Source organism: Salmo salar, chromosome ssa15, assembly GCF_905237065.1.
Source record: "Salmo salar chromosome ssa15, Ssal_v3.1, whole genome shotgun sequence".
NCBI lineage: Eukaryota > Metazoa > Chordata > Actinopteri > Salmoniformes > Salmonidae > Salmo > Salmo salar.
The window spans coordinates 91,482,448-91,626,626 of NC_059456.1; the positions used below are offsets into that span (position 1 = coordinate 91,482,448).

At 41.5% G+C, this 144,179-nt stretch overlaps 1 protein-coding gene across 1 annotated transcript; it reads right to left on the bottom strand.

Annotated features, from left to right (window-relative positions):
- Nucleotides 1-4,960: 4,960 nt before the first annotated feature.
- Nucleotides 4,961-83,629, bottom strand: LOC106572632 (teashirt homolog 2). Its single transcript, XM_014146989.2, has 2 exons — nucleotides 83,127-83,629; nucleotides 4,961-8,691 (listed from the first exon to the last, which is right to left on the bottom strand). The coding sequence occupies exons 1-2, from the start codon at nucleotides 83,164-83,166 to the stop codon at nucleotides 5,648-5,650; spliced, it is 3,084 nt and encodes a 1,027-aa protein (XP_014002464.1). The 5' UTR covers nucleotides 83,167-83,629; the 3' UTR covers nucleotides 4,961-5,647.
- Nucleotides 83,630-144,179: the final 60,550 nt, after the last annotated feature.

Sequence of the window (144,179 nt, forward strand, 5' to 3'; positions counted from 1 at the left end):
ACATCAAGAAGAGTAGCCTTTTCTGGGTGTTTGGAGTCATACCTTGTGGGATTGGTAATAATCTGAGAAATATTTAGGGAGTCTCTTTAGGACTTGGTCAGGTGGTTTAAGCATGTATCAGTTTAGGTCACCTAGCAGGACAAATTCAGACTTGAAACGCTAATACCATCCTCCTCTCTTTCACGTTGCCGAAACGGTCTATCACTCTGTCATACAATACACATTTTCATTTTTTGTTGTCCTAGGCTACCTGGCTAAAATGCTTGCTCGCTAGCCTAACTTCCATTCATGGGCAACGTTAGCTAGTTAACATTAGCCTTCTACATCTAGCTACATATTGAAATTCCATCCTCTCAGGCCAGGGGCACAACAATGTATGAATTAACGGTTGGATCAAAATCGCCGTTTTAATCATTGGCTAGTACGGAGAATTAACTAAAACCACAAGTCCAAATCCCGATCTCCATCCATGGCTAATTTAGGAAAGTGCCAATTTTAACTAGCTAGCCACCGGAGGACAACAACACAACGAGATGCAACAATTCAAGTTCTTCTGTCAATCACGGATGCCCTCAATGGGATGTACAGTTGAGTTTGCTCAGTTTAGCTCAATGCTGATTGGCCAATTTTTTATACATTTTTTTTATCAAGGGAGGCCAAATGCTCGCTGGCTTCCCTTGCCTTCAATGCTACGGGTGGCAACAATGTCATACTCGTTTCGGCAAGACAGGATCAGATAGATGGCCTACATTTAGAGAGACAGAGGGGCGCAGTTTCACTTGCTCAGATGCTTTCTCCTGTGAGATACATTCAGCCCCTTGCAAATTGAAGGAAAATTATGAAATATAGAGATATGAAAGATCTTATTTTTTGGGGGGGGACATTGGTACATTTTTGGGGGGAAACCTGGCCTCGCTTGGCATCCATCGAATACACATCACTGACACCCCACTGCGTTGGACTCTGTGTTGATAGTGCAACATACAGCACTTCAAGAGGGAGGGAGACTCTTTAAATCTCCCTGACATCAGATGACTGACTGACACAATGGTGAAGCCTTTCAAATGTTCTTCTCCTCTCACAGAGAAGTAATGACATGACTCAGTCATTGACTGGCCTATGTATTTCACATTGAACAAGAAATGAAACAAAATTAATAATTAAGGACGACCATTACAAGTTAAACCATAAGAGACAGATAGAGAAAGCACAAGGAAGAGAGGATGATTAGAAGAAAAGAGAGGGCAGAAATCATGAGTAGGCCTAAATTATGAAAACAATGTTTGAACTATTGTGATAGAACATTTTGAAGACTTCTAATGGAATACAGCACTGTTCCTGAGTTTTCACCTGTTCTCAACTACTTTATCAACCCTTATCTTTTCTTTTTAGAATCAGGTATCAGGTTACATGATTGATAAGACATGCATGTGCCATAATTGCTAAATGACAAGGAGTTTATAATTGATGATTCAAGATGAATATGCAGTATCATGCCACTTAATTGATTGATTAAATGTATTGAAGTATATTAATCAAGTGTTTGATATGATTAGCACATTTGTAACAACACAACAATCTAACATAAATAACATGACAGATAGGCCTACTGAAGGAGGTGTAATGGAGATTGCTACTAATTTTGACCACATCTATAGGTAAAATCTGTGCAATGAGCGCTTTTATGTGAAAATTGCAATCCAGTCTTAGCTCATGCAATAAGTCATGCATACAGTATGAGGACTGAAAATGGAGGCCTAGAAGTAATGAGGTGTAATGGTGTAAAAACGGACATTACAAATCATAAAGATTTCAGGGAAGAAGAAATGATACTCAAGGGCTCGGTCTCTGTCCCTTATCTCTAACAGGTAATTATTTTCATGGTAATTCATTAAACAAATGAAATTCACTTATTTTGATGATGTTGTGTGACACGCTTTTCAACCCTCTTTTCCTCTGTGATTCACAGAAAATGCAGAAAACACATCCCTGTCTAACCCATAGAAAGAAACAAAGTCAGGCATATAGTTAATGTTTTGTGTGTATCCAAGCAGGCAAATTCCAATGCACATTTGTCCCATTACAGCACATCAACATCAGAGCGAACCAAGCGCTGATTGGTTCGTACACTTATCATTATTTGATAACATGTTTAATGGCAGATTGACAAAGGATTTGCAAATGCGAGCTGGCATCAATTTTGCTAAGTTCGGTTTTCACGGCTGCTTCTGCAATGCAAGCATACTTATGTGCATAATTCGATTTTTCTACTAAGCCATTAGTACAGTTTTTAAAAAGAATCTCCAAGCCCTAGCCTGTGTGGAGAGAGTAAGCTGTTCTGATGTTTCGGGTCCATCAGACTATGAATAATCAGAATCATGACATTTATAGACCTTAAGACAGTTTAAATGTTTCAAAAACAATTTTTCAGCTAGACAAACCGCATCATGGTATAGGCAGGCTGTTACTTTTCATTGTCTGCAAAACATTAGGCAAGAATAATTTCTTAAACACGATATGACTAAGACAGAGAATTTCACATACCGGTACTAATATTTTACCAAAGTTTATTACAGTTACTTTTCCTTCATTCAATTTCCATGGATGAGAGGAAATGTGATGACACATAACACAATCTAGCTTTAACAGTTCACCACAACTGCTGGATTTACAGTATTGTGTATACCACTTTCTCTGCTAACCAGGGGTGTAACTCCCCCCCACCCCCCACATTCTGAAATTGCATTTTTGTCCCCCCCAGTTTTATTATTTTCTATAACCTTTATTGAACTAGGCAAGTAAGTCAGTTAAGAACAAATTCTTATTTGCAATGAAGGCCTATACCGGCCAAACCCGGACTACGCTGGGCCAATTGTGTGCTGCTCTATGGGACTCCCAGGGTCTGGTTCAATTCCAGACCCTGGAATCAAACCAGGGTCTGTAGTGACGCCTCTAGTACAGAGATGCAGTGCAGCACCATGTGATACAAAACAAGGCAACGGTGTGCTTTAGGACCATACTGACATCTCCGAGCGGTCGGGTAGGGTGTTTGGAGTGTTCATCGGACTGAATAAAAATGTTACATTTTTTTAAAATAAATTATGTCCCCCCCCAAAGTTGCGCCCCTGCTGCTAACCATATATTTAGGTCCATGAAGTGCAGTAGGGATACAATACTATTACCTTCAGCCATTGCTGAGGTGCCCAGTTATTTTGCAAACGAAGATCAAAAATCTTAATAATCATGCCCAGTGCACAAAGATCAACTGCATTGAAATGGACACATTCCCTATGAAAAATCATGAAGCCACAAATGGATTGTTTAGCAACTCACTTACCGGAGTCTGTTTTTTGTTTGATAAAATGGAATTTGAACCTTGTGGAATGCTTGTTTTAGCTCATGGTTACGTATACAGTACATATCTTTCACTTAAAGATTATACACTGAGTGTACAAAACATTAGGAACACCTTCCTAATATGGAGTTGCATCCCCTTATGCCCTCAGAACAGCCTCAATTCGTTGGGACATGGACTCTACAAGATGTCAAATGTGTTCCACAGGGATGCTGGCCCACGTTGCCTCCAATGCTTTCCACAGTTGTCTTAAGTTGGCTGGATGTCCTTTGGGTGGTGGACCATTCTTGATACACACGGGAAACTGTTGAGGGTGAAAAATCCAGCAGCGTTGCAGTTCTTGACACACTCAAACCAGTGCACATGGCACCTACTGCCATACCCCGTTCAAAGGCACTTAAATCTTTTGACTTGCCTATTCATTCACCCTCTGAATGGCACACATACACAATCCATGTCTCAATTGTCTCAAGGCTTAAAAATCCTTCTTTAACCTATCTCCTCCCCTTCATCTACAATGATTGGATTTAACAAGTGACATCAATAAGGGATCATAGCCTTGGATTTATCTGGTCAGTCTATGTGATGGAAAGAGCACGTGTTCCTAAGTGTATCACTTCCCTGTACAGTAACAATAAATCACCAATGTGACTTTGACTTATTAGACCAAATTAAGGTAAGAAACAATCCAGTTGATTGCATTGATGACAGCGTTTTATCAATGGTAATCCTTAACCTAATGTTGATCACTTGCATGCTATGCTGATAGAGCCAGACTACTGTATACGCTTGCTGTCCCACATCCAATACTGCAGTGAATTTCTAGATTCATTTCACACAGGATAAAGGAACTTAAGCAAAATTGTGACATTCTGAATGCTTACAACTGCAGCAGTACTGAGGCATATCTCCTCTTTAATAAGACAATTCAATCTCACATTTAAATTTCCATGAATAAACACAAATGATCTGAATATTGCAATCAATTTTTCCACTATAATCTTCTCATATCTTAGATCATTTGTGCTGGTCTCAATTTAAAATAAGTTGCTACTCTACAACATAATGGCTCTACAGACGAATCAGGGGATCCATTGGTGAGGCGAGGCATTACATAATTTATAGCTTTAATCTGCTCACTGAGGTGTGAGGTCTATGACAGTAATTATAAATGCAAGAAGAAATTATAGCTGAATACTTTAACTGCATTAGGAGTCATCTGATGAACAATTGTGATTGCCTGCTCATTTCCAACAGAGGGCAAGTTGGTGTCACAGTATTCAAATCACCATAGCGCCCATGTGCTTTTCTCCATTTGCCATCAAATGTCAGCCGCCTGTTATAAAACAGAGATTTGATGGTGGTGGTAATTGAGGGACTTGATTGCTGGAAAGAAAAGAGATAAATTGTGTAAAATGTTTATGAATTTAGCAGGCAATTATATTTTATAGCTGTGAAATAAGAGAGCTGAAGAAAATGTCTACTTGTTATGAAGAACACAGTCATTCCCAACCACACATTGATCTACGCATATATTGTTAATTTACAATATTTCAGGAGACGTACAGGAGACTCATGAAAACTTAAAATGAACACAGTCTGGTATCAAATGTTAATTCTTTATTTCAATTGGTAAAAAAAGGTGCAGGTATCATTTGTCTCACTGTCATCCTTTTAAAATGAAACACATTTATATTTAATTTTTTCTTGTTTCCAACCTGTCTAAATGTGTTGGGTTCATGTACAGAATCTGAGTCTGAACTGGTGATTTAACATTTATTAAAGTGCTTTTCTGTTCTATCATTGAAACACAAAACATTTTTACATAGCAATTCACTGTACAGTTCAATGTACAGTGCAATAAATGTGTTAACATGTGTCTGGCTACCTGTTTAAAACAGCTGCATATTATACAAAGGTGTAGCATTGGAGATGAACATTACAATTTATCCATTACATTGTCTTTGAAATAATACAATTGAAACTTGACATATTATACAAATAAATAGTAGTCATAGCCAGAGCTATTGCATGCGAACGTTAGCAATTATATTTCAAGCAGTAATAAATGTCATTACTGGTGATGCATTTGAGAAGGGTGCAAAGGTATAAGTTGGTGTATTCTTTAACATTTTAGGGTTTAGTCTAGCCAGTGTGTCCATGTCATATTCAATATAATGTTTTCAATGTCTTTATGCATACTACACAATGCTACTGGAAACATGGCTGAAATATCTAACCAGTGTTTCAAAAATCAATAACAACAAAAAAGGTAGCAAAAATTAACAACTCCTACTCTTTATCCATTTCCACATATTGTGAATGGTTATCAGGTGATTTGCTGTGAGTTTTACTCAAGTGGAGTTTAACTGCATGGTTACTAGCAAATGTCCTACAACACAGCTTACATTTGAACTTAGTGTCAACATCCTCCTCTGTGACTAGCGTCTCTGTCGCACGGACACTGAGAGCCTTTGACAGTTCTGGTTCCTCTACCTTCGTCTGATGCTCAATAGGCAATTTGCGCATATCTTTGATTTGAAACCCTAGGTGTGATTCCAGGTGGGAGATGAAGGCTGGTGGTGTCCTGAACTGGGAAGCACAGTCATTGCAGTAGAAGATCGGATGGCCAGTGTCCATGCTCTTCAGAAACTTGGTCCCCCCTGTTTTCCTAAGTTGGTATTTCACATTGGCCAACCAGTGGCTGATGGTTGTCATGGACAGTCCAGTAAACTTAGAGATGTGCATTCGTTCCTGAGGACCAAGATCTGAGAGTAAGTACTTGCCCTCAGAAGTCAGAAAAAGGCTGGAGGCGAACTGGGCTTGGAGGATGATAAGATGTCGGGGGTTCCAGTTCGAATGCCTTCCCTTGCGCTTGTGAACCGAGTATACCTCAGACGACACGCCCTCAGAGCGCCTCACGTCTGTTTCCAGTTTCATGGTGGGTATCCTTGATGGCATAGAGGCTTTTGGTGTGGTGGCTTTAGGAAGAACCTTGACCATGTCAGCAATGTCAGACAGAGCGTGTTTCTGTGGCATTGGGGCAAAGGGTTGTAGATGGGAGGAACTTGGCTTGTTAGGTTTATATTTTGTCAGGTCTATTGGCTGATCATTGCTAGCAAACAGGAAGGCAATGTTAGCACTGTTCCTAGCAGGGGTAGCATCCACCACTGCTGGTTTCTCCATACTCTGGTTGAGTTCAGCTAATATAGATTGAGAGCGAGCAGATAGTTTACTATTTTCAGATCTTGAATTGGTGGGCTTATTTGCTTTACCCAAATGGCTGTTCAGAACTAACTGCAGTGCACTTAGAGGGTTTATGCCGAGTATTTCCGGGGTGTCATTGACAAGCTCTGAAGTAGTGCTTTGTCCACCGGTGGCAGGAGGGCTTGGTGTCTTGCCTCTGTCTGAGAAATCTGGGCTCCACTTCCCTTTGATCACATCACTCCCTTCATTCAGACAGTCTGCATCGAGCTTTGAAGAGGTAGAGGAATCGTCCTGACAATCGCTGTCATTATTCTCCACCATATCAAACTTAATATTCAGACGTTCTTTACCATCGCTAATGCCAACCTTTTCTTTCTTGGTGTCCGCTTTTCGATACTGTTGCTGTGGAGTGTCAACTCCCCCAGCACCCTGAAGAAACTTCCCCTTTGGGGCGATCGGTCTCAGCTTGTGGTTGAATGTGTGCTTTATCTGAATGGGGGGAGATGCTGAGAGATGAGTGCTGCTCTTGATGATCCCAGAGAGTTGATAGGAAGCATGGATACTGGGGTAGGCACTCCAGCTGGGGGTCCCAGTCTGAGCCTTGTTGATTGCAGAGGCGACCGTGTTGGCTAAAGACTTGAGGATATCCCCTCCACCACCTGACAATCCCTGCTGCTCCAGATCCTCCTCACGAAGATATCGATATTTAATCACCCTGTTCCCTGCCTTTTGATCCTCACTGTCTGCCTTGTCATCTTTCACTTCACTTTCTTCCATTTTGTCCAATGTGCCTTCCCTCTGGCTATCTTTCTCACTGCCCCCTGGGGAATATGTTTTTGGAGACACTTTATCGCTATCAGTTTCGTTAGCAAGCGGCTCAGCTAATACCTGCATCTTTTCTATAACCAAGGGATCCAGGGCTAACTGTTTCCCTTTCTTAGAGGCTGAGTTTGTAACTTTCATGAAATGTCCAGTGACCATCATATGAGTGGTGAGTTGTTGCAGGGTATCGTGTGAGCTTCCACACTCCATGCATTTTAGAATCTGAGATTTGCATGTCTCAAACTGCCAAGTGTAGCTAGCTCCATTCTGATAACCATAGCGATTACTGTTAGCATTTGAAATAGCAGCGGACCGTTGGGCCTCGCTGTAGCCAGCTAACCCTGTGGTAGAATCAGGAGAACAAGGTCTGTTGGCCTCATAGGTCCGTTTCTTTGCTGGTGGCAGTAATTTAGGTGAGAGTACTGGGATAGGTTCTTTCAAAGGTACTTTTTGGTAATGCTTAGTTTTTATCATATGGACACTCAAGTCCTGGAGGGACTCAAAAGAATGGCCACAGAACATACACTTCAGAACTTTCTGTGCATCCTCTTTCCCTTCCATGTCTTGCAAATTTCGTTTCCTTGATTTGGAAGAGGATGTGGAGGCATTGCTTGGTTTGCCGTGATTGTTGTCCTGGTAATGTCCACTCTTGTTCATGTGCACTGTCAAATCCACAATACTGTCATAGGCTGCACTGCAGTCCTTACACTTGAATCGGCTGGCCCCTGTAAACACTGTCCCACCTGCTTTGCTGCTTTGTCTGTAGAGGTGGACCGAGCTGAAGAGGTTGGGTTTGGACACAGGCTTTGGGGAGTGTGTTTGCTGGAAGGTTTTGGATAGTGCATCCTGATGCCAGTCAAATTCACTCTTGGTGCTAACATTGGTGCTGTCACAGTTAGCTTTGCTGGGAGATTTGCCAATTTTCAAGTCCATTCCGATCCCTGTGCAGTAGGAATCTGAGAGAAAGTTAGCATAGGCGGCCCTCATTTTCTCCAGGCTGCTGTGCATGTCATCCTTGTGTTTCGAACCGCTGCTCCCCTTGTCCTTCTGGCTTTCAGGTGGTGAGGAACTTTTGAAGTCTGAGATAGAGAGTCTATCGCTGGTGTCGCTAAAGCGCGACTCCAACTCGGCTTCTTGATGGGAAAGGACACTGACGGGGGAGTCCTGGTAGCTGTAGCTGCTTTTGTTGTCCACCTCTTTGTCCTCTGAGGCCTTGGGACTCGTCTTCTCTTCAGTTGGAGTGTCATTCTCTCTGTCATCCTCAGGGATGGTCTCTCGCATGACGCCATGTTCATCAGGCTCATATACTGAAAAAGAAGGAAAAAGAGAGATACAATTTAGAAATCTTTGTAATTACGCTTCACATAATCTCGTTCCCAGACACTTCCGACCAATGAAAGTCTGGTGGACCAACGTGTCAAACTGTGCCTTCGTTAGCCAATAAAGAAAGACCGGAAGAAACTCCCGGTGCATAGGCATTGTCTTAATCTACAACATCTTCCTTGTAACCCTCCCCACGCCTCACAGTCATGTGATAAATGATGACAAATACTTTACTCAGTAGGCAACTCCCATAGTGGGAGTGACCATAGAATTCTAAGGCCAAGTTTGAATCGTTGATATCCCAGGCTTATTTGCCCAATAGCCTGGGGACGAGGTTATTCATTACAAGACCCCTCTCTCTGTTTAGACAACATAATAGTAAGAAATCACCATAGGAGAGGGAAATTAGTTGAGTTGCAATCACTACTGAGCTTTTGAAATATTTCCAAGAATGGAAAAATATGCAAAGTACATCAAAACAAGAGGATTTGTGTGCTTTTTTGTTCTGTTTTCAAAGAATCTGTGTAATCCACACAAGGCTACATGCACACTGCAGGACTGAGCTACATGAGAGGATCAACAGTATGGATGTCACATGACTTTTCTAACAAACTACTAGAGGTCAAGCGGCTCCTTGTGATTCACGGCGGGCCACTGACTTAGTGCTGTGTCAAAGGTTTCCCTGCCTCATGTTGAGATGTTTACAACAATCGTTGGCCAATGACAGGCAAAATGCAATGGATTTTTGCTAGGGTTTTACTAAGTGTTATTGCAAGTGGCCTATTCCAAACTGATTATGAGTATCTCCAAACTGCAATGAACTTGCAATGAAAAAACTTAAGCTTTCTCTGTTGAATAATATCTTTCCATGCTTGCATCCACCAGATTGTGTTGCAGTAAATTACAAAGACTGAGCGATATTTACTTACATTTCAGATTTCAAAATGAGCTGAAATGTATCCTGTCTCCATTTAAGTGGTTACAGAGTGAGATAGTCTTTCTTGACAGAGAAATTTGAATTCTTTATGCAAATGTAAACCTAAATCTGGATAATTATTAACACATGAATCACAGCACAACAAAGAACCAGTAAATTGTTGAAAATATATGTATTTATTATAACAAGATCATTATCTAACATTTCTAGAAGTTGCTGGCAATCTGTCACATTGTTATATTGTCCTTGACAGGCTCATAAACAGCAATTATCCATTTCATTATTCACCTGTTTGTTCACACTCATAGGGCTAAATGTTATTGCATCAATGAACTGATAATTAAAACACAGTTTTTCTAATTGACATATTTCACATCATATAATTTGCATTACTTGTGATACAGCATATTAAGCAGTTTTGAACAAGGCTGGAGGATCATATATTCATACAGTAGATGAATCAGTAAAACTATTATCAATACAAAACAATCAAACTCTTCTCTGTTGAATTAAGGTCCCTCTCAAATTTAGCCAGTCCACAATATGAAAACAAAATACTTAAAAAATACTTTCGAAGAGACATCTTGCAGTATATGTCCTCTTATTCATGTTGGAAAATGTGCATTTTGGGAGAAGTTATGGCAGATGTGCTTTTAGTTAAATATGAAAAGGACACAACGGCCTTGTCTAGGCACCTATGCATTTAATGTGGGTAATATTTCACCTTTGATTTAGGGGCACTCTATGGAATGCTGAATGTAAGGAGCATTCCAAGTACTACAGAACACTGGGTCAGCCCATAGAATGAATAATGTCATCCTCCTTCGCATTCTGAAAATAATACTTTTTTAAAAATCAATATTTCACAAGTGCCTCAGGACAAGCTCTAGAGGTGAACTGGTTGCCAGCTAATGGATGAAGATGGTCATGGGATTCAAAACTTCAAAACAAACATGGAGAACAAGGAGCCACGCAGCACACCAGATATTCCCGAATGTGCTATGACCCTCAACCACAAGAGAGACTTCTGGATTGGCCAACTGAGATCATTGATGGCCTCCAAAACACCCTCTTCCCCCCCATGCTGGAGAGGGAGTGTTGTCAGAGTACAGAGACATGTTTTATTGATTGTTTTATATATACACTTGAAGTCGGAAGTTTACATACACTTAGGATGGAGTCATTAAAACTAATTTTTCAACAACAACTTTCTTGTTAACAAACTATAGTTTTGGTAAGTCGGTTAGGACATCTACTTTGTGCATGACAAGTAATTTTTCCAACAATTGTTTACAGACAGATTATTTCACTTATAATTCACTGTATCACAATTCCAGTGGGTCAGAAATTTACATACACTAAGTTGACTGTGTCTTTAAACAGCTTGGTAAATTCCAGAAAATTATGTAATGGCTTCAGAAGCTTCTGGTAGGCTAATTGACATCATTTCAGTCAATTGGAGGTGTACCTGTGGATGTATTTCAAGGCCTACCTTCAAACTCAGTGTCTCTTTGCTTGAAAATCCTGGGAAAATCAAAAGAAATCAGCCAAGACCTCAGAATGTTTTTGTAGACATCCACAAGTCTGGTTCATCCTTGGGAACAATTTCCAAACACCTGTGTCCTCTATACAAACAAGAGTACGCAAGTATAAACACCATGAGACCACGCAGCCGTCATACTGCTCAGGAATGAGACGCGTTCTGTCTCCTAGAGATGAACGTACTTTGGTGCAAAAAGTGCAAATCAATCCCAGAACAACAGCAAAGGACCTTGTGAAGATGCTGGAGGAAACAGGTACAAAAGTATCTATATCCACAGTAAAACGAGTCCTATATCGACATAACCTGAAAGGCTGCTCAGCAAGGAAGAAGCCACTGCTCCAAAACCGCCATAAAAAAGCCAGACTACGGTTTGCAACTGCACATGGGGACAAAGATCGTACTTTTTGGAGAAATGTCCTCTGGTCTGATGAAACAAAAATAGAACTGTTTGGCCATAATTACCATCGTTATGTTTGGAGGAAAAAGGGGGAGGCTTGCAAGCCGAAGAATACCATCCCAACCATGAAGCACGGGGATGGCAGCATCATGTTGTGGGGGTGCTTTGCTGCAGGAGGGACTGGTGCACTTCACAAAATAAATAGCCTCACGAGGAAGGAAAATGACGTGGATATATTGAAGTAACATCTCAAGACATCAGTCAGGAAGTTAACCTGTTAGGGCTAGGGGGCAGTATTTGCACGGCTGGATAAAAAATTTTACCCGATTTAATCTGGTTACTAATCCTACCCAGTAACTAGAATATGCATATACTTATTATATATGGATAGAAAACACCCTAAAGTTTCTAAAACTGTTTGAATGGTGTCTGTGAGTATAACAGAACTCATTTGGCAGGCAAAACCCTGAGACATTTTCTGACAGGAAGTGGATACCTGATGTGTTGTATTACCTTTAAACCTATGCCATTGAAAAACACAGGGGCTGAGGAATATTTTGGCACTTCCTATTGCTTCCACTAGATGTCACCAGCCTTTACAAAGTGTTTTGAGTCTTCTGGAGGGAGATCTGACCGAACAAGAGCCATGGAACGATGATGGCCCATTAGACACCTGGCGCGCGAGTTCATGTTGGGTACCCTCGTTCCAATACGTTATAAAAGAGAATGCATTCGTCCACCTTGAATATTATTCATGTTCTGGTTAAAAAAGGCCCTAATGATTTATGCTATACAACGTTTGACATGTTTGAACGAACGTAAATATATTTTTTTCCCCTCGTTCATGAAGTGAAGTCCGGCGGGCTTAGATCATGTGCTAACAAGACGGAGATTTTTGGACATAAATGATGAGCTTTTTTGAACAAAACTACATTCGTTATGGACCTGTGATACCTGGAAGTGACATCTGATGAAGAGAATCAAAGGTAATGGATTATTTACATAGTATTTTCGATTTTAGATCTCCCCAACATGACGGCTAGTCTGTATCGCAACGCGTATTTTTCTGGGCGCAGTGCTCAGATTATTGCAAAGTGTGATTTCCCAGTAAGGTTATTTTTAAATCTGGCAAGTTGATTGCGTTCAAGAGATGTAAATCTATAATTCTTTAAATGACAATATAATATTTTACCAATGTTTTCTAATTTTAATTATTTAATTTGTGGTGCTGACTTGACTGCCGGTTATTGGAGGGAAACGATTTCCTCAACATCAATGCCATAGTAAAACTCTGTTTTTGGATATAAATATGAACTTGATAGAACTAAAAATGCATGCATTGTCTAACATAATGTCCTAGGAGTGTCATCTGATGGAGATTGTAAAAGGTTAGTGCATCATTTTAGCTGGTTTTATGGTTTTGGTGACCCTGTCTTTGAATTGACAAAACATTACACACGATTCTTGTAAATGTACTGTCCTAACATACTCTAAATTTATGCTTTCGCCGTAAAACCTTTTTGAAATCGTAAAACGTGGTTAGATTAAGGAGATGTTTATCTTTCAAAGGGTGTAAAATAGTTGTATGTTTGAAAAATTTGAATTTTGACATTTATTTGGATTCAAATTTGCCGCTCTTGAAATGCACCTGCTGTTGATGGAGTGCACCACGGGTGGGACGCTTGCGTCCCACCTAGCCCATAGAGGTTAAAGCTTGGTCGCAAATGGGTCTTCCAAATGGACAATGACCCCAAGCATACTTCCAAAGTTGTGGCAAAATGGCTTAAGGACAACAAAGTCAAGGTATTGGAGTGGCCACCACAAAGCCCTGACCTCAATCCTATAGAAAATGTGTGGGCAGAACTGAAAAAGTGTGTGCGAGCAAGGAGGCCTACAAACCTGACTCAGGTACACCAGCTCTGTCAGGAGGAATGGGCCAAAATTACTGTGGGAAGCTTGTGGAAGGCTACCCGAAACGTTTGACCCAAGTTAAACAATTTAAATGCAATGCTACCAAATACTCATTGAGTGTATGTAAACTTCTGACCCACGGGGAATGTGATGAAAGTTATAAAAGCTGAAATTAAATAATTCTCTCTACAATTATTCTGACATTTCACATTTCTAAAATAAAGTGGTGATCCTAACTGACCTAAAACAGGGAATTTTTAAAAGGATTAAATGTCAGGAATTGTGAAAAACTGAGTTTAAATGTATTTGGCTAAGGTGTATGTAAACTTCTGACTTCAACTGTAGTTATCACAGATAAACGAGAACACTATCGTATATGACAAGCTTCTAGTTGACGTCTTCTATTTTGAAAGTCTAGATAGAGACTATGGACAGAAGTCAATTATAGCACATTGTTTTTTGTCAAATTCAAATTACCGTAGAACCTTTCATTTATGTCAACCATTACCAAATATTGATTGATAAAAGAGCATTTTCAAGTAGAAGTTTCAAGGATTGTCTGGTGACATATTGCAGATATAGCAAAACAGCTTTACTTAGCCTACTTCATGCAGATAGTGAACCTTCTAACTAATTCATGGATTAAGAATTAGCATTAATAAATATTTCACTAAGAGACACTTAGCAATTATACAGCAATGGAGCACAATGACATGCATCTGATAAATAGTTATTTCATGGCAATTAGATTATACAATTTACTATGTTCAAGTAACTTTATCTACACTGCCATAGAGCACTATCAAACTCAGCATGGCTATTTAATGAAACAAAAACTTAAGATAATAACTTAATTATCAGGAATTAAAATCCGAAAGTAACAGAATGTGAGAATAGTCTACATTTAGTATACTTTGTATTTCCAGATGAAATTGACAGAAATTATCAGCAGCATTTCCTGCCAATTTGATCAGAAGTAATATCAGTGAAAAAGAGGTGACGCGAGAAGGTCCACTCCCGTCCATGCGGGAATACAGACCACCTGCCTTCCCACATTTGGGACAACAACTCCCATAATTAGGGCGGAGAAAATACCATCTTGTCATTATATACAGTATCCCTGGTTATCTACATCCAAAGGCACCAGGCATGGGTGTCTCCAAGATACCCACTTGTCTACTTCCACTTCTCACACTCTTTGTAACTCCATTTTGCCAACCCTTGGTTGATGCCAATTAGCAATATCAAATGCAAGGGCAGAGCCTTCTCTGATGTTACTTAGGAACATTGTAGTCTACATCTCTGATACAAATGTATGATCTTAATTTGATCACCTGTTGCAGAATAACTTTCCAGGGATGCAGGAAATGTAAAACTTGTAGTCTATTTGAGGCTTGAAAAGGCATCTGAAGATTGTAATTTCCACTAATTTCCACATTTCAGACTTGAATTTCTCTTACAAAAAATGTATAAACTCCTACACCGATGTCCATTAATCATAATCCACATAATTCACATTTCCTGGATTATTTTCCTGCTGTAGCAAACCGTGTCAAATTAAGATCCTAAAACTTTATGATGACAAAATGTGTCAATGCAATACTGGAACACTCCACCCTAGTAGTAAATCGTCAACTGAATACCTGTAGTTTACAATTGCTACAACTGTCAAAATACAGCACAAGAATAAACAAGATGCAATAATACAGATGATGTCATCATTTCAGTGATCATCAACTTTTATGAATGTTTCCTAAACTACAAAATAGACCTTCTGAGGAAATGTTGTGCCTTTTAGTCTGGTATAGGCAGCATTCAGTCTAACTAGGCTTGTATAATGAGAGGGTTCGCATGCCAGGGCTGAGATTTATCATGACATAAACCCCTGCAAAGCCTCCAATCTGTGTCACTACAAATATATCTTCAGACAGGGATATGCAAAGGTCAAAAAACCTACGGTGTCCATCATAAAACAGCTACTTGAGGTGTTTATAACATTAATCCGTTAGAACAGACCCCTGGCACAACAAGGCCTGAATATCCAGGAGAAGCAGCCATTTTCTGAGCCAAGGCAATTTTAGAACACAGCAATCATGTTCTCACACTTACAGGAATGATTTATTTTTTTCAGTTAAAACAATACTGAATGGGTATTAAACATGTCAGAATACAGTAATACAAACATTTAAAAATGTACGACACAATCTTGGCATTTTCCAAGTTAGCATGCTGAAATTAGTCTGCGTTTCCCCAGTAACAGTATTTAACTTCCACTATTAGCCTGTTAGTATTAACTTTGTAATGGTAAAGATATCAAAATTTATCCCATGGAAGGTCAACATTTCCCTCATTAAAGTGACAAGGCAGTCAGTGAGCAGCCTGACAGGGTTAGCTAATGGACAGCTGCCTGCAATACCCTGAATATCCCAGGTAATACTATCTTCACAGAAAATTGGGTAATTCATAGGTGCCAGTGACAGGTCTGCATGTCTGTGCCACTTTCCTGAACTGCTCTCCGGTTGTCTCAAGCTACAGTTTTCGCTGCTCACAAATCAATATCCCTTTTTACTTCACATTGATTGCCTGGCGGTGGGACCGACCTAAGCAGGACTGTTATGACATTTCTAGATTTCCCCCTGTCCTTGGAACAATCAATTACACGCTCATAGCAATCAAAACCTCTTTGGAAAATGAACCTGCTCTGTGACATTTTCATCTCCCGGATTTATGGCACGCTAAATAGAAAAAACTAAAAAACACAGCAGGCCCGTCCGTCCGTCTATGCTATCCGTCTGTCTATGCTAGCCGTCCGTCTATGCTATCCGTCCGTCTATGGTGTCCCACATAAGAATGCAGCTTCTAGAGTCTACACGTTAATAAAACAGGTCAGGCAAATAAAGCAATCTACAGACTGTGTCTTCTGGAGTCAAATCTTCTCCCCAACCTCTGCAAGACTTTTGTTGATATATTGTTGTAAATGAGCGGTTTCATTTGTTGTCACTATAGATTTCAGTTCTACAATAAAGGTAAGTGAGATAGATATGTTGCAGGTTCCTCTCCAGAGCCCTCTATGGAGTTGGAGTCCTTGTAGTGTGAAGGGAGACATCTCAAAGAGAGGCTGTGGGGGGCTGACGCACTGTACTGTAATTTTGATCAAATATCTACTAAAACTATACTTTTGTTGTTGACTTCATAGTGTCTGCAAGATGGCTACGTTTTCTAGTGGTTAGTAATCATTATGTACAGTATTAACTTACGCTTACGCTTAATGCACAAGCCTGTCATAAGACCGAGAGACATACCAGCTGTGTAATATTTGACAGAGATGTACTATTTGACAGATATCAGTCAGTTGAAGTCAGGTTACAGTATGCTGTTTATCTAGATCAATCTGATGCTGGATACACTCCTGACATTGCATGAGTTCATTTTTAATCCGGGCCAATAGCTTACTGTAAACTCAATAATCATTGCTTGTTTTACAGACAGTATATTTGACTTGTTTGTCTTTTATACTGTCTCGATAAAATGAAGGGACATGTTTACAAGGTTCGCAGACTGCCTAGCCTATGTGATCCAGTTAACTATTACTGGAAGGTAATAGACAAAACACAAAATACAAAATATCTGTATTTCTTTTTTTTAAATTTTAAATTAAGTAGGCCTAAATTACTTTTACGACCCTTCTCACACTCCACCTATAGCCTAGATGATTTATTTTGCTTGATACAGTACATCACCCCCACAGTCATAAATACACCCAGAACACTGTTATGTTACCAGCAACCATAAGATGAAGTCAGAATGCAGTCATACAGCGGTTGCAGAAATCAATTTTTTTTGAATAGTTAGCCTAATTTCAGTTTATGTGACAAAACAAGCAAGTATAGTGTAGAGAATCATTGTACCATCTAAACCGCTGTGAAATATATTTTTCATAACCAAACATATTGTATTTTCAGCTGTTTGAAACTGGTGTACTAAACTGAAAAAGATGCAAAAACAAAACTTAAGCGCGGGAATCTCAGAAATAATGCACACAGAACAGATCTACCACTTCTTAGACTTGCTTTTAACGAGAATGACATATCTATAACTCACACTTCTATGTTGCCCAAAAAGTTACATATTGCAGCTTTAAGATCTCTCTGAGGGCTCTGCTGCAGTGTGAAACCATGCGACAGAGTTTAGTGTACATTTTTGCATGCATGAATGGGATGATACTTAACCTGTTGGGTCTAGGGGGCAGCATTTGCACGTCTGGATAAAAAAAATGTACCCGATTTAATCTGGTTACTAATCCTACCCAGTAACTAGAATATGCATATACTTATTATATATGGATAGAAAACACTCTAAAGTTTCCAAAACTGTTTGAATGGTGTCTGTGAGTATAACAGAACTCATTTGGCAGGCAAAACCCTGAGACATTTTCTGACAGGAAGTGGATACCTGATGTGTTGTATTGACTTTAAAGCTATCCCATTGAAAGACACAGGGGTTTAGGAATATTTTGGCACTTCCTATTGCTTCCACTAGATGTCACCAGCCTTTACAAAGTGTTTTGAGTCTTCTGGAGGGAGATCTGACCGAACAAGAGCCATGGAACGGTGATGTCCCATTAGACACCTGGCGCTACTTCATGTTGGGTACCCTCGTTCCAATACGTTATAAAAGGCTATGCATTCGTCCACCTTGAATATTATTCATGTTCTGGTTAAAAAAGGCCCTAATGATTTATGCTATACAACGTTTGACATGTTTGAACGAACGGAAATATATTTTTTCCCCTCGTTCATGACGAGAAGTCCGGCTGGCTTACATCATGTGCTAACGAGACGGAGATTTTTGGACATAAATGATGAGCTTTTTTGAACAAAACTACATTCGTTATGGACCTGTGATACCTGGAAGTGACATCTGATGAAGAGAATCAAAGGTAATGGATTATTTACATAGTATTTTCGATTTTAGATCTCCCCAACATGACGTCTAGTCTGTATCGCAACGCGTATTTTTCTGGGCACAGTGCTCAGATTATTGCAAAGTGTGATTTCCCAGTAAGGTTATTTTTAAATCTGGCAAGTTGATTGCGTTCAAAAGATGTAAATCTATAATTCTTTAAATGACAATATAATATTTTAACAATGTTTTCTAATTTTAATTATTTAATTTCTGACGCTGACTTGACTGCCGGTTATTGGAGGGAAACGATTTCCTCAACATCAATGCCATAGTAAAACGCTGTTTTTGTATATAAATATGAACTTGATAGAACTAAAAATGCATGCATTGTCTAACATAATGTCCTAGGAGTGTCATCTGATGGAGATTGTAAAAGGTTAGTGTATCATTTTAGCTGGTTTTATGGTTTTGGTGACCCTGTCTTTGACTTGACAAAACATTACACACAACTCTTGTAAATGTACTGTCCTAACATACTCTAAATTTATGCTTTCGCCGTAAAACCTTTTTGAAATCGTAAAACGTGGTTAGATTAAGGAGATGTTTATCTTTCAAATGGTGTAACATAGTTGTATTTTTGAAAAATTTGAATTTTGACATTTATTTGGATTCAAATTTGCCGCTCTTGAAATGCACCTGCTGTTGATGGAGTGCACCACAGGTGGCACGCTAGCGTCCCACCTAGCCCCAAGAGGTTAAAGCGCATTACCTACTTCACTAAACAGGGGCTATTCATGCAGATAAATGCCTTGCTTTCATACACCGGCCCATTCAATATTTCATAGTCTAATATGATCAAATAAAGAACCTCAACATTTCAAAGCAGACAATGTGGACAATGTGAAGAAAGGCAGATTGTGAATTGTGCTAAAGGCAGCATGATGTAGCTACTGGGATGGACCCAGATTTATATGATAGGATCACAAATGTGACACCAGACCATACCCTACCATCTGGCGGTTGATTTGGGCAAAAATCATCACAATAATTATGGCAATCAAAACAATATTTCCACATTCACAACCAACATGTTGTTAGTGAATGAAGGTAAAATATTGAAAACCTTACTAACCTACACCATTGACACTTGATCTTGAAACAGCTACAATATGTTTCAAGACTGTAAGACTAAAAAGGAGCTGAATCTGCATGTTTATTTGGAGATTTTTATCTTTCTGATTTGGGGATTTTCATGTCCAAAATAAAATTCTGTCATTCCTCAGTGTCCCTGTTTCTTCATCGATACTAATCACAATTCTCACTTAGTCACATCAAGCTGTGGCTGCCATCCTATTGTAGCTCCAGGAGTCCCTTCCCCTCCATCCCTCAATGATGTCACTGAGCGACACTGCTCTTTTTGATGCCTGGCTGCTAGAAGCTCCTGCTCCGAGACGCATCACTCGGCCCGCTGCCTAATTGGAAGTGAATAGCAGGAGAGCAATGCAATTTGCACTCCAGCACCTAAGTCATCACGTAAGCGTGCCACCGTGCTATCGCCAGCCGCCATGCCGCCTGCCTGCCACCGCCTCACATGCAGTACTGTTGCCTCGAGTTGCATCTCACCAGAAGAGGAGGGCCCCCCTTTCAGGGCTGGCAGGGGACATTTTACACACCCTTCTGGATGGATGGATGGAACCACGAGAATATTGCCTCACTGGTAGTGGCGCTACAGTCCATTTGTTAAGTTCAACGATTTTGTTTCTGGCAAATGCAACAAATACTTTCTTAGGAAAAGGAAAACAGTACATTTAATCATGAACAGCAAATACTACTGTCAATATAATAAAAAAAACATTTTATCTGAGAGAGACAGACACTCAGAGAGAACGAGAGAGCGAGAGAGAGACAGAGCTGCTACTCAGCCCAGCGTGCTGCTGCTTGCTCCTTTCTCTGTCACTTGGTTTTTGAAGAGCTTGTGACATGGCTCTCCAGGAGCGACAGGATGAGGTCTGATGGTTCCTTTCTGCAGAATAGCAGTTTAGCCCTCATTCACCCTTATCAGAGAGAACCCATCATCTTACTGTACACCACCCATCCAAACCGTGCATATTGGCGCTGACCAGTCAAGCAAACAGAGAGGTATTAATAAAAGACCATCTTGCTTCGGTTCAAATTTCTCTGATTGAATGTCAGTCAGGAATGTTTGCGTGGTTTGGCAGGCAGGGTAGGGGAAAGTGGGCCATCGTTTAAAGGACCACTGCCTCGCACAGATTAGGTCTTTGTTCAAAGCTTTTATGAGCCACAGGCTGGGAGGAGGAGGATGGGACAATTATTCTACACTTGTCTGACCGGACTGGGATTTTATGATGCCCAGTAGTTCTGCCACATACAGACTATTAAAACAAATGCATTATACATTTACCAGGTAATTTGATTGCAAACAGAGATTTGTATTTAATTAGATTTTGCTATATTGTTATTTTACAAAGTGAAAGGGGTTGAATTGAATCAGTTTAGAGAAAATTCCTAAATTAAATAAATAACCAATACATTATAATTTGGTCCTTTGCTATATAACACATTGTGTTGTGACAATAAGCTATTACATATCATAGTGTATTTAATGTAATATACACTGAACATAAATATAAATGCAACACACTACAATTTCAAATATTTTACTGAGTTACAGTTCATATAAGGAAATCAGTCAATTGAAATAAATTCATTAGGCCCTAATTTCACATGACTGGGAATACAGATATGCATCGGTTGGTCACAGATAAAGATTTTTTTTAAAGTAGGGGCGTGGATCAGAAAACCAGCCAGTATCTGGTATGACAACCATTTACCTCATGCAGTGTATAGAGTTGATAAGGCTGTTGATTGTGGCCTGTAAAATGTTGTCCCACTCCTCTTCAATGGATGTGCAAAGGTGCTGGATATTGGCAGGAACTGGAACACGCTGTTGTATACGTCAATCCAGAGCATCCCAAACATGCTCAATGGGTGACGTCTGGTGAGTATGCAGGCCATGGAAGAACTGGGATATTTTCAGATCTGGGGTCGTGCGTTATCATGCTGAAATTTTTTTTATTTAACCTTTATTTAACCAGGTAGGCAAGTTGAGAACAAGTTCTCATTTACAATTGCGACCTGGCCAAGATAAAGCAAAGCAGTTCGACATATACAACAACACAGAGTTACACATGGAGTAAAACAAACATACAGTCAATAATACAGTAGAAAAATAAGTCTATATACAATGTGAGAAAATGAGGTGAGATAAGGGAGGTAAAGGCAAAAAAAGGCCATGGTGGCGAAGTAAATACAATATAACAAGTAAAACACTGGAATGGTAGATTTGCAGTGGAAGAAAGTGCAAGTAGAAATAGAAATAATGGGTTGCAAAGGAGGAAAATAAATAAATGAATACAGTAGGGGAAGATGTAATTGTTTGGGCTAAATTATAGATGGGCTATGTACAGGTGCAGTAATCTGTGAGCTGATCTGACAGCTGGTGCTTAAAGCTAGTGAGGGAGATAAGTGTTTCCAGTTTCAGAGATTTTTGTAGTTCGTTCCAGTCATTGGCAGCAGAGAACTGAAAGGAGAGGCGGCCGAATGAGGAATTGGCTTTGGTGGTGACCAGAGAGATATACCTGCTGGAGCGCGTGCTGCAGGTGGGTGCTGCTATGGTGACCAGCGAGGTGAGATAAGGGGCGACTTTACCTAGCAGGGTCTTGTAGATGACCTGGAGCCAGTGGGTTTGGCGATGGGTATGAAGCGAGGGCCAGCCAACGAGAGCGTACAGGTAGCAGTAGTGGGTAGTATATGGGCCTTTGGTGACAAAACGGATGGCATTGTGATAGACTGCATCCAATTTATTGAGTAGGGTATTGGAGGCTATTTTGTAAATGACATCGCCGAAGTCGAGGATCGGTAGGATGGTCAGTTTTATGAGGGTATGTTTGGCAGCATGAGTGAAGGATGCTTTGTTGCGAAATAGGAAGCCAATTCTAGATGTAATTTTGGATTGGAGATGTTTGATGTGAGTCTGGAAGGAGAGCTTACAGTCTAACCAGACACCTAGGTATTTGTAGTTGTCTACATATTCTAAGTCAGAACCATCCAGAGTAGTGATGCTGGACGGGCGGGCAGGTGCAGGCAGCGATCGATTGAAGAGCATGCATTTAGTTTTACTTGCATTTAAGAGCAGTTGGAGGCCACGGAAGGAGAGTTGTATGGCATTGAAGCTCGTCTGGAGGGTTGTTAACACTGTGTCCAAAGAAGGGCAGAAGTATACAAAATGGTGTCGTCTGCGTAGAGGTGGATCAGAGACTCACCAGCAGCAAGAGCGACATCCTTGATGTATACAGAGAAGAGAGTCGGCCCAAGAATTGAACCCTGTGGCACCCCCATAGAGACTGCCAAAGGTCCGGACAACAGGCCCTCCGATTTGACACACTAAACTCTATCAGAGAAGTAGTTGGTGAACTAGGCGAGGCAATCATTTGAGAAACCAAGGCTATTGAGTCTGCCGATGAGGATGTGGTGATTGACAGAGTCAAAAGCCTTGGCTAGGTCAATGAATACGGCTGCACAGTATTGTTTCTTATCGATGGCGGTTAAGATATCGTTTAGGACGTTGAGCGTGGCTGAGGTGCACCCATAACCAGCTCTGAAACCAGATTGCATAGCGGAGAAGGTGCGGTGGGATTCTAAATGGTCGGTAATCTGTTTGTTGACTTGGCTTTCGAAGACCTTAGAAAGACAGGGTAGGATAGATATAGGTTTGTAGCAGTTTGGGTCAAGAGTGTTCCCCCCCTTCGAAGAGGGGGATGACCGCAGCTGCTTTCTAATCTTTGGGAATCTCAGACGACACGAAAGAGAGGTTGAACAGGCTAGTAATAGGGGTTGCAACAATTTCTGCAGATCATTTTTGAAAAAAAGGGTCCAGATTGTCTAGCCCGGTTGATTTGTAGGGGTACAGATTTTGCGGCTCTTTCAGAACATCAGCTGACTGGATTTGGGAGAAGGAGAAATGGGGAAGGCTTGGGAGAGTTGCTGTGGGGGGTGCAGTGCTGTTGACCGGGGTAGGGGTAGCCAGGTGGAAAGCATGGCCAGCCGTAGAAAAATGCTTATTGAAATTCTCAATTATAGTGGATTTATCGGTGGTGACAGAGTTTCCTTTTCCTCAGTGCAGTGGGGAGCTGGGAGGAGGTGCTCTTATTTTCCTTGGACTTTACAGTGTCCCAGAACTTTTTTGAGTTTGTGTTGCAGGAAGCAAATTTCTGCTTGAAAAAGCTAGCCTTGGCTTTTCTAACTGCCTGTGTATATTGGTTTCTAACTTCCCTGAAAAGTTGCATATCACGGGGGCTGTTTGATGCTAATGCAGAACGCCACACAATGTTTTTGTGGTGGTTAAGGGCAGTCAGGTCTGGAGAGAACCAAGGGCTATATCTGTTCCTGGTTCTAAATTTCTTGAATGGGGCATGCTTATTTAAAAACATGAGGTGATGGTAGTGGATGAATGGCATGACAATGGCCTCAGGATCTCTTCACGGTATTTCTGTACATTAAAATAAAAATAAAATGCAATTGTGTTCATTGTCTGTAGCTTATGCCTGCCCATACCATAACCCCACTGCCCCCATGGGGCACTCCGTTCACAACATTGACATCAGCAAACCGCTCGCCCACAGGACGCCATACACGCTGTCTGCCATCTGCCCGGTACAGTTGAAACCGGGATTCATCCGTGAAGAGCACACTTCTCCAGCGTGCCAGTGGCCATTGAAGGTGAGCATTTGCCCACTGAAGTCAGTTACGACACTGAACTGCAGTCAGGGCACGACCCTGGTGAGCACAACGAGCACGCAGATGAGCTTCCCTGAGACAGTTTCTGATGGTTTGTTCAGACAGTAGAAGGCTCAAAACACTTTGTAAAGACTGGCGACATCTTGTGGAAGCAATAGGAAGTGCTCAATGAACGATATCGCACGGTGTGAATAATAGGGAACGACGTGAAGTTGAGTCCACAATTCAGAATTCCACTTCCTGGTTCAATCGGTCTCGGGGTTTTGACTGCCATATGAGTTCTGTTATACTCACAGACACCATTCAAACAGTTTTAGAACCTTTAGGGTGTTTTCTATCCACAGGTATTAATTATATGCATATCCTAGCTTCTGAGTCTGATTAGTAGGCCGTTGAAAATGGGCACGAATTTTTTCCAAAATGCGCTGTGGCGCCCCCTATCGTATGGTAACGTCAAGAGGTTAATCAACTTCTTGATATGCCACGCCTGTCAGGTGGATGGATTATCTTGGCAAAGGAGAAATGCTCACTAACAGATTCAGAAAACTTTAATGTCTTCAGAGAGGCAATTCATAAAACATAGCTCATATAAAAAAATATTTAAAAAATAGCAAAGGATGTTTACAAGCATGTAGGCAGGGTAATTGCAATTTCAGTGCAAGTGCTAATGTGCAATTAGTCCAACATTTTGTTAAGTTGAGAATTTCATTCGGAATAAAAGAGTACTTGTCCCTATTTTTTTAATTTTTCTATTTTACCTGCGGCCAGAGGGAAGGAGCTGGAATTTGGAGGGGAGTGGGTTGGAAGAGTCAACCTCTATTTTATTTGCCTTCTGTAGGGCTCTGCCCAGGGATGTAAACAAATGTGTGCACAACATGAGAACATTTGTGGTCTTCTATTTCAACTCATGAAACATGTTTACATGTTGCATTTATATTTTTTGTTCAGTGTACAACATGAAATATGAAGGCTGCTGGTGGTTCACCTCTGTCACTGCATGGTTCGCTCTCTGTTACATTTCCTCTCCTCCTGAGATAAGTGAATGTATATAGTCACAGCATCATGAACTTCACAAAAACGCTGGCCATCATGAATCTGATACTGCAGCTGCCTGGTGAAGTGTGTATTCTATTAAAACAATCTGCATTTCACTAACTCTCCCTCCCTCTTCTGGCTATGGATCTTTCATTAGAATCTGGACAGGAATCCAGAAGAGGCTTTCCCTATATAAGCAGTTTTGTGCCGTTTTCAGCAAAGGGAGGCATTTTTTTATATTCCAAATTCATTAATAGTAGATTGCTGCTTTTTCCCTTCATTAAATACAACAGAAGCGTGGTACTGTCAGATGGTTTATTGTGGGACTAAAGGCTGTTTCTTGTGGGACCAAAGGCTGTTTCATGACAAGTGTAAATGGGAGAAGCAGACCCGCCAAACCTGCAGCAGCTTTGGGGGACGAGATGAGCTAAAAAGTAAGAAAGGCAGAAATGCTTCAAAACAACCCAGCCTCCCTCCCATTCATTCATTTTAATGGCAAATTTGTTGTCAAATGTCGCCTGCAAAAATGATTAGGGCTCGCAGTTTTTCTGAAAAGCGCAAACTCCTGGATTTGCCTGCCGCTGCATTGTCACTTTGACAGCCCGTTCTGAGAACAATGGTTGCCCAAATAGTGAAATGTGTTGGCACCCAATCTCTGAAAGTTTCCCCTCAATACTGTGGCTCATGGCTTATTTCCGCTGTTTGTGGATATTCTGTAGCATTGATATCTAGATGTTGATTAGAATGATAAAAGAAAGAAGCTAGTGAATTGAAGCTTCCTGCGGCGGCGCATGATCTATTGTTGAGAGATTGACATTCACTCTACTGAGTCAATGTTTAGTTCATAAAAACCTTTTTCTATAAGATCTGGTTAAAGAGTACAGTCATTGTGTCAGTGTAAGCCTCAGTTTGTAAAGCATTAATGTTTCCAGTAAAGCAATATAATTTAGTGGAAGGGCCTACCACAAATACTGGTTTGAAACTACAGAGTAACTTTATAACCCCGGATACAAATAACAAAATCCTTGTGATGATATTCCTTTAGTTTGTTAGGATGTTAAATCGATAGATTTAAATAGTATATTTAAGTACTGTATGTAACTGAGTAAAACAATTATGTGCACATATAGGTGTTCAAATATTTCCATTGCAAAACCACAACAAATGTTTTCTATGTGCTACATCCTCAATTACCCTGTGCTTCTCAGCAGTGACATTTCTGTGGTGTTATGCTGCATTCGTAACCAAGTATGAGGTGGGAATTTACCCGTTGTAAATACCAGTTGGATGCATTCATGTGCTTTGAACTTGTTGAGAAACGCAAATAAATTATAGCATTTAAAAACCATATTAATAGAATGCTTTTTATAAATAAAGTTTTGATGTTGCATTTAACTGCTGAAAATACTGTTATCAAGGTAATTTCCTTAGTAGGCAATGTCAGGGGTCACCATGTAGGAGAAGTGGGGGCTCATGATGATATGCTGTGTTCATATACTAGTCGGAACTAGGAAACTTAAATTTCTGACTTGTTAACTGGTTGTAGTTATTCAGGTGCTGCGTTCAACCAATTAGCAAGTTGGACATTTCTGAGTTACCTAGTTCCCGACTAGCGCGTGAACGTGGCAATAGACCAGTTTCCAACTAGTAATTATCAGGTGGAGGGCTGCTCATGTGGATTTGTCCCAGTCATATGTGGTAAATTCCCACTTCCCACTAGGTTATGAAAGCAGCATTAAAGTAATGGAGGAGGAGTAGGGGCTGCCTGCCTGACGAGTACAGGGCCTTTTTATTCATTGGTTAATTTATTGAAAAGAAGGTAGGCGGACGGACGGGGCAGTGAAACGGAACTGATACCCTGTGTGGCTGTAGGTTGTGCATTGAGGGGGAGGAAAAGGAGGGAGGGAAGAAGAGAAAAAAAGAGGTTGAGGAAGCCGCAGACCAGAGCGACAGAGGAGGGGTTAATGGTAATGAGTGACAGGCTTTCAGAATGATTTACAACGGGTGGCGCGGCGGCAGAGCCGGAACTTGATGGATGATCCTGAAAGACGGAGACAAACCATAAATCATGTCTTTGAATCATTGACAGAGATAAAGGAGGGGGAGAAGAAGCAATGGCATTGACGTTCATTCTTCCAATAATGTACATTGACGAGTTACACTACGGAGCCTTAATTAAAAAGTGAACATGGCGGGTCCTCGCTTCCTATCCCCTCCCTCCTTCTGCTCCTCTATCCTCTCCTCTTGCCTCTCTCTCTCCTTTTCTCTTTGTGGCAATATCAACGATAATTAAAGATGCAGTAGCATCCATAGCCCGTTCCTGTCCCCTCTCCCTGCTCCTGTCCCGTAGCCGCTTCCTCTGGCTTCCCAAAGCACAGCAGACTGATTAGATAAGTGCACTGCTTAAAGATAGTCACTCCTCAACAATATCAATGAGGGCCTAGTCTGCAAACAGACCCGACAGCACAAACTGATAAAAGCATACAGCGGGACTACACACAAGTGATAACATAGCCATGCAAATAGTAAACCATGTTTGAATGAGGCCTATTCAATAGAGTAATACACATCAGTTCAGTTTTTGATAACAGAAGTTGGTTGTATTTAAGATAACACAGTCTATTTAACCTTTGGATAAAAATCCCACTTGCGGAGATTATGGCCTGAGACGTGGGTTAGAGCTACTCTCTGTCCAGTACAGATGGCTCTATGGAAGAAAGGCTAGAAAAGCCCTGAGGTAGCAAGGAGGTTGAATGAGTGGTATTCCACATCAGCTAAGCTCTGTTAAAGTGCAAACAAGGTGAAAGTAATCCTAAACATCTGTCTTATGTGTCCTACACACATGCTGTTTGTACAAGTTCTAGGAAAGACATTAACAAGCAGAGGAAGAAGAGGGAGAGAGAAAGAGGGATATGTAATTTCATATCCTAGTTTTCCAAAAAGATTCAGCATGCAAAAGGTTATTTTGTTGTGTGTTGCGTCACTGCTCAGTCAAACAAAATGGAGATGACTGCTCTAATGGTAACACTTTGCTCTACATCTCTGTTTGCATATGGTTGCTTTGACATACTGTGTCATCAAGTAGCCTACAGAATGGACTGCGCCCAGGGGCATTAGTAGGTGGGTTGTTTAAGCAATAAGGCATGAGAACCCGGGAATTATCATGTGATAACTCTCGACTAGGGGCAGTTATTAGGCCCGAGGCAAAGCCAAGGGCTGGTGAAACAGCCCTTAGGATGGAGTTATCACACAATAATTCCTGGGTTTGAGGACCTTATTGCTTTCATGAACCGGTTGCCAACATATAAAAAAAAGATGAACAACATGTTTTCAGTAGCCTTTAGCACTCGTACCCATATACGGGTTGAAAATAGCAGATTTGGCCACTAATAAGCACCTAAATTGGAACATAGTGGCTCTACAGTAACATGCTATACATGATGTGAGAGCTCTGGCTCTGCACTTCACAGCACTCTATGGGTTTTGACTGAACTTAAGCATGTGACAAGTTGCCCCCATTCTTCCCAGTAATTGGTCAACTTGCAACAAAAAATAAAAATGTCTGAGTGAGGGAAACACTATAAATTAAGATGACTCGATGTATTTTCAAAGGTGAGACGTTGAGGATTATAATAAATACTGCTTTGATTTCAAACAAGCAAACCAAACGTGCACTTTCCAAATCATATACAGTGTCTCTATGTTTGATGTACAGTTACAAGATGACATCGCATCATACCCTGGGTTGTTCTGAACAGAATGAGCCTGTGTGTGTCTGTTAATTGTGAAGAAAATTTGCCGGGGCACAAGCACCTGAACGCACTCATGAGTCCTTTCTATACTCACCAAAAGTACAAAAACGGTTTCACTGAATTGCATTGTGAAAGCATAAGAGTAAGATTATATTTTATAATTTATGTTGCCAATAGAACAAGCTTTCAAATTATGCCCACCTAACCCAGATTACGATTTATAATGGACCGTTTATTTTATTGTATAAACAGTAATTGTGTGATGGTGGGGATGCAAGGTTATGTTTCAAATGAAACTACAAGTGTGCTCGCTCTAGACCCTCAATGGCACAGCTAGAAGAGCTACAAAAATACCTTATAAGACTCTGAGTCATAAAAGTGCATTGAAATTGCTTAGGAATTGTGCACACTTTGGAGAGGTGTGTGACCACTTGGAGACACCAGTTAGTCCTCCCCTGAAACCCTTGTCATGTTTTTGTCTTATGTTGCAGCTACCCCACATTTTCCAGGATTAGTCTTACGTTACTGAATGTATCCAGATTATTTTCAGGTTTCAATGTAAAATGCACATAATGTAAACATTTTTGGATACAGTACTGTGTCAGGTGAACTGTTGTGTACTCACATTTGGTCTAATAATCTTCCCATTATCTCCGAACTGTTCCCTTTAAATTCCTACCGTTGTTATGCATACTGTATGCTTTTCAATTTAGCCTTATCCATATAGGCCAATTCCCACGACTGTAAAGGGTTAAAAACAATTATATTGAGTAAATTCCACCATACAAATTAATCTGGGCAATAGCCAATCGTTAGTTCGGAGATTCTGACGTTGATATCCAAATGGGCTGGTTGTTCGTTCTATTCTCATGTTTTGACCCAGTTGTTCATTCTATTTATTCCACGTTGCTATGCTAAACAAATCACTGGCATGTAGCTAGTTAGCTAGCTATATAGTTAGCTAGCTAGCAGAGATTCGATGATGATGAGAGACAAGAACTTCAATAATTAATGATTTAAAGACATGTTCCCGGAACTTTGGCGACTAGCAAGTATTTTAAAACCTCCGACTTTGGGCTGGATTTATCAATGTGTAGTTCATACATGCTTAATGAGCAGAATTACTGTCTTACCTCAATTAGCCACGAAATCCCTAGTTTGAAAGCAACAGTTTTCCAGAAGCTGTGAGCTTCAGCGTTTGATTGACAGCTAGTAAGACGCACACATACAGCAGAGAGAGAGAGAGAGAGAGAGAGAGAGAGAGAGAGAGAGAGAGAGAGAGAGAGAGAGAGAGAGAGAGAGAGAGAGAGAGAGAGAGAGAGAGAGAGAGAGAGAGAGAGAGAGAGAGAGAGAGAGAGAGAGAGAGAGAGAGAGAGAGAGAGAGCAATGACGTGGCGCACATATGTGATATAGTACTCAACACATTTTTGGGGACCACTTTTGTCTTGTGAGCACTACTTTCAGAACTACTGACTAAAAAGTATACAATAGTAACAGAGAATCACTTTAATAAATATTCAAATACATACTGGTAGGCAACAACTAGTAAATGGTTGGCCAGTCCATATTATAGCAAGCTAGTAGTTGGTGATGTTGATATGAACAGCAACTTGCTGGCTAGCTAGCCAACTTGTGCTAATTTGGTCACATCAAACATGCCACTGGAATGACAGTACACTAGCTGCATTTTCATTTTTTTTTGCTTTTTCTATTGGTATTTAATTGGATATATCCATGATAATGATGATGATGTGTGACTTTGCTTGGCTCAGAAAAATGTGTCTTGTCTCGTCTGGGCACCGTTCACTCGTACAGGGCAGATTGCAACTTAAAAGTGAAACGTTGTTACCAAGGTCAGATAGTCAGACAGTGAGGCTTACATTAACCCCCGCTGTACCAAACGCTAGGTAAGAAGCATGGGTAAATCATTTCGAGATGCCCCCGCCCGAGGGCATTTGAAGTTTAATTGCCTGGCTGGGGTGGGGGACAGTGGATACATATTGATAATTGAAAAGGAGTTATGCCATTACAGCATCATGGTATTTTTCAGGAATTATTGTGTGTTATCTCCCTGCTATCAACCAATCAGCATCCAAGCAACCAGGTTTTATAATGTGTATGGGAGGAAAGGGCTACGTGATGAGTATGTAGCAGAATTACCAAGGCCTGGTGGACTGTCCTAACTGTCCTATATTCAATGGCTGTAGAGGGAGACTGGGGACAGCCGAGACACAAACAGCATTTTGTGGGATAATCCCCGTTGTTGCTGAACGACAGCAAAAGCGCACTCATTCCAGCTGGGAAAATACATTTTGTCAGTCTAAAATGCAACTGAAGACACAATGGCCATTTAGAATTGAAACTCTGTGGCAGTGGAATACCGTGGATATTGAATGCAGAAGCTCACATGCACACTGACACAAACAGCTTTTCAAATACAGTAGTAATCATTTTCAGGTGAGATTTGATACTGTATATCAATCATGTTTGATTCAACAATGGATCAAAACAGTTTGATGGACAACTGAAGTAATTGCTTGTCATTCATCTGTTTCAGTTTTTCTTTCTCTGTTTTCTTATTGTTGTCCCAACTCGTATAATTATTTTTCAAATTCAAACCACTGAGGGAGATCTCAGAAGTAACAGAAATAGCATATCTGCTTTAAATAAAAATAAGAATTTGTCATAACACCGTTGGTATGTTTATTCTGTACAGAGATAAACAAAAAAAGACAAGCATGTCAAAGAAGAAGTGCTCCTCAAGTTGAATGAATGAAAGAGCTTAATGAACATCTGAGTCTGTTGAAGTAGTCATTACTTGACTGTGACTCTGGGCACTGTGATCTTAAATGGTCTTAAAAGATGATCCATACAGTAACAAAGCGAGTGCTCACAGTTGGCTCCAAGCCCAAAGTGGAACATAATCAAAGTAGAGTCACAGGGATACTACTGTAGCTTTGACTACTAAACAGTGTTTCTTCCTAGTAGTGTTGCTCTTCCAAATGATGAAAATGGTCAAAACAACATGCATATTTATATTCAACATATCCTGAATATTTGTATTTAAACAGGCAAATTCATTCCAGGTCCATAGACCAGCAGACTGCAGTCAAGTGTACTGCGCCTACGCATATGCAGCATGTAACTTTTGCTCAGCTCGGACCACCCTGTTCGCTGTGTGGCTGCAGCTGCACATGACAGGACGATGCTACTCAGTCCTTGGACCCATCACATCCTTTTTCTTGGACAGTGGTGAAAGCAAATAGCAGCTAAAAGAGGCCCAATATCAGCAACCATTACTCCTGTGTTCCAATGGCACGTTGTGTTAGCTAATCCAAGTTTATCATTTTAAAAGGCTAATTGATCATTAGAAAACCCTTTTGCAATTATGTTAGCAAAGTTGAAAACTGTTGTTCTGACTAAAGAAGCAATAAAACTGGCCTTCTTTAGACTAGTTGAGTATCTGGAGCATCAGCATTTGGGGGTTCGATTACAGGCTCAAAAGGGCTAGAAACAAAGACCTTTCTTCTGAAACTCGTCAGTCTATTCTTGTTCTGAGAAATGAAGGCTATTCCATGTGAGAAATTGCCAAGAAACTGAAGATCTCGTACAACGCTGTGTACTACTCCCTTCACAGAACAGCGCAAACTGGCTCTAACCAGAATAGAAAGAGTGGGAGGCCCCGGTGCACAACTGAGCAAGAGGACAAGTACATTAGTGTCCAGTTTGAGACACAGACGCCTCACAAGTCCTCATCTGGCAGCTTCATTAAAAACTACCCGCAAAACACCAGTCTCAACGTCAACAGTGAAGAGGCAACTCCGGGATGCTGGCCTTCTAGGCAGAGTTCCTCTGTCCAGCGTCTGTGTTCTTTTGCCCATCTTAACCTTTTTATTGGCCAGTCTGAGATATGGCTTTTTCTTTGCAACTCTGCCTAGAAGGTCATCACAGAAGTGATGGTTGCTGATAATGGGCCTCTGTACGCCTATGTAGATATTCCATTAAAAATCATCAGTTTCCAGTTACAATACTCATTTACAACATTAACAATGTTTACACTGTATTTCTGATCAATTTGATGTTATTTTAATGGACAAAAAAAATGGGTTTTTTTCAAAAACAAGGACATTTCTAAGTGACCCCCCAAACTTTTGAACGGTAGTATATATCTTCCCAGTGCCGAATAAACAAGCATGCAGAACAACTATCCATCTTGAGAGGTATTGACAGTAGCGGCTCAGTGGAGAAGCTCTTGGTGGATTTATTCAAAAGTAGGATGTAGAGGGAGCGAGACAGTACACACAGTACATACCCTTATAAATTACAAATATTGAATTGTTGTTTACAACCAGCCGTTGATGCCAACAGAAAAACAATGTATTATTAAAAAATAATGGCAGCAGCGTCTATCTAGAAGAGCCAGGATGTAAAACATCCCAATGCAACGTGTCCTCCTTCATACCACTAAACAAGGATGACCGACTATCCATCCATTTGTGGAAATATGTGTGACCTGCTGAACTGGGACAGGGGTTATTTTGACAGGAGCACTTGTACGTGTTTACATGGCATTCTGTAGCTGGGATATGAGCTGATGGCTGCTGATAGGGCCCCTCTCCTCTCCGGGCCTGTATCAGAGAAGCAGCTGACAGATAACACTTCAGCCCAGCTTTAGCTGCAGCTCCCCTTGAGGGCCTTTGATTGATGATCACACTGCCACCTAGATCCACTTTTCTACACAATCTGGCTCCTCTACCTCAGGTAGCCTAGCTAGTGGATACAAATAGTCCGTTTTTTCCTCTTTTCCCTTCTGTCAACGTTCTTACTTGTTAGATATTGCTGCACTGTTGGAGCTAGAAACACAAGCATTTTGCTACACCCACAATAACATCTGCTAAACACGTGTATGTGACCAATAAAATTTGATCTTACTGTTTTAGTTTTACAAATACCGTCACTGGAAAAGATCTAGGTTGAACACATTAAGTAGGTGGAGTTTAGGAGGACTTATTTCAACTCAATGCTTGCTAGTGAATCATGATCTCAAACAGCATTTCAAACGGCAGGATGTTAAGAACAACAACAATACCATTAGTACTTAAAATGTTTGGACCTCAGACCCCTGCAGGTCTAAAGGCATTTAAGAACACTTAGCTTAGCCATCTGGTAGACAATTACACAGGAACAAACACTCCGCCTCAGCAAATAAGGCTTGGGTCATCAATCACGGTGGATAGGCAGAAGTTCAGCTGCTATTGCTCTACTGATTTTAATAACCCCATGAACTGCAGTGCTCTCCTCGTCTCTCCTTATCTATCTACAACAAAATTCCACTCAGCTGAAGAGCAACACAAAAATAAACATGAACCATTGCATGGGGGTTTGATTTTAAAAGAAAGCTGTAAATTACAGTATCTTAATTTTTATATTATGATACCATAGTATCAGCTATCCTTAACATAATTATGTTTAATAGCAATAATTTCAAAACAAAGCAATTTGTTTTAGACACAGGGACTATAATGAGTATGCCAGTGAAATAAAGCATTATCATTATCTTAATGGGCAACAGGCAACAAAGATAAAACGGAAGTTCAATTGTAGCACAGAGTTATAAGTCAAGGAATTTCAAGCATTCATTGTTTCCCGTTTCAAGTAGTTTACTTAATTTACATTTAGCCCATGCTTTTTAATTGCAATCATGGTTCCCTTAGGGACTCATACGGGGGCTGTTCAGTAATTGTGAATGTTGATATGAGTTTGTGACAGTGTCAACCCTCCATGGTGAATTTTCAGAGTAGAATACAGATAGGCCAGCAGGTTGATTAGTCATGCCTGTCTACGGAACATCACTACACTAGATGACAGGAAGAATATTCTCTGTGTTTCCATTCTCTCCACTGCAATAATGCTAAGTTAATATGCACAAGAACAATAGAACATATTGTTATAGAAACATTTTACTCAGGATACTACATATAGGTTACTGTAGTACGATGCCTTTTATCATCATACTGTACACTCTTAGAAAAAGGGTTCTTTGGGTGTCCCCATAGGAGACAGTGAGTTCCAGGTAGAACCCTTTTGTGTTCAATGTAGAACCCTTTCCATAGATGGTTCTACCTGAAACCAAAAAGGGTTCTCCTATGGGGACAGCCAAAGAACCCTTTTGGAACCCTTTTTACTAAGAGTGTAAGTTAGATAATGGTTTAATGCTGTAAAGACCGTGGCAAAATGTTGCATAAACCTTTTAAAACCCCTTAGAGTTGATGTCCACGCCCTGCAGAAATCAAATTAGCATATTCATAAAAATCCCCATAGAAATCTGTCAGTTTAAGCTAGCGACATTGTTTTTTTTGCATTGGATGTGTCTCAATCCACCGTATCCGCCAATGTTGTACTTCCGCGTCTGTGGTAAAAGGTGACAGAGCTAGAGCGGTATTTGTCAGACCATGAGACACCCCCCCCCAAAAAAAATTGGTCTTCTCACAAAATCGTCTGTAGTGTCCGAGCGGTTTGGCCTACAAACTATTATGACCCCTCTATGGAAAGATGAGACTTGAACACGATGGTGTTCTCAGTTTTGCCCCTCCCAGTTTAGACAGGGCTTAGTCTGTAGAAGGTTAACCCACCTCAATGCCTGCAGGTCATGCTTTATACAGGTGTGTTTCTGAAACAAGACAAATGGATTCATTGGGTTGTGGCACTGGCCTGCATGGAGACAGTAGAAGAAGTAGGCCACCACCACGGTACAGTCTCTAGTGTAGATCTCCTCTCCTCTGGTACACGTGCCACCTGCCTGCTTGCTCGCCTGCCTGCCCATGTGGCCCAGTTGAGACGTGACTTGAGCAGGTCTGGCAAGAACCAAATGTTTTCATTTACCTCAGGGGCAGCTACACTCTTCTTCAGCAGGCAGTGGCAGCCTTACATGTCACGATACTGGCTCCAGACTATATTGCTACTGGAAAAGGTCATGCACTCCGAGTTGGGTTTAGAAAACACCCCGACACACCTCTGCTCTACCCTGCACTCAGTGAGAGTGAAGGCTGTGTAGGGATATGGACCATGTCTGTCTACAGTGGCTAGGAAGTAAACCCTGAAAGACAATGGGACAATTGGACACAAAATACAGGCCAAATATGCATTTTCATAGAACCTAGATTGTATTTATTATAAAAACAATGTCACCTTTATTTAATCAGGTAGGCCAGTTGAGAACAAGTTCTCATTTACAACTGCGACCTGGTCAAGATAAAGCAAAGCAGTGTGACAGAAACAACAACACAGAGTTACACATGGAATAAACACACGTACAGTCAATAACACAATAGGAAAAAATCTATATACAGTGTGTGCAAATGAGGTAAGATTAGGGAGGTATGGCAATAAATAGGCCGTAGTGGCGAAGAAATTACAATTTAGTAATTAAACACTGGAGTGATAGATGTGCAGAAGATGAATGTGCAAGCAGAGATACTGGGGTGAAAAGGAGCAAATAAAAAATTACAATATGGGGATGAGGTAGTTACAGATGGGCTATGTACAGGTGCAGTGATCTGTGAGCTGTTCTGACAGCTGATGCTTAAAGTTAGTGAGGGAGATATGAGTCTCCAGCTTCAGTGATTTTGTCACGGCTGTTGTAGAGAGGGGACTAAAGCGCAGCGTGTTGATAGTTCCACATTTTATTTACTCTGTGAAACTCATGCAGTACCTAAAAATAACTGAATAGATGAAAAACAACAAACCGTGACGCAGAGGAGAACAAACACTACTCACAAACATAATCACCCACAAAACCCAGGAAAAAGAAAACCCTACTTAAATATGATCTCCAATCAGAGGTAACGAGGACCAGCTGCCTCCAATTGGAGATCAACCACCCCCCAAAAAACATAGAAATAGAAAAACTAGAACTTAAACATAGAAATAGAAAACATAGAAAAACATAAAACACCCCCTGTCACACCTTGACCAACTCTACCATAGAAAATCACATCTACCTATGGTCAGGATGTGACAGAATTTTGGAGTTTGTTCCAGTCATTTGCAGCAGGGAACTGGAAGGAAAGGCAGCCAAACGAGGAATTGGTTTTGGGGGTGACCAGTGAAATATACCTGCTGGAGCGCGTGCTACGGGTGAGTGCTGCTATGGTGACCAATGAGCTGAGATAAGGCGGTGATTTACCTAGCAAAGACTTGTAGATGGCCTGTAGCCAGTGGGTTTGGCGGAGTATGAAGCGAGGGCCTGCCAACGAGAGCGTACAGGTCGCGGTGGTGGGTAGTATATGGGGCTTTGGTGACAAAACAGATGGCACTGTGATAGACTGCATCCAATTTGTTGAGTAAAGTGTTGGAGGCTATTTTGTAAATGACATCGCCGAAGTCGAGGATCGGTAGGATGGTCAGTTTTACGAGGGTATGTTTGTCAGCATGAGTGAAGGATGCTTTGTTGTGAAATAGGAAGCTGATTCTAGATTTAATTTTGGATTGGAGATGCTTATTGTGAGTATGGAAGGACAGTTTACAGTCTAACCAGACACCTAGGTATTTGTAGTTGTCCACATATTCTAAGTCAGAACCATCCAGAGTAGTGATGCTGGACGGGCGGGCAGGTGCGGGCAGCGATCGGTTGAAGAGCATGCATTTAGTTTTACTTGCATTTAAGAGCAGTTGGAGGCCACGGAAGGAGAGTTGTATGGCATTGAAGCTTGTCTTAACAGTGCCCAAAGAAGGGCCAGAAGTATACAGAATGGTGTCGTCTGCGTAGAGGTGGATCAGAGAATCCCCAGCAGCAAGAGCGACATCATTGATGTATACAGAGAAGAGAGACAGCCCGAGAATTGAACCCTATGGCACCCCCATAGAGACTGCCAGAGGTCTGGACAAAAGGCCCTCCGATTTGACACACTGAACTTTGTCTGAGAAGTAGTTGGTGAACCAGGCGAGGCAGTCATTTGAGAAACCAAGGCTGTTGAGTCTGCCGATAAGAATGTGGTGATTGACAGAGTCGAAAACCTTGGCCAGGTCGATGCATACGGCTGCACAGTATTGTCTCTTATCGATGGCGGTTAAGATATCGTTTAGGACCTTGAGCGTGGCTGAGGTGCACCCATGACCAGCTCTGAAACCAGATTGCATAGCGGAGAAGGAACGGTGGGATTTGAAATGGTCGGTGATCTGTTTGTTAACTTGGCTTTCGAAGACCTTAGAAAGGCAGGGTAGGATAGATATAGGTCTGTAGCAGTTTGGGTCTAGAGTGTCTCCCCCTTTTAAGAGGGGGATAACCGCGGCAGCTTTCCAATCTTTAGGAATCTCAGACGACACGAAAGAGAGGTTGAACAGGCTAGTAATAGGGGTTGCAACAATTTCGGCAGATCATTTTAGAAAGAGAGGGTCCAGATTGTCTAGCCCGGCCAGATTGTCTAGCCAGGAAGTCCAGGATATATATATATATATATATATATATCACGCACGCACACACATACACACATACACACATACATACACTTTTGCAGACCTATATGTGACACATATTAATACCAAAATAACATGCAAAACAGGCAACAACAAAAATAAATACATTATAATTTTTTAGGCTAAACAGGTGGGGGCCTGAATGACGGGTTGCCATTGATCATAATGCTGTAGATTGCCAACCAAATAAATACTGCAATGTCTATTAATGAACCTACTAGTAGGTTTAAAAATAATACTGCTAACGACATGTCACAATTTTTCTGTCTTCATCGCCATACGAAACCATCTAAATCTCATTTTCTGATACAATGAGTGATTGAGCCAAGCAATACAACAGGGCACAAAGTAACATCTAGACAAGGTGCTACTTATATCCCCGCTTGAAAAACTCCAGCATTTAATCATCCTCCACTAAGGAGAATCCACACACCTCAGAAAAAATTCAAATCCATTTTCCCACAGCCTCTTTCAACCTGTATGATAAATGACACCCTTCATTATGCTGTTGCCAAACAGCACAGAGGGGATTTGTACTGATATATGATTCGCAAGAACAGGAAATAAACTCTCCCTTTCTCTATTGCAGCGTCTCTTACCAAGTGGGACGGACCTGGACAGTGTCAATGCTCAGGCTGAAAGCTCAGCATAAGGACTGAGGCACTGACTGACTAAACCTAAAAAGGAATAGACAGTGGTTTCAATACCTGAACTCTAACCTTTCTCAAATGCCTGAGCTGCTACTGACTGATGATGAAATGCAAGGGTCATTATGTAAAAAACAAACATAAAAGAATCAAATCAAATTGTATTTGTCACATGCATCGTGAACAACAGGTGTAGACTAACAGTGACCATTGCCGTGTCGTCAGCAAACTTAATCATGCGCAGTCACGCAGTTATGGGTGAACAGTGAGTACTGGAGGGGTCAGCGTGGCGGATGTGTTGTTGCCTACCCTCACCACCTGGGGACGGCCAATCAGGAAGTCCAGGATCCAGTTGCAGAGGGAGTTGTTCAGTCCCTGTGTCCCCACAGTGACCATATGTACATATCCCAACCAGAAGCATGGAGCTTAGTGATGAGCATGGAAGGCACTATGGTGTTGACATGGAGTTGTAGTCAATGAACAGAATTCTGCCATAGGTGTTCCAATTATCCAGGTGGGAGAGGGCAGTGTGGAGTGCAATAGAGATTGCATAATCTGTGGATCTGTTGAGGCGGTATGCAAATTGGAGTGGGTCCAGAGTTTCTTGGCTGATGGTGTTGTGAGCCATGACCAGCCTTTCAAAGCATTTCATGGCTACAGAAGTGAGTGCTACAGGGCGATAATCATTTAGACAGGTTACTTTAGTGTTCTTGGGCAGGCTGGTCTGCTTGAAACATGTAGTTATTACAGACTGGGTCAGGGAGAGGTTGAACATGTCAGTGAAGACACTTGCCAGCTGGTCAGCGCATGTTCTGAGTGCACGTCCTGGTAATCTGTCTGGCCCCACGACATTGAGAACGTTAACCTATTTAAAGGTCTTACATCGGCTACGGAGAGCAAAATCACACAGTCAACTGGAACAGCTGGTGCTCTCATGCAGGGTTCAGTGTAGCTTGCATCGAAGCAAGCATAGAAGGCATTTAGCTAGTCTGGTAGGCTTGTGTCACTGGGAAGCTCACGGCTGGGTTCCCCTTTGTAATACGTGATAGTTTGCAAGTCTTGCCACATCCAACGAGCATTAGAGCCAGTTAATAGGATTCAATCTTAGTCCTGTACTGACGCTTTGCCTGTTTGATGGTTCATTGGAGGTCGTAGCGGGATATCTTATAAGCGTTTGGATTAGTGTCCCGCTCTTTGAAAGCAGCAGCTCTAGCCTTTAGCTCAGTGCAGATGTTGCCTGTAATCCATGGCTTCCGGTTGGGATATGTACGTACGGTTACTGTGGGGAAGACGTTGCCGATACACTTATTACTGAAACCGGTGACTGATGTGGTAAACTCCTCAATGTTATCGGATAAATCCAGGAAGATATTCCACTCTGTGTTAGAGAAACAGTCCTTTAGTTTAGCATCCGCTTCATCTGACCACTTCCGTATTGAGTGCATCACTGGTACTTCCTGATTGAGTTTTTGCTTGTAAGCAGGAATCAGCAGGATAGAGTTATGTTCAGATTTGCCTTTTGTGTTTCTGTGTGTGGAGTAAAGGTGATCTGGAGTTTTGTTGCCTCTAGTTGCATAGGTGACATGCTGGTAAAAATGTGTTAAAACGGATTTCAGTTTCCCTGCATTAAAATCACCGGCCACAAGAATCGCCACCTCTGGATGTGCATTTTTTTGTTTGCTTATGGCCCTATACAGCTTGTAAAATGCGGTCTTAGTGTCAGCCTCAGTTTGTGGTGGTAGATGAAATCTCTCTTGGTAAATAGTATGGTCTGCAGCTTATCATGAGGTTTTCTAACTCAGGTGATCAGAAACTTGAGACTTCCTTAACATTAATTAGAGACCGCACACCAGCTGTTGTTTGTCTTACCCGAGGCTGCCGACCAGTCTTGACGTTGCATTGAAAAAGAAACATAGAATATTACAGTTCTTCAGGTCCCATTGATAGGATAGTCTCGAACCAAGCTTGTCCAGTTTGTTCTCTAGTGACTGTAAGTTCGCAAATAGAACGGAGGGTAGAAGTGATTTATTTGTTCGCCAACGAAGTCTCGTCAGGATGCCGGCTCGCCTGCCTCTCTTGCGCCGTCGCTTCCTCTTTCGAGTCCAAGGGATTAGGGCCTGGTCCAAAGTAAGCATAACGTCCAGAGCTGCGAACTCGTTGAAATAGAAATTGTCATTCAAATTGAGGTTTGTGATAGCTGTTCTGATGTCCAGAAGCTCTTTTCGGTCATAGGAAATCATGGCGGAGACATTATGTACAAAACGGTTAAGATCAGTGTAGAAAAACACACCAAACAGCAGAATTGGTCATGAGCCCATAAAACGGCTGCTATCCACTTCAGCGGGACGAGTTGAGGAGAAGACTGAAGGAAAAAAGCTGTCTTGAGCAACCTAAAGTACATAATTATCAGAAACAAAAGAAAAACATTAGAGAAAGATCAACATCCTCCTGCCCCCAATTACCATGAAGCAAGTAAGGCTAATTACCGCTCCTTGATTATCTCAGATTCCTGTGAGAGTGAGTGATAGACAGACAGGAGGGAGAGAGAGGGTTTGAGAGAGAGAGATGGAGAGAAAGAGGGGAGAGAAAGAGAGAGAGAGCAAGAGGGGAGAGAGAGAGCGAGAGAGGGGGGAGATTCCTATCTGAAAGTTAATGGCAGGGCACACAATACTGTATTGATAATGTTACAGTACTTAAGGAGCATGCATGCTTCCCAGCCGAAACCGCTTAGAAGAGTTTGTGCATATACTATGATGACATTTTGTGGCGTTTTTGTTTGGACTTCAGTGAGTTTGTTTAGGGCAGTTCCGACACACAAACATTTTTCTATGCCCTTCCGTCGGTGATTGGTCAACATTAGGGATTCTTCTTTGTTGTCATTCAACGAGGGACATTTTTTTATTGAAATACTGCACCAAACATCTTAGTTAAATGTAAAATTGTGCGACTAAGATCTACTCCGCAAAAAATGAATGACAGATTTCTTGAGATATCTTAGATTAATTCTGATTATTTTGAGGAAGTGAATGCTGGCCATGGCGTCTCAAAATGGACAAACAGTACTATTGAATCTTTTAAGGGAGTATTGCGAGCATACTCGTTCGGTTCGCCTAGCCGCCAGCCGAACTGAAGTCTGCTGACGCCTTTAAGGAGGTTACGTGAAGACACATTTATCACATGATCTACCCCAAAAAAATGGTATCATGTTTTTCCACTAAAAGAAAACAATTCAGCACACCAAGTTTCACATTTCATAAATTAATGTATGTTTCTCCCCACAGATGTAGGCTTCTATGAGACAATACCCCATTCACACTGTGCTCACGGTGTAGCTGGCTGCACTGCAAGTGTTCCTTTGTCTGAGGTCTGAAAGGGAGAAAGGGTTTCTGCAGCTTTTATGCTGTGTGTGTAGCTGTATGTCTGCGACTGATCGGCCTGCGTTAGTAGAAGAGCCCCCTCAGGCCAGCCAGCCAGCCCAGTGCTCTGCTCAGCTCAGCGGTAGGCCTCCCATTTGGGTGCTGAGTACAGGGATGTGCCCAGGGCCAGGATCAGGAGCACTCAATCACTCAGCAACATCCTTTCGCCATCACCATCAGAGGGGCCCCTATGGGGGAGGGGATATTTATGAGCAGCATGTTCACACACACACACACACACACGCCCATGCGGCTGCGATTCCGCTGATATACTACCGTCTGGATTATGGGATGGAGCCATATAGTTCATCTCACCCCATCCCAGAGTCAGACCCCTGGGAGACCTGCAGGTTGGACCTGATACTGGGAGCAAACGTATGACTCACACACACACCACATGTAAATCCGATCAGGATATGTAGTTAGAATGTCTGACGAAAATTTGTTTGGTGGTTATAATGAATTTGTTTGATCGTTATCATTTATAATGCTTTAGAAAAGTTGTAACTATGTACCCTATATCTCTGTTTACAAAGGATTTTCCATTTTTTGTTACAGTTCATTATCAGCAAGAGCCATTTTCAGTTGATGGTATCAATCTAAACACAGACAACTAATACGATAGATTTACCTCAGAGTTATCTTTCTTTACCTTATTTCAGTTAGTAGAGTAATTGCATCGGAAGCCCTGTTAAGCCTGCTGACAGATAAGGGAATGAATTGGAAATGGCTTCAAATTATCTCTTAAAAGTAAAGAGGCTACTTTGCACCACAAGGGTTTTCTTTCCTCTGGGCGAGCGGGTTGAGGGACAAAAAGAAGGCAATAAAAGGTCTCTGTAATGGCATCAGTAATGTTTCCCCACCATTAAAATAAAGAGAAAAATATCTGCTTTGCATTTTTCACTCTCTTGCTACTCATTTGTCTTCCTAACTATATTTGTATGCCTTGATTTAAATGCTCTCTTTGTTGAAAAAAAATGACAAGAAAAAGTTACTTTTATAAACTTCAACAGATGAATGTTTTTTTTTTAAACTGTTTATTCAGTTTTACACACAGGACAACACAAAACAATATAAATAATATACTCAACTAGAAAAAATATAAAAAATAATAGCTTTAAAGATACCGTACTTTGGACAAGTTAAACACACCGGGCAGAAGGCTACCAAGGTTAAAGGGCAATCTGTAGTACAGGAGCAGAGCAGACACCTCACCTTTGTTCCTGTAAACAGACAAGGGATAGGGGTGGAGAAATGCAATCACTCACAGACAGTCATGGCCACAGACCGACCATCCACTGGACAAAAAAACTAAGTTTACAATGCTTTAAAAAAAAAATAATTATGATCATTTTATGTAAGAGTGAACAAAACCAAAAATAAAAAACAAGGTAAAACAAGCTCACATTTTAGTCTCTGACAGGGCAAGGTGAAAAATGCACCCGCAGGTCACATTCAATAGGCACATCATCAACCTTAATGCCCCCCCCCCAAAAAAAACCACAAAGAAATGCTCATCAGCCCTTAAGTCACAGGGGAGTCAAATACAGACTTATTTTTGTTTTAATATGAATGCCATCAGAGGATGGACTGTTTAAAGTAAGACCGGAATGGAGCCCAAGCCTCATAAAACAGTTTGGGGTTCCCACGTGTATTGAATTTAATTTTTTCTAGTTTCAGAGAGCACAACACATCTGTGCAGCACAGATTCCCAAGTGTCTTCCCCAAGTTCCTCCCCCAAATCCTTTTCCCATCGAGTCTTTCAAGGCACCAAAGAAGGGTTCTGTAAGTCATTAATGATTGCATATACATCTGAAATTGCACCCCTAGGAAGCTTGTTCAGCTCAAAGATGCTCTCTAAAGCTGTATTCGCAGGCCTATGGGGAAATTCAGGTGTGTTAGCTGTTATAATATCCACCCTGCACAGCCAGAAGAGGACTGGCCACCCCTCATAGCCTGGTTCCGCTCTAGGTTTCTTCCTAGGTTTTTGGCCTTTCTAGAGAGTTTTTCCTAGGGAGTTTTTCCTAGCCACCGTGCTTCTTTCACATGCTTTGCTTGCTGTTTGGGGTTTTAGGCTGGGTTTCTGTACAGCACTTTGAGAATATCAGCTGATGTACGAAGGGCTATATAAAAAAAAATAATAATAATTTGATTAGCTCTGACAAAGTTCCTATTCTGGAGATAGCGAAAAAAGTGGGATTAGGGGAGGTTTAACTTTTCCTGTAGCTGAGAAAGTGAGGCAAATGTATCATCAAAGAATAATTGGGCTAGTGAGGAGAGGCCTAGCGAGTGCCAGATGCCAAAAGCCCCATCATTTAAAGACAGATGAAATAAAATGTTCTGATTGATTGGGCCCGATAGAGAAAAGCCTCGGAGGGTAAAGGCTAAACGGAACTGATTCCACATTTTAAGAGACTGCTTTACAATTGGGTTGACACACCTTCTGCCTAGGGACACTGGGAGAGACGAGCACAACACAGAAGAAAGTGCATCAGGTTTACACGATTCAGACTCCATCTGGACCCAGAATGGTCTAGGGCCAGTAGGCTCAGTCTGCAGCCAGTACAAAAGGGCTCTGAAATTTGCAGCCCAATAGTATGTTTGATAATTTTGTAGAGCTAAACCACCCAATGCTTTCAGCTTCTGTAAATGTTTTATACCAATCCGTTGCCATCCCAAATAAAATACATGAATGTTTGATCCAGTGAATTAAAAAAAGATTTTGGAATAAAAATGGGTAAACATTGAAAGAAATATAAACACTTGGGCAACATATTCATTTTAATGACATTAATCCTTCCAATAAGACAAATAGGTAGCGAATTCCAAAAAGTAAAAGATAGTTTCAAACTGTCTGCTAGAACAACAATGTTTTCCTGAAACAAATTTGAATATTTCCTTGTTAATTTAACTCCCAAGTAGGTGAATTGATCCTGGATAATCCTAAACTGAAAACTTGTAAAATAGCACGTTAAAGCAGCCATATTTACAGGAAAAAGCTCACTCTTGCCTACATTCAGCTTGTACCCTGAGATTGATCCAAACTTTTTCAGAATAGATACGGCACGTGGCAATGAGGTATCAGGGTTGGAGATAAACAAAAGGCGGTTGTCAGCATATAGCAAGACTTTCTGCTCTAAGCCAGTCCTGATTATACCTTGAATGGCATGATTAGAGCATAGTGCGATGGCGATGGGATCGATTGCCAAAGCAAACAACAAGGGGGAGAGTGGACAACCCTGTCTGCATCCATGGTGAAAGGGAAAATAGTTAGAGGACAAGTTGTTAGTCCGTACCAAAGCCGTGGGAGAAAAATAAAGAATGTTTATCTACGCAATGAATTTGGGGCAAAAGCCAAATCTATAAAAGGGCAGCTGTTAGGTAATCCCACTCAACACGGTCAAAAGCATTGAGCGAGACCACCACCTCCGGGTTCCCCGATGCTGGGGAGTACAGTATATTCATAAGGTGTCTAATATTGAAAAACAAATGCCTATTTCTCACAAAGCCAGTCTGGTCAGGGTGTATTACTTGGTGCAGCGAGCCTTCCATATGGATGGCTAAGAGCTTGGCTAGGATTTTGTAATCACAGTTTAAAAGAGAGATTGGGCGATAGGATCCACATTCCAGGGGGTCTTTGTTTTTCTTTAATAGTAATGAAATTGAAGCCTGATAAAGACTAGGCGATAGCTTTGAGATATTAAGGCAATCGAGACAAGAATGGGCAAAGCAGACCAGAAAACATCCTGTAAAATTCGGTTGGAAAACCACCCGGACCCGGTGATTTACCACTTTTCAATGCGGACACTACTGTTGCAATCTCCTCAAGTCTAAATTCTTCTTCTAAACAGTCATTGGAGTCTGTATTAATTTAAGGCATATTCAGACCATTAAAGAATGAATCAATCAGCAAAGGTTCTTGAGGAGATTCAGAGGTGTATAGCGTAGAGTAAAATTGTTTGAATTGATCATTGATCTCTTTATGTATAAATGTGGTGGCACCAGACAGGATCCTTATTTGTGGGATTAACCGTGAGGCATCAGATTTACGGATCTGAGTTTACTGGCCTTGTCTCCTTGTTCATACACTCTGTATCGAGCTCGCAAGAGTAGCTGTTCAGCTTGCCTGGTAGAAAGCTCATCAAATTCAGATTGGAGTAGTTGGCGCTCTTTATGTAGATCAGAGGATCTGTAGCATACTTCTCATCCAATGTAGCTATGGATTCGCTCAGGTCTTGAAGTCGCTGAGAGCGAGCTTTGTTATGGTTGGCCGTATAAGAAATAATTTGGCCACGTAAGTATGCTTTGAGAGACTCCCATATGGTAGAGAAGGTCATACCTAAAGTGCTCACCAGTCCTCAAGTGAGTCTCTTGTAGAAATGCAACATTTGCATTCAAACCCCTTAAGTGTGTCAGCACCCTCTTACGCTTCACAGGGTTGTTTGATGTTCCACGAAATGTACTTGATCGTATTATTTCGGGCACCCTGAGCACTCCCATTATACAACCCCATCATTAGAGCATAGAGTGGAAAAGCAATGAATACCCCAAAACCCCAGAATAACTAGTCTCAGAGTAATAATGTACGGTGTAAGATACTTTGAAAAAGTACAGTAAAAAAAAAAAAAAAAGATAGAATGATTAGAACTGAAAAATTCAACCTCCTTCCTCCCCCCAACCACCTCCCCCCATCCCAGACAGTACCTCCCCAAACGAGGTACAAGCGTAAATAGAACATGTTTTCTTCGCACAGTATGTCTGTGAGAGTGCGGTGTTAAACCCAAACCCACAGTCCCGCTCTTTAAAGTCACGTTTTGTGTTAGTGGATCAAACAGCAAAAAGAGAGAAAAAAAAATTAAAAGTGAATCCCTTGTGCAATTGATATTACAAAGGCACCACTTGTTGATGTATATAATCATATTCCCAGTCTTATAACAGGCATTGAGAGAGAAAATAAAATAAATATATCAAGGCTCTCAGCCAAAAAACTAATTTGAAGTAAGCAAATCATAGTAAGACGATCAAAGAATTATAATTGTCTAGTTGGATGATAAGACAACTTACAGCTAAGACCAAAAAAACTACGTGTGTGGAACGTTGAAAGTTTGCTGGGCATAAATGACGTTCAAAACCTTTAAAATTGAAGTGAAGACCCCCAAAAACATGTAACCTCAGAATATTTACTGTTTACTGGGTCAGTACAAACGGATGCAGTAAACAAATAACCAAATATATTTTGAGGTCACAGACACCATGTAAACAAACTGAATAGGTGAATGAGACAGCCTGGAAACAAAGGAGTTAAGTAAAACCTTAATACAATGAAATTAAAATGACTGAATGCTTGTAAAGGCAAGCACACTAGATGATCAAAACATTAGATCACATCAAATAAGCCTGAATGGGTTCGCCAACTCCCAAACTATACAAGAATAGTACGTTATAACTAAACATAATTGTACCATAGGTGGGCTACTTACTTACTATCCACAGTTCGCAAGCAACAGTTGCTGATCTATGGGCAAGTTCAAGACTTCTTGATGTGCCATTGAATGTGAGCCATAGCCTCATCCGGAGAATCAAATGTGTAGTCTTTACCATCATGAGAAAGCCATAAATGGTACGGGAAGTGCAGTCCATACTTTACACCTGGATGGTCCCGTAGTAGTCGTTTGGCCTGCCCAAAAGCTGTGCGCTGCCTGGAAACAGTGGGGGAGTAGTCCTGGTAGATAGAGAAGCTCTGTTCTTGAAAGCTCAGAGTGGTATTGCGGGAATCTCCATCGTCTCATGGAAAAAGTGCAATTGAAGAATGATGTCACAGGGCCTCTCACCATCCCGGGGCTTTGGGCGGAGCGACCGGTCGGCACGATCAATAAGGGGCTTCTCATCCATGGCAAGAACATCCTTCAGGAGCCCAGCAACGGAATTTGTGGCGCGAGGCATTTCCGCTGACTCTGGGACCGATACCAGTTTCAGGTTATTGCGGCGAGAGAATCCCTCGCCGAGAATCCCTCTCCTGCACCTTTTTCAGATCCGCAGCCAGGCGTTTCACATCAGCTTCCAGGGAGGTAGTTAGGTCGGAAACATTGGTAGCAGAGGTCTCCAGTGCTGAAATTGTTGTAGTGTGCAATTCAGTTTTAGTTTTGAGTGATGTGATTGCTGGCACTGTCTCGTTCCGCAGGATGGTTAAACCTGCTTGTAAAGTATCAGAAACCTCCTGTATTCGGGCCTCAATCGTAGCAACTACCTCTGTTTTCATTTCAACTACCTCAGAGTGTAGTAGTTTGATGGCCTCGAGAATGTTCATTTCAGAGCCGCCAGGCCAAGCCGTACCTCCAGGTAAAGTGTGAGTCCCCGGGCCCTCAGACTCAGGAGAGGGTGGTGATAAGAGTGGGTCTTGTAGGCCGGGTTTTCTCAAAGTCATGTTTTTGGCCTTATGTTTCGTCGACATGCTGACATTCCAAAGCAAAGTAGTCTTGGTTTTTACGGAAAGGGATCACTAAACTAATATTGGAAAATAAATACAGTTCTGCTGCAAAATTTACATAAACTTTAAGAATACTGCGGGAGCAAACGGAAAACACGTAAGTCACACATTGCGCCCCTCCAAAACCCCTCAACAGAGGAAGTTAATTGTACAATGGAAAAGTACTACACTCACACACCTGATCCAGCTATACAGATGTCAGATCTTAATTTGATCACTCTGTTGCATGATAACTTTCCTGCAATGCAGGACATTTTTTTACTTGTATATTTGAGGTTAAAAAGGCTTCTGAAGTTTGTAATTTCCACATCCACTTTCCCTTACAAAAAATGTATCAACCGCTACAAAAAAGTATATTAATTATAATCCACATAATAATTTACATTGCCTGTTGCTGTAGGATTATTCTCCTGCTGTAGCAAACTGGCTAAAATTAAGATCCTACATCTGTATGTGTACACCACTATTACATGAAATGAGAAACCAATAAAATAACCAACTTAGTGTGATTAGTTTAACATCTTTTGCCATCTTAAATTGAATTTCCCAGTGTAGACACCATCAATCTGCAGTGTCAACTATAATTTTGAACTCCAGCCTACGACACAATGTTTCTGTATGTTTTGGGGGAGGGGTATATTTGTGTCTTTAGTAGCAGTTTACAAATATTTTTATATTTAAGTCTGTAATGTCAATGTTAGGCTCCCTAAATTTTATCAGCATATCGAATGCGCGACCCGGGCTGGCAAAATTCTGGATCATTGCTACTAACTTCCGCGATGCATACGAAGCCCTCCCTTGCCCTCCTTTCAGCAAATCTGACCACGACTCCATTTTGTTGCCTATAGACAGATACTAAAACAGGAAACGCCCGTGGTCAGGTCTTGATGTATAAGCTGATTCGGTGAGCGAGTTTATTAGCAACTGTATCGGTGATGTTGTACCCACGGTGACTATTAAAACCTTCCCAACCAGAAACTGTGGTTTGATGGCAGCATTCGCACAAAACTGAAAGCGTGAACCACTGCTTTTAATCATGGAAAGGCGACCGGAAACATGACCAAATACAAACAGTGCAGCTATTCCCTCCGCAAGGCAATCAAACAAGCTAAGCGTCAGTATAGAGACAAAGTAGAGTCACAATTCAACGGCTCAGTCACGAGACGTATGTGGCCGGGTTCTACAGTCAATCACGGATTACAAAAAGAAAACCAGCCCCGTTGCGGACACCGATGTCTTGCTCCCAGACAAGCTAAACAACTTCTTTGCTCGCTTTGAGGACAATACAGTGCCACTGACACAGCCCACTACCAAAGCCTGCGGGCTCTCCTTCACTGCAGCCAACGTGAGTAAAACATTTAAACGTGTTAACCCTTGCAAGGCTGCCGGCCCAGACGGCATCCCTAGCCGCGTCCTCAAAGCATGCGCAGACCAGCTGACTGGTGTGTTTACCACACATATTCAATCAATCCCTATCCCAGTCTGCTGTTCCCACATGCTTCAAGAGGGCCACCATTGTTCCTGTTCCCAAAAAAGCTAAGGTAACTGAGCTAAACGGCTATCGTCCGGTAGCACTCACTTCCGTCATCATGAAGTGCTTTGAGAAACTAGTCAAGGATCATATCACCTCCACCCTACCTGACACCCTAGACCCACTCCAATTTGCTTACCGCCCCAATAAGTCCACAGATGACGCAATCGCAATCACACTGCCCTAACCCATTTGGACAAGAGGAATACCTATGTAAGGGTGCTGTTCCTCGATTACAGCTCAGCATTTAACACCATAGCACCCTCCAAACTCGTCATTAAACTCGAGACCCTGGGTCTCGACCCTGCCCTGTGCAACTGGGTCCTGGACATTCTGACTGGCTGCCCCCATATGGTGAACGTAGGAAACAACATCTCCACCCCGCTGATCCTCAACACTGGGGCCCCACAAGGGTGCGTTCTCAGCCCTCTCCTGTACTCCCTGTTCACCCATGACTGTGTGGCCATGCACGCCTTAACGCAATCATCATGTCACTTCTAGGTTAGACTACTGCAATGCTCTACTTTCCGGCTACCCGGATAAAGCACTAAATAAACTTCAGTTAGTGCTAAACACGGCTGCTAGAATCTCGACTAGTACCAACATTTTTTATCATATTACTCCAGTGCTAGCCTCTCTACACTGGCTTCCTGTTAAGGCAAGGGCTGATTTCAAGGTTTTACTGCTAACCTACAAAGCATTACATGGGCTTGCTCCTACCCATCTGTCCGATTTGGTCCTGCCGTACATACCTGCACGTACGCCATGGTCACAAGACGCAGGCCTCCTAACTGTCCCTAGAATTTCTAAGCAAACAGCTGGAGACAGGGCTTTCTACTATAGAGCTCAATGTTTATGGAATGGTCTGCCTACCCATGTGAGAGACGCAGACTCGGTCTCAACCTTTAAGTCTTTATTGAAGACTCATCTCTCAGTAGGTCCTATGATTGAGTGTAGTCTGGCCCAGGAGTGTGAAGGTGAATGGAAAGGCAACGAACCACCCTTGCTGTCTCTGCCTGGCCGGTTCCCCTCTCTCCACTGGGATGCTCTGCCTCTATCCCTATTACAGGGGCTGAGTCACTGGCTTACTAGTGCTCTTCCATGCCGCCCCTATGAGGGGTGCGTCACTTGACTGAGTTGAGTCACTGACGTGATCTTCCTGTCTGAGTTGGCGCCCCCCTTGGGTTGTGCCGTGGCGGAGATCTTTGTGGGCTATACTCGGCCTTTTCTCAGGATGGTAAGTTGGTGGTTGAAGATATCCCTCTAGTGGTGTGGGGGCTGTGCTTTGGCAAAGTGGGTGGGGTTATATCCTGCCTGTTTGGCCCTGTCCGGGGGTATCGTCGGATGGGGACACAGTGTCTCCCGACCCTTCCTGTCTCAGCCTCCAGTATCTATGCTGCAGTAGGTTTGTGTGTCGGGGGGCTAGGGTCAGTCTGTTATATCTGGAGTATTTCTCCTGTATTATCCGGTGCCCTGTGTGAATTTTTATTTCTTTATTTCTCTCTCTCTCGGAGGACCTGAGCCCTAGGACCATGCCTCAGGACTACCTGGCCTGATGACTCCTTGCTCTCCCCAGTCTACCTGGCCCTGCTGCTGCTCCAGTTTCAACTGTTCTGCCTGCGGCTATGGAACCCTGACCTGTTCACCGGACGTGGTACCTGTCCCAGATCTGCTGTTTTCAACTCTCTAGAGACAGCAGGAGTGGTAGAGATACTCTGAATGATCGGCTATGAAAAGCCAACTGACATTTACTCCTGATTTGCTGACCTGTTGCACCCTCGACAACCACTGTGATTATTATTATTTGACCCTGCTGGTCATCTATGAACATTTGAACATCTTGGCCATGTTCTGTTATAATCTCCACCCGGCACAGCCAGAAGAGGACTGGCCACCCCTCATAGCCTATTTCCTCTCTAGGTTTCTTCCTAGGTTCTGGCCTTTCTAGGGAGTTTTTCCTAGCCACCGAGATTCTTCACCTGCATTGCTTGCTGTTTGGGGTTCTAGGCTGGGTTTCTGTACAGCACTTTGAGATATCAGCTGATGTAAGAAGGGCTTTATAAATACATTTGATTTGATTTGATCAGTTTGCAGACGACACTACAGTGGTAGGCTTGATTACCAACAACGACGAGATGGCCTACAGGGAGGAAGTGAGGCCCTCGGAGTGTGGTGTCAGGAAAATAACCTCACACTCAACGTCAACAAAACAAAGGAGATGATCGTGGACTTCAGGAAACAGCAGAGGGAGCACCCCCCTATCCACATCGACGGGACAGTAGTGGAGAAGGTGGAAGGTTTTAAGTTCCTCGGCATACACATCACAGACAGCGTGGTGAAGAACCTAGGAGGCTGAAGAAATGTGGTTTGTCACCAAAAACACTCAAACTTTTACAGATGCACAATCGAGAGCATCCTGTCTTGCTGTATCACCGCCTGGCCCACAACCGCAAGGCTCTCCAGAGGGTAGTGAGGTCTGCACAACACATCACCAGGGGCAAACTACCTGCCCTCCAGGACACCTGCACCACCCGATGTCACAGGAAGGCCAAAAAGATCATCAAGGACAACAACCACCCGAGCCACTGCCTGTTCACCACGCTATCATCCAGAAGGTGAGGTCAGTACAGGTGCATCAAAGCTGGACCCGAGATACTGAAAAACAGCTTCTATCTCAAGGCCATCAGACTGTTAACTTCTATGGGCTACGTGGGAAGCTAGCGTCCCACCTGCGGGACACAGCCAGTGAAATATCAGGGCGGCAAATTCAAAAACAACAAAATGTCATAATTTAACTTTCTCAAACATACACTTCTCCTTCATGTAACCACATTGTCTGATTTCAAAAAGGCTTTACAGCGAAAGCAAAACATTAGATTATGTTAGGAGAGTACATAGACAAAAATAATCACACAGCCAATTTCCAAGCAAGGACATGTGTCAATAAAACCCAAAACACAGCTAAATGAAGCACTAACCTTTGACGATCTTCATCAGATGACACTTCTAAGACATTATGTTAGACAATACATGTATGTTATGTTCGATAAAGTTCATATTTATATCCAAAAACAGCATTTTACATTGGCGTGTGATGTTCAGAAAATGTATTCCCACCAAAACATCCGGTGAATGTGCACATCAATTTACAAAAATACTCCTCATCATAAACGTTGACAAAATAGACTACTCCTGGATGCAACCGCTTTGTCAGATTTTAAAATAGCTTTACGGAGAAAGCACATTTTTCAATATTCTGAGTACATAGCTCAGCCATCACGGTGAGCTATTCAGACACCCGCCAAGTTCGGGGCAACCTAAACTCAGAATTAGTATTAGAAATATTCTCTTACTTTTGCTGATATTCGTCAGAATGCACTGCCAGGACTGCTACTTCCACAAGAAATGTTGTTTTTGTTCTAAATAATCCATATTTATGTACAAATACCTCCGTTTTGTTAGTGCGTACAGATCACTTATCCAAAGGCATAACGCGTGAGCGCTGAACCAGAGACTAAAATGTTCCATTACCGTACTTAGAAGCATGTCAAACTCTGTTTAAAATCAATCTTTATGGTATTTTTTACGTAAAATTGCGATAATATTCCAACCGGACAATAGCATATTCATTCAAGAAGAAAAAGAAGGAACGGCACGCTTGCGTGACTGCGCGTATCCAATCCCTTTGTTGCCAGGGTGTCCACTCAGAAACTGAGCTCCTATTATCTGCCCAGTGACAGGAGAATGCTCAAACCACTTTCTGAAGGCTGTAGACACTGTAGTTTCGATAGAGAATCAAAAGAAGAACTACAATTCTCAGACTTTCCACTTCCTGCTTGGATTTTTCTCAGGTTTTTGCCTGCCATATGAGTTCAGTTATACTCACAGACATCATTCAAACAGTTTTAGAAACTTCAGAGTGTTTTCTATCCAAATCCACTAATAATATGCATATTCTAATTTCTGGGCCAGAGTAGTAACCTGTTTAAATTGGGTATGTTTATACTGCCCCCTAGCCCAGACAGTTTAAACAGCCATCACTAACATTGAGTGGCTGCTGCCAAAATACTGACTCAATCTCTAGCCACTTTAATAATTAAAATTGAATGTAATAAATGTATCACTAGTCACTTTAAACAATGCCACTTTATATAATGTTTACATACCCTACATTACTCATCTCATATGTATATACTGTACTCGATACCATCTACTGCATCTTGCCTATGCCGTTCGGCCATCGCTCATCCATATACTTATATGTACATATTCTTATTCATTCCTTTACACTTGTGTGTATAAGGTAGTTGTTGTGAAATTGTTAGATTACTTGTTAGATATTACTGCACGGTCAGAACTAGAAGCACAAGCATTTCGCTACACTCGCATTAACATCTGCTAACCATGTGTATGTGACCAATAAAATTTGATTCGATTTTAAATGTTTGTCAATTGTAAAGCCTTTTTGTCTGTAATTAATTTTTCATTATGTGTCGACCCCAGGATGGCGTCATTATGTGTTGCCATTTGCGTCGGCTAATGGGGATCCTAATAAAAATCCTAACATTTTTATTTTCTCTCTCTCCTACTAAAATACAGAATGTATAAAGCTTTGCATTCACATATATACCCAGGTCACATAGTAGGAGCCAGTGTTGAGTTAACACCTTGACTGCTTTATGGCTGGCCTTCTAACCGTCAGCTATAGCAGCTCTGTCTGTCTGTCTGTCTGTCTGTCTGTCTGTCTGTCTGTCTGTCTGTCTGTCTGTCTGTCTGTCTGTCTGTCTGTCTGTCTGTCTGTCTGTCTGTCTGTCTGTCTGTCTGTCTGTCTGTCTGTCTGTCTGTCTGTCGAGAAATCCAGGCCCAGCAGTAATCTTTTCCCTGCTAGCCTTTAATAAACCACAGGCCGCTTCATTAGCCTGCACTCACAAAGTGATTGATTGCTGCCAGTCACAGAAACCCCATCCTACCTCTCCTCTCCCTCAACCCACAAAGTAAGCTACCTTTTCAGCTACCAACCATCACACTATTAAAGGAGAGTATTCACAGGGAGCCAGAGAGGGGAGTGGCATCAGCTCTCTAACATGGGCAATGTAACAGTGATGTTTTTGTTCAAACGCTTGAGTCAAAATCCATTTATCGGATGTGTTATACAGCCTATGTATATTAGATTTTTTATGAGTTCACATTATGTTTTGGCACATGAGTAAAGATGGGGAAATTATCCAATGAGAGGGTTCAACAATGAGCTGTTCATTCTACTACTGTACGTTACATTATTTATATACTGGATTCTTGACATAGCTCACTGCAATATACTGCATCTACTGCTGTACATATCATTCTTAGTAAACAGTTGAAGTTAGAAGTTTACATACACCTTAGCCAAATACATTTAAACTCAGTTTTTCACAATTCCTGACATTTAATCCTTGTAAACATTCCCTGTCTTAGGTCAGTTAGGATCATCACTTTATTTTAAGAATGTGAAATGTCAGAATAATTAGTAGAAATTAGACTGATGTCTTGAGATGTTGCTTCAATATGTCCACATCATTTTCCTGCCTCATGATGCCATCTATTTTTTGAAGTGCACCAGTCCCTCCTGCAGCAAAACACCCCCGCAACATGATGCTGCCACCCCGGTGCTTCATGGTTGGGATGGTGTTCTTCAGCTTGCAAGCCTCCCCCTTTTTCCACCAAACATAACAATGGTCATTATGGCCAAACAGTTCTTTTGTTCAGTTGTTTCATCTGACCAGAGGACATTTCTCCAAAAAGTACGATCTTTGTGCAGTTGCAAACCGTAGTCTGGCTTTTTTATGGCGGTTTTGGAGCAGTGGCTTCTTCCTTGCTGAGCGGCCTTTCAGGTTATGTCGATATAGGGCTCGTTTTACTGTGGATATAGATACTTTTGTACCTGTTTCCTCCAGCATCTTCATAAGGTCATTTGCTGTTGTTCTGGGATTGATTTGCACTCTTCGCACCAAAGTACATTCATCTCTAGGAGACAGAACGCATCTCCTTCCTGAGCGGTATGACAGCTGTGCGGTCCCATGGTGTTTATACTTGCGTACTATTGTTTGTACAGATGAATGTGGTACCTTCAGGTGTTTGGAAATTGCTCCCAAGGATGAACCAGACTTGTGGAGGTCTACAATCTTTTTCTGAGGTCTTGGCTGATTTCTTTTGATTTTCGCATGATGTCAAGCAAAGAGGCACTGAGTTTGAAGGTAGGCCTTGAAATACATATATAATGTATGTAAACTTCTGACTTCAACTGTATCTTGTGGAAATTCATCCGGTCTATATACGTAAAGATTGCATTTGGATTACTTGGGTTGTTAATTCGATTTGTTCAGACATTTCTTGATTTTGTTTAATTAATATTTTTTATATATATATATATATATATATATACTTTTTGTACTTGTTTGAAATGTTACTGCATTGTTAGGAGCTAGTAACATAAGCATCCCGCGGAACCCGCTAAAACATCTGCTACGCTGTCTACACAACCAATAAACTTTGATTTGATTTTAATAAAAAAGACGATTGAAAATGCACCATGATTGATAAAGAACCTGTTTGCTTTAGTAGGGAAAGTTTTTGTAGATGACATTTAAATACATTTTGTTTTTGCTTTATAGCTCAACAACAAGAACTCATACATCATGATCTCATTTGTAATCCTTTGTAGTCCTTGGCACAAATTCTTATTTTGTATGTGTAAAGTAAAATCATTCATTTCAGAAAAATGTGTATTTTTTTGTGGTTCTTACATTCTACATTTTAGTCATTTAGCAGACGCTCTTGTCCAGAGCGACATACAGTAGTGAGTGCATACATTTTTATATTTTGTTTGTACTGGTCCCCCGTGGGAATCGAACCCACAACTCTGGCGTTGCAAGTGCCATGCTGTACCAACTGAACCACGTGTTTGCCTTTTTAGTCCGGACTACTAAAAGGCAAACATGAAACATAATACAAGCCAACTCAAATGTTAATGGCTCTTTCCACCAATTCTTTGCCTTTTGAGAAGTGCAACTTGGTCAAAAAACCTTTTGATTTCAACTAATTTGAACATTCTGACAATAAGAGCACATGTTCAACTTCATAAAAAAACTAGTTTTCCAATCTCAAGAGGTTAAATAAAAACAGGGGGAATGGAATCTTATGTGCAACAGGGAGTGGCAACTGAATGAAACCTTCACAACAACAAAGAAATTGTTCAAAACATTTCTAGCCTATGTGTAACAGTGTTATGCTAGACCCGCTCAGTTTTCCACCAACAACACCAGGAGATTGCCAAAGAGTAGAACCAGCTCACCTGATTTTACTCTATGATTTGACTACTAGATGTTCAAATGTGTCTTTTGAAAAATATATATTTTAAAATGAATAGTTTCACAATATTAAAACGAGAGTTCAGTTCACGTAACAGGGTTGACTGTAAAATGCGGGACAGATGTAAATTAATCACATTAAATAAATAATCATCTTCAGAGATAATTTTGTCAAAGCAACTAGGGCTTTACAATAATTGTGACATTTTGGGATAAAGTGAGTTCATAACTTCCTAGAAGTGACACAGGGACATGTCAAAATGCAGCATTTTGGCACTTTAGCGTGCTTTCACATTTATTGCATTCTCCATGTGGTCTTAAAATTCAATACTGGTGCACAATTTCTACTTTAAAATTACCAATAATGGTGAAAACAAGGTCATGCTAGCAGACACACCACCACAATAACCAAGGGCTGCAACTACAGTAATGTACCAGAGGATCAGGAAACTGGAACACAATTTCTGACATTATTACATCAGTAATAGAATATACGGTAGGCATGGGTAATAAGACATTATGTATGGTGACTTTTCATCCTCCTATTCTGTATTGTACGTAAGTACCATTTAAAATCTTCGCTTTGGTAATATCTCAAATGTATGGGCCATGTGAACCTTCACAATAGTGTTCAATAGAGGAATAGAGAGATACTGAGGGGAAAGGTGCTAGATGGTGTTCAGCTACAGTAATAAAGTCAGTAATATCGCAATCTCACTCTCCTCTCCCAAGAATTGCTATAAACCCAATTACGAAAATTGCACCCATATATTTGTGGGAGACAGTTAGGTCATCTTGGTGACAGTGCAAACTTTTAGGGTGAATTATGCCTGTGTCATTCAGAGGAGTTTACCAGAGCAAGTCAATTACTCACAGGCTGGAATCTCAGCTAGCCCAGTGCCTTACTGATGCCATAAGCCAGCCTGCTGCCCCTGCAGAGAGGGGACTCAAGATGGTGCACACAGTCACATCCCAACAGAGCTCGTATACAGTATAGGCTGCCCATACATCTCTCTCTCTCTCTCTCTCTCTCTCTCTCTCTCTCTCTCTCTCTCTCTCTCTCTCTCTCTCTCTCTCTCTCTCTCTCTCTCTCACACACACACACACACACACAGAGAAAGTATGTGCAAATAAGATAATGAACAACCTTGGAAATGTATTTCGTTATCCACACTTCAATCGCATATATGAATCGCACCACCTATTACAAGAAGAAGTGGGTGTCTTTACAGTAACTGTGGTTTATGCCTATCTACTAAAAAAGTTACGTTTCTGTTACTCAGATCGAAACACACTGTTCCGTTCTCATTAGAATAAGCATAAACCTTCCTATGACTTTCTGTCATGAATAATGATCAATGTGGGCTGTTTGAAGCCCGCAGACACATTCTGCTCAATGTGCCTGTAGGCGAGAGGGAGGCAGAGAGCAGGGAGCACATTCCTCGCTGACTGAACAGAGCCGAGACAGAGACCCCTCATGATCTGAGCCAGAGGTGGAGATCATCCTCTCAAAGCTAAAGGTGCTGCAGTTGTGTGTATGTGTGTTTAGAGTTGACATGGCAACCATACAGACTACAGCCTACAGAGTCACAGAGCTATAGCTAAGCTACCCCACCCAGGCCTGCATATTTAGAGGAAGGATACTTAATATTGTGTAAATGATAGGGTGGAAGGTAGCCTAGTGATTAAGAGCGTTGGGCTCACTTGGTGAAAAATATGTCAATGTGCCCTTGAGCAAGGCACTTAGCCCTAATTGTTCCCGTAAGTCGCTCTGGATAAGATGTAATGATACCTGAGTTTTGGATAAATAGGTAGATGCGTATTCTGTCTGTATCATATAGCACCATCAAAGTATGCCAGTAATTACAGAGTTGAGTTACATGACTGACTTATTTTCATTACCATTAATTTCCTCAACGTCCTCAGTAAGAAAATTAATATACAGCCAGCAGTCTAATCATAGTAATTTATTTAAAATTTCTATATCATCGAGCACTAATAACTTAATTTAGAGGGTTTTTTCAGTTCAGGATGAGAAACACATCTTTAAGATGACACAAAAGTGTACTAGTATATGAAGCAACTAAGATATGGATATCTGGAGTGATGAATGTCATAAAAAAAACACCCAACAAAGAGTTCACTAACACTACACTCAGTAATCGCAGCTCCTAACATGGAGCTTTCCTTCTTCCTACCCTCTGACATGGCATGACAATCATTAACAGTCTAGGGTCTAAATCAAATGGGAATGTATAAGCTGGAAGTAGAAGCCTAAGTATTGTTGTCCATTACTTTACTTCAATTAGAGGAGGGGTGGTAGGGTTAGGGGGAAATAATACATTTGAAAAATATATTTAAAAAATACGAAAAATGTAAATGTGAATGAGTGTGCAGGTTTGTGTTGGAAGTAACGCAGGCAGGAAATAAGAGTGGGGGGAAGAAACTCGCCTTTTATCGTTTCCCCCAAATCAGAGGAGGAAATGAATATGAATGCCCTCCGGCAGGCGAGAGGGAGGGGGGGAGGGGATTCAGGGCCTGATGAGGTCCCTAAAGGATGCGTCTGGACACTTCCGGAACCTTCTGAGCTGGGTCCATGCCAGAATGGTAGGGCTGCCATAGCGCATGTAGGGAACATGCAAAAATAAACACATATGTACGCACAAACAAGTGTGCAAACACGTCACTGACAATGTATAAGGACTGCAAATGCATATGTACAGTAGAGCACAAGACATACATGCAAACACACTACAAAACAACAACAACATAAGGATAAGAGATTTTCTAAGACAAATGTATAGCAGCTGTTATTTTGGCCATCGTACATGTGTCCTGACAGCTGCAGACAGCTCTTAGATTGACAAGGTAAGAGAGTGGACGGGACAGGAAGTCATGAGTCATAACTCAGCGCTTCTGGATCCGCCTCTTTTGTGTTTCAGCAAATGGAAGTGGCGGCAAATAGGGTTAGGGGTTCAGAGTCAAAGTTATTCTGAAGGGGGAGGGGGTGTTGTCAAAATACAAGGGAAATGCACTTAACATTTAACAATGTTTACAAACAGAAAGTCAGATCTATATAAACTACATCAAATGTGTTCCCAAAACACTTCACTCCTTGACTGATATAGGTGTTAAATAGACATCATAAATTAATCTGCTTACATCATCCATATGACATCTGATATACAGTTTCACGTATCAAACAGCCAATCACAAAGTCCCTTTTTCAAATTGAATCAACCCCTGTCTCTAAGCCTTGTTCAGCCAGCCTTACAGGGCTGTGGATGAATGCATATACTGTAAGTTACTGAGAAAGGCAATGATTGTTGTTGGGTACATACAGAACTGAAACAGTCTGGCTCAGTTCATAACAATGATAGAGGAGCAGATTGTTTAGATGTATGTTTCCAGTAGATATGAAGAGATATGCAGTACCCTGTCCAGCTGACAAAGAGCCTGTCCAGTGTTGATGTCATGGCTCTGGGCAACGTGTTTTGATCTATGTGTGACCTCTGTTACATTGTCGTGGAGATGATCTTCCCACAGCCCTGAGCTCTGGTCATGTCACTCAGACTCACAGACAGAGAATTGCTGTGGCTTATTATGGCCAAGGAGACGACTGGCTCGTGGTTCACTCCCAACATGATCACCTTCACCACCAGACAATGGCTTCCCTCTTATCCAAACACTACACCACAGACTGTCATGGAGAAAATGGCCGTGATCTCCTTCACAAAATTACCTGAGGGGACTGTGAGATCATTCAAATCAAATTGTATTTGTCACATGCTTCGTAAACAACAGGTGTAGACTAACAGTGAAACACTTACTGAAAGGTCCTTTTCCAAAAATGCAGAGTTAAAGATAAAAATATACAACTTATGAACTTTGATCAAAACAAAAAGGAAATGCTGAGTCAGCATGTTTTTCAGGATATGAGAGGGAGGGGAAAAAAATATTGTCCTTTACAGCTAAAGTGGCTTTTGGACTCATTTTAACATTCCATCTGAATGTGAAGACTTCCCACCAGTACCTGATCACATCACTGTTAGCTCAATAAGTATTGATATTTCCCTTTTCCACTTTCCATTTGACATTTTATTGAAAAACAGTAAGGTAGAAATAAATATGTACACTGTATGTTCAGGGAACAACAGTGGAAATGCCTGAGAACATTAAGGTCTGGTTTCCACTGAAATGCATATTATCATTTTACCGCAGAATTAATTTGACTGCAGTATGATGTGGAACAGGATCCTGCTAACCCTTAATGACTCCCCCTGGCAATGTAATGGCATGTATTACACTGCTGATCCCCGAAAGCCCTGCCTCCCACACACACACACACACACCAGGGTTTTCGTTAGGAAAATGTGGCGTCAGACAATTGACCGGGAACATTTAAATTTACCGGTCATTTGAGAAATGTACCTGACCCGTATGCATTGGGTGTGTAACCTGAGTAGGCGTCCACCCATGGTGTTCAGAATGACAGAGATCTCATTTTGATTATGGTATTAATATTAAACAGAACATGCAAGTCGAGGGTGCAACGATGTGCGGTCCTTCTTACCAAATTCTGATGCGCACTTTGAAGGAGTAGTCAAATTAAATGCTTTGTCATACCTGTGGTATACGGTGTGATATACCACGGCTGCCCGCCAATCATAATTCAGGTCTAAAACCACCCAGTTTATAACAGAAAATAATTGCCTCAACGGATATGGTCTGATTTTGGCTAGGCTACTTTGAAGCAAGGTAAGACATGCCTCATAATATGTAGTAAAACGTTCAGGTTTCAAACAAAGTACGCACTACCAGTCAAAAGTTTTACAACACCTACTCATTCGAGGTTTTTCTTTATTTTGAATCCTTTCTACATTGTAGAATAATAGTGAAGACATCAAAACTTTGAAATAACACATACGGAATCATGTCAAAATCAAAAAAGTGTTAAACAAATCAGATTATATTTCATATTTGAGATTCTTCAAACAGCCACTCTTTGCATTGATGACAGCTTTGCACACTATTAGCATTCTCTCAACCAGCTTCCTGAGGTACTGTAGTCACCTGGAATGCATTTAAATTAAGAGGTGTGCCTTGCTAAATGTTGTGGAATTTCTTTCCTTCTTAATGCGTTTGAGCCAATCAGTTGTGTTGTGACAAGGTAGGGGTGGTATACAGAAGATAGCCCTATTTGGTAAAAGACCAAGGTTATTTTAATCCAAGATGGCGTAGCAGTCGGACGTGGGTGTTTGCCTTTTCCCGTGTATATATCATTTTTTTCGTATATATTTTAATCTCACTTTCCAGCTACAGACTGAATATACTCTCCTGCAACCGCCTCACCCAATGTGGTATGGATCTGCTATTTTATACTTCAGAACCGGAACCCCAATCAGAAGCTAGCCAGCTAACTAGCTACTAGCTAGTAGTCAGTTAGCCACTGCTAGCAGTCCTCACCATTAACTCGGACATCAGCCAGCCTCAGCCCGGTCAAATCCTGCCAGTCTGCACAGCGCGACATCAACCCAGAGCATATTAGACTGCTTTTTCTCTACCACATCTCCGGATTCCTACCGCAAGCTCTGACCCTTTACACCGGATCATCACAGCTAGCTAGCTGCTATCCGAGTGGCTACTCCTGGCTAACGTCTCTGTCCCGAACCAGTTAGCCTGGAGCTAGGCCCATCTCCTGGCTAGCCAAAGAGGTCCACCAGCCAATTATTGGGCTACAATACCTCTTTTGCCAATTGGCTTGGACCCTTCACTGCCGACATGGAGCCCCGCCGATCCATCATGACTGGTTTGCCGACGTAACTGTCCGAGGTGGTTTCAACAGGCTCTTCTGTTGCGACGTCGCCGGATGCCCATCTGCTATCCCCGGCCCGCTGTCTGAATCACCGTATCACCAGCTCGCCTAGCATAGTAGATACTACTGAATTGGCTCCCTGACTCATCTAGTGCTACTCATTGGACCCTATGATCACTCGGCTACACATCCCTCTCCCTAATGTCAATATGCCTTGTCTATTGTTGTTTTGGTTACTGATTATTGTCTTGTTTCACTGTAGAGCCCCCAGCCCTGCTAAATATGCCTGAGATGGCCCTTTTGTTCCACCCCCCACACATGCGGTGACCTCACCTGGCTTAACTGGTGCCTCTAGAGACAAAACCTCTCTCACAGTAACTCAATGCCTAGGTTTACCTCCACTGTACTCACATCCTACCATAACATTGTCTATACATTATGCCTTGAATCTATTCTTCTGTGCCCAGACATCTGCTCCTTTTACTCTCTGTTCCGAACACACTAGACGACCAGTTCTTATAGCCTTTAGCCGTACCCTTATCATCCTCTGTTCCTCTGGTGATGTAGAGGTTAACCCAGGCCCTGCAGCCCCCAGCACCACTCCCATTCCCATTCCCCAGGCGCTGTCATTTGTTGACTATTGTAACCGTAAAAGCCTTGGTTTCATGCATGTTAACATTAGAAGCCTCCTCCCTAAGTTTGTTCTATCCACTGCTTTAGCACACTCTGCCAAACCTGATGTCCTAGCCGTGTCTGAATCATGGCTTAGGAAGGCCACCAAAAATCCAGAAATGTCCATCCCTAACTATAACATCTTCCGACAAGATAGAACTGCCAAACGGGGCGGAGTTGCAATCTACTGTAGAGATAGCCTGCAGAGTTCTGTCATACTATCCAGGTCTGTTCCCAAACAAATCCACCTTTCCAGAATCAAGTCTCTCACAGTTGCCGCTTGTTATAGACCCCCTTCAGCCCCCAGCTGTGCCCTGGACACCATATGTGAATTGATTGCCTCCCATTTATCTTCAGAGTTCGTACTGTTAGGTGACCTAAACTGGGATATGCTTAACACCCCGGCCATCCTACAATCTAAGCTAGATGCCCTCAATCTCACACAAATTATTAAAGGAACCGACCAGGTACAACCCTAAATACGTAACCATGGGTACCTTCTTAGATATCATCCTGACCAACATGCCCTCTAAATACACCTCTGCTGTCTTCAACCAGGATCTCAGCGATCACTGCCTCATTGCCCGTGCGTCTAATGGGTCTGTGCCAAACGACCACCCCTCATCACTGTCAAATGCTCCCTAAAACACTTCAGCAAATCAGGCCTTTCTAATCGACCTGGCCCGGGTATCCTGGAAGGATATTGACCTCATCCTGTCAGTAGAGGATGGCTGGTTATTCTTTAAAAAGTGCTTTCCTCGCCATCTAAAATAAGCATGCCCCATTCAAAACACTTAGAACTAAGAACAGATATAGTCCTTGGTTCACCCCAGACTTGACTGCCCTTGACCAGCACAAAAACATCCCGTGGCATTCTGCATTAGCATCGAAAATAATAATAGATCATTTCAATAAGCATTTTTCTACGGCTGGCCATGCTTTCCACCTGACTACCCCTACCCTGGCCAACAGCTCAGCACCCCCTGCAGCAACTTGCCCAAGCCCCCGTCCCCCGCTTCTCCTTCACCCAAATCCAGACAGCGGATGTTCTGAAAGAGCTGCAAAATCTGGATCCCTACAAACCAGCTGGGCTAGACAGTCTGGACCCTCTCTAAAATTATCCGCCAAAATTTTTGCAACCCCTATTACTAGCCTGTTCAACCTCTCTTTCGAATCGTCTGAGATCCGCAAAGATTAGAAAGCTGCCACGGTCATCCCCCTCTTCAAAGGGGGAGACACTCTAGACCCAAACTGCTACAGACCTATATCAATCCTGCCCTGCCTTTCTAAAATCTTCGAAAGCCAAGTTAACAAGCAGATCACCGACCATCTCAAATCCCACCGTACATTCTCCACTATGCAATCTGGTTTCCGAGCTGGTCATGGGTGCACCTCAGCCACGCTCAAGGTCCTAAACAATATAACTGCCATCGATAAAAGACAGTACTGTGCAGCCGTCTTCATCGACCTGGCCAAGGCTTTCGACTCTGTCAATTACAGTATTCTTATTGGCAGACACAATAGCCTTGGTTTCTCAAATGACTGCCTTGCCTGGTTCACCAACTACTTCTCAGATAGAGTTCAGTGTGTCAAATCGGAGGGCCTGTGGTACGGACCTCTGGCAGTCTCTATGGGGGTGCCACAGGGTTAAATTCTCAGGCCAATTCTTTTCTCTGTATATATCAATGATGTCGCTCGTGTTGCTGGTGATTCTCTGATCCAACTCTACGCAGACGACACCATTCTGTATACATCTGGCCCTTCTTTGGACACTGCCTCCAACTGCTTTTAAATGCTAGTAAAACTAAATGCTTGCTCTTCAACCAATTGTTGCCCCCCCAGTATCATTACTCTGGACGGCTCTGACTTAGAATATGTGGACAACTACAAATACCTAGGTGTCTGATTAGACTGTAAACTCTCCTTCCAGACTCACATTAAGCATCTCCAATCCAAAATTAAATATAGAATCGGCTTCCTATTTCGCAACAAAGCATCCTTCACTCATGCTGCCAAACATACCCTTGTAAAATGGACTATCCTACCGATTCTTGACTTCGGCGATGTCATTTACAAAATAGCCTCCAACACTCTACTCAGCAAATTGGATGCAGTCTATCACAGTGCAATCCGTTTTGTCACCAAAGCCCCATATACTACCCACCACTGCGACCTGTATGCTTGGCTGGCCCCACTACATATTCGTCACCAAACCCACTGGCTCCAGGTCATCTATAAGTCTTTGCAAGGTAAAGCCCTGCCTTATCTCAGCTCACTGGTCACCATAGCAACACCCACCCGTAGCACGCACTCCAGCAGGTATATTTCACTGGTCATCCCCAAAGCCAATTCCTCCTTTGGCTGCCTTTCCTTCCAATTCTCTGCTGCCAATGACTGGAACGAATTGCAAAAAAATAAATATATAATTTTTTTTAATCACTGAAGCTGGAGTCATATCTCCCTCTCTAACGTTAAGCATCAGCTGTCAAAGCAGCTTAACGATCACTGTACCTGTACACAGCCAAACTGTAAATAGCACACCCAACTACCTCTTCCCCATATTGTTGTTATTTATCTTCTTGCTCTTTTCCTCCCCAGTATCTCTACTTGCACATCATCATCTGCACATCTATCACTCCAGTGTTAATGCTAAAGTGTAATTATTTTTCCTCTATGGCCTATTTATTGCCTTACCTCCCTACTCTTCTACATTTGCACACATTGTACATAGATTTTTCTACTGGCCTACCTGGCTAAATAAAGGTGAAATAAATAAAATAAAAATGACCTGGCCACAATCCCCCGACCTCAACTAAATTGAGATGGTTTGGGATGAGTCAGATCGCAGAGTGAAAGAAAAGCAGCCAACAAGTGCTCAGCATATGTGAGAACTCCTTCAAGACAGTTGGAAAAGCATTCCAGGTGAAGCTGGTTGACAGAATGCCAAGTGTGCAAAGCTGTCAAGGCAAAGGGTGGCTACATTGAAGAACCTAAAATCAAAAATATATTTTGATTTGTTTTACACTTTTTTTTTACTAGATGATTCCATATGTGTTATTTCATAGTTTTGATGTCTTCACTATTATTTTACAATGTAGAAAATAGTAAAAATAAAGAAAACCCCTTGAATGAGTAGGTGTTCTAACACTTTTGACCGGTAGTGTATGTTTTCAAAATGCGTACTACCTACAGCTCATTGCAAAGTGATGAAGCCTGCCTTCTATTGCATATGTGTGCTGTTTGAGATGTGGCAGCAGTATCTGCATGCTGTACGAGTGTCATAAATAAGATACATAACGAATATACTGTGTACACACGCGCCATTTTAATTCCACTAAATTATGCAAATTAACCTATAGACCGAATAGCATTACCAGTCAAATGTATTTACATCGACTGGTATTTACATCAATGAAGAGGCTAAAACGCATTATTTCGCAACAGGATTTTTTCTTATTCTCCCGGACAATTTGGCTGGCACCAATTTTATTTCTAGCCCAAAATAATTATAATAAACGCCAAAAGCCGGCTATTACCGGAAACCCTAACACACACACACACACACACACACACACACACACACACACACACACACACACACACACACACACACACCTCTGCCTTTTCAACTAACAACATTTCTTTGGAAAAAGTTGCCTGGGTGTTCTTTAGGATTGTGTGGAAATGCCAGAAACGCATTTGCCCAATCAGTCATGAAACATTTGCAGTCTCCAAAATCTCATCTGTGACATCATCACAGCATCCAACACCCACGTGAACCTTTCATGATTAGTCATGTCACTTCATACGGAAGCCTTTGGCATCATGTTTTCTTTCACTTAGATACACTTGGCCCACAATAAGATGTAGCTCTTTCCTGTACAAAGCCCTCCCTGTCTACTATTAATCATGTGAGGACAAAATTATTGAGCTTTAGATCCATCTCCTTCGGAAATCCCCCCCTTTTCATGATCTTAAAAATGGTGAAAAGCACTCCATTTGAATTGTGTGGTTTAATCAGAGGTCTGCAATCTGAGATCATACATGGGCCAAGTACTGGAATCTGCAATGATTAATGTCCTTAAGTACAATCTGAGTTAATGGTAAAAAAGAGGAGGGGGGGGCAAAAGAAGAAAAAGTGGGCTAAGAAATGGATTCAATTTAGAAAATATTTGTGTAGCCTACTCGTCTTCATACACACAGTATCTATGCTCTGTTCATCTATCAAATCTACATTGTCCATACATCATTTGTGTTACTACCAGACTATAACAATGTTAGAAAATACGTAATGATTAACTGGCGATCATACATTTCCTGGTATATTTAGCAGAATTAGTGAATCTTCATGGCGAATAAAAAATGCAGCAGAATCATTATTTCTTTGGTTTGCCCGCATTCATTTCCTTTCCCTAAATTATACCATTCGTCATCCTCTCATTACAAGGACAGACCAATTCCAATTGCCTTTTATTGCTAGCTTAGATGATACAGGATGCATATTTTTCATAACTCTGTCTACTACGGACTCTGTTATTGTAGCTAAGATAATATATTGTGCCCTGCATGAATAAATGCAATAATAAAGTGAAAATGATTCACATTTTGGGTTGCATGCAAACTGTCCTGTTACTGCATAGTACTTTGTTGTTGTGCATGTTGAGTTTCCAAGGTAACATTGTTCCAGTGGAATAACAAAGTAACAGGATATTAGAAGATAACATACTACAAGATATTACATACAGTACTACAAGATAATAAAAACATATGAACTCATGCAGTAATTGTCTAAGATGCTCAATTATTTGTTTAGTACTGTATTTTCTTGGAAAATGAGAATGTAAGTACTAATAGGCACGTACAGTGCATTCGGAAACTATTCAGACCCCTTGACTTTTTCCACATTTTGTTACGTTACAGCATTGTCCTAAAATTGATTCAATGTTTCCTACACACACACACACACACACACACACACACACACAATACCCCATAATGATAAATATTTTTTAGACATTTTTTGCAACTGTATATAAAATAAAATATTAGATTTACATAAGTAATTAGACCCTTTCCTCAGTACTTTGTTGAAGAACCTTTGGCAGGTCTGTAGCATCCTCGAGTCATCTTGGTTATGACACTACAAGCCTGGCACACCTGTGTTTGGGGAGTTTCTCATATTCTTCTCTGCAGATCCTCTAAAACTCTGTCAGGTTGGATGGGGAGCGTTGCTGGACAGCTATTTTCATGTCTCTCCAGAGATATTTGATCGGGTTCAAGTCCAGGCTCTGGCTGGGCCACTCAAGAACATTCAGAGACTTGTCCCAAAGCCATCCCTGCATTGTCTTGGCTGTGTGCTTAGGGTCGTTGTCCTGTTGGAAGGTGAACCGTCGCCCCAGTCTGAGGTCCTGAGTGCTCTGGAGCAGGTTTTCATCAAGGATCTCTGTACTTTTCTCTGTTCATCTTTCCCTCGATCCTGACTAGTCTCCCAGTCCCTGCCACTGAAAACATCCCCACAGCATGATGCTGTCACCACCATGCTTTACCATAGGGATGGTACCAGGTTTCCTCCAGATGTGACGCTTAAAAGGACTCTCATGGTCAGAGTCCTTTTAGGTGCCTTTTGGCAAACTCCAAGGAGGCTGTCGCGTGCCTTTTACTGAGTGGCTTTGTCAGAGTGACCATCAGGTTCTTGGTCACCTCCCTGACCAAGGCCCTTTCCCCCAATTGCTCAGTTTGGCCGGGCGGCCAGCTCTAGGAATAGTCTTGGTGGTTCTAAACTTCTTCCGTTTAAGAATGAGGGAGTCCACTGTGTTCTTGGGAACCTTTAATGCTGCGAACATTTTGTGGTACCCTTCCCCAGATCTGTACCACGATACAATCCTGCCTCAGAGCTCTAATGACAATTCCTTAGACTTCATGGCTTGGTTTTTGCTCTGACATGCACTGTCAACTGTGGGACCTTGTATAGACAGGTGTGTTCCTTTCCAAATCATGTCCAATCAATTGAATTTACCACAGGTGGACTCCAATCAAGGTGTAGAAACATCAAGTATGATACATTGAAACAGGATGCACCTGAGCTCAATTTCGAGTCTCATAGCAAAAGATCTGAATACTTAAGTAAATAAGGTATTTCTGTTTTTTAACATTTTTGATACATATGCAAACATTTCTAAAAACCTGTTTTCACTTTGTCATAGTGTGTTGTGTGTAGATTGAGGAGGAAAAACAGAATACAAAATGTGGAAAAGGGGGAAGGGGTCTAAATAACTTCCGAATGCACTGTAAGTAACATAACTGTTACCTAGTAAGTACATGCCTGGTGAAAAGTAATTAAACAAGTTATTCCCTTTAATGATTGACTTATTAATTTTACATACCAGAGTAAACCAAGGCATACAATAATATGTTCTCTTGAATCCTCTTAATCAAGTTGCAAGCACAGCAGAATTATTCTATATTCAACACGAACACCCAAGCTGTCAGTGCTATTTAATGAGATTCAATTAAGATGTTGGTTTCAAAAGACTGGCTCAGCACATGCAGGCAAATAACTCAAGGCTTGAAATGCACACCAACGGAAAGTGAAGAGCGAAAAAACAGTCTGATTTGAGTAACCATACTACATTTGCTGTATTGAATTTTAGGAATATTGTTCAGTATGAATGTTTATTGCAATATGTTACTAAGAGGCCCATCAACTGACATTATATACACTGAAGCTACCATAGCAAAATAGTTTTAAATGTCCAAAATCAGAAGAAACCGATATACGGTTCTGTTTAGTCCATTGATTGATCAATGAATTGATTGTCAAATACAGCACTATACAGTAATTGACATTGAAAATAACATGATTTTTTTGCCCACTTTATATTCCTGAATAGTTGAATACTAAGAGGTTAATGTACAAGAGTCGTTCTTCAAGACATGAAATGTGATTGAATTGGTGAAATTCTTTCAAACGTAAAAGCCTCCGTTTGACCCCAGTCTAGAGAATGGAGAGCATAGGCCAGGGAGGTCAGCTTTTTGGTTCCAGGTAGAACTCTTTTGCGTTCCATGTAGAATCATTTTGCGTTCCATGTAGAATCATTTTGCGTTCCATGTAGAATCCTTTTGCGTTCGATGTAGAATCATTTTGCGTTCGATGTAGAATCATTTTGCGTTCCATGTAGAAACATTTTCACAGAGGGTTCTACATGGAACTCAAAAAGGTTCTACCTGAAAACAAAAATTGTTCTTTAAAAGTTACTCATATGGGGACAACTGAAGAATCCTTTTGGAACCCTTTTTTGTAAGAGTCTATGCTAAAATATGAACAACATTTAAATGCAAATTGAACTGCCTTTTGACCTCTAGGAAAAGCATAAAGCCACAGTATGAAGTCAGTTTACCTTTGTAATTGTTACAGATCACACCATTAGCACAATATTGTCCTAGCTCCTAATACTGCAGACAGTGACTGCTGAGAGTTCATTTGCATAATACATCTTAATTTAAGCCTATTAAGGATTTGATTAGAAGCAAATCAGGTACACCGCAGATAACTTCAGATGAATGTTTTCACTGTGTTTTAGATTTTATTGCATTCAGTGGCACGGAGCAATTAACCAAAATGTTTATAATTTTTTTGTTTAAAACAACTAATTGAACCAATCAGTTCAATTATTTGTCTGTTTTTTCAGTGAGCTTAATGTGCATATTGCACAGTTTCTCTAAAGATAAATCAGATCACTACTGCGAACTGTGTGATGTTGTAGGGAGTTGTAGCTTCCAACAGACCAATAATTCTACATAATTTACCACATTGTCTGCGCTAAACTAACTACAATGACCATAATCCATTGCACGCCTACTTGTCTGGTCTGTGTGTTTCTTTTACGCCTGCCACATTAGGTTAGTGTGGGGAAGAAAAGGAAAGAGAGAGAGAGAGAGAGAGAGAGAGAGAGAGAGAGACAGAAGAACGCATGATGGAAAGGGATAGAGAGCAGTTACTTCGCGAGGTCTCTCTACCTGAAAATACCCAATCTAAGTGATTGATAGTAGGTATTCAGCAGTCATAAAAGTACGCCTTATTTACTTTGAAGAACTACTAAAATTATGATTTTGTCAGACAGTATAGGCAGCAGCTCTATAGAGATGAGTTGATGACTTGAGAATAAAATAATGAAGTAATCAAATAAATCAAATGTAATATACACAACTACTGAAATATTTGATTAAAGTAATGTGAATAAATAAATTATGGGTTATAACCGATTAGCAGTAACGGGCAGACACTAACATCATGGGACTGGTATTAAGTTGTTTTATTCTGTGTTGTTACAGCATTCAATCCACATAGAGCATTCTGTAAAACACACACACATATATATACATACATACATACATACATACATACATACACACATACATACACATATATATATAATCGAAACCCCAAAAAATCTAAATAAGATTCAAAACGAAACAACTTCAAAAAGCACTGAATCGCTCAAATGTGGTATAGTTTCTCGAGGTTCTGTCGTCAAATTTGAAATTTCTCTATGCTAATCTTACACACACAACTACTTTTTATTTATTTTACAATTTAAAGTAACTTACAATATGATGTGGCGTACACAATATTATGTGTATACAACTGAAATGAGAGAACATCGTATATACAACACAGGATATTCTTCTGTGAATTGGGTCAAATAGAACAGATATGAATTTATATGGATGTATCCATTTGAGAGGCATATGGCGCTAGATACCTGATCCAGCACTGCCTTCAGAGCCATATGTCCAAAAAGTAGGTCTACAACCATACATTTCATTCAACAACTCTCCGGTAGTCCTAGTCTTTCCTGTGTTGGAGTAAACTGTGTTTTATAAGGTGATGTACAGGGTAAATGTGCTTTTTGCATACTTATAAGAATGCAGTGCTCTCGGCAAGTGGAAATCCTCCACTGTACTTCATATACAAACGTCCTTCACACAGCAGGAACAGAGTGTTATTACATTATCGCTACTAGTCCTTCCCCATTTTCATCTTCAAAGTACATTTAGATGAACTGCCCTTACTCTTCAGTCTTTTCCCCATTTCGGTCTTTAAACCATTGTATCTGGAACCTGGACAAAGCACAGTGCTGTGGCATAATTTCCTTGATCCTTGAGATTTAGCCCGCTTACAATAAACTCTCCCAATATTCTAGTTATTGTCTGCCTTAATGAGTAAAAAAATATAACAATTAAAAAAAAATTCTGCTCCGATGATCACATGATCCACATGAATCACCCAGCCCAATGGCATATCAAATTGTGTAATTTGCCTGGAAACTAGCGCAGGTCTCAGAGGGAACGCAAGGTGGATGAGCAGTTGCAGGCTGCAGTTGCGTTGAGACTGAGGCGGTACGGTGCAACACTGCACAGGCAGTCAGGCACTCGCCTTGAGACCAATCACAACAGTCTGTTTTCCACACAGGAGAGGAGCTAGAGTGAGGAGAGATCAGTCCGCTGGAGGGCATAGGAGTCTCTGTTCTTATCACATAGATAGTGCGCCCCCCTGCTGACTCCCTCTCAGACTATTACCTATCCACACCTGCTGTCACCTCACCTCACTGTCGTGAAATGTAATGAGATCTCTATAGCTTAGCTGGTAGAGCATGGTGCTTGCAATGCCAAGATTGTGGGTTGATTCCTGCTGGGTCCACCCACTCGAAAAATGTATGCATGCATGACTGTAAGTCGCTTTGGATAAAAAACATTTGCTAAATGGCATTTATCATTACTAAATCACACAACACACCCCATATTACTCTTATACCAAATATGAGGACAACTCAATAGGAGAGCAAAACTAAGCCATCAAGACCTTCGACAAAGTCAACACGTTTTGGTACAAAACACAATAATTAGCAAAGGTTATAATCTTCTATAGAAAAATAGGCCAGAAAATGTATCACTTCTATATTTGGTGGTGCCCTTCCTTTCATCTTTTGTCACTCAAATCAAACTTCTGCACTGGACATCCTTGTCTTTTTACATGAACTAGAATAAACAACATCTGCCCTGATGATAAGATGTTTCCAGAACAAATCACTTTCAGTTTGCCAATCCCCACAAGCTACTGTCACTAACTTACTGGCACTGCAGCACTTAAAGCCTTTGTTTGTTGTCTAATGTATCTTGTTAACAGCAAATTGGGCTAACGGTTTGAGGCACAGCTAGAGCTACAGTATTTATTCCAGTCATAGGGTTGTGTCTGCAACATATGAAACAAAACACTGAAATGCTTTCCTATACTCCATCCCATATTCCTTAACGTTTCCACAATGGCGTATGGTGACTTAAATCTAAATCTAAAAGTTTAGTGTGTTTTGCAGTGTGCCAGGAAGGAATTGTCACTTTAAGTTACCCTTACGTTCAATGAATGATGAGCAAATCTAATACTGTAACTGGACTTCGCATGAATGTCTGTCGCCTCAAACAAAATGTCCCATAAATGAATGGGCTGTAGCTGAGGACAATCTCTTCATTACACCTTCAAAATCACATTTTCACTGGAGGTATAGGCCTACTACATCTGCACACAAAAAAAACACCTAATCCTTGCATCTCTTATTTCAATAGCCCTCTCTCCCTGTTCCCTTCCACACATCATTAAACATATTATTATACCATGACTGTCAGCCCGTGTCTCTCTTCGCACCATTCTTGCTCTGCCAGGTAATCAATTTGTCGTCACTCTCTGTAGCCCCAGTAAAGTCATCAAGCGAAATGAGTTACAGCTGCAAAGAGCCTTCAAGAATACAGAGGGGGAAAAAAGCGAGTGAGAGAAATGACAACACCGCCCAGGAATATTCAGCTGCCTGCTAGCACATCCCAGGTCTTGAAGATGAAATATTAATGCACAATTTGTTTATCTGCAGGCCAACATCTCTCTGGTGCCGAGCTGTTAATTTTCTATCGGCACAGACAACGGATCAGTCAGTCATGAACTCTTTACAACCATTACCGGTAGACATTTTGATTAAGTATTCCTAATGTAGTGGATAGGAAAGAATGGAAACACACTGCCTGCCAACTTTTGATTGACCATTAAGCCACTGATGAATGTGCCTGTCAAAGTGGAGACAATTACCTCAACAATGAAGAAACTCTTCAGGAAGGCTTATTTCTCTAAAGGGCTGACACATTTACCAGATTACAGGAGAGGCAGCTGAGAGCGTGTAAAGGGATCTTAGGCATCTTCTCAAAAGTTCCCAGGATAATAGTGGGTTGGGGACAAATTGTTTTTAAGAAAAGGGATTTTTGTGGGACAAAAATATTTAGTGTGTGAATAATAATAATAATAATAATAATAAATACCCAGTGCATTTGGAAAGTATTTAGACCCTTGAACTTTTAACATTTTGTTGTTACAGCCTTATTATATAATGGATTAAATAAAAAAGTTTACTCATCAATCTACACACAATACAAAGTGAAAACAGGTTTTTAGACATTTTGGCCAATTTATGAATAATAAAAAAACAGATACCTTAATTACATAAGTATTCAGACCCTTTACTATGAGACTTGAAATGAAGCTCAGGTGCATCCTGTTTCCATTGATCATCCTTGAGATGTTTCTACAACTTGATTGGAGTCCACCTGTGGTAAATTCAATTGATTGGACATGATTTGAAAAGGCATACACCTGCATAAGGTCCCACAGTTGACAGTGCATGTCAGAGCAAAAACCAAGCCATGAGATTGAAGGAATCGTCCGTGGAGCTCCGAGACAGGATTGTGTCAAGGCACAGATCTGGGGAAAGGTACCAATACATTTTGGCAGCATTGAAGGTCCCCAAGAACACAGTAGCCTCCATCATTCTTAAATGGAAGAAGTTTGGAACCACCAAGACTCTTCCTGAAGCTGGCCTCCTGGCCAAAATGAGCAATCTGGGAAGAAAGGCCTTGGTCAGAGAGGTGACCAAGAACCTGATGGTCACTCTGACAGAGCTCCAGAGTTCCTCTGTGGAGATGGGAGAACATTCCAGAAGGACAACCATCTCTGCAGCACTCCAACAATCAGGCCTTTATGGTACAGTTGCCAGATGAAAGCCACTCCTCTGGAAAAGGCAGTAGCCAGCCCACTTGGAGTTAGCCAAAAGGCACCTAAATGACTCTGACTATGAGAAACAAGATTCTCTGGTCTAATGAAACCAAGATTGAACTCTTTGCTCTGAATGCTAAGGGTCACGTGTGGAGGAAACCTGGCACCATCACTACGGTGAAGCATGGTGGTGGCAGCATCATGCTGTGGGGATGTTTTTCCGTGGCAGGGACAGGGAGACTAGTCAGGATCGAGGCAAAGATTAACGGAGCAAAGTACAGAGAGATCCTTGATGAATACCTGCTCCAGAGCTCTCAGGACCGCAGACTGGAACGAAGGTTCAGTGGCTTCGGGACAAGTCTCTGAATGTCCTTGAGTAGCCAAGTCAGAGCCCGGACTTGAACCCAATTGAACATCTCTGGAGAGACATGAAAACAGCTGTAGAGAAGAATGGGAGAAACTCCCCAAATACAGGTGTGTCAGGCTTGTAGCGTCATACCCATTTTTACTAGGATTAAATGTCAGGAATTGTGATAAACTGAGTTTAAATGTATTTGGCCAAGGTGTATGTAAACTTCTGACTTCAACTGTATATATATGCGCGCGCGTGTGTGTGTGCATATATATACAGACACATATACACACACACACACACACACACAAGTTGAAGTCGGAAGTTTACATACACTTAGGTTGGAGTCATTAAAACTCGTCGTTCAACCACTACAAACTTCTTGTTAACAAACTATAGTTTTGGCAAGTTGGTTAGGACATCTACTTTGTGCATGACACAAGTAATTTTCCCAACAATTGTTTACAGACAGATTATTTCACTGTATCACAATTCCAGTGAGTCGGAAGTTTACATACACTAAGTTGACTGGGCCTTTCAACAGCTTGTAAAAATCCAGAAAATGATGTCATGGCTTTAGAAGCTTCTGACAGGCTAATTGACATCAACTGAGTCAATTGGAGGTGTACCTGTAGATGTATATCAAGGTCAACCTTCAAACTCAGTGCCTTGACATCATGGGAAAATCAAAAGAAATCAGCAAAGACCTCAGAAAAAAAATTGTAGACCTCCACAAGTCTGGTTCATCCTTGGGAGCAATTTCCAAATGCCTGAAGGTACCACGTTCATCTGTACAAACAATAGTACGCAAGTATAAACACCATGGGACCACACAGCCGTCATACCGCTCAGGAAGGAGACGCGTTCTGTCTCATAGAGATGAACATACTTTGGTGCGAAAAGTGCAAATCAATCCCAGAACAACAGCAAGGACCTTGTGATGATGCTGGAGGAAACAGGTACAAAAGTGTCTATATCCACAGTAAAACGAGTCCTATATCAACATAACCTGAAAGGCCGCTCAGCAAGGAAGAAGCCACTGCTCCAAAACCGGCATAAAAAAGCCAGTGTCACAACGTCCACAGAAGGTGGCGCCTCTCCTCGGTCGGGCGGTGCTCGGCGTTCGTCGTCGCCGGCCTACTAGCTGCCACCGATCTATGTTTCAGTGTCTGTTAGTTATGTCTGTTTTTGGTTGCACCTGTTTCGTGTTTGTCATTAGTGGGGGGGTATTTAGTTTGTCTGTGTTTAGTTAGGATTCGCGCGGGATTGTTTTATGTTACGTGTGGTAAGGGTTGTAATTATTTAACGTAGTTGCATTTGCTACGTATCGTTTAGGCATTAGGGTTGCCGGGCTGCGCCCCGTTTGTCTTTTAGAGTGGAGCTTCCCTCTCGTCATTTGACTTTTGTGCACCCTGCCTTATATGTGGATTTTGCACCTTGGCAGTATTAAATTACGTTTGTTCAAACGGACCTCAGTCTCCTGCACCTGACTCATCCTCCAAGTGTTCTATCTGCCCGTGACAGCCAGACTACGGTTTGTAACTGCACATGGGAAAAAAGATCGTACTTTTTGGAGAAATGTCCTCTGGTCTGATGAAACAAAAATAGAACTGTTTGGCCATAATGACCATCGTTATGCTTGGAGGAAAAAGGGGGAGGCTTGCAAGCCGAAGAACACCATCCCAACCATGAAGCACGGGGGTGGCAGCATCATGTTGCGGGGGTGCTTTGCTGCAGGAGGGACTGGTGCACTTCACAAAATAGATGGCATCATGAGTGAGGAAAATTATGTGGATATATTGAAGCAACATCTCAAGACATCAGTCAGGAAGTTAAAGCTTGGTCGCAAATGGGTCTTCCAAATGGACAATGACCCCAAGTATACTTCCAAAGTTGTGACAAAATGGCTTAAGGACAACAAAGTCAAGGTATTGGACTGGCCATCACTAAGCCCTGACCTCAATCCTATAGAAAATTTGTGGGGAGAACAGAAAAAGTGTGTGTGAGCAAGGAGGCCTACAAACCTAACTCAGTTACACCAGCTCTGTCAGGAGGAATTGGCCAAAATATTATACACTACCGGTCAGAAGTTTGGGGTCACCTAGAAATGTCCTTGTTTTCAAAGAAAAGCAATTTTTTTTGTCCATTAAAATAACATCAAATTGATCAGAAATAGTGTCGACATTGATAATGTTGTAAATGACTATTATCCCTGGAAACAGCAGATTTTTTATGGAATATCTACATAGGCGTACAGATTATCAGAAACCAGAACTCCTGTGTTCCAACGGCACATTGTGTTAGCTAATCCAAGTTAATAATTTTATAGGCTAATTGATCATTAGAAAACCCTTTTGCAATTCTGTTTGCACAGCTGAAAACTGTTGTTCCTGATTAAAGAAGCAATAAAACTGCCTTCTTTAGACTAGTTGAGTATCTGGAGCATCAGCATTTGTGGGTTCAATTACAGGCTCAAAATGGCTAGAAACAAAGACCTTTCTTACGAAACTCGTCAGTCTATTCTTGTTCTGAGAAATGAAGGCTATTCCATGAAAGAAATTGCCAAGAAATGTAAGATCTCGCACAACGCTCTGTACTACTCCCTTCACAGAACAGCACAAACTGGCTCTAACCAGGAAGGAAAGAGGAGTGGGAGGCTCCAGTTTGAGAAACAGACACCTCACAAGTCCTCAACTGGCAGCTTCATTAAATAGTAACCGCAAAACACCAGTCTCAACGTCAACAGTGAAGAGGCGACTCCGGGATGTTGGCCTTCTAGGCAGAGTTCCTCTGTCCAGTGTCTTTGTTCTTTTGGCCATCTTAATCTTTATTGGTCAGTCTGAGATATGTTTTTTTCTTTGCAACTCTGCCAAGAAGGCCAGCATCCCGGAGTCGCCTCTTCACTCTTCACGTTGAGACTGGTGTTTTGTGTATGTAGGTATGTATATTACAATGCATTCGGAAAGTTTTCAGACCCCTTGACTTTTTTTACATTTTGTTACGTTAAAGCTTTATTCTAAAATGTATTAACTCGTTTCCCCACACAATTTACACACAATACACCATAATGACAAAGCAAAAACAGGTTTTAAGAAATGTTTGCAAATGTATAAAACATTAAATTAAAAAAGGAAATATTTATTTTACATAACTATTCAGACCCTTTCCTCAGTACTTTGTTGAAGCATGATAGGCAGCGATTACAGCCTCGAGTCGTCTTGGCTATGACAGTTCAAGCTTGCCACACCTGTATTTGGGGAGTTTCTACCATTCTTCTCTGCAGATCTTCTCAAGCTCTGTCAGGGTGGATTTGGAGTGTTGCTGGACAGCTATTTTCATGTCTCTCCCGAGATGTTCGATTGGATTCAAGTCCAGGCTCTGGCTGGGCCACTCAAAGACATTCAAGGACTTGTCCCGAAGCCACTCCTGCGTTGTCTTGGCTGTGTGCTTAGGGTTGTGGTCGCGTTGGAAGGTGAACCTTCGTGGTCCTGAGCACTCTCGAGCAGGTTTTCATCAAGGATCTCTCTGTACTTTGAGTCGTTCATCTTTCCCTCAATCCTGACTAGTCTCCCAGTCCCTGCCGCTGAAATACAACCCCACATCATGATGCCATCACCACCATGCTTCACCGTAGGGATGGTGCAAGGTTTCCTCCAGACATTACATTTGGCATTCAGGCCAAAGAGTTCAATTTTGGTTTCATCAGACCAGAGGATCTTCTTTCTCACGGTCTGAGAGTCATTAGGTGCCTTTTGGCAAACTCCAAGCGGACTGTCATGTGCCATTTATTGAGGAGTGGCTTCCGTCTGGCCACTCTACCATAAAGGCCTGATTTGTGGAGTGTTGCAGAGATGGTTGTCCTTCTGGAAGGTTCTCCCATCTCCACAGAGGAACTCTAGAGCTCTGTCAGAGTGACCATCGGGTTCTTGGTCACCTCTCTGACCAAGGGCTTTCTCCCCCGATTGCTCAGTTTGGCCTGGCGGCCAGCTCTAGGAAGAGTCTTGGTGGTTCCAAATTTCTTCCATTTAAGAATGATGGGAGGCCACTGTTTTCTTCGGGACCTTCAATGCTGCAGATATGTTTTGGTAACCTTCCCCAGATCTGTGCCTTGACACAATACCATCACGGAGCTCCACGGACAATTCCTTTGACCTCATGGCTATGTTTTTGCACGGTCAACTGCGGTCAACTGCGGGACCTTATATAGACAGGTATGTGCCTTTCCAATTCATGTCCAATCAATTGAAATAACCACAGGTGGACTCCAATCAAGTTGTCAAAACACATTTCAAGGATGATCAATGGAAACACAGGATGATCAATGGGAACGCACCTGAGCTCAATTTCGAGTCTCACAGCAAAGGGTCTGAATATTTATGTAAATAAGGCATTTCTATTTTTATTATTAATAAATTAGCAAAAATGTCACAAAAACTGTTTTCGCTTTGTCATTATGGGGTATTGTGTGTAGAGTGATTTTTTATCATTTTTATTATCCATTTTAGAATAAGGCTGTGACGTAACAAAATGTGATAAAAGTCAAGGGGTCTGAATACTTTCCGAAGGCACTGTATATATATATATAAGGATGAGTGTGTGTGTTTGGAGGTGATTTTCTGTCTGTGTGTGTGTGTGTGTGTCCATACACTTGAGTGGGTGTCTATTAGATAAGGGTTTCACTATCTTAAGCGACTATATAGATCCGCCATTACTGGCAGAGAACAATCCCCATCTGGTGCCTACATCCGCAATCATAATAAGGAGTGACCCACTGAACAGCATCCTGCAGGGTCGGTATAATTTGTGGAACGTTCCAAAAGGAATCTGTTCCACAAACTTCATAAAGTACAAGGTTGCCAACAAACAACACATACAAAGTAGCATGATCAAAGTAGCATGATCAATTCACCTAGCTAACTAGCTGCCGAATATGCATAAACTCACCAACGTAGCTTATTCTTAATCTTTGTCCATAGGCTACCAGAGACATTTTTCTGAATAAACGTGGTAAGTGAAAACTAACCGTACCCGGTATCTTATTCGGCCGCTATACAACTTGGTATGCGTTGTTTGTTGGCAACCTTGTTATTTATGACGTTTTTGGAACAGATTCCTGTTGGAACGTTCCACAAATTATACCCACCCCATCCTGCCACCTCCACTGACAATACCTTTTATCAATCAATTCATATCCATCACCTTAATTATTTTCAGTCCCTATTTTAATAACGCCACTGGTCTGCACTACAGTGCGTTATTACAATGGTGGAAACACTGTCAAAGAACAAGGTTAAGGTTAATCATACAAGTGACGTATATGGCCTGAATTACTGAGCATTAACACCAATTATTTAGCAGAGTGAGGTAACAAAGGATGAAAGAAGGAGTAGGACAGCCTTATGGTTTTGGTAATGATCGATCTGGCTTAAGTAACCCGATTAGTAAACACTAAAATTAGTTGGTCACCATAACAAACCAAGTATTGGCACACTGATGACATTTAACACTACAGTACTATTTCACTATTGGTCATGACATGAAGAAAGGCCACGCTGAGAACATATGCTTAAGTACACACACCAAAAACTAAGGGCAACACAAACTCTAGCCTTATTTGAAAGATGTGCATATATTTTTCCTGATGACCCCTAACACCTACATTTAGGCAACAGAGCTTTGTTCATATTTTACACCTTGCACTGTAGATGATGTAGGCCTACTGTATGTATTCAGTTTACTGAGTGACAGTCAGGTATAACTATTTACATAACATTTGCATTACACTGTTACAGTGGTTGTCAATGATTGTCTCAGGTGTTCTCCATCTTGTTTAAAACACATAACACAGTAGACACACACACGCCAAAAAGTAAAATAAATGCTTCTTTCTCACTCTGTTCTCCATTTGTCTGTGATATCAAATACTTTGTAAGTTAAACTGTTTCAGATAGCCTACCCGAAGCACACATCTGAAATATACTTTTACGCACGTCTTAATCGTTTATGGCAATACACACCACTTTTGCTTTCTAGTAAAACTATTTTCGAATGACTTGGACTAAATTACAAACCCTAAAGTAGACTAATTCAATGAAATTACCCCCACATATGTGCGCATAATAGCCTATGCATTTCTCTCTTATTCAAAAACAGAAAACTTTAAATTGCACCTTTGTCATCTCGTATTACCGTCACTTTGATATTCGCTTTGGGTCAGTAAAGAGGCTATATCAGTTTGATAAGAATAACATCTAATATTGTTCAAGACCAATATACGTGTGAATGTCCTCTTACCCGCAGCCCTTTTCGGCGCCTGCTGTTTCCTCCTAGGCATTTTTAACTCGTAGTTCACGTAGCTCACTCTGTCCAGGTGAAATCAGTATGCGGTCTAATAAACTAGTCCATGCAGAGCGAGCGACTCTCTATTTTGCTCTCAGAGTAGCCTACTTCTTTCCTCTTACTATAAAATCCAGAGTCAGAAAACGTTGCCTGGGCAATGCAGGTGTCAAAACAATTATTCTTTTTCACCGTTCCTATATCATATAGGGCGGATTGTCTTCTCCTTTTCTTTCCGTTTCGGTCCACTAAAGCCATAGGACGACGTCCGTCAGATAGATGCCAGTCAGGTTCTGAGAGCACCCTGTATTGAATAGCATATATGGAAGGAAGAGCGTAAAACGTTTGGGTAATGGTACAGTAGGCTATATCACGCAAGGAGCAGGCAGGGTGAGGCGATGCCAGCAAACATCGATACATAGTACAAACTGAACATTAAAAACTCCTCCCTCCTCGCCTGGACTTGATGATGGCAGTGAGACATTTGGTCGTCACTAGCCACTAAGTCATAATTATGTCTAAACCCCGCCCATTTCTAAAATGCATCTTATTAAAATGTTATATTAAACCTAACCGTAACCACACTGCTAACCTTATGCCTAACCTTAAAGTAAGACCAAAAAGCTACTTTATTTTGTGCCAATTTTCGTTTTATGGCTATGGAAGCTAGTGGAAACCAGACATTTGTTACGCTCAATAACTTATTAAAGGGACAGGGGCCAGAGAAAACACCAGCATATGGCCCGGTAGAAACTGTAAAAAAGGTACTGGACGTCATTGATTTAAATTCCCTTTTGTTTTTACAATGTTTTGCTGAGGTGTTGGAAGAAAGACATAGGCATTTCAAAACTGAAATTTCTTCCAAACATAGTAAATGCTATATTATGAGGTTATAGAGTTGTATAAGAAGTATACAACACCTGTTCATGTCTTTGTATTCTGTGATTCAGTCTTGCGTAGCATCATGTTCATCAACTTCACATTCACCCTCACAAAAACACGTTTTGTGCTGTAATATTGTGCTCTAATATGTTGGAAATATCTTGTACAGTGATAATTATGTCTAATCTCCGCCCATTTCTACAATTTCTGTTTGAGAATTGCAATGCTGCAGGAGAACTTGACCAACTGCTTCACCAGAAATGTCCTTACTAGATTATTGAGGTAAGTAGGTACCTGTATGTTTAGACAAATTGTGTTCCTATTACATAGAGAAGCTACTCATGACATAATCAGAAACTAGGTTTAGGTAATATGATGGATGACTTCGGTGGTCCTCACAGTGCAACATGATCTCACAAACCCTTTCGGAGAAACTGGTTTGCCCTGGCCAGTCCGTCCCCACATTACAAATGGCTTCATAATAATATTCCATCATGCCATTGATGTGGATATCAGTCATCTTACCCACAATGCCAGCGACCTCCCCTGAACTCGGCCTGAACCGGTGTGATCAATCACGGCTTAGATGCAACCCCAGCCATACCTGTCTGACAGCTTTTAACACCCACCCCGGTCCCGGCTGTGTGTTTCAAAAGAAGCATGTGTGTGTGTACACCGCCACCCAGCTCCCCTCAGTTCAGGGGTGTGTGTGTGTTCTTATGTGTGTGCATGCGTGTGTGTGTGTGTACATCATGCATTGATGTGTGTGTGTGTGTGTGTGTGTGTGTGTGTGTGTGTGTGTGTGTGTGTGTGTGTGTGTGTGTGTGTGTGTGTGTGTGTGTGTGTGTGTGTGCGTGTGTGCGTGCGTGCGTGCGTGCATGCGTGAATCATGCATTGATGTCTATGGGATATACACTCTGCTATACACTGAGTGTACAAACACCTTTGTCGGGTCATGGACTCTACAAGGTGTAGAAAGTGTTCCACAGGGATGCTGGCCCATGTTGACTCCACCACCCAAAGGACATCCAGCCAACTTGACACACACATGAAACTGTTGAGCGTGAAAAACCCAGCAGTGTTGCAGTTCTTGACACACTCAAACCAGTGCGCCTGGCACCTACTACCTACTACCATACCCGTTCAAAGGCACTTAAATATTGTCTTGCCCATTCACTCTCTGAATGGCACACATACACAATCCATGTCTCAATTGTTTCACGGCTTAAAATCTATATTTAACCTCCTTCCCTTAATCTACACTGATTGAAGTGGATTTAACAAGGGACATCAATTAGGGATCATAGCTTTTACCTGGATTCACCTAGTCACTCTATGTCATGGAAAGAGCATGTGTTTCTAATGTTTTGTACAATCAGTGTATATACAGTATATTGCTACTAGTCTACACTATAGTACAATTTCACATCTTTTTGTCAAGCATTTCAGTGTTACACGGCTGCATCTCTCTTACTTGGCTGCTTATGGATTTTCCACCACATAGCTGATGATCCACCACCATAACATATGGTAACAAACCAGTTTTAGTGGGATTATGTTTCTAACTGTGGACACTTGTGGCTTCAAGCTTCCATCATTTTCAGTGTTGCAGCAATTAGATGCATTGTGTTGCCTGCATGCTGAGAAGGCCGTAAACAAAGACACATTGATGTGTGTATACTTAGTTAGAATTTTGTCTGTCTGAGGATATCAAAGCCCCAACATTATAAAATCAAATCACATATTCCAGTTGCAAATGATGTTGCTCACATGTACTCATTCAATGATGAAACATGTAGTCGATGTTCGCTAAACACAAGAAAAGCACAAACATGCACTTTGACATCAATCAGTCACATTTTTTTGTCCAAAAATCTCTCAAATGTCTCTGTAAAAAAAAACTGTTTAATGTTGGAAAGGCCGCATCCTATGACACTGCCAATTTGAAAGTCACTGAGCTCTTCAGTAAGGCCATTCTACTGCCAATGTTTGTTTATGGAGATTGCATGGCTGTGGGCTCGATTTTATACACCTGTCAGCAACTGTCACGTCCTGGCCAGTATAAGGTTAATTGATATTGTAGTTTGGTCAGGACGTGGCAGAGGGTATTCGTTTTATGTGGTTCGGGGTGGTGTGTTTGTTGAAGGGGCATTTGATTTAAGTATTCCGGGGTTTTTGGGCACTGTTTGGTTTTCATGTATTCTATGTTTAGTCTAGTATGTCTGTTTCTACGTTTGGTTAATTGGGGTTGGGACTCTCAGTTGAAGGCAGGTGTTGTCTATTTGCCTTTGATTGAGAGTCCCATATATTAGGGTGTGTTTGTGTTTGTTAGGTGTGGGTGTGGGTGATTGTTCTGTGTTAGCCTTGTGCCTTGCAGACTGTCAGTAGATCGTTCGTTTTCTTGTTTGTTGGTTTTGTGGTCGTTTTGATTTAATTAAATGTTCAAAATGAACAACCGCATGCCTGCTGCGTTTTGGTCTACCTTTTCAGACGACGATTTCGCAATATCGTCAGAAGACGAAGATAAGTGTGATAGCAACGGCCGTGGCTGAAATAGCCAAATCCACTAATTTGTAGGGGTGTCCACATACTTTTGTATATATAGTGTATGTGAAACAAAACAAAACCTTTTGACCACGACCTCATGTTGAACATGGGTTTTCTTATTTAAGGAATTCAGTGTTCTGGAATTCACTAAGAGCAGTTAGTTTCACCTCCTGACTGTTTCCAATATTGCAACAACCCAACAACCCAGTACTCATTTGCATCTTTGGTTCAACTATTTAGTTACGCAGGTTGGCTACAAAACCGAGCAGCATAGCCAGTCTAATTAAAATGTTCTAGTCGTGATGAAAGAAGGAAGGCCTAGGGAATCCAAACCTGTTTTTGATTCAAAGCTGAAATTTCATGTGAGACGGACAGCCAGTGATCCATCTTGAGAGTCATAGGTTTCAAGGTAGAACAACAACATATGCATACTGTTAACAGCAGATGCCCATTTCAAAATCAAATATAGAAACCAGTTAGGAAAAAAAACTAGCTAAAAGAACAAAGAGCTTCAATAAAATATCAAACTATATTACAATTAGCTGCATGAGAACTTTGTATATTAATTTGGAGTAATTTGAAATGCACATATTTATGACAACTGTTGTATGCTCTGATTGCTAACCTTGAAGCAAACGCTTCACTGCGAGAAATCCTTGTCAAAGTTTGCCAAGACTAACATGTTAGAGAATGACATTGCTCAATGTCCAAGAATATTGTATTTGGATCTAAATATCTCTGTTGTTTTTAATTCTAAATTTGGTGTCTATTATCTAAGTTGACTAAACAATGGCCTTGATATCTTTAGGATAATATTTAAGCAATAAGGCCCGAGGAGGTGTGGTATATGGCCAATATACCACGGCTAAGGGCTGTTCTTAAGCGCAACGCAACGTGGTGCCTGGTGGTATATTGGCCATATATCACAAACCCTGAGGTGCCTTATTGCTATTATAAACTGGTTACCAACGTAGTTAGAGCAGTAAAACAAAATGTTGTGTCATACCTGTGGTATACCATGGCTTTCAGCCAATCAGAATTCAGGACTCAAACCACCCAGTTTATAAATCCTAATATATCAGTTTTGGCATAGGCTACATCAAACATGTTAGTACATTTTTTTACTATGGTGGTTGAAGGTGGTTGTGGTGTTGAGAAGCGAGAAAGTGTGGAAGTTAGGTTATTCTTTACCAGATTAAAGTGTGTCTTTTTAACCCAATAATATAATTTTCAAAAGATATTTCTACCATCGAGCCGCTTGACCTATTTCCTCTCCTGTAATATATCGTTAAGGAAGCCTTGTGAAATTAATTAATTATTCATGCTTGATTTCAAAATGAAGCGCTTTAAGAACATGGATCCACTGGAGGATTGACACATGCAACGGTGTTCTTACAAGAACACACACTGAGGCACACTGGGACTAAGCAGCAGGGCTGTTCAAAAACACCCCATTGGGTTCAGGGAGTGTGTGTGTGTGTGTGTGTGTGTGTGTGTGTGTGTGTGTGTGTGTGTGTGTGTGTGTGTGTGTGTGTGTGTGTGTGTGTGTGTGTGTGTGTGCGTGCGTGTTGGTGTGTGTGCGTGTCGGTATGTGTGTATGTCGGTGTGTGTGTGTTGTGCACTTGAGACAGTAAAGCAGGAGTGAAGATAAATGCCCTGTCAGTGTCTTTAATGATTTATCTCAAACATTTCACTTGATCCTATAAGGTTCACCCTGTGGCAGGTAATTGCTTAAAAAGGAAAAAGAGCATTTGTTTGTTAAAGTACTGAACATTGAACACACTATCTAGAGCTCTACATCTTACCTAGTCTAGAGCTGTATGTCAATGTAATGCACATGTTATTGAACTGTAGGCCTGCTGTTAGTACATCGTTTTGCCTCTCCCTGAGTTTCTGCAGTTTAAACGTTTGTGATGGCCTGTATGTATCTTTAGGGTATATTTATGATAACGTGTGTGTGTGTGTGTGTGTGTGTGTGTGTGTGTGTGTGTGTGTGTGTGTGTGTGTGTGTGTGTGTGTGTGTGTGTGTGTGTGTGTGTGTGTGTGTGTGTGTGTGTGTGTGTGTGTGTGTGAGCATGCGAGCATCCACTCCGTGTGCCTATTTCTGCCTCCCTGTTTGCATGTGGGCCTACTGCAGTGGGCAGTTAGGTAAGGCATCAAAGCAACCTGTCACTTGTCTCTTGGCATTGCTTTAGTCTGTGTCGACAGTGTGTCCACCCTGGGTTTGTCAGTGTCTGTTCAGACCTGAGCTGTCTTGTTCAGCACATGGCACTGGCTAAAGGATGCTGATGGACATTTCCAGTGCTCCTTCTCCATGTCCATCACCCAGCCCAGGAAGGATGGCAGGATGCATCCCTGACGCATCTTGTTGACAGCTACAGAGGGTGGTCTGCAGTTCTGCCACCCTCAGTTATGGGAGATCTGATCTGATTCTAACTTGAGAAGTTTAGGTTGGTGGATGCCTGCTGTGCAAACACTTGCCTGATTGTGGCCAATCAATATTTTTCTAATTGACTCTGAAAATAGAAAGTAATTTGATTTGATCTCATGATCTCATAATTATGCATGCATAATGAAGATATGACTCAGTTGATATAGTAGTATAATACAAACGCAATCATAAGTCTTAAGGGATATTTGATTTACATTTGTCCAGTTTTTATGTCTGTATTTACAGTGGCTCTGAATTATTTTGTATCGATCTCTTAAAAAGATCAACATATTTTATCGGAGTTGGAAATTAATCCCAACTCCTTTTCTATTGAAGTCAGTGAAGACAATGAATCCCAACTCCTTTTCTAATGAAATCAGTGGAGACAATGAATCCCATCTCCTTTTCTAATGAAATCAGTGGAGACAATGAATCCCAACTCCTTTTCTATTGAAGTCAGTGAAGACAATGAATCCCAACTCATTTTCGAATGAAATCAGTGGAGACAATGAATCCCATCTCCTTTTCTAATGAAATCAGTGGAGACAATGAATCCCAACTCCTTTCCTAATGAAGTCAGTGGAGACAATGAATCCCAACTTCTTTTCTAATGAAGACAGTGGAGACAATGAATCCCAACTCCTTTTCTAATGAGTTCAGTGGAGACAATGAATCCCATCTCCTTTTCTAATGAAGACAGTGGAGACAATGAATCCCAACTCCTTTTCTAATGATGTCAGTGAAGACAATGAATCCCAACTCCTTTTTTAATGAAGTTAGTTGAGACAATGAATCCCATCTCCTTTTCTAATGAAAACAGTGGAGACAATGAATCCCAACTCCTTTTCTATTGAAGTCAGTGAAGACAATGAATCCCAACTCATTTCCGAATGAAATCAGTGGAGACAATGAATCCCATCTCCTTTTCTAATGAAATCAGTGGAGACAATGAATCCCAACTCCTTTCCTAATGAAGTCAGTGGAGAGAATGAATCCCAACGTCTTTTCTAATGAAGACAGTGGAGACAATGAATCCCAACTCCTTTTCTAATGAGTTCAGTGGAGACAATGAATCCCATCTCCTTTTCTAATGAAAACAGTGGAGACAATGAATCCCATCTCCTTTTCTAATGAAGTCAGTGGAGTCAATGAATCCCAACTGCTTTTCTAATGAAGACAGTGGAGTCAATGAATCCCAACTCCGTTTCTAATGAAGACAGTGGAGACAATGAATTCCAACTCCTTTTCTAATGAAGACAGTGGAGACAATGAATCCCAACTCCTTTTCTAATGAAGACAATGGAGACAATCCGATCACAGACAGACATTGCCACCCATACTTTATATTTTTTTCCTTTTCTTGAAGAGGACAACAACTCCAGCTTTTAATAAACATGTTATAAGAACGAAAACAGCTGGCAGCAGCCTCACAGATGGCTCCGTTCCTGGCATCTCCAAGGAGGAGACCACACATGCAGATGTCTCATTATTCCAGCATTTGGTTATGCATATTGCTCAACATTTTATTCCAATGCTTAACAACCAGTATAAGCAATACAGGTGTTACTATTTTTCACGTGGCTGAGGCTCTGAGTCCACTGCACAGTAAAAATTTGGGACCTGGATCATGCTTTGGTCGTAAGGCTATCATTGGTGCAGATCAGTTGCTATGTGTCTTATGTACAAGCAGCCTTTTACTTGTATACATTTTTCAGTCCCTGCTGTCTCTGTTTGTGATTGTGATGTATGCTCTGTTAAATCTTCAGTAAGGGAATGATTCATCGGCGAACTGGCTGTCAATCTATTTCTGACTGCGACTCAGTCTCAAGCAGAGCTGCACATTGTGTCGTTAGGTCAGAGCTGCACGTTGTGTCGTTAGGGCAGTTGTGTCGTTAGGGCAGAGCTGCACATTGTGTCGTTAGGTCAGAGCTGCACGTTGTGTCGTTAGGGCTGAGCTGAGAGCTGCATGTTGTGTCGTTAGTGCGGCACACAGATATTTCAGCCAAGCATCCGTTTCTTAAGACAGGATGTAAGGTATTGATTACAAAGAGCAATAGCCAAACATGTCAGCTATAGCCAGACGTGAGCCTAGTGATTTCTGGCCTTAACCTTGACCTAATGTACAAAGGTATTTACACCATACATAGATAAGCCATCTACATGCATTTAAGCCTGAATATACCCATAATATTATATGCATACACTTCAGTAACGTCATAAATTGTGTTACTGGGAAAACGTAATTTGAATTAAAACAAGGCAAAGATGGAGTCCCATGAGAAAAATTTGTTTTTGGTTTAAGTTTGTTCTATTTAGGTTGAATGTTTTAAATTACATATGCTCTCTAATTGGCCGCGCAGGCATGGTCAAATAAAACCATGCTAATGAGGCATTGCATTAATTTGCTTCCTTCCTTTCAAGTCTCTCTCTCTCCCTCTGAGCAAAAGTCTGCTACTCGCACACTTATACAGCCTTTTCCGGACAGGGTAGCTGACAGACCATTACGCCTGCAATGAATATGTAGATATACTACATTCTAGAAACAGAATAAATAAGACCTCCAAATTTACATGATGACCAGACAATATCATGAAGGAAAGATGAATTAGCCAGTATGAACTGTTCGTTGACTGTTCCTGCATGATGCAGAATACTGATGACCCCTGGCAGGTTTCAAACCTTCTAGTTCAGAAAGACAGTAGTGAAAATCAAAAGGGCATTTTCACATTTTCACACAGAGGCACAACATCTCCATGTCTTGTCTATTATCTCTTATGTAATGAACTGGTTAAAATACTTCTCTCTCTCTGTTCAATTTGATGATTAAGTGTCTGCTACTCACAAAGAAGGAAGGAGAGATCTTTCGAGGTCTGTCTACGTCTGTCCCTAAAAGATCCAAGGGATTTTCCTTCAGACTTGACACTGCATGTATGCTCAAGCTGTCCGATTTAATTTATAACAGCAGGCTACGTGACCTTTATCCCAGCTATAACTATAATGCACTTTAGCACATGTCAGTCTGAAGTGTCATATGGTTGTTTTGTACGTAATGCAATCAGCAGGGACAGCCATGGGTTTGGTTGGTGTTTCATTCTAACCAAGTTGGTGACACTTAAAGATAGACAATGCAGAAATCGCTCTGCCATTTCCTGATTGCTTAAATTCGAATAGTTCTCCTAATTTCAGTTAGTGACAAAACAAGCAAGTATAGTGTAGAGAATCATTGTACCATCTAAACCACTGGGAAAAATATTTTCCATCACAGAAAAGATTGTATCATCAGCTGTTTAAAGCTGGTGTACAAAAGCGAAAGTAAAAGATGCAAAAACAAAACGTAACATTTTCCAAAACACTTCATCAAGTGAGTCTGCCATCTCAATATCAATGTCATCCAGTAAATATGTATGTCTCCAAGGGAACCTGATACTTTTAAAGTGACAACAACGATGACCTTGAAATTTATTTTTGTCAGACCCAAAACTGTCTCCCTCAGCAGTGAGAGATGTGTGTCTGTCCAGATGGTTTTGTGTGGCACTGTCTTGCTAATCGTCAGCGATGCCATCAAAGAGATGAAGCAGACCTGACAACATACCTAAAATTAGAGCCGAAAGACGTGACTGTCATTTTGTGAAGCTTACCAATGCTATAATGAAAACGCCAACTTACACTCCTGAATTTTTTACTTGTAAGCCCCAAAGACAATTAATGATATTTTCTCAACACTTCTTTATATGATGGTACTGTTCTGTTAGCATCTAAAGACTAGTAATCCTGTAGTACATCAACGCTCATTTACAGTATAAGTAGGGCTGTGACTGTCATGGATAAAACATTTTTTTTTTAAATGTTCTCCTCTCCTCCGCTCCTGGCTGCATGTGCTGCCACAAAAATAGAATGAATAAAACCGGCGTCCCCATTCAAGTCAATGATGGCATAATTGGTGGACTGGCGGACATTGCGAGTAGCAAAGCAGGAAGTAAAAGCAGGAAGTGTACCCATCAATATGTGCTGGGATTTGTTGATTCAACTCAACTGACATTACAAAAAATACATTCCAATGCATGTGCCACATCAGTTAACATCATTTGAATAAACATTCTACATTACAATAGAAATTTGTGACTCACAATACCATGCAGCCATTGCGAGGGTACCCATGAATTTACCAGTGAAATTGCCAGGGTTAGAGGTTTCAAGCCCCCTCTATCCATTCTATTTCTATATGTGCTGCTGCGGGTAGGGGTGCGTTGTCTAGGCAACTGAAGACTCGTTTGCTACAACAACCTTGCTTGTTTCAGCAAGGAGCAACAAAGTTTCATCACGTTATTAAGAGTCAATTTTACTGCAGAAACACACTCAACCGCATTAATTGCCTGGTCATCCCGTCTTCAGTCACCTGGTCGCCCCTCCTCTCCAGAAAAAATAATAATATATGCATACAGTTGTGATGGTTATTTTATTTTCATGACAACAAAATAAATATAAAAAATCATTAAAGCTGCAATATTTAACTTTTTAGGAGACCCGACCAAATTTCACATGGAAATGTAGTCTGTCATTCTCATTGAAAGCAAGTCTAAGAAGTGGTAGACATGTTCTATGTGCGCTATTTATATGCTTCCCGTTCTTAAGGTCCTGGAATGGCCTAGCCAGTCTCCAGACCTTAATCCCATAGAAAATCTGTGGAGGGAGCTGAAGGTTCGAGTTGCCAAACGTCAGCCTTGAAACCTTTACGAAACCTTCCCTGGGCAAGGTGGGACGTTTGCGTCCCACCTAGTCAACAGCCAGTGGAATCGTGTGGCGCGAAATACAAATACCTCATAAATGCTATAACTTCAATTTCTCAAACATATGACTATTTTACACCATTTTAAAGACAAGACTCTCGTTAATCTAACCACACTGTCCGATTTCAAAAAGGCTTTACAGCGAAAGCAAAACATTAGATTATGTCAGGAGAGTACCCTGCCAAAAAGAATCACACAGCCATTTTCAAAGCATGCATGTATGTCACAAAAACCAAAACCACAGCTAAATGCAGCACTAACCTTTGATGATTTTCATCAGATGACACTCCTAGGACATTATGTTATACAATACATGCATGTTTTGTTCAATCAAGTTCATATTTATATCAAAAACCAGCTTTTCACATTAGCATGTGATGTTCAGAACTAGCATACCCACCGCAAACTTCCGGTGAATTTACTTAATTACTCACGATTAACGTTCACAAAATACATAACAATTATTTTAAGAATTATAGATACAGAACTCCTTTATGCAATCGCGGTGTCAGATTTTAAAATAGCTTTTCGGCGAAAGCACATTTTGCAATATTCTGAGTACATAGCCCGGCCATCACGGCTAGCTAATTTGACACCCACCAAGTTTGGCCCTCACCAAACTCAGATTTACTATTAGAAAAATTGGATTACCTTTGCTGTTCTTCGTCAGAATGCACTCCCAGGACTTCTACTTCAACAACAAATGTTGTTTTGGTTCGAAATAATCCATAGTTATATTGAAATAGCTCCGTTTTGTTCGTGCGTTGAGGTCAGTATCCGAAGGGTGACGCGCGAGCGCATTTCGTGACAAAAAATATTCCATTACCGTACTTCGAAGCATGTCAAACGCTGTTTAAAATCATTTTTTTTAAATCACTATTTTTCTCGTAAAATAGTGATAATATTCCAACCGGGCGACGTTGTATTCGTTCAAAGAGAGAAAGAAAAAAATTGAGTCCTCTCGTGGACGCGCGCTCCAGTGTCAGTGTTCGCTGCCTGACCACTCACAAACACTCCTGCTGTTTTTCGCCCAGAGACTGCAGAGCTCTCATTCCACTTTCTGGCGCCTTCTTAGAGTCAATGGAAGCCATAGAAAATGTCACGTTACAGCAGAGATGCTGTATTTTTGATAGAGATGCCCTAGAAGGACAACAAATTGTCAGACAGGGCACTTCCTGCATGGAATCTTCTCAGGTTTTGGCCTGCCATATGAGTTCTGTTATACTCACAGACACCATTCAAAAAGTTTTAGAAACTTTAGAGTGTTTTCTATCCAAATCTACTAATTATATGCATATTCTCGTTTCTGGGTAAGAGTAGTAACCAGTTTAAATCGGCTAAGTTTTTTATCCGGCCGTGCAAATACTGCCCCCTAGCCCCAAAAGGTTAAGAGTGTGCTCCTAATCTCAGCTCGTTACCTGTATAAAAGACACCTGGGAGCCAGAAATCTTGCTGATTGAGAGGGGGTCAAATACTTATTTCCCACATTAAAATCTAAATCAATTTATTACATTTTTACATGCGTTTTTTCAGGAAATGTTTTTGTTGTTATTCTGTCTCTCACTGTTCAAATAAACCTACCATTAAAATTATAGACTGATCATTTCTTTGTCAGTGGGCAAACTTACAAAATCAGCAGGGGATCAAATACTTTTTTCTCTCACTGTACATTCAGTAATCTTTCTCTAATTCGTCATCCTGAGGGTCCCAGAGATAAAATGTAGCATAGTTTTGTTTGATAAAATCCATTTTTATATTCAAATATAGGAACTGGTTCTACAGTTTGAACCCCTGCTGTCTCTGGCTCCACACCCACCCTGCCCAGCCATCTAGATGTGTGAAAGTAAGTGTATAAGCTAATGATCCATCATGTATGACATTCCTGGGACTGTGTAAACTTACATTTTGTATTACCATATCATGTTTGTATGTTCTCTATAGTTTTGTACTTGAAAATGTATCAATTGACCAATTCAGCACATTTGGGCAGACTTGATACAAAATGTTGTCCAGTATTGCAATGCTTCACTGGATCAATCTAAAACTTTGTGCACACACTGCTGCCATCTAGTGGCCAAAATCTAAATTGTGCCTAAACTGCATATTATATTATGGCCTTTCTCTTGCATTTTAAAGACGATGGAAGAAAAAAAAGAAAATGCATGTTTTCTGTTTGTATTATCTTTTACCAGATCTAATGTGTTATATTCTCCTCCATTAATTTCACATTTCCACAAATTTCCTTTCAAATGGTATCAAGAATATGCATATCCTTACTTCAGGTCCTGAGCTACAGGCAGTTAGATTTGGGTATGTCATTTTAGGCAAAGATTGAAAAATGGGTCAGATCCTTAAGAGGTTTTTAAACAAACATAAATGCAGTATATCTAACCTATGGTTTTAAACTCCACTCTTAGAGATAGATTGTGCATTGATCGATGAATAGATTGATAGAAAGATATATAGATATGTTACGGTAAATGCGTAAAACCAGAAAAACTAGACTGAGTATATCAAACATTAGGAACACCTTTCTAATATTGAGTTGCACCCTCCCTTTTGCCCTCAGAACACCCTCAGTTTGTTATGGCATGGACTATACAAGGTGTTCCACAGGGATGCTGGCCCATGTTGACTCCAATGCTGTTGTGTCAACTTGGCTGGATGTGTGTGAGGACAGACACTGGGAGACGAGAAGCAAGTATAGGGAGTGAATATTTAATAAATAACGCACATGAAACAGAGAGGGGGAGCGGGAGCAAGCATGACAGTACCCCCACCACTAGAGGCACCACCCGGCGTCCCACCTGACCGAGGCTGACAGACCGGCCGAGGCGTGGGAGCCAGACGAGCTGTCTGAGGCATGGATGCCCAACACGCAGGCTGAAGCAAAACGACATTAATGCAGACACGGGGAAGATATTGAGGAAGTGACAGATATAGGGGAGGCAATCAAAAAGTTAAGAGTCCAGGTGAGTCCCATGAAGCGCTGATGCGCGTAACGATGGTGACAGGTGTGCGTAATGATGGGCTGCCTGGCATCCTCGAGCGCCAGAGAGAGGGAGCGGGAGCAAGCGTGACAGAATGTCCTTTGGGTGGTGGAGCATTCTTGATTCAGAATATTTGGCGTGGAAAACCCAGCAGCGTTGCAGTTCTTGACACAGTCAATCTGGTGCACCTGGCACCTAGTACCATACCCCATTCAAAGGCACTTAAATATTTTGTCTTGCCCATTCAACCTCTGAATGGCACACATACACAATTCATGTTTCAATTGTCTCAAGGCAATCTATCTACACTGATTGAAGTGAATTTAACAAGTGGCATCAATAAAGGATCATAACTTTCACTTGGATTTAGTCAGTCTATGTCATGGAAAGAGAAGGTGTTCTAAATGTTTTGTATACTCTGTGCATATCTATAATCTGTGATTTTACACATTTACCATAACCAATAGATTCATTCATAGATACACCACCTACAGTAGATACATACAGTCCATATAGATAGAAGGATATGTGTGACAGTGATATTGACACATTGGACCTGTTCCAGGCCTGGTTGATGAATGAGTGTTGGCTCTAGGCAGTAAGAGAGACACTGGGTTGCCCAGGGGTCAGAAGCTTCCAGGAAATGAGGCCTTGGCAGCTTTACTACCATTCCAACTATGATAGACCTGGCTTGTCATCTTTCTCTCTAGGAGCACACTCAGAAAAGCCATCAATTATCAGTAGGAGCGGGAAATTGATTCCCATCTTTTCCGTACGCAGCAAATGTTCCCCATAAATACGCAGTGCTTTGACATACCTCTTTGTTTTAAACATGTGCAAACAAGGGACTGGTGTATTAGAATCATAGTGAGATGTACAAGATGAATAGCGTGATATGTCTTTAGGTATCTAATAGCCGAATTAGTAAAAACGTATGCAAATTCATGAAATTCATACTTCATAAGAGGCCTGTGCTGCTAAAAATGACTGTCCTTTACCTTGGCCTAGCCTGTAGTACTGTATGGTTTACTCATATACATAATGTGTGTACTCTGTGTACTCAAGCAGGACTGGTGTGGAACACAGGCTCCAGAGTGTCATGGAGACAGAGTTATCCTTCACTACTGGCTGACGCTGGCATTATTCTCATGGGCATTGTTTGACTAATAAGCATTTTCACTTCACTGTGAAGTGCTGGCTCCAGTCAATCCGTTCTGGATTTTTAGAGGACACCTTGTTGGAGGAAAAAGTGGCCAACACCATTAAATGCAGGCACTGATCTGGAAAACACACTGTGATTTCATTAGGAAAATCATAAAACGGTCTAAAAGACTATAACGGAGTTGCGCTTTGTCTTAAAAAAACTGTAGTGTATGCCAAATGCAATAACTTCCTCTGTCAGGAAATGTTTTGATGATTTAACGTTGAGTAAGGCTTGCAGTGGACAGTAAAGGATTGTTGTTTGGGTTTTTGGGCAGGTTGCCCAACAGACACTTAGCATTTATAAGCATCGAAATGCAGCATTGTTGTCAAATCAGTGACAAGAACGATGTGAAGTCTCTATCTCAGAGAGGTTCTAGGAACATATGAGCACCTGCCTCATCCAATGTACAAGCTAAGAGTGGCTGTATTGTCCATGTATAATTGGTGATATTCTCACTAGAATTTGCTGTTCCTCCGTAAGACCTGCAGTCAAGAGATCTCCTGCTGGTTGCTGGAGATCTTTACAATCCGAGTGCATCCAACAGAAGTGGAACTTCCAGCAGACACATGAGACTCCTTATTTCATGGAGATTTCTTCAATCAGATTGTGTAGAGGATTCTATAGTCTCTCACGGTTTCGGTAAAGGTTCAACACACATGGGACGGGTCATTTGAAAAACATCTGTCACTCTGACAATAATAAGTGCACTGGCCCCCTGGGGAAAAAGAAGTGCAAGCTACATATTTTATGTTCTGTGCATGTGATGCCAAGGCTGCTGTGTGTGTGTGTGTGTGTGTGTGTGTGTGTGTGTGTGTGTGTGTGTGTGTGTGTGTGTGTGTGTGTGTGTGTGTGTGTGTGTGTGTGTGTGTGTGTGGTGATCTGCACTTTATTTCTAATAGAAGACAACTGATCGAGAAACCTGGACAAATAAATATAGTAGGCAGAATGACATGAGGAATGAAAACGATTTGTATTTGCTTGATCTTACATATACATATTACTATGTTATGTCTAAAAAAAATACCATATGAATACCTATGTATGTACATATTTATCCCTGTTTCTGTAATGACCGTCGCAATGAGGGGACCAAGGTGCAGCGTGGTAAGTGTTCATCTTGATATTTATTTTTACTCAGAACACTTAAACAAAATAATAAACAATGGAAACGAAAGCGCACAGTTCTGTCAGGTAAAACAGAAAACAACTACCCACAAAACATAGGTGGGAAAAGGCTGCCTAAGTATGGTTCCCAATCAGAGACAACGATAGATTGGAAACCATTCCAGGCCAAAACATAGAAATAAAATACATAGAATGCCCACTCCATATCACACCCTGACCTAACTAAACAAGGAAAAACGTCTCTATCAGGTCAGGGCGTGACAGTTTCAGCCTTTGTATTACATATTTAGCCCTGTTTCAGCCTATATCACTGTATGTACAAATTTAGCCCTGTTTCAGCCTATGTATGTACAAATTTAGCCCTGTTTCAGCCTATGTATGTACATATTTATCCCTGTTTCAGCCTATGAATGTACATTTTTAGTCCTGTTTCAGCCTATGTATGGACATATGTAGCTTACGTGACCCAAGGCCTATGTACATTTTGTTACGTTACAGCCTTATTCTAAAATGGATTAAATAGTTTTTTCCCTCATCAATCTACACACAATACCCCATAATGACAAAGCAAAAACACGTTTTGGGGAATTTTTGCAAATGCACAGCTATTTTCAGGTCTCTCCAGACATGTTTCATCGGATTCAAGTCCGGGCTCTGGCTGGGCCACTCAAGGACATTGAGAGACATGTCCCAAGTCACTCCTGCTTTGTCTTGGCTGTGTGCTTAGGGTTGTTGTCCTGTTGGAAGGTGAACCTTCGCCCCAGTCTGAGGTCCTGAGTGCATTGGAGCATGTTTTCGTCAAGGATCTCACTGTACCTTGCTCCATTCATCTTTCCTTCCATCCTGACTAGTCTCCCTGGTGCTGAAAAACATCCCCACAGCATGATTCTGCCACCACCATACTTCACAGAGGAACTCTGGAGCTCTGTCAGAGTGACCATTGTGTTCTTGGTCACCTCCCAGACCAAGGCCCTTCTCCCCCATTTGCTCAGTTTGGCTGGGTGGCCAGCTCTAGAAATAGTCTTGGTAGTTCCAAACTTCTTCCATTTAATAATGATGAAGGCCACTGTGTTCTTCAATGCTGCAGAAAATGTTTGGTACCCTTCCCCAGATCTGTGCCTGACATGCACTGTCAACAATGGGACCTTATGTAGAGAGGTGTGTGCCTTTCCAAATCATGTCCAATCAATTGAATTTACCACAGGTGTACTCCAATCAATTTGAAGAAACATCTCCAGGATGATCAATGGAAACAGGATGCACCTGAGCTCAATTTCGAGTGTCATAGCAAAGGGTCTGAATACTTATGTAAATAAGCTATTTCTGTTTTTTTAAACAGTTTTTGCTTTGTCATTGTGGGGTATCATGTATATTGATGAGGAAAAGGTTTTATTTAATCCATTTTAGAATAAGGCTGTAACATAACAAAAAAAGTCAACGGGTCTGAATATTTTCTGAATGCACTGAATCAGGTATCTTTCCCTTGGGTCATAGCAAAGCCAATACAGCACCGCACTGCACTGCAGTGCTCTCATCCTCTATTTCTCCACAGTTCCTCCTGCCTTAATTGAGAATTTGAACAAACAAATTAATCATTTCAGCCCATAAAAATGACAGGATTCATGCAGTAGCATTCTTCATTCTCTGTAATTTGTTGTGTGTTGTCGTCGTCCCTCTCACCCTGCTCCCCTCTGCCATCCCTTTCTTAAACCCACACAGCATTTTTTGTGCTGAATCTGCTACACTTTTCCCCCCTTATGGAAATTACAAATACTTGTCAAGGTTAACGAGTTAATATTCTCATTTAATATTTATTTTACAGGCAAGAGAGAGAGCATCTCCCTTTAGCGCATCGTCCTCTTGCAGAGGCGTTCTCTTAATCAATATGACAAGGACAGTGTCCTTTTGATAATCCCCTGAATCATCGAGAATAAAAAAAGATATAACTTTATTAATCAGCGGACTCTGATTAATTGTTATGAAGTGTTGCTCGTCCATTTCCCCCTGCATTTCCATAATTTCCACAGAAGCCTAACAATCTCCCCAATGATTTGAAGCCTTTTGGGCTGCATGCATGGTGTTGCACTCAGCAGCACGGCAATAGAAAGCTGGGCTACACATTAGCCTTAGCTGGGGGTATGCATACTGTCGTTGAAAATACAATTATTTTATGTCTTGTGTATTTTGTCTGATGATACAGAATCTACAGCCCATAATGCGGAAGAAATCTAAAGAAAAGTTTTGTTTATTAACTGTTAATAACAACATTGACTATATCACGGTTCAAATGTTTGAGTGAATTTATGTTTAATTGCATCTGAGATGTTAAAGATGTTTTATTATTGTCACATACACTGGATATATGCACACCGGATATATGCAGGGAAATGTGGGATTTTACAGGGTCAGCTGAAGTAGTATGGCGCCCCTGGAGAAAATGTTGGTTAAGTGCCTTGTTCATGGTCACATCAACAAATCTTTCACCTTATCAGCTTGGGGATTCAAATCAGCAACCTTTTGGTTACTGGCCCAATGCTCTAACTGCTTGTAATGCCCTGGCCATAGAGAGGGGTTTTTTGTTCTTTATTTTGGTTAGGCCAGGGTGTTACATTGGGTGGGCGTTCTATGTTCCTTTTTCTATGTTTTGGTATTTCTTTGTTTTGGGCCATGTGTGTGGCTCCCAATCAGGCACAGCTGAAGCTCGTTGCTGCTGATTGGGAGTCACACATAAGGAGCATGTTTTTCCTTTGGGTTTTGTGGGTAATTGTTTCTGTTTAGAGTGTTTTCCTAACAGGACTGTTTGCTGTCGTTTTTGTTCAGTTTGTAGTGTTCTCTTGTTTTTTTTAATTAAAATTCTAATGATGAACACATCCTCTGCTGCACCTTGGTTCCCTCTTCCAGACAGCCGTTACACTACTAGGCTACCTGCCACTCTACATGAAAGTGGTTGGTCACTGAAGTCAATTAGCTAAGGTACTGTTCAAATGGACATGTTTGAAAGTTTTGTCCAGATATGAGCTTTTAGAGAAGATAGATACATGGTGTGGGGAAAAATGATGCCCCACTGAGTTTGATTTGAACACACATGTATATAGTATGAAGTGTGATCCCAAAACTCTCCAACAGACCATCTTTAAGATGTTTAAATAAGTAGGGCAATTAATACTGCATCCATTGAATGTTTTATAATGAATATATGAAATGAAATGCCTTTTGCATAGCGGATGGGCTCAAGGTTGGGGTTCTAATCTAATCTAATTTACATGAGCATGTCAGACGTGTGGTGCTCATTTTCTCTGAAGTTCTGTCCATGAAACAGAATACAGTATACAAGCTAGGAAAGTTTCATATCTTAAGGGTCTATCTTTTCTTTCTTTCTATCTCTTCAATGCTTATTATTAGTGGAGGAGGCCATCAGACCTTAATTTACAGTGTGTATCTACTGTAGCCTACCAAATATCTGATACAATTCATTTCAGAGTCCAAAGCAATGTTTACATAATAGTGTTAGTATCAAATTGCTATTATATTTGTTTTGCAACAAATGAGCCTATAAAATCCTGAAAACGCCTCAAAGTAAATGAATGGGTGTTGGCTATGCGGTGACTGCAGTATCTGCCCTATCAGTAGTTTTCAGAGGGTGCTGGTGGCTCATATGCAATTAATTGTGGAAGTGTTTTATCCATCAGCATGAATAATTTAAAGGAAGTGTTAATAGGTAGGCCAGACTAGGCTTGTGGAAGAGAGAAAAGCGTTGTTGAAGGACTTATCATTACTTTTCTCTCAGATCAGGCGCTTCCTACAGTCTCCTGGGTCGTCTGTGGCGTTGCAGAGATCGGAGGGAAAAACAAACGGCACACTACTACTAATTCATACATTCATAAGAAGGTAAATAAACTGTAAGATGATGAGATATTCTGCATTGTTTACAATACAGTGTACTGTATATTCCTCGTAAATTCTAATGGTATTTACAGTGACATGGAAGTCAATAAACTTGAGAACATGCTGAGAAAATTACTTATTCAACCATTCCTCATGAGGAAAAGGAGAACAACCTTTTTAAACTTAACACGAAGTAAATGTTTAAACATTTCAACAGGAATACAGAATAACGGTATCTGAATCAAAATAATCAATTTGTCACAGACTGCTGTGCCATACAATGGCTGAGGTTGAGCAGCATCTCAAACAAAAGCCATTGTGCATGGTGAAAGTCAAACATTCCAATGAAGCTAAATATTGTTCATGACTTAGTTATCTCTTCCAAATTGTTTAAGATTAGTGTGCTGTGTGTTCCATTTGTTACACAGACAGCTGAAACATAAAACTACACAAAAAAATCATGATCCTCCAAAATTATTGGGTCCACAAACGCAATCATCTTGGCCTGAATTACTGTTTCCCAAAAACCCACTTCAAATCATCATCAGTAATTCAGATGATGATGATGGCCAAAGTTTATTGTTTGACTAAATATCTTAGTTTAGTAGTTGGAACTCCCACATACAGAGTACAGACGAAGACACAACATTAAAAAGTAATCTGTCAGCTGCAGTAAAACGAAGACCAGAGGTACATACTTTCCCATCCTTCACACAGTTGTATACATCACGCCAAGACATACATTAGCTAAGGTGATTATTTCTTTTTATTAACCATTCAGGACAAAGAAAGACATCTGGACAAATATGAATATTTACTGTCATAATATATCAATATTACGACAGTATATCCTTCCTCAGCCAGACATGTTTAGAACAAAACAGGGATTTCAATCTTCCATGTCGTTTTTAGATTTTCCTGAGAAAACCTTCAAAAACGATGTCATGATGATTATATTTACAACTCACATTGAGTGCACAATGTGTTACCAAATGGCATACAGTTTATCTAACATGTACTGTAGATGTACATTATATTGCATACAAACATACATTTTTACCAGGAACATACATTTCCTCGTTGTATATTTGTTGACTTTGGGAGGATAATTTTCTACAAAAGATTTCACCATTGCATATCAGTCCTCGTGTACAGTCAGTCGATTTCCATGTTGATCTATGAGTTCTGGGAAAAAAGACACTCCTTCAATGACAAGTAGAGAGTACATCAGTCCTGTCCCTTTTCAAGTAATTCCAGCCCTGGCTATTCAGGGTTTGCCCTGTGGCAAAGACTCAGCACTTAATTCTCCAGAAATAGCCATAGCTCATCCTTCACAAGGACTCAGGTAGCCTTGTCATGGAGAACGAGGTTCATTTTAATTTCTGTGTTTCTGTCTCTTCAATGAAACTGGCGATCATAATACTCGGTTAATATTGAAGTTTGGGGAGCACTTGGTGTTTCCCTCCCCCACGGCCCATATTGTAGCATGCAGAAGGAGCACGTAACTTGTCATCAAACATCTTATCACATAACGGTATCTGCCAACAATGGCCAACATTTGCATTCCCCCACCTTGCAAAGCTGATGATCCTCAGACTTATATATTCTCTATTTGTCCTCTAATATCTATTTGCTTAGACGCAATAGAATCGCTGTGTTTATCTTTTGGAATCAGGAAAGAAATATAGTATAGTATAGTATGATAAAAAATATTAACATAAGTCTAAACAGTAATTGACCCTTATAACAATTTTGCTCTAGTGGCTTCCTGTTTATTTGTTGTCCAGTGGAATGGAGTGTATAATGTCCATATAGAATTTACATTCCCTCTGCCCCCTTTAAATAATTCACCATAAAATAATATTGCTTATCCAGTTTATCCAATATAGCCTACTTGCAAGTGTGCCACGATTACATACACACTCAAATCTGTTTTTGAAAATTAAATATGCATGGAAAAAAATCCACACCAAAAAAATCCCATCATCTGAAAAGAAAGGCATTTTGATACATTTCAGATAAAAGGTAAGACTGTCATTTTTCCCGTGACATATTTGTTCTTTAACAACAAATCAATGGCAGTGGAAGCTTGGCACCTGAATACAGAATAATGAAGGTAATGAAGCAAAGATTGTCTTCATTAGGCACATTAATATTCATAGAAAGTAGATAATCTGACACCATGGAGGACTTGGTAACCTTTTCTTATATTAGATTATTTTCTTTTTTTACTTCTTAACACAATTAAAGTCCAGCAATGACTTCATTAATTCCGCTTTCTGTCAGCTGCTTTAAAGAACTGTCAATTTGGCCCCGGCCTGCCTGTCAGTGTGGAAGAGAGACAGTCATCCCACTCTTTCTGGAAGACAGTTGGAATCACAGTGCTGTATGAAGTCACATTCCCAGACACCTTGCCAAATTGATTCTTTTAAGGTCTTTCTTTTGTATAATTTTTTCCCCTGTCTCTTCTTCATGTGAAGAGTGTCAAATCTAGGCTAAATCTAAATCTGGTGTTGGTTTAGCCATTATCAATGTCTCCTGTTTTGCTCTGTTTAAATAGCATTTTCTGGAATTATAGGCTACTATACATTAAATTCTAATACTGCTTTCTGTCAGTGATGATGGCAACTAACATAGCTAATAACTAAAGTAGCCTATATAATGTTGTCCTCCATCATACTCTCCCACAGCATTCTCTTGTGTCAAAATATACATTCTTTGTCTGGGTAGTGTGTTTCTTGACAAATCATCATCTTCCCTATATAGTGCTATATAGTGCACTACTTTTGACCAGATCCATACGGGCCCTGATAAAAAGTAGTGTCCTATAAAGGGCACATATAACAGCCATCATGATGTGAGAGCAGCAAGCTGTCAGTGTAAATGGCTGACTCTCCTCCTGCCTGTGTTTTGATCAGAAACACAATAGCTTCTGCTAGCTGGGGATATGGCAGTGGCCAGAATTGTACCACATCAGATCAGCCTATTCTTAGTGATGGTTTGTTATCACATCAGAGATCTTTTATTTTTAGCCAGGCAAGTCAGTTAAGAACAAATTCTTGTTTACAACTACAGCATGGCCAAACCCTAACCCAGGCAACACTGAGCCAATTGTGCACCACCCTATGGGACTCCCAATCACAGCCAGTTGTGATACAGCCTGGAATTGAACCAGGGTCTGTAGTGACACCTCTAGCAGTGAGATGCAGTGCCTTAGACCACTGCGCCACTCAGGAGACATGTAATGATGTCATTCAAAATCTATACTACTAACGTCAGTCAATCCATATTCTTTTGAGAATACCATCTCATTGTAAGAAAGGAGGCATTCAACACATTAAACATGTGGTGGCATGTAACCTCCATCAACCTGTAGTCTATAATTACAATTCTAGAAAATAATATTCAATTCGCATATGAATTTTCACAGATGTGACCTAAGGGATGTGTATACTCCTCTCCTCGGTATTAATTAACCAATACCTGTTTAATCATATGCTACTATGTGTAATTCACCAGGTGCTGGCTTATACAGGGAAAACAGTCTGGGCTCCATTCACTGCTGTACCTAAAACAATGGTGTCTGAGGCTTCATATGGTGGTAATCATGCCGTAGTCTGAGAAGAGGGCCTAATTGGAATGATACTAGAACATGCAGAGAGCTCATTAAAAGCCGTGAACACTACCTCATGGTAAACAGTCACTTTAAGGGCTGGCACTAATGTGATGAGGCAAAGGCTTGATATCTCACTTTCCAATGAACACATCTAATGTTTAAGCTCCTTATATTCCCTCAGAGGTAGCAGCTGTAGGAGCAGTGCAGTTTGGAATGTATATAGGCTCCTAATTGCCACTGGAAATTAGTCAGATGCTTGTAGAGCTATTGAGGATGCAACGGCGCTGAGAGATTTGTTATATTGTCTAGGTACTTTAGCATGACTTTGCCTTTGCTCCTCATGGCCGGTTACAGGCTAAGATAGATTTATTATGTTCTTGATTGACAAATGTTATATTTATGGTACAGTACAGAAATGACCAGGTAAGTACATGGTCTTAGGGTAATAACTAGGGCTGCCAAACGATAAAAAATATTATTGAGTTAACTTGCAGGAGTTTCTGCATTTATTCGTAATTAATAACACATTCTGAACATGCTACATTTTTGTAATTTATGATATTTCATACAAAAAACATTACAAGTGTAACGGCTGTCGTTGGGAACAGAAGACCAAAACGCAGCAGGAATGTGGATGCTCATCTTGTTATTTATTTTAAATAAAGAGAACACCAAAATAACAAACCGCAGAATAGACAAACAACAAAACAGTCTTGTCACGCTCACACAGGCAAAACAAGAAACAATCTCCCACAACACCAAACCAAACAATTACCCATATATAGGACTCTCAATCAGAGGCAACGAGAAAGCACCTGCCTCCAATTGAGAGTCCAACCCCCCATCAACCTAAACATAGAAATACAACAAACCAGAAAGAACATAGAAATACAAAACATAGAACATAGACCAAAACCCGGAAATAATAAATCAAATACCCTACTACATACACCACCACCTCGAAACACATAAACAAAATACCCTCTGCCACGTCCTGACCAAACTACAATAGCAAATACTCCCTAAACTGGTCAGGACGTGACAACAAGAATATTGACGTCTTCCCATCAAACCAAAATTGATTCTGTGAAAGTTCCCAAAAGATTCGTTAGGTCGCAGCAAATGTTCTAATAACTCAAACTGTCTAGTCGTGCTGATGATTATAGAATGTTTGTAGAACATTCCTAGACCACATTTAAACTAAAGGTTCCCAGAATGTTTTATTAGGTTGTGGGAACAGTCTGGTGGGAACATTGTGGGGACATCACAAAATATATGTTCCCAAAACACAAAAAATGTATAGTTGTTTGGACAATTCTACAACGTTTCTTTTAGGGTGCAAAAAACATTCACCTGGTGTTACAAGAACCTTCCCAAAACACATTTAGTATGTTCTTTAAAGGTTCCCATAATGTTTATTTAGGTTGTGGGAACATTGTGGGTAAATCGGTTCCTAAAACACAAAATATGCTCAGTTGTGATGACATTCATGCAATGTTTAAGTTGGATTGCACAGGACATTCCTAGCATGTTAACAGAACACCTGGTCTATGTTGTTTAAAGGTTCTCAGAACATTTAATTAAGTTATGGGAGTTGTCTGGGATGTTGCAAGAATATTCTTGTGATATTCACATAGGTTGCACAGAACATTCCCACAATGTTACACATTCCACAATTTCCAAATAAGTCCGTTTTTATGATGTTCATAGCATATTTGTTTTAGGTTTAACATAATATTTATTGATCTTCATTCAATATACACTACCGTAAAAAGTTTGGGGTCACTTAGAAATGTCCTTGTTTTTGAAAGAAAAGCATTAAAATAACATCAAATTAATCAGAAAAACAGTGTAGACATTGTTCATGTTGTAAATGACTAATGTAGCTGGAAACAGCAGATTTTTTTTATGGAATATCTACATAGGTGTACAGAGGCCCATTATCAGCAACCATCACTCCAGTGTTCCAATGGCACGTTGTGTTAGCTAATCCAAGTTTATCATTTTAAAAGGTTAATTGATCATTAGAAAACCCTTTTGCAATTATGTTAGCACAAGTGAAAAGTGTTGTTCTGATTAAAGAAGCAATAAAACTGGCCTTCTTTAGACTAGTTGAGTATCTGGAGCTTCATCCTTTGTGGGTTCGATTACAGGCTCAAAATGACTAGAAACAAAGATCTTTCTTCTGAAACTCGTCAGTCTATTCTTGTTCTGAGAAATGAAGGCTATTCCATGCGAGAAATTGCCAAGAAACTGAAGATCTCGCACAACGCGGTGTACTACTCCCTTCACAGAACAGCGCAAACTGGCTCTAACCAGAATAGAAAGAGAAATGTGAGGCTTCGGTGCAGAACTGAGCAAGAGGACAAGTACATTAGTCTCTAGTTTGAGAAACAGACACCTCACAAGTCCTCAACTTAAATAGTACCCACAAAACAGCAGTCTCAACGTCAACAGTGAAGAGGCGACTCCGGGATGCTGGCCTTCTAGGCAGAGTTGCAAAGAAAAAGACATATCTCAGACTGGCCAATAAAAATAAAAGATTAAGATGGGCAAAAGAACACTGGACAGAGGAAGATTGGAAAAAAGTGTTATGGACAGATGAATCTAAGTTTGAGGTGTTCGGATCACAAAGAAGAACATTCGTGAGACACAGAAAAATGAAAAGATGTTGGAGGTGTGCTTGACGCCATCTGTCGAGCATGGTGGAGGCAATGTGAGGGTCTGGGGGTGCTTTGGTGGTGGTAAAGTGGGAGATGTGTACAGGGTAAAAGGGATCTTGAAGAAGGAAGGCTATCACACCATTTTTCATTGCCTTGCCATACCCTGTGGACGGAGCTTAATTTGAGCCAATTTCCTCCTACAACAGGACAATGACCGAAAGCACAGCTCCAAACTATGCAAGAACTATTTAGGGTAGAAGCAGTCAGCTGGTATTCTGTCTATAAATGGAGTGGCCAACACAGTCACCGGATCTCAACCCTATTGAGCTGTTGTGGGAGCAGCTTGACCGTATGGTACGTAAAGTGCCCATCAAGCCAATCCAACTTGTGGGAGGTGCTTCAGGAAGCATGGGGTGAAATCTCTTCAGATTACCTCAACAAATTGACAACTAGAATGCCAAAGGTCTGCAAGGCTGTAATTGCTACAAATGGAGGATTCTTTGACGAAAGCAAAGTTTGAAGGACACAATTATTATTTCAATTAAAAATAATTATTTCTAACCTTGTCAACGTCTTGACTATGCTTCCGATTCATTTTGCAACTCATTTCATCTATGTTTCCATGGAAAACAAGGGCATTTCTAAGTTAACCCAAACTTTTGAACAGTAGTGTACATTTTACATTGTCTTGGAGGTCCTTAGAACATTTTGTAAATGTTATATTTAAGTTTGAACTAATATCACCACGATATTTTGAGCATGCAAAACTTTAAAGCATAGGACAGCAGATTGGAATACATCCAAATTACCTTTCCACATTTAATGCCAATTCATATTTGAGAATTGTATCTGATTTACAGACACAGGGCATTTTAATTTTATTCATAAGACATTTGAACAGCATTCAAATCATACAAATCTACTGTGTTTTACATGTTGGCAATCTGCACATATGGGGTTTGAACCTGCAGTGATTGGTTCCCCAGTCAAGTCTTTTAGCCTCTGCGCCACCAGGGAAGCTCTTTCACAGCTTATTGTTTCAGTATTTACAGTAGCTATGGCAGTATGGTCAATCAGGAATTCCATGCTTTTTAGTGTTCTTAGACATAACTAACTTATTCACCATCACTCCACCCATCCTTTTATATGCTGTGTACTTCTGGGCCCATATTTACAAGTTAACCAAGACAATGAGTGCGGATTTAGGATCTCTTTTGCTTTTCAGATCATGAAAAATAAGACAGGGGGGACCATATCAAGCGCAGTGCAACTGAAGCACAAAATGAGTCTGATGCCAAGCAGAAATTACCAGCGTCGCCCCACTTGTGATTGATCAACAACAAAAAAACTTGTGATTGGTAAACAAACATATATTTGTTTTATTTATACAAATATATATTATATAATTAATGGATTATGTTTTAAATGCTCATAAAAGTGTGGTAAGTGTGTACATTTTCCTACTACCAAAATATATTGTTCAAAGACAAGCTGTTCAGCAGCTGCGCCTCCGTGGGCACATAGGCCGTGTAAACATTACTTGGATTGTTTTGCCAGCTATTTGCTATGAGGGGGAACTGCCCCAATAAAATCGCGGGATTTCATAGCAAAATTATAACAGCACAAAGTAAATGGACCATCCTGGGGCGCTCAAATGTTTGTCCATTAAGTCATAATTTCTAGGTCTGCTCTACTCTCCCTCCCAATGAGTCTCACACGCCAGACGGCTTACTTCCTCATGTGAGACTAGATCAGGTGCAGATTGCGCCAAAGCAAAAAGCTAATTGTAATTAACTTGTAAATGAATAATCATAACAGTCATGGGAGCCTGGGACCTGATAAACCGGACATTTACATCCAACAAGAGTTGAAGGACAAAGGGATACACTAGCTAAAACCTCATTGCACATCTGGTAGGGCAAAAAAGCATGGCCAATTTTGTTTCCCCTCATGTTGTTCATCCGGTTCTACTGTAGGTGACAGGGCAACATGTGTGGAATAAAACAGCATAAAACTGGGTGAATCACAATGCATTATCAAATTAATTAGCCAGCTACAGTAATTTTGAGAAACATTGAGAAATAGTTTGGGTGATGTTTTGCTCAAATTAACCAGTGATCTACAGTACCAGTCAAAAGTTTGGACAAGAGTGTGCAAAGCTATCATCAAGGCAAATGGTGGCTACTTTGAAGAATCTCAAATGTAATTTTTCTTTTGATTTCTTTAACACCTTTTTGGTTACTACATGATTCCATATGTGTAATTTCATAGTTTTGATGTCTTCATTATTATTCTACAATGTAGAAAATAGTAAACATAAAGAAAAACCCTTGAATGAGTAGGTGTGTCCAAACTTATGACTGGTACTGTACCTTTGATAAGCAACTAGCTAGCTAGCTATATCTAGCTGGTAGCCTGCCAGCTAATTAGCTCCCATGCCAATTTCAACTCATATCTGACTCGGAAATATGAAGTTATTTCATAATAAAAGTTAACTGGCTAGCGCAACATGCTTTCTGACATTATGTTAGCTAGCTATCCCCAGTTAGATCATATGTTTTCACTTATTGCATCTGCATGCTTTTGCGTTCTCCCTGGTTTCCACTAGTTACCACAAGCAAAAACAAAAAATGTGATATATAGTCAAAATTCCTGAAAACAAATATTTAGTTTTTGGATTTAAAATCCTCAATAGTCTTAATAGTCTATTGACACACCCACGCGTCAATCTAATTAACATAATTTAAAAAATCCCCATCAAAATCTGTAGCTTTAGAAAGGTTGGGCCCACTAACTACAATGTCACGGGACTCATCTGCAGGTAAACCATACACATTTATGGAAGGATGGAGGTAGTTTTGTGACAACATAGGAAATTGCAGTAAAGGCCAAATTCAATATTCTATCAACATTCTTTTTATGTACTTTTTTTTATACATACAGGGGTCCTAAAATTCCAAATTAAATAGATTAATGATCCATGGTATGACCATCTTAAAACAATTCCATAAGTTAGATTAGTAGTGTGGTAACTAGTGACAACCATTCTCCCTGATGCACACATTTGTTTGTGAGCTGTCTTCTCATTCTAAATAGTATAATCTAATCTGTTCAAAACAGTGGCAACATGTGCAGCAGTACTCATTTGGTTTTTGACATACAAAAGTGAAATAGGTGTATTTATGCTGTTGTTAAAATGCACAGATCACTTTATATATCTTCTCAAAGAAACTACCGGTAGTTAGAAAACTTGCCATCATATTTCTTTCATGTTGCTTTGTTGACAACTCCAACCACCTCGCTCCCTGGGTATTCAGCCAATCAGCGGCTGCTGCTGGAAATTACAATAACAAGCAGTTTATAAAACGCAGCAAAGATATTTCTTATGTGTTTTATATATTTTTTTCTGCATGGAAAATGCTGAATTCTGCGTTAATGCGACCCCTGTTAAGTTCCCTATCACGATCAAGCTCTCCTATCACAGCACAACTAGCTCCATGACAAATCATATGCTTATTAAGCACAAAGGAATGTTATCGGAGGCGGCCAAGCAGCAGAAATATGGCTGGTGACAAGTCTGGTGAGTATGCAGGCCATGGAAGACCTGGGACATTTTCAGCTTCCAGCTTCCTTGTGAAGAGATCCTTGCGACGTGTGGCAGTGCATTATCATGCTGAAACATGAGGCGATGGCAGCAGATGATTGGCACGACAATGGGTCTCAGGATGTTGTCACGGTATCTCTGTGCATTCAAATTGCCATTGATAAAATGCAATTGTGTTCATTGTCAGAAGTTTATGCCTGTCCATACCATAACCCCACCACCACCATGGGGCACTCTGTTAACAATGTTGACATCAGCAAACAGCGCTCCCAAACAACGCCATACACGCTTGTGTGCCATTTGCCCGGTACAGTTGAAACAGGGATTCATCCGTGAAGAGCACACTTATCCAGCATGCCAGTGGCCATCGACGGTGAGCATTTTCCCACTGAAGTCAGTTACAACACCGAACTGCAGTCAGGTCAAGACCCTGGTGAGGACGACGAGCATACAGATGAGCGTCCCTGAGACGAAATTCTTTGGTTGTATAAATCCACAGTTTCATCAGCTGTCCAGGTGGCTAGTCTCAGACTATCCCGCAGGTGAGGAAGCAGATGTGGTCTGCGGTTGTGAGGCCGGTTGGACGTACTGCCAAATTCTTTAAAACGATGTTGGAGGTGCCATATGGTAGAGAAATTAACATTAAATGATGTGGCAACAGCTCTGTTGGACATTCCTGCAGTGAGCATGCCAACTGCATGCTCCCTCAAAACTTGAGACATCTGTGGCATTGTGTTGTGTGACAAATCTAGAGTGGCCTTTCATTATCCCCAGCACAAGGTGCGCCTGTGTAATGATCATGGGGTAAAATCAGCTTCTTGATATACCACACTTGTCAGGTGGATAGATTATGTTGGCAAAGGACACATGTTCAATAACAGGGATATAAACAAATTTGTGCACACATTTTGAGGGAAATACGTTTTTTGTGCATATGGAAAATAAAACTATTTTTTTAAAATGAAGTACTCCAGAAAATCTGTTATTTTCTACGTCAAACGTTTTTGTTATATTTCAGTCTTTTGTGATGTATATAAAGTATAATATTGGGACACAAACTCAAAATGTTATTAATTTCAATTATATATCTGTCTTTTTTTAAGCCCATAACCATGTGTGTGAGGTGAATACTTTTATTTCAAAGTAGATTTGTTGAAGACTACCAAGAAACACTCTTTGTGACCCTGATTTAGCCCACTGCAGTAAAAGGTTAAACAACTCTGAAAGGCTGTTCTGTCAACATTCTTGCAACATCAGAGGAATGTTTTGTACACCCTGATACCAGAAATTTCTGAATGTCAGCACAACTGGACAGTTTTAGTGTTTTGGGAACATAAACTCAGCAAAAAAAGAACCGTCCCTTTTTCAGGACCCTGTCTTTCAAAGATAATTCGTAAAAATCCAAATAACTTCACAGATCTTCATTGTAAAAGGTTTAAACACTGTTTCCCATACTTGTTCAATGGAACGGTCGTTAAGACACTAACAGCTTACAGACGGTAGGCAAATTAGGTCACAGTTAAGAAAACTTAGGACACTAAAGAGGTCTTTCTACTGACTCTGAAAAACACCAAAAGAAAGATGCCCAGGGTCGCTGCTCATCTGTGTGAATGTGCCTTAGGCATGCTGCAAGGAGGCATGAGGACTGCAGATGTGGCCAGGGCAATAAATTGCAATGTCTGTACTGTGAGACGCCTAAGACAGTGCTACAGGGAGACAAGATGGACAGCTGATCGTCCTCGCAGTGGCAGACCACGTGTAACAACAACTGCACAGGATCGGTACATCCGAACATCACACCTGTGGGACAGGTACAGGATGGCGACAACAACTGCCCGAGTTACACCAGGAATGCACAATCCCTCCATCAGTGCTCAGACTGTCCTCAATAGGCTGAGAGAGGCTGGACTGAGGGCTTGTAGGCCTGTTGTCAGGGAGGTCCTCACCAGACATCACCGGCAACAATGTCGCCTATGGGCACAAACCCACCGTCGCTTGACCAGACAGGACTGACAGGAAGTGCTCTTCACTGACGAGTCACGGTTTTGTCTCACCAGGGGTGATGGTCGGATTCGTGTTTATCGTCGAATGAATGAGCGTTACACCGAGGCCTGTACTCTGGAGCGGGATCGATTTGGAGGGAGAGGGTTCATCATGGTCTGGGGCAATGTGTCATAACATCATCGGACTGAGCTTGTTGTCATTGCAGACAATCTCAATGCTGTGCGTTACAGGGAAGACATCCTCCTCCCTCATGTAGTACCGTTTCCTGCAGGCTCATCCTGACATGACCCTCCAGCATGACAATGCCACCAGCCATACTGCTCATTCTGTGCGGGATTTCCTGCAAGACAGGAATGTCAGCATTCTGCCATGTCCAGCGAAGAGCCCGGATCTTAATCCCATTGAGCACGTCTGGGACCTGTTGGATCGGAGGGTGTGCTCTAGGGCCGTTCCCCCCAGAAATGTCCGGGAACTTGCAGATGACTTGGCAGAAGAGTGAGGTAACATCTCACAGCAAGAACTGGCAAATCTGGTGTAATCCATGAGGAGGAGATGCACTGCAGTACTTAATGCAGCTGGTGGCCACACCAGATACAGACTGTTACTTTTGATTTGGACCTCCCCCATTTGGTAAGGGACACATTATTCAATTTCTTTTAGTTACTTGTCTGTCGAACTTGTTCAGTTTATGTCTCAGTTGTTGAATCTTGAATCTTCATACAAATATTTACACATGTTAAGTTTGCTGAAAATAAATGCAGTTGACAGTGAGAGGACCTTTCTGTTTTTGCTGAGTTTATGTTTTGTGATGTCCGCACAATGTTCCCACCAGACTATTCCCTCAACCTAATTAAACATTTTGGGAACATTTAAAGAACAGACTAAATGTGTTCTGGGAATGTTCTTGTAACATCTGGTGAATGTTTTTTGTACCCTAAAATATATATTTTTAATTATTCGCACAACTGGACAGTTTTTGTGTTTTGGGAACATACATTTTGTGTTGTCCCCACAATGTTCCCACCAGACTGTTCCCACAACAAAATGAAACATTCTGGGAACCTTTAAAGACCAAACAAAATATGTTCTGGGAACATCCTTGCCACATCATGCAAATGTTTTACAGTATACAAACATTGTATAATCATAAGCACAACTAGACAATTTTTGTGTTATGAGAACATTTGCCACAACCTAACGAATGTTCTGGGAACTTGCACAGAATCAATTTTGGTTTGCTGGGAAAACATTACTGGTACATTGTGATATTACATTATCTGGAAACCTAATGAGAACTTTTGGGGAATGGTCTGTGGTGGTTGTTACAGATGTTGCGCACAACATTTTAGTGAACGTTAATTTATTTTAGTGAATGTTAATATTTATTTTTTTAAATTCTGAGAATGTTCTGAGAATGTTGAGCTAATGTTCCCGGTTTGCTGGTTGATTTTGTGTAATGTAACTGTTAGCAAAATTAGATCAAATGAGAAAGCAGACTTTATCTCAATGTCAATCTATTTCTGACAATGTGATTAATCGCGATAAAAAAATATGATATTTGGGAATTAAAATTATTAAACGTTAACTCAATTAACTCTGCGAGCACTAGTAATAATACAGTAAAACCCTATGAATTACTTGGTTGTTTCTTAGGATTCATTAAATCAAGCAACGTTTGCCAACATTAGCTCCCAGGTAGTTACCAATTGTTTAAGAACCAGAAAGTAACCATTGTTACCACATCATTTTCTAATAAATACCAGGCAAATACCAGTGGAAAGTACTGTAAAATAAAACCTAAATTTCACTCAATAAGCAGTACAATGTCCTAATCTTGTCCAATAGTCTATTTCATAATTTTATTACAGCAATGTGACACCAGACTAATGACAAAAAATAACAATAACCATCCATCATCTTATGGACTACGACCAATGACGAAGTTATGAAATAAAGACTAATTTTGTTCAATAAGAAATTGGTATTGCCCAAAATAACTCCTTTATCCCCTAGCATTTCAACCAACCACGATTCATTAGCTACATCTTAGCTCAGACAGGCAGAAGCCTCTGCTGTGCCATTTTGACTGTATTCAAATCTCTTTAATACCATCTCATGTTTAAAGACTGCCCATAAATCCCATATCAGGCCAGCCGGTAATATGTCATTGTTCGCAGGCGATCACCCAGTGGGGAATAGACCATGCCAGTCTGTAATTGCAAACAGAAAGATTTATATCGCCATTATGAACACCCATGAGAAATAATTCAAACATATCATTGAAAAAAAGCCTGCCAGTTACTAATTCCCAAAACCTAAATTAGGCATACACATTGTACAATATTCTATAACTGCGAGTTTTATCCAATCGTCATTCAGGATTTCTCCTGAGGAAGATGTCTCACAGAGTCTAATTTGATGTTTTCAATTCAGTTTGTTCATTGCAGGTCCTTGTCCTACAAGGTAGCTTTATAGAATGAAAATAAGGAAGAAATTATATTGAATGTTATGCTAATTGTTACACAATACCGGATTATTGCTTGGTGCGATATTATTTTGTGAATACTTGTGTAAAAAGACCATCCCAGAATAAGTGGGGACAACGTTTTATTTTATTTTATCAACATGAATCCAAAATCAAATTCCCCAAATGCAATGTAGTCAGTCCCCCTTTTCCTGGTATTAGAAATGTTCCAATGGCCATGAGACTGTAATTGAAGAAGCTGCTAAAGGAACTCCCATAGTGTGTCAATATAGCTTTGTTATGCAACCACTGTTGGATCCTCCTGAGAAGGAGAGGAGGCAGGTGTAGGCTGATGCAGGCTGAGGTTTAATCACCATGGGGAATGTGGACCTGAGTGTATTCTCTGTAGCCAAGGGGAGAGGTAAGGAAGAGCAGCAACAAACTGAAGTGGACCACTGTTTGACATTGCCTAACGAATTGCCTCATTGAGTACACTTTCAACACGGTTGTTATTGTTTACTAGAGTTTGATAGTTCTTCAAATGTTTATTAATTGTTGGTTCTAATTTAAACTAAAATATCGGGACCAGTTTGAAGCAATAGGGAGATGTTGTATAATAGACCATTACCAGTAGCACTAGCAGGAATGATTTTATGGATTTGTTACAATGTTTTCCAATCAATAACTGATGTTTATGCATTTATTCCATGTATCTATTTCCTATATATTTATAATAAACTCTTATCAAATCTCCATAACTAAAATGGCAGAAATGCTTTGTTTTTGTACTAAGTCTCAGGGCAATTGAGAGCAAGGCTTGGCAACAGAAGGAAGTTGAAATGCACTGTTGGAGTCAGCCATCAAAAGCAGGCCAGTCATGCAGACTCCTGTTCTTGAGTCTACTGAGATTGCTCTGAGGGACTCTGTCTTTGTCCTTCCTCAGCCAGACTGCTGCTGTCTGGGAGCTCTGGGGGCTCACTCACCACTGACAAGCACAGTCAGATCATACCCCCTAAATCAAATATAGTTTTATTAGATCTGTCTTGTGGAGCGGCACTCCACTGCAAAAACATGTTTTGTTCTCTTTAACCTATTCCACCAGGGATGCAAACCAACAGTGACACTGTCATTTGTGAGCAATGCAGTATGACTCCCTTGTGGTACAAGTGTCAGATTATACCGTGCAGTACTAGTTATCCTCACTAAATATATCCTCTCTGGTATCATAGGGCTGTCGTAAGAAATTCATGGTTCACACACATGCCCTTTAGTGAAGGCCAGAGAGATACTGTCATAAACCTTAAGAAGTTTGCCAGGATGAAGCTAATTGTAAATTCATAACTGTCTTCTAACTCTCCTTGCGATTAAAAAAAGGTATCTGCGATAAAAAAAGGTACCTGTTCCTGCTTGATCTTGACTCTTATCGTACGATATGCAGTTTTATGTCCCGACGGACACCAAATTGACTGCACACGGAATTGCCATCTCTTATTATGCCTGCATTTAAAATGTATTAGATTCAAATATGCAGATGCTTTTAAAATGAATGAATCATTCCCATTTGTGACTGCCAAATTAGAAACTAATTCAAAGACATTGGTTTAATATTGACTTAAATACTTTGTTAACCTTAAACTTTGTATTTTAACTCTACATAAAGACAGATTATAAGTACTGACATTATATTTCTCTGTTACTTGTTGCATACAAATGACAACTATTGTCCCTTGAAGATTGTTTTCAACCTCTCTCTCTCCATTGTGACAGACGAGGGTCAGAATGACATGTTGTGAGCTTCACATGTTGGTATAATTGTGAGCGACTCATTGAGTGACAAGGCCTGAGGTTATGCCATACTGTAGATGTTAGAAAACAATACGGTGACTGTTGACTGTTGGACTGATGGGCTCATTCAACTGACCTGATGTTGAGGAGACAGGCTTCTTCAGGTGAAGGATGGCAGACAGCACAAGTCTCAATGTGGAGGAGGGGTCCCCTGGAGAACATTCCCTTAGGACAATTAAGCAACGTTCATAGAACGTTCTCAGAATGCTAGAGGGATACCGTCGTGCCGAAACCCTTAAGGGACCTAATGGGAACGTTGCAGAATGTCCTCAGGACATCCCCTATTTGATGAGATGTTGCTGAAAGGGAGATACAGATCCCAATAAAACCATCTAAAAAACAGAACTACAGTAACAGAACTACAGTAAACATGTTTCCTATAATCTAACTAATTCATTCATTTTGATTAGGACAGAAGAAAATAATGTGCTTTATGTTTGCAGTTTATTTCCTTTAATTGACCCAAGGATGAGGAAAGGCGATACATTAGCTTTGACGGCTGAATGTTATTACATTCACCTATATAATTTGGTGGGTTGTAAATCAGGCCTTCCTATGTCTAAGAGACACAATGACTACAAGGATTACATTAAACCAGAATGTATTTGTCACATGATTCATAAACAACAGGTCAAATCAAATTAAATCAAATCAAATTGATTTATAAAGCCCTTCTTACATCAGCTGATATCTCAAAGTGCTTTACAGAAACCCAGCCTAAAATGCTTACTTATGGGCCCTTCCCAACAATGCTGAGAGAAAAAGATAGAAAAATAAGGTAGCTGAGGTAGATATGTACATATTCAGTGGATTCGGAAAGTATTCACACCCCTTCAATTTTTCCACATTTTGTAACTTAAAGCTTTATTCTAAAATGGATGAAATTATTTTTTTCCTTTTTTCCAATCTACACACAATACCCCATAACGACAAAGCGAAAACAGATTATTAAAAAATGTTGTAAAATAAAACTGAAGTATTCAGACCCTTTGCTATGAGACTCGAAATTGCGCTCAGGTGCATCCTGTTTCCATTTATCATCCTTGAGATGATTCAATTGATTGGACATGATTTGGAAAGGCACACACCTGTCTATATAAGGTCCTATAGTTGGCAACAAATGTCTCCAGCATTGAAGGTCCCCAAGAACACAGTGGTCTCCATCATTCTTAATGGAAGAAGATTGGAACCACCAAGACTCTTCCTAGAGCTGGTTGCCCGGCCAAACTGAGCAAGAACCCAATGGTCACTCTGGCAGAGCTCCAGAGTTCCTTTGTGGAGATGGGGGAACCTTCCTGATGGACAAACATCTCTGCAGTACTCCACCAATCAGGCCTTTATGGTAGAGGAAACTACTCCTCAGTAAAATGCACATGACAGCCTAGTTGGAGTTTGACAAAAGGCACGTAAAGGATCCTCTTGAAACCAACATTGAAATATTTGGCCTGAATGCCAAGCGTCACATCTGGAGGAATCCTGGCACCATCCCTAAGGTGAAGCATGGGGGTGGCAGCATCATGCTGTGGGGATGTTATTCAGCGGCAAGGACTGGGAGACTAGTCAGGATTGAGGCAAAGATGAATGGAGTAAAGTACAGAGAGATCCTTGATGAAAACCTGCTCCAGAGTGCACAGGACCTCAGATTGAGGCGAAGGTTCACCTTCCAACAGGACAACGACCCTAAGCACACAGCCAAGACAATGCTGGGGCGGCTTCAGGACAAGTCTCTGAATGTCCTTAAGTGGCCCAGCCAGAGCCCGGACTTGAACCCAATCAAACATTTTGGGAGAGACCAGAAAATAGCTGTGCAGCGACACTCCCCATCCAACCTGGCAGAGCTTGAGGGTATCTGCAAAGATGAACGAGTAAAACTCCCCAAATTCAGGTGTGCCAAGCTTGTAGTGTCATACCCAAGAAGACTCAAGGATGTAATCACTGCCAAAGATGCTTCAACAAAGTACGGAGTAAAGTGTCTGAATACTTATGTAAATGTGATATTTCAGCTTTGAATTTGTAATACATTAGCAAAAATTGCTTTGTCATTATGGGGTATTGTGTGTAGATTGATGAGGGGAAAGAATGATTTAGTCCATTTTAGAATAAGGCTCTAATGTAAATAAATGTGGAAAAAGTGAAGGGGTCTGAATACTTTTTGAATGCACTGTAGGTAGGGGTAAACTGGCTAGGTAACTATGAATCAAAAGAATTAGTGCAAAAGGCACTTAACCCTAATTTGCTCCAGGGGCCACGTATTACTATTGCTGACCCTGTAAAACAACAAATTTAACTGCAGCTATTCAGTGTATGTGACACTAAAACGTAATTTAAAACATCCTGAGTGATGAGCTTGGAGGGCTCTATGGTGTTGAATGCTGAGCTGTAGTGAATGAACAGTATTCTCACATTGGTGTTCCTCTTGTCCAGGTGGGAGAGGGCAGTGTGAATGGTGATCTGCTAGAAACATGTAGGTTTTACGGAGTGGGTCAGGGAGAGGTTGAAGATGTCAGTGAAGACACCCGCCAGCTGGTCAGCGCATGCTCTTACTACACGCCCTGGTAATTAGTCTAAATGTTAACCTGTTTAAAGATCTCACTCACATCGGTTACGGAGAGCAAGATCACACAGTCGTCCTGAACTGCTGGTGCTCTCATGCATTGTTCAGTGTTGCTTGCCTCGAAGCGAGCTTAGAGAGCATTTAGTTCATCTGGTAGGCTTGCATCACTAGAGCCGTCATAGTAGGATTCAATCTTAGTCCTGTATTGACGCTTTGCCTGTTTGATGGCTCGTCGGAGGTCGTAGCGGGATTTCTTACAATCGTCCTGATTAGTGTCCCTCTCCTTGAATGAATCTCTAGCTTTTAGCTCAGTCCAGATGTTGCCTGTGATCCATGGCTTTTGGTTGGGATATGTATGTATGGTCACTGTGGGGATGACGTCATCGGTGCACTTATCCGGTGAATGATGTGGTAAACTTCTCAATGTTATTGGATGAATCCTGGAACATATTCCAGTCTGGCCTAGAGAAACAGTCCTGTAGTTTTGCATCCGCTTCATCGGACCACTTCTGTATTGAAGGCGTCAATGGTACTTCCTGTTTGAGTTTTTGATTGTAAGTAGGAATCAGGAGTGTTAATTTGTAGAGATGGCATTTTGTAACAGACGAAATCTGAAAGTTCTACCAAAAACGTAATTTTCTTGTATTGGAACTAATGTGAAGTAATTCAAAGCAGAATATATGTTTAAATTTTTTCAGACATCCAGATCCAGCCCTGTAAATAATCAAGGGTTTCTCGGAACGCTCCGAGGTATTATCTACGTTCACTGACAGCCAAAATGACAGGCCTCCAAGTGGGAGATGTAGTGTACATTTAATGAGTGGCAAAGGAGATTAGCATAGCGACGTTGTACATGGAACTTTGACCTCCATGGGGCAGGCAGGAAGGAGAACAGTAGGCTGGGTCAGGTGGAGAGGAGATGCTGCTGGCTAGTCCAACACAGTACAGGATCATCTGTATTTGTAAACATTGCAGACCTGGGTTCAAATACATGTGTATTTGTTATCTAAATACTTATTTTCTGTATATTTTATTATATTCAAATAATGTGGCCCAAATCAACTACTTCTATTGGAAGTATTTAAAAGTATTTTCAAATAATTTCCTTTAAATAGCCTACTATTACAAAAAACATTTAAATACTTATTTCAAATACCTGAGTATTTGCGTCAGTGTGTATTTGCATCAGTGTATTTTAGTATTTTCAAATACATTCCAACATTCAACTACTTGTTGTTTTTTTAAATAAAAAAACTCTAATTAAAATACTCTAAATAGTATTTGAACCCAGGTCTGATTCATTGAGTGCATCTAGTTTGTCATCTAGAGAATACTTCTTAATAATTGTTAGTATGTGGTGATCACATAAGAATTTCTAGATGTGATCAAGGTACAGTATATCTCAAGTGAAAGGGAAGTAGAAAAATGTGCCATTATTTTAGATACTCTCACCATTATTATTGTTTGTTGTGATTATATTATTTGCATCCCATTTTTATGTTTTGATAAAGTTGCACATCACATTTTGTTGTAGTCACTTATTTTTTAACTGATAAATTCTGCTCAGCAGTTGAATAGAAACCTCTGCTCCATTATTTCCTTCTCTGAACCTCCCCTTTTACCACAGCCCCATTGTGTACTGTAAGCAATGTGTCAACCCCAAGCATTACTCTCTTGCATTTGGTCTATTATTTTGAGTACTGACTCAGAATGTATTTGTTTTTCACATGCTATAATTATAGGGCCTGTTATTTTTACATGTTCTGCCTGCTGCTTGTCTGTCTGTCTGTCTGGCATAGTCAGAGTTACTTCATGGTGGCATCAACCATGCCATCACATTGGGCTCAGTAAAGCTCTTACAAAACTTGGTGTGTGTGTGTGTGTGTGTGTGTGTGTGTGTGTGTGTGTGTGTGTGTGTGTGTGTGTGTGTGTGTGTGTGTGTGTGTGTGTGTGTGTGTGTGTGTGTGTGTGTGTGTGCGCATGTGTGTGTGTTGGGTCGGGGGAAGTGCTCCTCTCAGCCAGGAGTGTCAGAGAGGGCTGATGTCATCCTGTGAGTGAGTAGCCAGGGCAGGGGCTGTGAGAGAGAGCAGAAGAGGTACTGTACGTAAGCTCCGGTGGGTAGATTTCTATCTGGACGTGTTGTGGAAAGTGACGTTAACGTGTGTGTGTTTGTGTGTTTATGTGTGTGTGTGTGTGGTATGCATGTGTTCAACGTTCAGCAGCTATGCAGGCAGGCAGTTCTGGAGCAAATCTCCCTGGTCATCTTGCACTGCTCACGCTGTTCAAACAGGTTCCACTTCGGTTTGTGTCTTGTCTTGTCAAGTGGCTGACATCCTGATTTAATCAACATCCACGGCTGCCAGATGAATTAGATCACTATCAAAAATGTTCCTGGTACACCATGTCCCTCACTTGTCAGAACCAAACTCGTCTGCTCATTTATTTATGACATTATTTTCCCTGAGAGAGGCTTTGTACTGTCGCACCAATGGGGGCTTAAGGTAAGCTTGTCTCATAATGATGAGGTCATTTGGCTCGTTAAATTCGGATGAGATCCAGGCATTTCAATAATTCCATCACCAACGTCCATCATATTGGAAACACAATACGGTGAAATGGAGTGTCAAAGACAAACAAACATAACATTCCAACCATAGAGTTGCATATGTTCTAGAAATATGTGATCCCCATACACATTGGGTGCTCACTAACTAAATTGGTGTTTTTGATCAACAAAATATAACATGTAGTATTAGTGAACTGCTTCTAACAATATAGTTAATTAACAGACAAAACATTTCGTTTTCCACATTTCACATTCTCTAGTATTTCTGTTCAACCTAAAAGTTCAATGTTGTTGTGTTTGTTCATGCAAGACATCAGAGGAAGAAGACATCTGGGGAGAATCTCAATTGGTTTTGCTCGACTCCTCGCATCCTCTGCTCCATCTTCTCCTCGCGTGCTTTTGAAAAAGGTCAAAGGTAATCCAGGGGTGGAGGCGAGGAGAGGGGAGAAAACATGGAAACAAAAGCACTTGTATGATATGAGACTCTCCTTCTCCACTCGCGTGTCATCGGGCATATGTTGTTTAAAGGGGTGGAATCCTAAAAAGAAAATATGTAAAGTGATAAAAACAAATGTAGCTAGTTGTGCAGAACATTTTATTGGTAAAAGGATAAGTAGCGTATGATTTTTAAATGCTTTTCTCCTTCCAGAAAACAACAGCTGATTCAAAAGTGGTGTGGTGGATTTTAAAACATTTCTGCACTAGCCACTAGGAGGATCATCTTGTGCGTCATCTGCCAAAGTATGGCATCAAAGAGGTGAGCATGCTCCTCCATTTGCTTACTAACGATATGACACTCTCCTCGACCACATGGAGGAGAGGAGGACGGAGGAGTCGAGGAGAGAACAGACTTTTTCCCAATTGAGAATCTCCCCTGGACACGCTCCATATGGAGTCACATGACCATCGTGTCCTTGTCTTGTGCTTCACAACAGATACTGGAAATAGAAATGGGGGATCGACATAAAATACATTCTGGCCAATAACCCAGAAAGACATAGATATTCCTAAAATTATTGAAATGGTGTCCTCTTGTTCCAATGTAATCTCAATGCCAATAGGACTATACGCTAAATGGACATCATTTCTGAAACAATGCTTTTCAGAGAACGCTTTCCATTGAGTGCATCAATGTACTTAGCCTTTTCATTCACCTCAGAAATGTGTTCAATATCTGAAAATAGTCCAGACAGTCATAGTACTTATTTTGAATGGACACAAGTGATGTGTACACATAGGCTCTTTTTTTATCATACTGATGGCAATATCTAAAAAATGTTTTCAGTTTGACATTGTGGGGAGATAGAACAGTAGATCAGTTGAAGATCAGCTTCACAGAGCACATGCCCATGAATTATCTGAAGGAGTACTGTTAGGCAGGTGTTGGGCAGAGCAGAGCTGAGTAGGATTCAGATTGAGATGTCCATCACGGCTCACTGGGTTGATATTTCCATCATGGACAGCAAAGGAGACCTTGACAGTTGAGCTGCTCACAGCAAGCTGTTTTCATGGCTTGAAGAGCTCTTAACATGCACCAGAGTTGAAGGATTGGTAGGAGATGATTAAATAAAGTGACAAACACACCACCCATGCATCCGCTGCTTCGAAATCACTGTGAAATACAGTATCACTGTTGGGGTGTGTGTGGAGGGGGGGACTATTTTGTAGCAAATATACTGTAACAATGTAAAAAAAAATAACAATTTCAATGACGCATTGAATTCATGATCTTCCAGGGACCTATCTTTTCTGCTTTGTATGTCACATATTATGGATGATTATGGTTCTGACAGAAGAAAAAAAACGTCCATTCATCTTTGAATGAGACTCGGTACCTACTTTAAACCACACTTTGAATGAGACTTGGTACCTACTTTAAACCACACTTTGAATAAGACTGTATCTACTTTAAACCACACATTGAATAAGACTCGGTACCTACTGTCAGGTGTGCGCTACTGGTAAGAACGCAGGTGCAGGAGAGCGGAGAGTTGTGATCAGGTGCACACTTTAATTGGCAGAAGTAACAACAGACGGACGCAACTGCGTCAAAAACCTCCAGCCAAATGGCAAAAGTGCAAAGCGCGACAACAGTCACAATAATGCATAAGTAACAATAAACACACTCGGGTACAACACGATATCCGGCGAAAAACCAGCCTGGCGCGTAACACGAAACATGTAACAAAAACAATTCCACACAAAGACATGGGGGGAACAGAGGGAATATATAAGTAGTGTGATTAGGAAAAGTAAACCAAGTGTGAAGGGAAACAAGACAAAACAAATGGAACAATGAACAGTGGAGCGGCGATGGCTAGAAGACCGGTGACGTCGACCGCCGAACGTCACCCGAACAAGGAGAAGAGCCGACTTCGGCAGAAGTCGTCACAGTACCCCCCCTTGACGCACGGCTCCAGCAGCGTGCTGACACCGGCCTCGGGGACCACCCGGAGGGCAAGGCGCAGGGCGATCTGGCCGGAGACGGTGGAACTCCTGCAGCAGGGTCCAACACATCCTCCACCGGAACCCAGAACCTCTCCTCCGGACCGTACCCCTCCCACTCCACAAGGTACTGAAGGCCACTCGCCCGACACCTCCAATCCAGGATGGACCAAACGGAGTACGCCGGGGCCCCCTCGATGTCCAGAGGGGGCGGGGGAACCTCCTGTACCTCAGACTCCTGGAGTGGACCAACCACCACCGGCCTGAGGAGAGACACATGGAACGAGGGGTTAATTCGGTAATCGGGGGGAAGCTGTAACCTGTAACACACCTGGGCACTCCTCGTCCCCTGCCTCAGCTGGAAGAGACGTTCTCCCGCCGCTCTACCCTCGGGCGGATGGTCGAAGATTGCCCGGAAGGGTGAACTCCTCGAAGTGGTCCAATGCCGCATCTTCTTCTCCCCATACGGCATGCATATTCACGCATCCATGCACTTTACATACACCCTGCATTATGACAGTTCCACACCTCATTCCTTTTTCCTTTGTTTAAAGTTAATAGTTTTGTTTACAATAAAGAACCTTTTGAATTGGCCTATACCTGTTGTTGATGTCCCCTCATTTTTGCCACGGGCTATGAGCCGGCCTGTGACACAAGGAAAATATTCAGATTACAAAGTTATAATTTTCCTAATATAACTTTAAGATATTATAATATCTGATCTATTAGTCTTCTGATTAATGACGTATTAGTTACATCATGTCAGTCTCATTCCAAACGTCGTAAATTGTTGGTTATCTGCACGAACCCAGTCTTCACTATGAGTCATCCATACATCAATTGTCTTAAAATCATTTATTTACTAACTAAGTAATTCTCAGAAATGCATAACAAACAGTAGATATCGTTACAAGAAATGACAGAGGAATGTGCCCTAGTGGGCTAAACCGGCATGGCGGCTTGTTAGACAAAAGGGGAGTGGGGGAGGCTGAGAAGACACTACAGAGTTGATAATTATAACAATTGAAATGCTAATCCTTTGCACATGAACGCTCACTCATTCACTCAAAAGTTTGTCCTCTCTCTCTCTCTCTCTCTCTCTCTCTCTCTCTCTCTCTCTCTCTCTCTCTCTCTCTCTCTCTCTCTCTCTCTCTCTCTCTCTCTCTCTCTCTCTCTCTCTGTGTTAGGATGGATAGTTCAGAGTGACATTCATTCATGTCGTTATAGAATGGATGTTGTCGGTCTTCGCGTTCAATGATACCTAATTCCTAGCTGCAGACTAGTAATTAATATCAAAGACTTGTTCTTATTCTGTCGGTATCGTTAGTCTAAGAGTTTAACCACGTGGTATGATTAAACGTTCAGCAAGAGGTAAGCTGGTCTCCAACCTTTAGCCATCTCGTAATTGAGGTAAGCTCGGTCTGGTGATAGAAAACCAAAGTGGGGGGTTTATTCGGGACATAGAAAAAGGCTGTCTCATGACGCCAGGTCCTGTCTGTGTCCCTGGGAGCGTGCCAAGGACTTAGTTAAGACTCCAAAGGGAATTGGAGTTTCCTTCGTTAAACAGTCCAAAATCACATTACACAATTTCACAAACAGTTCCATCCTTATCCTCTTGAGGACCCCTTCGATATGTCAATCCCGTTACCGGGATTCTTTGACAACATCCGGCGAAATATAACATTAAACATTCTTGAAAATACAAGTGTCTTACACCATTCAAAAGATTAGAATCTTGGTAATCAAACTCCGTTGTCCGATTTAAAATAGCTAATACAGAGAAAAAATGGCATGCTTTTCTTTGAGAAGAGCGATCAACAACAACAAACTTTTTCCGCCATGACAGGTATGACACATTCACATCCGAAGGTAAAAATAAGACTTACATTCTGATATCTTGCTCTTATTTCTCATCCTGGGGGTCCCAGTGATCAAATGAAGTGCCGTTTTCTTTGATAAAATTTATTTTTATAGCCTAACACGAAACATTTTGTAAACCGCTTGTGTTGTGAATTCCGTATCTATCAACTTTTGACGAAGCATTCGATGTAATTACACACACTAAACATACGTTTATCTAGTCACGGTTGGTTTCATTGCAATCCTCTGGATGTTTGTAACACAGCCAAACATGATGGTTCTTTTTGTGGGGCATATTGACCGAAAGGAACTGATTTGAAGACAACGAGCAATGACATCTTTGCGCACCAATAATATTAGCGATGTTTCGTTGATTGACTGTATTTCTGTCCAATGGTCACTGATCTTCTTGAAATCTAGCTTGGTAGATAGCCAATGAGCTGAGGTAAACGCCAGTATGTGATGGTTATGGGTTGGAACACCAGCCCTTGTCAGTAAATGCACGCGTAACGAACTTCATTCGCCATTGAAGATCAGACTTGTTGCAGGCACACACCATTACGCACAGTTGTATTTTGTGAAGAGTAGTTTCAGTGATTTCATAGAAAACATTATGGCGAATAAATCTGGAAAAGCGAAGTCGAAGGCTAAGTATACAGATTTGCAAGACATGATATGGATAAGTGAGACCGAATATTTACTTGACGATGAATCTTTGAGTGACCATAGCTTTGATTCGGAGGCTGAGGAAATGTTTCTACAAGGAGAGGACATACTTCTGGATTGATAAGTGCTAATGCCGTTGTTTGAAATATAAATAATTTGATATTTTTTGGCAAAATATTTATTTTTTGTGGAATTTATAGAAATATAATCAGTAATGAAATGTGATGAAATGTGTAACACACTATGTATTGCCAAAGTACACATTGGCAATACATAGTGTGTGTATGACCCATAACCTGTGTGTTTGTTTGGGTGGGTGTGTGTATGTATGTATTACATTTTTTATAAAAATGGAATGGAGTAGAACAGCAAACACACACATGGCCACTGATGGGGGGAGGGCAGGCAGGCCCACAATGGCCGTAGTTGAATGGAACAGCACTTCACCATAGTGACTGTGACATAGTGACTCTGCTCTATATATATCTGTTTATTTTACGAAATGATACAAGGCTCATACATAACAAATATTTTTTTAATGTTTTCTTTCACAGTGGTAGCGACTCCGACTGCGAGCCCCCGGTGCCAAGGTGCCCATCCCCCGATGAAGCTGGTTCATCCAGCCAGACACCTGCTGTCTCCGGCGCCACACCTACCCCCGCCCGGCCATCTAGAGGTGGGAAGACGTCAAAGAAGCGGAGGAAGGGAAGCGTGGAACCTGCTGGCAGAGAGGTAGATGGGCGTTGGCACTCTGTGATGGAGGAGGATGAAGATCAAATTCCACCAGTATTTTGGCCGAAAAGGCAGCCAGGGCCGCAACTAGACATGACAGTGAAGTACAGCCCCCTTCAACTATTTCAGCTGTTTTTCACCCCGTCAGTTATTGATTCACTTGTATCTAACAAGCATCCAACAAGTATGGAGGAAAAAGCAAGCAGGCAAGAAAGATGCATGGAAGCCCATTTTCATGCAAGACCTTTTCTGCTTCCTTTCGATTGTCATTTACATGGGGCTGGTGAAGCTAAAATCCCTCAAGGCTTACTGGAAAACATCCCCGCTCTATCAACTGCCTTTCCCCCCCACTGTCATGTCCTGTAAAAGGTTTTTATCTATCTTACGGGCGCTTCACATCAGTGACCCTAAAGTTGATGAGGCCAATGACAAGAGGAGAGGCACCGCAAGGTTTGATAGGCTCTGTAAAATTAAACCTCTCTACCCCAGCATGGTTGAGGCCTGCAAGACTTATTTTCAGCTCGCCCAGAACTTGTCAATAGATGAGAGGATGGTAGCCTCAAAGGCCAGAATCGGTCTAAAACAATACATGCGGAACAAACCAACAAAATGGGGATACAAGCTGTTTGTTTTGGCCGATTCTGTGTGTGCGTACACCTGCAATTTTTTTGTTTATGAGGGGAAAAGCAGTTTTGCGACCAGTAAGGGACTAAATTATGATTCTGTCATGGATCTGTTGGATTTTAAACTTCTGGGGAGTGGCTACAAACTCTTTGTCGACAATTTTTACACAAGCCCTACCCTGTTCACAGACCTCAGGAAGCTGAATGTGTGGGCTTGTGGCACCATTCGTACCAACAGAGTGGGCTTTCCGAAGACGAAGGTAAATGACATGCCTAAGCGGGCTGAGCGGGGAACGATGCGATGGATTCGCCAAGATGGCCTGCTCTTCGTGAAGTGGATGGATACCAGAGAGGTGGTGATGTGCAGTACTATCCACAAGTCCTTCAGTGGCGATCACGTCGTCAGGCGTGTGAAGGGCGCTACTGGGGCATGGACCACAAAAAAATATCCCCATTCTTGGAGCTATCAAGCACTACAACAAGGGCATGGGAGGTGTGGACCTTACAGACGCACTGATCGGATATTACAATGTTCTTCACAAGACCATGAAATGGTACAAGACATTGTTTTATAATTTAATCGACATTGCTGTGGTCAATTCCTTCATCCTCCAGAAGGAAATGGCTAAGAGCTGTGGACAGCCCCCCATCTCCCAGCTAGCCTTCAGGGAGCTGCTCATCCAGGAGCTTGCTGGCTACAGCACAAAGTCCACTGCATCACCTTCTGCCCCCTCTACCTCTGCCCCCTCTACCTCTGCTCCCTCTACTCCTGCCGCCAGTGGTGTTCACATGCCAAAGTTCATGACTGCAGGCATGAATGTGCCTCGGGGCCAAAAGGGCACAGCATGGAGGCGTCGTTGTGTTCTTTGCCGCATGAAGTCCTTCATCACCTGCAACACGTGTTCGGTTTGCCTGTGCTTTACAGCAGAAAGGGACTGCTATGGGACATGGCACCAGCAGCAAAATATTGTGTAGAGGACTGAGGGTCTACCCCTGTTATTTTTTTTTATATACACTGCTCAAAAAAATAAAGGGAACACTTAAACAACACAATGTAACTCCAATTCAATCACACTTCTGTGAAATCAAACTGTCCACTTAGGAAGCAACACTAATTGACAATAAATTTCACATGCTGTTGTGCAAATGGAATAGACAACAGGTGGAAATTATAGGCAATTAGCAAGACACCCCCAATAAAGGAGTGGTTCTGCAGCTGGGGACCACAGACCACTTCTCAGTTCCTATGCTTCCTGGCTGATGTTTTGGTCACTTTTGAATGCTGGCGGTGCTTTCACTCTAGTGGTAGCATGAGACGGAGTCTACAACCCACACAAGTGGCTCAGGTAGTGCAGCTCATCCAGGATGGCACATCAACGCGAGCTGTGGCAAGAAGGTTTGCTGTGTCTGTCAGCGTAGTGTCCAGAGCATGGAGGCGCTACCAGGTGACAGGCCAGTACATCAGGAGACATGGAGGAGGCCGTAGGAGGGCAAAAACCCAGCAGCAGGACCGCTACGTCCGCCTTTGTGCAAGGAAGAGCAGGAGAAGCACTGCCAGAGCCCTGCAAAATGACCTCCAGCAGGCCACAAATGTGCATGTGTCTGCTCAAACGGTCAGAAACACTCCATGAGGGTGGTATGAGGGCCCGACGTCCACAGGTGGGGGTTGTGCTTACAGCCCAACACCGTGCAGGACGTTTGGCATTTGCCAGAGAACACCAAGATTGGCAAATTCACCACTGGCGCCCTGTGCTCTTCACAAATGAAAGCAGGTTCACACTGAGCACGTGATAGACGTGACAGAGTCTGGAGACGCCATGGAGAACGTTCTGCTGCCTGCAACATCCTCCAGCATGACCGGTTTGGCGGTGGGTCAGTCATGGTGTGGGGTGGCATTTCTTTGGGGGGCCGCACAGCCCTCCATGTGCTCGCCAGAGGTAGCCTGACTGCCATTAGGTACCGAGATGAGATCCTCAGACCCCTTGTGAGACCATATGCTGGTGCGGTTGGCCCTGGGTTCCTCCTAATGCAAGACAATGCTAGACCTCAGGTGGCTGGAGTGTGTCAGCAGTTCCTGCAAGAGAAAGGCATTGATGCTATGGACTGGCCCGCCCGTTCCCCAGACCTGAATCCAATTGAGCACATCTGGGACATCATGTCTCGCTCCATCCACCAACGCCACGTTGCACCACAGACTGTCCAGGAGTTGGCGGCTGCTTTAGTCCAGGTCTGGGAGGAGATCCCTCAGGAGACCATCCGCCACCTCATCAGGAGCATGCCCAGGCGTTGTAGGGAGGTCATACAGGCACGTGGAGGCCACACACACTACTGAGCCTCATTTTGACTTGTTTTAAGGACATTACATCAAAGTTGGATCAGCCTGTAGTGTGGTTTTCCACTTTAATTTTGAGTGTGACTCCAAATCCAGACCTCCATGGGTTGATAAATTGGATTTCCATTGATTATTTTTGTGTGATTTTGTTGTCAGCACATTCAACTATGTAAACAAAAAAGTATTTAATAAGATTATTTATTTCATTCAGATCTAGGATGTGTTGTTTAAGTGTTCCCTTTATTTTTTTGAGCAGTATATATTTTTTTTGTAAATATTTTTTCAACATTTTTTACATTTTGTGTAGTTATTTGCATAAAAATGTACCTTTTTTGACCAATATTTTTTGCACATTTTCATAAAAAAAATAACATTGTTACTTTGTATATAGTTATTTGTACAAAAAATGTACCTTCTTTTGACAACTATTTTCTGACCAATATTTTTTGCACATTTCATTAAAAAAAAATGTTTGTTGGAATTGCATTTTGTTACTTTGTATATAGTTATTTGCACCAAAAAATTTACCTTTTTTTGACCAATATTTTTTGCACATTTTTATAAAAAAAAAATGTGTTTGATGGAATTGCATTGTTACTTTGTATATAGTTATTTGCACTAAAAATGTACCTTATTTTGACCAATATTTTTTGCACATTTTTATTAAAAAAATGTGTTTGTTGGAATTGCATTGTTAGTTTGTATATAGTTATTTGCTCAAAAAATGTACCGTTTTTTGACCAATATTTTTTGCATATTTTCATTAAATAAAATTGTTTGTTGGAATTGCATTTTCTTACTTTGTATATAGTTATTTGCACAAAAAATGTACCTTCTTTTGACAACTATTTTCTGACCAATATTTTTTGCACATTTTTATTAAAAAAAGGGTTTGTTGGAATTGCATTTTGTTATGTTTTATATAGTTATTTTCATAAAAATTGATAAAAAATATAAAAAAGTGCTACATTTTTACCAAAAGTTTTTTTTTTGTGTTACAATTGCATATTGTTATGTTGTATATAGTTAGTGGCATAAAAATGTATTACTTCACCAATTCGGCCACTTGGATACATTTGGGCAACTTGTGTGGGACACCTGGGTGACTTCATGCTAAATGTCATGTAGCTCACTCAGTCTGAAACTTTGCACAACTACAGATGTCCTCATGTGTTCTCCAACTAAATTGTCCCCAGCATCCTATCTGACTGTTTGGCATTTGTTGTACATTGAAAGATGATGCTACAACAATAACAAAACAGAAAACGTATGCTCTTTCTTTATCTTTTCTTCTACCAGATCTATTGTGTTACATTCTCTTACATTAAAATTAACATTGCCACAAACTTCAGAATGTTTCCATTCAAATGATACCAAGAATATGCATATCCTTGCTTCTGGGCCTGAGATACAGGCAGTTAGATTAGGGTATGTCTTCAGGCGGAAATTGAGAAGAAGGGGGGGTAGCCTCTAGAGCAGCAGTCCTCAACCTGTTTTGGGCCACGGACTGGTTTAATGTCAGACAATATTTTCACGGACCGGCCTTTAAAGACAAGACTCTCGTTAACCTGTTAGGGCTAGGGGGCAGTATTTACACGGCCGGATAAAAAACGTACCCGATTTAATCTGATTATTACTCCTGCCCAGAAACTAGAATATGCATATCATTATTAGCTTTGGATAGAAAACACTCCAAAGTTTCTAAAACTGTTTGAATGGTGCCTGTGAGTATAACAGAACTCATTTGGCAGGCCAAAACCTGAGAAGATTCCAAACAGGAAGCGCCCTCTCTGACCATTTATTGGCCTTCTTGATCATCTCTATCCAAAACAGGGGATCTCTGCTGTAACGTGACATTTTCTAACGCTCCCATAGGCTCTCAGAAGGCGCCAGAACGTTGAATGATGACTTTGCAGGCCATGGCTGAAAAACAGTAGCGCATTTGGATAGTGGTCGATCTGAGAACAATGACACTGGGGGCGCGTGCACGAGAAGACTCCATGTTTTCATTTTTAGTCTTTGAACGAAAACAACGACTCCCAGTCGGAATATTATCGCTTTTTTATGAGAAAAATCGCATAAAAATTAATTTTAAACAGCGTTTGACATGCTTCGAAGTACGGTAATGGAATATTTTGAATTTTTTTGTCACGAAACGCGCCGGGCGCGTCACCCTTCGTTACCCTTCGGATAGTGTCTTGAACGCACAACAAAACGCTGCTATTTGGATATAACTATGGATTATTTTGAACCAAACCAACATTTGTTATTGAAGTAGCAGTCCTGGGAGTGCATTCTGATGAAGAACAGCAAAGGTAATCAAACTTTTCTAATAGTAAATCGGAGTTTGGTGAGGGTCAAACTTGGTGGGTGTCAAAATAGCTAGCCGTGATGGCTGGGCTATCTTCTCAGAATATTGCAAAATGTGCTTTCACCGAAAAGCTATTTTAAAATCGGACATAGCGAGTGCATAAAGGAGTTCTGTATCTATAATTCTTAAAATAATTGTTATGTTTTTTGTGAACGTTTATCGTGAGTAATTTAGTAAATTCACCGGAAGTGTTCGGTGGGAATGCTAGTTCTGAACGTCACATGCTAATGTAAAAAGCTGGTTTTTGATATAAATATGAACTTGATTGAACAAAACATACATGTATTGTACAACATAATGTCCTAGGCGTGTCATCTGATGAAGATCATCAAAGGTTAGTGCTGCATTTAGCTGTGGTTTTGTTTTTTGTGACATTATATGCTAGCTTGAAAAATGGGTGTCTGATTATTTCTGGCTGGGTACTCTGCTGACATAATCTAATGTTTTGCTTTCGCTGTAAAGCCTTTTTGAAATCGGACAGTGTGGTTAGTTAACCTGTTAGGGCTAGGGGGCAGTATTGACACGGCTGGATAAAAAACATACCCGATTTAATCTGGTTACCACTCCTACCCAGTAACTAGAATATGCATATACTTATTACATATGGATAGAAAACACCCTAAATTTCTAAAACTGTTTGAATGGTGTCTGTGAGTATAACAGAACTCAAATGGCAGGTCAAAACCTGAGAGATTCCTTTACAGGAAGTGGCCTGTCTGACCATTTGTTGAACTTCTTTTCCATCTCTATCATTTACTAAGGATCTCTGCTCTAACGTGACACTTCCCACGTCGTCCATAGGCGCTCAGAGCCCGGGAAAAAACAGAATGTCGTCATTCCAGCCCCAGGCTGAAACACATTATCGCCTTTCTCAAGTGGCCGATCAAGGGACACTGGCTTATGCGCGTGACCCCGACCGCCCCCGCCTTTGGGATTTTTTCCTCTGTTTGCCGAAAAGGAGATTCCCTGTCGGAATATTATCGCTTTTCTACGAGAAAAATGTCGTAAAAATTGATTTTAAACAGCGGTTGACATGCTTCGAAGTACGGTAATGGAATACTTAGAATTTTATTGTCACGAATTGCGCCATGCGCGCGACACTTCTTTACTATTTCGGATAGTGTCTGGAACGCATCGAACAAAACGCCGCTATTCGGATATAACGATGGATTATTTTGGACCAAACCAACATTTGTTATTGAAGTAGCAGTCCTGGGTGTGTATTCTGACGAAGACAACAAAAGGTAATGAAACTTTTATAATAGTAAATATGATTATGGTGAGTGCTAAACTTGCCGGGTGTCTAAATAGCGAGCCCGTGATGCCTGGGCTATGTACTTAGAATATTGCAAAATGTGCTTTCACCAAAAAGCTATTTTAAAATCGGACATATCGAGTGCATAGAGGAGGTCTGTATCTATAATTCTTAAAATAATTGTTATGCTTTTTGTGAACGTTTATCGTGAGTAATTTAGTAAAATGTTAGCGAATTCCCCGGAAGTTTGCGGGGGGTATGCTAGTTCTGAACGTCACATGCTAATGTAAAAAGCTGGTTTTTGATATAAATATGAACTTGATTGAACAAAACATGCATGTATTGTATAACATAATGTCCTAGGGTTGTCATCTGATGAAGATCATCAAAGGTGAGTGCTGCATTTAGCTGTCTTCTGGGTTTTGGTGACATTATATGCTGGCTTGGAAAATGGGTGTCTGATTATTTCTGGCTTGGTACTCTGCTGACATAATCTAATGTTTTGCTTTCGTTGTAAAGCCTTTTTGAAATCGGACAGTGTGGTTAGATTAACGAGAGTCTTGTCTTTAAATGGCTGTAAAATAGTCATATGTTTGAGAAATTGAAGTAATAGGATTTTTAAGGTTTTGAAAATCGCGCCACAGGCTAGCAAGTGGCTGTTACGTAGGTGGGACGAATTCGTCCCGCCTAGCCTAGAGAGGATAAAGGAGAGTCTTGTCTTTAAAATGGTGTAAAATAGTCATATGTTTGAAAAATGGAAGTTTTTGGATTTTTGAGGAATTTGTAATTCGCGCCACGCCTATCATTGGATATTGGAGCAGGTGTTCCGCTAGCGGAACGTCTAGATGTAAGAGGTTAAAAACGTTCAGCAAGAGGTAAGCTGGTCTCCAACCTTTAGCCATCTCGTAATTGAGGTAAGCTTGGTCTGGTGATAGAAAACCAAAGTGTTTTTTTTTTCGGGACATAGAAAAAGGCTGTCTCTTGACACCAGGTCCTGTCTGTGTCCCTGGGGGCATGCCAAGGACTTAGTTAAGACTCCAAAGGGAATTGAAGTTTCCTTCATTAAACAGTCCGAAATCACATTACACAATTTCACAAACAGTTCCATCCTTATTCATTCATTTTATACAACCATTTAGATGTAAGTCTAATAGGTGAGGCTATTGTATAAACATGATTATGGTAATATGGCCGTATTGTCTCTCATGAGTTTCACAAAATTGTACCAAACAGACCAGTTCGTAGCTGTATTCTTCACCGATCTTTTATACCTTCTCCAGAACCTGAATATTGTTCGGTTGTCAAGTTCTGTGAGGTGGAAGAACTCCTTTGTTCTCTATGAAAACGTACTCTCTCTCTATACTGGGGCCATGAGGCAGGATCTTCTCAGGATCAGGCAGGATCTCTCATAGGAATTTATGACCGCTCTCACAGAGCCTGGTGTCGAAGTATAGAGGTCAGGGGGATGGTGCATAGAAAAGGCCTGGTGCAGAGGGAGGGGGGTCAACTGTGCTCGCTGTACCCAAAGAGGTCAACCTCATGACAAATGCATAAGTAACAATAAACACACTCGTGTACAAAACCAGCCTGGCGCGTAACACGAAACATGTAACAAAAACAATTCCACACAAAGACATGGGGGGAACAGAGGGAATATATATGTAGTGTGATTAGGGAATGTAAACCAGGTGTGCGGGGAAACAAGACAAAACAAATGGAACCATGAACAGTGGAGCCGCGATGGCTAGAAGACCGGTGACGTCGACCGCCAAACGCTGCCCGAACAAGGAGAGGAGCCGACTTCGACGGAAGTCGTGACACCTACTTTAAACCACACATTGAATAATACTCGTTACCTACTTTAAACCATACATTGAATAAGACTCGTTACCTACTTTAAACCACACATTGTGTAAGACTCGGTACCTACTTTAAACCATACATTGAATAAGACTCTTTAAATCATATATTGAGCCCACATTATTATTTTTTAAAGCCTGAAGAAAAGAAAAAAACATTAATTGAATAAAATCGGGAGCTACTTTAAACCACACATTGAATAAGACGGTACCTACTTTAAACTATACATTGAATAAGACTCACCACCTAATTTAAACCATACATTGAATAAGACTCACTACCTACTTTAAACTATACATTGAATAAGACTCACCACCTACTTTAAACCATACATTGAATAAGACTCACACCTACTTTAAACCATACATTGAATAAGACTCACCACCTACTTTAAACCATACATTGAATAAGACTCGGTACCAACTTTAAACCATACATTGAATAAGACTCGGTACATACTTTAAATCATATATTGAGCCAACATGAAAACAAAAAGAAAGTTGGAGAAGAAATGAAACCCCCAGTGCCGCTGGCTCACCTAAGAAACATTACATTTATGTTTTGTTTACCCAAGTGTGCACTTCTGAATCCCAAGGGTACTGCAACCTGTGTATAACTCGCCCTTAGGGCCTCAGAGTATTTTTCACTACAAAATGAAATTTTATGGCATGCGAGATTAGCTGACACTAATGCAAGGTCAAAAATAATAGAATCAATAGAGCGGGCTGGGCGACATTTACAGAAAATAATGGGTTGAAAAGCGTTGTTGAAAACAGAATGAAACAAATCTCTGCTGAATTCTTATTGATGGCTATTCATTATTTCTGATAGTTTGACTTTTCTTTTGTGTGCTGTGGTGTGGTGTGGTTTATCTCCCGTGTGTGTGTGTGTGTGTGTGTGTGTGTGTGTGTGTGTGTGTGTGTGTGTGTGTGTGTGTGTGTGTGTGTGTGTGAACGTATTTACGTGTGCATGCATGCATGCTCATGCATGTATTAGGATTAATCAACAGCTACCAATGCCTTTTCAACAGCTGCCAATGCCTTTCCAAAGCCAATCTGGTTGCCTATTGTATTTGATTAGTGACTTAAGAAGAGGGGGATTAAATAGTTTATTGTTGTTGAAGTGTGCTTTGTTGAACAACATAACCATTTTCCTATATAAAAAAATACCTTACCTGGAGGGTCCAGGTGAACTCAAGCCTTATTTTTATTGCCCATCATCAGCACAATATCATTATCTTCTACTAATGTACGAGAGGTCACAGGAGGGTTAGAGAGAGCATTTTCCATCCTTCCCATATAGTTGTATTGTCTTTTTCCTGAGGTAATGAAAATAACAGTTTTGGATGTTTTTACTGCCGTCATTATAGTTTAACATCGCACTGTTAATTCCGTTAATTAAAAAGCTGATTGCTTTTGTCAGTCTGTGATCTTCAGTTGATGAGTCCATATGGTAGAGGATGGCTTGTTGTAAATGTCTATGAAGCAATATCACACTAAAGTTACATACACTGAGTATACCAAACATTAGGAACAAAGACAGTTGCACCCCCCCCCTTTCTGCCCTTAGAAAAGCCTCAGTTTGTCAGGGTAGGGACTCTACAAGGTGTTGACAGGATTCCACAGGGATGCTGGCCAATGCTGACTCCAATGCTTCCCACAGTTGTGTCAAGTTGGCTGGATGTCCTTTGGCTGGTGGACCATTCTTGATACACATGGTTTCAATCCCCCAATGACTTGTTCATTATTTAACCCTCTGTTGCTCCATGTTTGTTTGTGAGTAATTGTTTGTCTTGTATACGGTCCGTTATCGTGGGCTAGGTATATTGTGTTATAATTGTGATTACTTGAGTAAATACGTTGATTACTCATATCTGCTGTCCTGCGCCTGACTCTCTACACCAGCTACACACAGGCCGATTACAGAATTACTCACCTTTCAAATGGAGTCAGCAGGAGCAGACGCCCTCCCTGTGGCGGTAGAGGAGCACGTCCAGCAGCACGCGACCATGTTGCAACGTCTGGGCACCGCAATGGATCGCCTGCTGAAGACGATGGATCGTTGGGAGAGAGGAGGAGGTCGTCCAGCGCTTCCACCAGCACCACTACAGCAGGCCCCACTGCGGGATTCAACTCGCGCTCCCGAGGGAGTATGATGGGACGGCTGCCGGAATCCAGGGGTTCCTACTCCAGCTGGAACTCGACCTGGCGACCGTCCACCCGGCTCCTTCGGGACGTGAGAGCGTGTCCGCCCTCATCTCCTGCCTCTCAGGCAAAGCCCTGGAGTGGCTAACGCTGTATGGAGTGAAGGAGACGTGGCGTTGGACCATTACGCAGAGTTCCCCCGCCGCTTTCGGGCAGTTTTCGACCACCCGCCTGAGGGTCGAGTTGGTCTGTTCCACCTGAGGCAGGGGACGAGGAGCACGCAGGATTTCGCATTGGACTTCCGGACCCTGGCCGCCAGCGCGGGATGGAACGACAGGGCCCTGATCAGTCACTACCGGTGCAGTCTGCGTGAGGATGTCCGTCGGGAGTTGGCCTGCCGAGACACCACCCTCACGTTGGACCAGCTGGTGGACCTGTCCATCCGGCTGGACAACCTGCTGGCTACCCGCGGACGCCGGATCGGGGCCTGTCAGTTCCATCCCCCAGCACCTCCGCTCCGATGCCCATGGAGCTGGGAGGTACTGCGCTTAGGGCGACCGGAGGAGGGGCCATTCCCTGCACCATCTGTGGCCAGAGGGCACACTGCTGGTCGGTGCTGGGGGGGTTCCTCAGGGAGTCGAGGCAGCAGGCAGGACAATATCGTGTCATCCCAGGTGAGTCGGCACCAGGCTCACCCCGAGCCCCCTGTTGCTCACATGTGTGTTTATTACATTTCCTACGTTTTCCCCGCATTCCCAGCATAAGGCGCTCGTAGATTCAGGCGCAGCTGGGAATTTTATTGACCATTCATTTGCCCATAGTTTAGGAATCCCCCTTGTTCCTGTGGATATGCCCTTCCCTGTGCATGCCCTAGATAGTCGACCATTAGGGTCAGGGCTGATTAGGGAGGCATCCGCTCCACTTGACATGGTTACGCAGGAGGTTCACAAGGAGAGAATCAGTCTCTTCCTTATTGATTCTCCTGCGTTTCCCATGGTGCTGGGCCTACACTGGTTGGCCTGTCATGACCCCACTATTTCATGGCAACAGAGGGCTCTCAAGGGGTGGTCACGAGAGTGCTCAGGGAGGTGTGTGAGGGTTTCCATCGGTGCGAATACGGTGGAAAGTCCAGACCAGGTCTCCACCGTGCGCATCCCCTCAGAATATGCTAATTTGGCTCTCGTCTTCTGTAAGAAGAAGGAGACTAAATTACCACCCCTTCGACGGGGGGATTGTGCGATAAATCTCCTGGTAGACGCAGCACTTCCCAGGAGTCACGTGTATCCTCTGTCACAGGAGGAGATGGCGGCTATGAAAACATATGTCTCCGAATCCTTGAGGCAGGGATACATTCGGCCCTCCACTTCACCTGCCTCCTCGAGTTTCTTTTTTGTGAAGAAGAAGGATGGAGGTCTGCGCCCGTGTATTGACTATCGGGGTATCGATCAGATTACAGTGAGGTACAGCTACCGGCTGCCTCTCATCGCCAGTGCGATCGAGTCAATGCATGGGGCGCGCTTCTTCACAAAATTGGATCTCAGGAGCGCTTACAACCTGGTGCGTATCCGGGAGGGGGACGACTGGTAGACGGCATTTAGTACCACCTCAGGGCACTATGAGTACCTCGTCATGCCATATGGGTTGATGAATGCTCCTTCAGTCTTCCAGGCCTTTGTTCACGAGATTTTCCGGGACCTGCACGGGCAGGGTGTAGTGGTGTATATCGACGACATTCTGATATACTCCGCTACAAGTGCCGAGCATGTGTCCCTGGTGCGCAGGGTGCTTGGTCGACTGTTGGAGCATGACCTGTACGTCAAGGCTGAGAAATGCCTGTTCTTCCAACAGTCCGTCTCCTTCCTAGGGTATCGCATTTCCACTTCAGGGGTGGAGATGGAGAGTGACCGCATTTCAGCCGTGCGTAATTGAGGGGGCTAAACACCCTTTTCTCATCTGGACTGACCACCGCAATCTGGAGTACATCCGGGCGGCGAGGAGACTGAACCCTCGCCAGGCAAGGTGGGCTATGTTCTTTACCCATTTTGATTTCACTCTGTCATACAGACCAGGTTCCCAGAATGCTAAAGCATACGCACTGTCCCAGATGTATGACACAGAGGAGCGGTCCATGGATCACACTCCCATACTTCCAGCCTCTTGCCTGGTGGCACCGGTGGTGTGGGAGCTGGACGCGGACATCGAGAGGGCATTACGCACAGAGCCTACTCCCCCCCAGTGGGCGCCTGTACGTTCCGTCTGCTGTCCACGACCATTTGATCTATTGGGCCCACATGTCATCCTCTTCTGGTCATCCTGGCATCGGTCGGACGGTGCGTTGCCTTAGTGGGAAGTACTGGTGGTCCACCTTGGCCAAGGACGTGAGGGTTTATGTTTCCTCCTGCTCGGTGTGCACCCAGTGCAAGGCACCCAGGCACCTGCCCAGAGAGAAGTTACAACCCCTACCCATTCCACAACGGCTGTGGTCGCAACTGTCGGTGGACTTCTTGACAGATCTTCCTCCCTCACAGGGCAACACCCCGATCCTGGTCGTTGTGGATCAGTTTTCTAAGTCCTGCCGTCTCGTCTCTTTGCCCGGTCTCCCTACGGCTCTACAGACTGTGGAGGCCCTGTTCACTCACGTCTTCCGGCACTACGGGGTGCCTGAGGACATAGTCTCTGATCGGGGTACCCAGTTCACGTCCAGGGTCTGGAGAGCGTTCATGGAACGTCTGGGGGTCTCGGTCAGCCTCACCTCAGGTTTTCACCCCGAGAGTAACGTGCATGTGGAGAGAGTAAACCAGGATGTTGGTAGGTTTCCACGGTCATATTGCCAGGACCGGCCAGGGGAGTGGGCGGCGTTCATCCCCTGGGCAGAGATGGCCCAAAACTCACTCCGCCACTCCTCCACTAACTGCTCTCCCTTTCAGTGCGTACCGGGGTACCAGCCGGTTCTGGCACCTTGGCATCAGAGCCAGATCGAAGCTCCTGTGGTGGACGAATGGTTTAAGCACTCGGAGGAGACCTGGGACGCCGCCCATGTGCACCTGCAACGGGCCTTGAGGCGGCAGAAGGCGAGCGCCGACCGCCACCGCAGTGAGGTCTTGTTCTCGACCCGAAACCTGCCCCTCCGCCTGCCCTGCCGGAAGCTGGGTCCGCGGTTTGTGGGGCCATTCAAAGTCCTGAGGAGACTGAACGTGGTATGCTACAGGTTACAGCTTCCCCCAGATTACCATATTAATCCCTCGTTCCATGTGTCTCTCCTCAGGCTGGTGGTGGCTGGTCCACTCCAGGAGTCTGAGGTGATGGAGTTCCTCTGCCCCCTCTGGACATTGAGGAGGCCCCGGCGTATGCTGTTCGAGCCATCCTGGACTCGAGGCGTCGGGCGAGGGGCCTTCAGTACCTCGTGGAGTGGGAGGGGTACGGTCCGGAGGAGAGATGCTGGGTGCCGGTGGAGGACGGGTTGGACCCTTCGTTGCTGCGGGAGTTCCACCGTCTCCGGCTGGATCGCCCTGCACCTCGCCCTCCGGGTCGTCTCCGAGGTCAGTGTCGGCGCGTT

What these genes read in the sequence shown, in the direction of transcription:
- LOC106572632 (XM_014146989.2), bottom strand. Translation starts at nt 83,166, where the DNA reads ATGCCTAGGAGGAAACAGCAGGCGCCGAAAAGGGCTGCGG. An exon ending in GGCGCCGAAAAGGGCTGCGG is followed by an intron (nt 8,692 to 83,126) that starts GTAAGAGGACAT and finishes CTTCTTTTTCAG; the next exon opens with TATATGAGCCTGATGAACAT.